At 39.6% G+C, this 144,179-nt stretch overlaps 3 protein-coding genes across 3 annotated transcripts; 1 reads left to right on the forward strand and 2 right to left on the reverse strand.

Moving 5' to 3' along the window:
* Nucleotides 1-24,173: 24,173 nt before the first annotated feature.
* DNAAF10 (dynein axonemal assembly factor 10) lies at nucleotides 24,174-50,163 on the reverse strand (the record flags this gene model as incomplete). Its single annotated transcript, XM_080711730.1, has 8 exons — nucleotides 49,855-50,163; nucleotides 42,369-42,469; nucleotides 37,692-37,822; nucleotides 34,699-34,800; nucleotides 30,841-30,956; nucleotides 30,081-30,215; nucleotides 27,753-27,850; nucleotides 24,174-24,381 (listed from the first exon to the last, which is right to left on the reverse strand). The coding sequence occupies exons 1-8, from the start codon at nucleotides 50,035-50,037 to the stop codon at nucleotides 24,174-24,176; spliced, it is 1,074 nt and encodes a 357-aa protein (XP_080567856.1). The 5' UTR covers nucleotides 50,038-50,163.
* Nucleotides 50,164-50,538: 375 nt separating this feature from the next.
* PNO1 (partner of NOB1 homolog) lies at nucleotides 50,539-60,653 on the forward strand (the record flags this gene model as incomplete). The annotated part of the gene is made up of 7 exons (XM_080711892.1): nucleotides 50,539-50,745; nucleotides 50,982-51,131; nucleotides 53,937-54,020; nucleotides 54,238-54,298; nucleotides 54,994-55,111; nucleotides 59,916-59,986; nucleotides 60,586-60,653. 7 exons carry the CDS (start codon nucleotides 50,539-50,541, stop codon nucleotides 60,651-60,653), a joined length of 759 nt encoding a protein of 252 aa, XP_080568018.1.
* Nucleotides 60,654-65,036: 4,383 nt separating this feature from the next.
* PPP3R1 (protein phosphatase 3 regulatory subunit B, alpha) lies at nucleotides 65,037-118,877 on the reverse strand (the record flags this gene model as incomplete). The annotated part of the gene is made up of 6 exons (XM_080711380.1): nucleotides 65,037-65,084; nucleotides 69,061-69,245; nucleotides 70,278-70,337; nucleotides 71,341-71,517; nucleotides 91,485-91,524; nucleotides 118,680-118,877. 6 exons carry the CDS (start codon nucleotides 118,875-118,877, stop codon nucleotides 65,037-65,039), a joined length of 708 nt encoding a protein of 235 aa, XP_080567506.1.
* Nucleotides 118,878-144,179: the final 25,302 nt, after the last annotated feature.

Raw genomic sequence — 144,179 nt, forward strand, 5'->3', positions numbered from 1 at the left:
ACCACCAACAGTAAGCATTGTCAGGCTTGTTAGTGTTTGCCAAATACGTGGGTGCAAATGGTATCTCATTTGGTTTCCATTTGTATTTGTTCATCATTTTTATTGTTATTGTTGTCATGGTAGTGATGGTGATAAATCATATCCAGGCAATGATTTCTTATATTTACCTCAGTTCAAACTTCATGCTTGCCAGGTACTTCTATCCATCATTCCTGCTTGTCTTTCCAACATTCCTACTGGAATAATTTTTCTTCTTCCTGAACTGCATCCTTTAGAGGTTCATTCAGTTCAAAAGCATTATCTGTAAATTCTTAAATGTTTTGCTGCTCTGAGGATGTTTAGCTCTTGTTCCTTAAAAATAACAATAACAACAACAAAAAAACTTTCCTGAAACAGAATTCTATTTTAATAGTATGTCGATCCGTTTTAAATATTCTATTGTTTTCTGGTTTTCCTTAGGTGATTCTTACTCTGTGGTTATTTTTAAGATCTTCTGTTGTTTTTTTTGGTATTTTGTAGTGTCATACAGATGTGTCTAGATGTGGAATGTTTTAAGCTCTTTGTATAATTGGATCTTTCTGTAGTTGTGGATCAATGGTTTTTATCATATTTTTAATAATTTATAATCCATGATCACTTCAAACATTGTCTCCTCTGTTCATTCTTTTTCCATATTGTTTCATTTTCTTTTATGTTTTATCTTTAAATGTCTTTATAGCATTTAGCATATAATAACCATAACATCTAAAGTTTGGGGAAAGGATTTGTATCTGCTTTAGTTTCTGCCAACTTTCAAAATGGATTAGTCTCCTTTGACTGCTGTAACAAACTACCACAAAATTGGTGACTTTAGAAATATAAGCTTATTCTCATACAGTTCTAAAAGCCAGAAGCTCAAAACCATTAAGCCACAAAGTATTGGAAGGGCTGGTCCTTCTGGAGGCTGGAGGAAATAACCTCTTTCCTTGCCTTTTCTAACTTCTGGAGGCTTCCCTCATTCCTTGGCTCATGGCCCCTTCCTCACATCACTCTACCCTACAAGTCTTGCCTCTACCACTACTCCCATGATCCCATCTCTCTCTTCCTCCCTCTCATAAGGACATCTGTGTTACTTTTAAGGCCCATTAGTATAATCTATGGTAATCTCCTTCTCTTACTATCCCTAAATTAATCACATCTGCAAAGCCCCTTTCATCATATGAGGTGACATTCACAGGATCCAAGGATTATGACCTGGATATTTGGGGGCAGGGCATTATTTAGACCACCATGGTCAGAGACCATGGCTGCCAGCAAGTTTTCATTGTCCCCTCCCTCCCTAGGAATAAAAATACTGACTTTCAGTCAGGCTTTTTGCTGGCTAAAACCCCCTAGTTGTGGGGGAAGGGTTTTGTCAGTGTTATTGTATCTAGATGTGGCCATGGGGATTAAAATCACCCTCGTGAGTTAAAATAATAGTTATATGTGCAGCTTTCCGGTGTTTTGTTTGTATTTTGTTTAGTTTTGTTTTGTTTTGAGTGCTGGTTATTGAACCCAGGGCCTTACACACATTAGGCAAGCACTTTACCGCTGAGTTACCCCAAGCCCAGAATATGCTTTCAAGGAAAACAGGCATGCTCTCCAACCCTCCAGTTGGCTTGGAGTGTGGGTCTCTGGAGCTCCGGTATCTTCATGCACCACAAGGGTCATAACCTAAATTCGAAGCACTAATAAACTATACAGGAACAGATCCCTGAAGGATTTGTGATAGATTTGTCCTGGATATCTACTTCCTGCCTATTTTTATATGAAAATAAAACTATGTGTGTCTAAGCCACCATTACTTGTTTTTCCTGCCAGGTAAGGCTTAACTCAATCCCGACTGACATAATCAATTGTGTCTTACCTCCTTGTATGTTTAGTAGTTTTTATTGTAACCTTTTGTTTTGTTTTACATAGTCTCTTCCCAGAGATTCTGAAAGACTGAATTAACGACACCTTCTTCTAAGAAGGATTTTCATTTACTTATTCCGGGAGTCACATGTGCCACCGCAGGGAACAGCTTTACCTCTTTATTCAGGGCACAGGCCTGGCAGCAGGCTCCGCGCTGCGCTTCCAGTCCCTGCCTTTACAGCCCAAGGTGGTGTGTACCTCCTGCTTCAATTCCCTCTGCATTCCAGCTTTATTTCACGACACATGCTGAATGTTATTTTATTTCATTTTCCTCTCATTGGAAAACTCTCTTGGTTGCTTGTCAGCTCAATGTATTAAAAAGCCTGCTGTAATCTGGATTTAATGCCCTTCTAAAGAATTGACTTTTCCCATCCCAGTTTCACCATTAGATATGTTAATGACGAGCTTTACACCTGATCAGACCATCCAATATTTGATGCAAACTTTGGGAAAGCAAAATTCTGAAAACCAGGATGGTACAACACTTCTCTGACCATCGATAGACTCCATTTATTTGTCCAGGAGTCTGGTTCACAATCAGCTATGACTTTCCCTTTTGGAGTTTCTGGGAGCTCTTTCAAATTACACAGATTCATTTTTCATATTTCAATTTTTACTTGGAAACCGGGTCTTGTAAGTTGCTGAGGCTAGACTCAAACCAGTGATCCTTCTGTTTCAGCTTTTCAAGAACTGGGATTATAGGCGTGTGCCACTGTGCCTGACTAGGATAAGAGTATTTAACATTTTGATGAAAGTTACCAATTTGTGCCTCCCCAAACCATGCTAATGTAATGTGTTTGTGACAGAGACTACTAATACCAAAACTACTATCCATTTTTCCAAATTGCTAAGTAAGAGAATCCCTATTTTTGTTTCAGAGTGGTGGGGTGCCTGGCCAAAGACATCTCATTTTGACTTAACTCACTTTGAGTTAAGTGTGGACACCATCTGGCTGCTGAACTGTGAGTAGGTGTGCTGTGCGGGACATCCTGGGATACTGCTGGCTAGAAGATGTGCCTTTCTGCCCTTCTGCCTTTATTCCTTCTTCAAATCTGCATAGTGGTTTGAAGCCTGATGTTCTAGCAGGCATTTTGGACCACAAAGGGATCTTGAAGATGTAACTAGTGAAATCTGCACTAGAAATGGGAGAAGAAAAGTCCAGGGGCTGAGTCACAGAGAGTCCTCACACAGCATCAGACAGCCTGTAGCTCAGTTCCCATGAGATGAGAGAATACACCTATTATTTTCTGGGTCTTTGCAGCTGAATGTAATCCCTAAATACAATTCCTCTCCAACATTTAACCAGTAAACTCGTCTTGCTGTAGGCTTGCTGTGAGCCCCGTCATGTGCTATGGGCTGTCGCTACAGTGTCCTTGCCCCCGCCAAATCAGCCTGACCTTCATGGATAGGTCGGGGCAACCAGATGTGTGACCTTGTATGTTGAATCCCCATCCCTCCTTTTCCTTCTTTCCTACTGTTCCACAGGACAAATCGAGCAAACTTCAAATTTCCATCATTGACTCAGATCTCCTAAGGAAATCAATCTACACACACACACACACACACACACACACACACACACACACACACTCCAGCACATACAGAAAGACAAAAGGCTTCTCACAGCATCTACAAGCCTTCCTACATAAAGTAAGGAGGAAGCCCTTACTTTAACCTGGGGAATATTCCGGAATAACCCTTCAGCCCCCTTGAAGAGAAAGCCTGATAAAAAATGTAACCGTTTTATGGAACAAAAAAACTGCAGGCTTCTAATGTGAGACTGCTGTTAAATCAGTGCTCTTCCTGTTGGTTCGTCAGGAGGGACTCTCGCAATGGGACAACTTTATTACAGTGATGGATAGCAATAGCACAACTAAGAGACTGTTGCTCTGAGTTACGGTCTCTTTCGCCTAAAAATCTATATTTGCCATTGAAGAAATGTTGAGACCGTCACCTTCTAAAGATGAACAGTCCTCGACTGGCAGCAGAGCCCGCTCCTGTCCCTTATGAGGACTGAGCAGGAGTGGCTCTCCTATTTTTCTGCACAGGCTCTATCCAGCTGGCCACCAAAGTGGACCATCCCCAGGGCTCTCACCTAGGCTACATCAGGAACACCCACCCTGCCGGCCACAGGTACTGCTGACAGCACGGGAGAAGTAAGTACTAAGTCCCAAACCGACCCTCACTTTTCTTGGTAAATTAATGCAGCAAATAAAATGCCTTTTTAATCTACACACAGTGCCATAGAACTTGTCAATAGAGAGTTCAGTGTGGTAAAAGTTCACAATCAGGCATTCAGCCCCAGGAATCCCTGTCCTACATCATGCGCCACTGACACTGGTGTTATTTAATCTGCTGCAGGGAAAGGAACCATAGAACCGAATCAGAACTGGAGAAATATCCTGGATCCACTGTTGTTTAGCAGCAATTCACATAACTCCTCTGAACCTCGGTCTCCTCACCTGTGGCTGGAGATAATAATCTCTACTTTCTAGAGGTATAATAATTGCAGAAGGAAAGTGTATATTAATCCCCCTAGCAAATAGCAGATCCTCAGAAAAGTTGACTTTGAATCTACTGAGTATATAGACACGACAAGCCTTAGGCCCCAAGGAAGGCGCAGGAGTCTCTGGTTGTCTCTCCGTGACATTTATCTTTGTCTTTCTATTTTATCCTTGTTGGGTGTACCCACGTTGGGCCCATGAATGATCAGTGGGCAGTATTTTTGTTTCCTCTCTTCTCATTCATCTGTGTTAGTGTGCCAAGAGATGATGATCTGATGGCAAGGAGAGGGAAAGAAATGGGTAACAACCTTAGCAATCAGAGAAATGCAAAGCAAGACTACACTGAGATTCCTCTTCACTCCAATTAGAATGCAATCGTTAAGAATACCCATAACAGCTTGGAGCGGTGGTGCACACACATAATTTCAGTACTAGGAAGATTCAACGCCAGCTTCAGCAACTTAGCAAGACCCTTAGCAACTTAGTGAGATCTTATCTCAAAACAAAAAATAAAAAATGGTTGAGGGTGTAGCTTGAAGGTAAAATTCCATCCCCAGTACCCCCCATAAAAAGAAAGAGACAGACAGACAGACAGACAGACAGACAGACAGGCAGACAGACAGGAAAAAAGCTGGGCATGATGATACCTGGACAGCTGAGACAGGAAGATTGCAGGTTCAAGGCCAGCCTCAGCAACTTAATGAGAACCTCCACAATTTAGTGAGATTCTGTATCAAAATAAAAATAAAATAGGCCTGGAGGAATAGCTCAGAAGTAGAATGGTCCTTTGTTCAATCCCCAGTGCCATAAAAAAAAGGCAAAAAGAAGGAAGGAAGGGAGGAAAGAACAAAGGAAGGTAAGTGCTGGAGAGGAAGCTGGGGGAAATGGAGCACTTCACAGTGTTTGTGGGTTGTAAATTAGTAGAACTGCTATGCAGATCAGTAAGCATGTAGGCTCCTCAAAGGAATGGAACCATCATATGACCCAGCCATACCACTCCTCACTGTCTCCAAATAATTAAGTCAGAATACTATAGCGCCCCATGCATACCCATATTTGTAAAAGCACAATTCACAACAGCCAAGTTACAGAACCAACCTAAGTGTCCATCGAGAGATGAATGGATAAAGAAAAGGCGCTATGTACACACACTAGAGCTTTACTCAGCCATAGAGAACAAAACTGTGTCATTTGCAGAAAAATGGACAGAACTGGAGAGCAACCTTCTAAGTGGGATCAGCCAGGCGCAGAGAAGCCAGGGCCTTGTGTTTCTTCTCACAGGTGGAAGCTAGAGAGAAACTGGGAATGAGAGGGAAACTCATGGAAAAGAGAGACCAGAAAAGTGTGAAAGGGGCCAGGGGAGGGAAGAGGAGAGAGGAAAGGGAAAGGGAGGTTTGGGGAGACAGATCGAATAACGTTAAATGCACACGTGAATCCTCACTGCGAATCTCACCATGACGCGCAATTACAATGCACCAATATAAAATCAGATTTAAAATTTTTGGAAAAAAAAAATTTGCCTCCTGCATTGAAGCATAGGCCACCAGAGGGCAGACAGTTGGCTTTTGACTTTCTTTTTCTGTGGCACCGAGAGTAAATCCAGAAGCATTCTACATTCAAGCTCTATCCCCAGCCTGCCTTAGGTTTTTGTTTTGAAACAGGTTCTCACTAGATTGCCGAGAGTCTTGCTACATCATTGCAGAGCCTGGTCTCAAACCCATGATCCTCCTGTCTCAGCCTCCCAAGTACTGGGATCGCAGGCATGTGCCACCACGCCTGGCTTCTCCGGGATTCTTTCTTTGTTTTAGTGTCCCCAAAGCATGGCAAGCAAGGTCCACACTGGCCCCTTTGCCCTCCCCTCCCCTTCTCCCTCCCTAACTCACACACTTGCAAACCTCCCCTGGTAAGGTCTACAGAGGCCAGTTCTACAGGCAGCCAGTTTATCCAGGTTTGCCCAAGACACTGAGTCTAGAAGCATCCCAAGACAAGTGATCCCCTCAGGTGGGGACACCGCTGGCCTGTCTCAATGGCCTCTCTGGGGGGGGCTTTGCCCACTGTATGCAGAGCAGGCCTGCGCATGGCTGCTGTGGGTGCCTGGCTCACTGGGTTTCTACTGCTTTTCATATTGACTTCACAGCGCTCGCTTCCCTGGGGACCAGCACCAGGGCCACCTGCTTTGAGCCTCCCCAGGCCTTGTAAATAACAGCCGGCCCAAGGGAAGGCCCTTCTCAGGACGCCCTCCCCCAGGGCAGGCAGGCATGAACTGCACTAATCAGACAGCCCGTTTCTCTCCCCGCCTCCCAGGATGCTCATAACAACTGTGGGGACCAGACACCCTGGAGCCCAGAACTGAAACCTGGTCTCCCCTGCTGCTTACTAATGAGAGTCTCTGTGGGCTGGCAGTTGTTGCTGTGTTCTCTCTTTTCCAAGTTATTTGTCCTGTGTAGCAAATGCCTTAGTATCCAACACACACCCACCCCAGGCACCAGGCTCCACACTGTGGGGACAAAATCCCCTGGGCTCCAGGAGCCTGCTGCCTTCGTGGTTCCACCCCGACCCACTTTCTTTCCCACACACCAGCTCTAAATGTTCTTCTATTGTCCAATCAGGTTGGTCTCCTCCTCACAGTGGCCCTTTGGATTTTTTTTTTTTTTTTTTTTTTTTTTTTTGGTGGTACTGGGGGTGGAACCCAGAGGCTTTCTACCTCTGGGCTATATTCCCAGACCTATTTTATGCTTTATTTGGAAACAGGGTCTCACTAAATTGCTGAGAGCTTCACTAAGGAGCTGAGGCTGGTTTTGAACCTGTGTGATCCTCCTGTCTCAGCCTCCCAAGTACGGGGATTACAAGTGTGCGCCACCACGCCCGGCCATGCACCACCATGCCCGGCATGGCCCTTTGGATTTGAGGGAGACTTTGTCCATCTCCAGAGGTTTATGCACGCCATATGCCGTTTGATTGGCAGGGTCTCTACTACTCACCTGATGGGTTGCAGTACCGGGCCATAAAGGGTGAACAACTTGTCTAAGGACCTAGGGCTCGTGAGAAAGATGCCTGAGTGTGTCGAGCACAGATATGTGCACCAGTGGCAGTTCCAAGGCCACCGCCTGTATGAACTCATTAAATCCTCACAACACACCGATGAGGTGACTTCTTGTTTCCCATATATGACAGATGAAGAAGGCCAGACTCAGAAAGATTGAGGGACGTATTCAAAGTTAACTGGTAGGAAGGTGCAGAATTAGGATTCAACCCAGGCATTCTGGGCTCTGAGCCCAGAGGCCTCATCAGTACTCAACACAGCTCCTTAGTGAGCCCCTCAGAAATATCAGAAATAAGGTAACAGGCCTAGTGGTGCACTCCTGTAATCCCAGTACTTGGGAGGCTGAGACAGGAGGAGCACAGGTTCAAGGCCAACCTCAGCAACTTAGCAAGGCCCTCGGCAACTTACTGAGACTCTGTTTTAAAATAAAAAATAAGGCTAGGGTTCAATTTCTGTTACCACAAAAAAAAAAAAATTGAAATTGAAATACCACACACAGAAACACCAAACCTAACCTAGTTGTTAATTTCTGGCAAGTTATGTGCCCTTCCAATTATCAGACAGACAGCTTCTGTTACTCTTCTAGAAGACACACACACACACACACACACACACACACACACACACACACCTGACAGAAACAAGGCTAGTGGCTTGAGCTGATGCTGGGGCTTCCTGGACATCTTGACTCTAACTTCAGTTCTTAGCTAAGACTAGGTGGTGGTAAAAGATGCCACAGCATGGGAAATAGTCTCCAAAAGCTTTACCTGCGTGGAAAAGAGGACTGCATCAAACCCTTCTTGTTCTGCAGTATCCCCAGGAGCCGCAAGCAGCCATGACTTCTGCCTGCCCAGCATCCTCCTCCTCCCTCTCATAAAGGCACTTTGACTTCTCTTTGGGAGACAGGCACTCTCGTTACATGTGGTGTTATATATACAGTCACCAGGCACTCTCATTACATATGGTCTTATATAGACAGTCACCCAAGTTTCCTCCCTTTTCTGGCCAAGGGCTAAGCACATGACCCACACCCACCAATTAGACTCGAGAAATTAAGCAAAGGAGGAGAGTCAGTTCCAAGTGGTTTAAAGAATTACACAAAGCATGCCCATCTGCCCCCAGATCCCCAAACCTGACCTGCCTTCTTTCCAGTACAAAATCGAATCCCTGAGATTTTCCTTCAATTCCATGAGCTACCTGATGTGACTTTTTTGCCAGTGCTGGGGATGGAACCGAGGGCCTCACATAGGTACTTTGCCAAGAGCTGTACTCCCAGCCCACGGGGTGGCTTTTTAATATGCCAGCCTAGCAAAGTTAAATTCCATTTTCCATAACTTCCTTTCTTGCACATTTCCAGTTATTGTGAAAGACCCTGAAGCAAGATTTCGAGGATGAAGAAAGCAAGACTCAGAAGGAGCAGCCATTTCTTTGGAGCTCACGTGTGACCTCGCTTATCTGCCGGTCACCTGTAGCAGGGAGCAGTGCCCCGGCTGCAAAGGCTCCAACCTTTCCCAGGACCCTTTCTTAGCATCGCTTGACTTCCGAGCCAGATGTGTTTAGCCCTGTGGTAAAGGATCTTCTGCAGGATACCAGGCCCCCAAGATCAGAAATCAGCTTTCAGTCCTTCGTCATGGTCTCCTGCGGGAGGGTTTCCACTCCATCTTGCTCTCCACTTTACGTCTATCTGCCCTTTCCAACTGCCTGCCTCACGGGTTTTAAGTTCCAGCATGAACCCAAGGACGAGACCCTCACAGAGCCTGAGTCAGCACCCCCACAGTAGTGTAAGGTCAAGTCCCATAGCGGGTCCCTAGTGGTTTGCTTGACTAGTGGTTCCATATATGTGATTGAACTTTGACACATCACCCCAATGCCTCTGAAGGATTTGTCTTTAGTATAAGTTATCTAGGGTTTATTTCTGTTTCTCGCAGCCAAAAAAGATCCCAAACCATATACACTGCATAATGGACATGAAAGAATTCCCAAATTATTATTATTATTTGCAGCACTGGGGATGGAACCCAGGGTCATTCTACCTCTGAACTATGCCCCTAGGCCTATTTTTTTTTTTTTTTGATGGTACTGGGGGTAGAAACTAGAAGCTTTCTACCTCCGGGCTATACTCCCAGACCTTTTTTATATTTTATTTGGAAACAGGGTCTCACTAAGTTGCTGAAAGCCTCATTAAGTAGCTGAGGCTGGCTTCGAACCCGTGTGATCCTCCTGTCTCAGCCTCCCAAGCGCGGGGATTACAAGCATGCGCCACCACGCCCGGCTTATCCCAGGCCTATTTTTTATCCTTTATTTTGAAACAGGGTCTCACTAAGTTGCAAAGGGCTTCACTAAGTAGCTGAAGCTGTCCACGAACTGAGATGCTCCGGTCTCAGCCTCCCAAATGCTGGGATTACAAGCGTGCGCCACCACAACCAGCAAAGAATTTCCACATTATAGAGCATTAAATATGTGCATGTTCATATTACTTTTTTCTAGTACAGACTGCTAGAAAAACAAAGTGTGGGGACAAAAAGATTCCAATATGAATTATTCCAGGTAATACAGTTAGCCCTCCATATCTTGGGGTTCTCCATCTGCAGATTCAAGCAACTGCAGAGAGAAAGTACTTGAGCAGGCTGTGCACTGTGGTTCGTGCCTGTCATGCCAGTAGTTGGGAAATTGAGACAGAAGGATCACAAATTCGAGGCTAGCCTCAGCTCTTTAGCAAGACCTGTTTGTAAAATAAAAACTAAAATGGGGCTAGGGGTGTAGACCAGAGGTAGAATTCCCCTTGAGTTCAATCTCCAGCACCAGAGAAAAGAAAAAAGGAAAAAAAAAAAGACTTGGAGAAAACACAAGTCTGTACTAAATAGGTATGAATTTTTCTCATGTCTTTATTCTCTAAACAATATGGTAAAATAACTATTTACATAGCATTTACGTGGTGTGATTTTACAACATAGGTATTATAAGTCATCGAAAGATGATTTGAGAAGCCAGGCATGGTGATGCATGCTTGTAATCCCAGCACTTGGGAGGCTGAGACAGGAGGATTGTGGTTTTGAAGACAGCCTCAGCTACTTAGTGAGGCCGTGTGTGTGTGTGTGTGTGTGTGTGTGTGTGTGTGTGTGTGGTACTGGGGGTGGAAACCAGAGGCTTTCTACCTCTGGGCTACACTCCCAGACCTATTTTTATATTTTATTTGGAAACAGGGTCTCACTAAGTTGCTGAGAGCCTCACTAAGTAGCTGAAGCTGGCTTCGAACCTGTGTGATCCTCCTGTCTCAGCCTCCCAAGCGCAGGGATTACAAGCGTGTGCCACCACGCTCGGCTTAGTGAAGCCTTTTGTAACTTAGTGAGGCCCTGTTTCAAAATAAAAAAATATATAATAGGGCTGAGGGTGAAGGTCGGAGGTAGAATGCCTGCAGGTTTAATCCCCAGTACTGAAAAAAATTTTTTTTGAAATGTATAGGAGGCTGTATGTAGGTCATATGCAGATAACTATGCCATTTTATATCAAGGGCTCAAACCTCTGTGGGTCATGGTCCCTGCCAGAGGTCCTGTGACCAATCACCAAGAGAACAATGTGCCTCCGGAAGAAGCTGCTTTCCCTTTCCCCTATCCCACAAAAAGAGAAAAAGTAGTTAGGATCAGTTAGCCATGCACACAAAGAAAATAGCCTCTGCTGCAGGGGTTTACACAGGAACTGAGCTCATTTTTGACTCCTGTGGAAGCAGGCAAGGTCAGCAGGGCAGAAGGGCAGCGCCCCAGATCCTCAGCACCAGGCCCGTTCTAGGTTTTGCCCTCCCTGGAGCCCAGCTCCTGTTCCATGGTGGCCACTCTAGCTTAAAGGGAGGCTGGTGGTGCATTTTTTAGTATGGGCTCCTGTTATTGAGGAAGGAAGGAAGCATGGGTGTGGGGAGGCAACCTGCCACCCTCCACGGTGAAGATGGTGCCAGGCTGTGGAGGGTGGGTGGGAACCAACAGGTACACAGTTCCCTCCCCTCCCTGCCCCCCATTCACTGCTCCTGGGTCTCACTCAGAACCAACCCAACGTCATCATTCACAGTGATAACAGTCAGACTGAAGCAGTGATGTCTCCTCCTATAGGGTTCTTGTCCAGTGGATTTGGATGAATGAAGTCCAAGGACTAGAGAAGGGTATAAAAATGTTAAAATTTATTTTAATTCAGGCAAAGATAGAAGACAAAGCAGCCCCCTCTCCTTCCTCCACCGAGGGTAAAGTGGGTTTTTAAACATTATTGAGGTCTTCCATCCACTCTTTTATGATTGGTCATGTTAAAAAAAGATTTTAGGGGAGTATTAAATAAAACACTCATGAACTCAAGAATAATTGGGCAAGGTACTTGCATCTGCCCAGAAGGGTCACGCACACCATAAAATTGGGGCAAACACACTGCATGGGCAGACCAGGCCCCTTTTATACTCCTGATATATGGCCCACTGTGTCATCCCCCGTTGGCTGGAGTGAGACCTCACAATCTAATCCGGTTGGCTAGTTTCCCACTGGGCAAGTTTTTTTTTTTCTTTAAAACAAAGAAGAAATAGGAAGCCTATACTTCTGGGGCATACAGACATATGTACCAAAAAGTTACAAAAAGGAATCCTAAGCTACTGTTACAAAATGAATACCAGGTCAGTTTTTATAGGGCCTTATAACTTCAATAGAAAAGATCATTTTTTTCTTTCTTACAGTCAAAATTGGGTTTGAAGGAACCAAGGATCTTTGCACAATTTTGGTTCTTAATTTGAATCGTGATCTTGTAGCCTGATGTGCCCTGCTTTCTGAGAGTCTCCCTCCTCCCTGGTCACCCCCTTCCACCCCACAGAAGGCAATGCCTTTTTAATCCCTCCTCCTCCTCTGCCTGGCCTCAGTGCTAGGTCTTACATCCTTAAGTCATTGTAGTTGTCTCTGGCAACATTCTCAATGCTATGACCCAAGACAACAGATCACACAACTTAGAGGAAGGAAGACTTATCTGTTCACAGTTTTCTTAGAGATTCAGTTCTTCAGCCCATGGCAGGCCAGGTTACATTTGTGGGGCTCAGGGGATGGTGGTGGGAGGCGGGGAGAAAGAGAGAGCAAGGGCTCTGCTCTCACGTCACGGAAGCCAGAAGCAAGAAAGCCAACCAGTCAAGACACTAGCACACTGCCCATGGCCTCGTCAGGGGCTCACCTTCTCCAGCCACAACCCCACATGCATAGGTTACTACACAATAAACCCATCACAACAGATTTACACACTGATGAGATTACAACCCTTGCAGCTTGATTACATCAGCTCTGAACATTAATATGTGAGCTCCCCAAGGGACGTTCTCTATCTGACCATAACAGTAGTAAAGTTTATGGGGAAAAACACATCTACCAGTCTCCACCTATACATAAAAACGAGGAGTTTAAGAGTTTGGATTCTAGAGTTGGATAAGCTATACTTTATCCTTGGAGTTCCTAGGTACCAGCTGTGAGGCTTTGGGCAAATTGAACTTTACAAAAACATGTTTCCTTGATTGGAAATAGCAACAGCAATAGTATTCACCCACCTCAGAGTTTTCTAACGATAATTCAAGAATCTAATGCATGAACAACACATACTGAATAGTGCCTGGCACAGAGTATGTGCTCTAAAAATATTAGCTGCTGTTAATATCATTGTGGTTGATATTTATTATCTGTATTGGCTTTCCATCACTATAGTGAGATATCTGACACAAGCTACTTAGGAAGTAAAGAGGAGTTTAACTTGAGTTATGGCTCTGGAGAGTTGAGAGACCAAAATTGGTTGCACCTTGGTTTGGGCCTTTGGCAATGGTGGCACATAAAGGCGGAACACATGATGAAGCCAAACAGGCACTTCTCAGGCAGGAAGGAAAGAGGTGAGGGTCCCACTGATGGAGGATAGAATAAATAAGTAGGTAGACAGGAGACAGACAGAAACAAAAGGTAAAATATAGCTTTAATATAAGAACCTGGAACTGAAGTGCTTCAGTCTCTAGTCCACAAAAAGTTCTCTTTCCTAGTGTACCAGTATTGGGAAGAGGCATCAAAATGTATTAATGTACCAGGATTGGGAAATATTTTCAATTTTCAAACGATAGCACCTCCTCCTCTTCCTCCTCCTTCTCCCTTCTCCTCCTCCTCTTCCTCCTCCTCCTTCATCCTCCTCCTCCATCCTCATCCTCCTCTTCCTCCTCCTCCTTCATCCTCCTCCTTCATCCTCCTTCTTCATCCTCCCTTTCCCTCCTCCTCCTCCCTCCTTTCTTCTTCTTCTTCTTCTTCTTCTTCTTCTTCTTATTCTTATTCTTATTCTTATTCTTATTCTTACTGGTCATTGAACCCGAGGTTGTTCTCCCTCTGCACTACATCCCCCGGTTCTACTTTTTTTATGTGGGTCTGTGGGGATGGAACACAGGGGCATTCAACCTCCAAGCTACTACCCTGCCCTATTTTTTATTCTTTATTTTAAAACAGGGTCTCACTGAGTTGTGGAGGGCCTCACTGAGTAGCTGAGGCTGGTCGTGAACCACGATCCTCTGGTCTCAGCCTCCTGAATGCTGGGATTACAAGTGTGCACCAACACACCCGGCTCCCCCAGTTCTATTTTATTTTTTATTTATTTATTTTTTTGAAACAGGGTCTCATTAAGTTACAGAGGGCATCACTGAGTTGCTGAGGGCCTTGCACAATTGGTGAGGCTGGCCATGAATCTGCCATCCTTCTGTCTCAGCCTCCCAAGTCGTGGGATTACAAACATGAGCTACCACAAAGTCTATATCATTATCTTTTATGGAGGTGATTCTGACCAAGCCTCCCTAGAGACATGCTAATGGTTTTCCCTCTATACTAGTCTATTTTCCCTCTGTATTCTTCTATGGGATCTTGGGTCTCAGTAGCCTCAACAGTGAGAAAGAGAATGAGGTTTTTGTAATAAGTTTTGTCTAGCACATCTGGAAAATCCGCAGCACCCTAAGTGGATTAGTGGCACTCAGTGGCCACCAGGGCTCTCCCACAGAGACTTCTGGGCTTTCTTCTTTGGTTTTGTAGCCTCTGATCTCTTAGGAGTCCAGGGCCTTCCCAGGCCCAACAGAACTTTCTCTAGTCCCTTGTTCCAAGCCTGCGTGTGGACAGGCTGAGGCTCTGAGCCTTGTTTACTGCAAGCAGGGACTCCCTCTGAGTGTGAATGTTATCTTTCACCAGATAAGTGATGTGCTGAGCCCAGATCAAACCCTTGTTTATCTGCAGGCATTGAGAGCCAAAGCTCTGCTCCTGTTCCTCCCTGGTGGTTTATTTGCTTACCCTTATCACCTCTGAGTGGAGGTATTGTTTGCACACCTGTTCTCAGTTTCTGGCTGGCTGCACTGAGTGGCCCTGGCTTAGAGGATCAGGGGAAGAGCCTGGACTATGAGCTCAGGACACTGGGCCTTGGGGCTGCTTCCAAGTGAAGAGATTGGTCAGTGAGTCTGGCTGGTTGCTCCAGGGCTGACACCTGATTGGCTGTGAAAGGCTTACCTGTGATAAAGAAGAAAAGGTAAAGAGGACAAGACAAGCATCTCCTGCCTCCTGTGTGAGGCAGAACTCTGAGTCTCTTTTGAGCACACCATTTTTCTGTGCTGCTTGTTTGAGGTGTGGTCCATAGAACCAATGAGACAAGGAAAGGGCTCCTATTCACTAACTTTCCAGTGCCAGAATGTCTTTCAAAACCACAGAGGGCAATAAACCAAGTGACGCATGCATGTATGGATGTAGCACTTTGAATCTCATTATGATGTATAATTACAACACACCAGTAAAAGTATAAAAAAAACAACGACTACATTGTGTGCAAATTCTGGAGCAAGGAAGGTGGGGAGAAATTCTAGCATTCTTGCAGGAAGGTAAGTGATGGTATTTAAAAAGCCTTGCTCTGACGCTACTTCATTAAAATTAGAACATACAGAATAAATTGGTGGGAGGGAAAGACATATACTCTCTACTTTAGGAAATAATCCCTAGATTTATAGAAAGGCACATCTTTTCTCTTAGAAGAAAACTTTCACGATGCAAAAAATAAGATAGAATCTATAATAAAGCAATGATACAACTTTGGGCTAATTGTGTAAAAGCCAGCATAGCCCAGCTATGCAGTGTTATCATATACAAAGTGACTTTTTCCCTCATGCACTCACATTTTATAAAAATTTCCATAAGATGACATGTTTCTCAAGGTCCAGTTTGACTCGTGTGCCTCCTGGGATTCAAATGTGCAGATTTCTCCCGTTGGATTTGAAAGGCAAGATCATTTTCTTCTGCAGTGATAGGACGGTAGTGTCCACGTCGCCCACAAGGGGGCACTGCATCCCTGCGTCTTCCTCTTCACAAAGACTTGGCGCTGGGAAAGCGAAGCTTTGGGAAAGAGCTTCCAGGGTCTTCCCAGGGTCCCCACAAGGGAGGCTGACCTGACGGAGCCCAGGCATAATAGAATTTCATTCTCCGGAACCCTCAGTATATGTCAGAAACCTTTTGGCTGTTCTCTGAAGAAAATGGATAAAGTCACTTTCTGTGTTGGATAGCCCTTTGACATTGCCAGAAAAAAATTTTTTTCCATAGAAATGCAAAACATATCAATTCAAATCCGTAAAAGTGACTTGAGACAGGTACCAATGCACACTGGACCATAAATATACTCTTCTTTCTGCAAGTTTCTTTGTGAGTACACGGAAATGCCTGAGCTAAAGTGCCCCACTCACATTTTCCTTGTGTCTTTGGACTATTACTGAATTTTAAAAAGTATTTAGGACTCAAAATAAATTATTAAGTAAAAATAAATTCCAAGCCAAGAATGGTGCCTCATGCTTATAATCTCAGTACTCGGGGGACTAAGGCAGGAGGATTGCAGGTTCAAGACCAGCTTCAGCAACTTAACAAGGCCCTCAGCAACTTAGTGAGACCCTGTTTAAAAGTAAAAAAGTAAAAAAGGCTGGGGGGGGGGATCAGAGATAGAATGTCCCTGAGTTTAATTCCCAGTACCAAATAAATAAATTCTAAAGAAAAGGAAATTAAAAAGAAATCAATTCCAGTTTTGAGAGGAATTTATTTTTTTATTTTTTTTATTTTTTTGTAGTACTGGGGATGGAACCCAGGGGCCTTCTACCTCTGGGGTATACTCCCAGACCTATTTTATATTTTATTTGGAAACAGGGTCTCACTAAGTTGCTGAGAGCCTCACTAAGTAGCTGAAACTGGCTTTGAACCTGCATGATCCTCCTGTCTCAGCCTCCCAAGCGTGGGGATTACAAGCGTGCGCCACCAAGCCCTGCTTGAGAGGGAATTTTTATCTCATATTTTTGTACTGGGCTGGGCTTCCATTCCATGTACATAAAGGATTATAATGAGTCGTAGTGGCCTACACCTGTAATCCCAGCGACTAGGGAGGCTGAGGCAGGGGGATGAGAAACTCCAGGCCAGGCTCAGCAACTTTGAGAGACTGTCTCAAATTAAACAAGATAAACAACTGAGGTTCAGTGGTATAGTGCCTGCCTAGTATTTGTGAGGCCCTGTGTTTAATTCTCAGTACCACCAATAATAATAATAATACAGAATAATAAATTATTCCAAGGGCAACAAGAAAACAAGTGATTCCTCTGTGTCTTATACCAGCTGATGGAAAAGACACAACAGGGAGTGTTTGGGACCAGGACCCAGATCTGTCCTAGAGAAGCCTGAACTAACCACACCTCCTTTTTTTACCTCCTGGGAGAACATGGCTGCCAGGCTCTCTGCTTGGCTGTCTAGCACACGGTGGCTGAATCCACTTATGTCTCCTAACTCCACTTCCCTCTCTTCCTCAGTAGGAGGACTCCTAGCTGTTTGCAGAGCATATCATTTCATGAATAAAGTCTTCCTAGCTGGGCGTGGTGGCGCACGCTTGTAATCCCCGCGCTTGGGAGGCTGAGACAGGAGGATCACATGGGTTCGAAGCCAGCCTCAGCTACTTAGTGAGGCTTTCAGCAACTTAGTGAGACCCGGTTTCCAAATAAAATATAAAAAAGGGGTCTGGGAGTATATCCCAGAGGTAGAAAGCCTCTGGGTTCTACCCCCAGTACCACCAAAAAAAAAAAAAAAAAAAAAAGTCTTCCTTAGTCTCACCATGATAGGCATGACCACGTGACTAAATCATTACCATCCTGAGACCACACGTGGCATTCTTGAAAGTAGCAAGGTGTAACCTATCTTACTTTGTGTGCATGTGTGTGTGTGTGTGTGTGTGTTGTACTAGGGATTGTACTCATGGCCATTCTACCTCTGAGCTACACCCTAGCCCTATTTTTAGTTTTTATTATTATTTTTTATTAATTTTATTTTTATTATTTTTATTAAGTTAGTATTTAATTTGTATTGTCAGTTGCTGAGGATCTAGCTAAGTTGCCGATCAACCTGCGACCCTCCTTTCTCAGCCTCCCAAGTGCTGGGATTACAAGTGTGCGCCACCATATTTAGCTTGCCTGTTTTCATGGTGGTTAGAATGTGGCTGTGATGCTTGGACCTGAAACAGCCACATCGGATGGTGGATTGGAAGGCACATAATTAAAATGGCAAGGAAACAAGATAAAGGAAGCCAAGTCCCTAGTCATTGTGGAGACACTATAGCCATCTGGCCTGCCTACCAGATTTTTGACAAGAGAGCAAAAAAAAAAATTTATATTTTCAGTCTTTCATTACTAAAAGCTGAAACTGATCCTATATATAATACAGTTAACTCAGAAAAAACTGGCCAGAGGTAATACATATTTTGTTCTAATTGTTTATTTTGTCATTATTTTATCGTTTTTATCACCCATCAACATTTATGGAGTGTGGTCTGAAGGCACTGTGAGAGCTCTAATTTTAAGTTGGCTTAAGGTTAGGATTGAATCAGGGTATGATGAGCAAACTGTAAGTGTTAAAGAATCCTTTCTAGCTGGGGATGGTACACACAACTGTAATTCCTGTACTTGGGTGGCTGAGACAGAAGGACTGCTGGTTTGAGACTAGCCTCAGCAACTTATCAAGACGCTCAACAATTTAGCAAGATCATACTACAACATTTTAAAAATAAAAAGGCCGGGATGTATAGCTCAGAGGTAGAACACACCTGGGTTCAATCCTCGGCATGAAAAGAAAAGAGAATCCTTTGTGAAAATATCACTAGCACAACCGTATAAATTCAGCTGTTCATGTTCTCAGCCATGACTGTAGCTATTTTCAGGTTTTCCCTAGGAGCAGAGGTGTTTACTGTAAATATCTCCTTATAATTTAAGAATACAAAATTATGCTCCCCAGTCCATATTAGTACCCAAAACCCAAACAAACAACAACAAAAACCCTATTTCTTCATTCAAGCTTGATGTCTGATGCAAAATATACACACCTGTGGGCACTGCGTTCCGGGTCAGAGTATCACGAGGACAGTCTGCACCTGCTCCCTCGGGGTTGGGCCAAGGAATCACTCCCCTGGTTCTGGGTTTGAGGACCTGGACCCCTACACAGTGGTACAGAGTCACAGGGTCCAGACAAAATCATCCTTAGGCCACAACTTGTTCACACTGCACCTTGGAGAAGACAGAGGGGGCATCTACTGTCAAAGGGGTTCTCCCCACCCCAGGCAGCATTCAGGGATCTGGGGCAGAGTGGGATAGAGAACACTGTCCTCGCAGCATTGAGTCCTCCACTGGCTAGGCAAGGACAGCATTAATTCCCCTGCTTTATTGGGACTGCTGGGTATGGTCCATTTGGAATGGAGCATCCTTGCAAATAAGGGTCTAGAAGTCTAAACCCATCAAGAGCAACGAGGTGGGGCTTGCAGTACTGTAAGAGAGGCAAGACACAGCTGGTCATGGTGGTACACACCTGTAATCTCGGTACTTGGGAGGCTGAGACAGGAGGATTGAAGGTTCAAGGACAGCTTCAGCAGCTAAGACTCTCAGAAACCCAGCAAGATCCTGTTTCAAAATAAAAAATTAAAAATGGCTGAGAGCCGGGCATGGTGGTGTGCTCTTGTAATCCCAGCATTTGGGAGGATGAGACAGGAGAATCACGGTTCGTGGCCAGCCTCAGCTACTTAGTGAGGCTCTTTGAACTCAGTGAGACTCTGTTTCAAAATAAAGAATAAAAATAGGGCTGGGGTGTAGCTTGGAGGTAGAATGCCTTTGGTTTCAATTTCTTGTAACACTAACACACACACACACACACAAACACACACACAGTGGCAAGACACAAATCACAAAAGGCAAATTATGGAATGAACCTAGGTGTCCATGAGCAGATGAATGGATCAAGAGAACGTGGTATATATCCACACAATGGAATTTTACTCAGCCATAAAGAACAAAATTATGCCATTTGCAGAATAGATGGAACTAAAGAATGCTATGCTAAGTGAGACCGGCCAGTCTGAGAAAGTTCAAGGTCCTATGTTTTCTCTCATATGAGAAGCAAGAGGGAAAATAGAAAACAAAAGGGACTTTGGTCAAATGAGGAGACCAGTAGAGGAGCGGAAGGGGTGTGGTGAAGGGGAAGAAGGGGAACTGAGGAAGAAAACAGTTCAAATAAAGCCACCTCCATACATGAAGGCGCCGCACCAATCTCCCTGACACGTACTGGAGAGAGGAAGGGGCGGGGGGGCGGTACGGAGGGAAGCAGCCAGGTGCCGTGTGTGTACGTTCACAAACCACTTTGAATCTCACTTTGATGTATAATTACAATGCACCAATAAAAGTGTGCGTGTGTGCGTGCGTGCGTGCGTGTGTGTGTGTGTGTGTGTGTGTGTGTGTGTGTGACATCCAGGGATGTGGTTTCCTGAGTAAAAATAACCAACCAGTATCTTCAAAAAATAGCCAAAGCCAATTGCCCACTTATTTTTCAAAGTAACCAGAGTTCCTGATTGCAGATTATTTTAATAAGGTTGCACAAACCAGCTAAATATCCAAAGCCTACATGTTTTACTTTAGGGGACCATCTGGTGACCAAAGGAAAATTATTCATAAACTAGTATTTTCCTGGAAAGTTCTAGGCCCTGCACCTATAATTTATTTCCACAGCTAACAAATGTTAAGTGCTACAGAAGAATTGAAAACAAAGTTTGTGGTGTAAATGTGCACAGCATAACCTTATTAAGGTTACTTAATATTCTAAGATATTCTATATTTTTTCTTCTTTTTTTTTTTTTGGTGGTACTGGGGTTCCTGGAAGCCCTTCTACCTCCAGTCTACACTCCCAGACCTATATTTATATATATTATTTGGAAACAGGGTCTCTTAAGCCAGCACAGCTGGCTTCAAACCTGCGCGATCCTCCTGTCTCCCCCTCCAAGCCCAGGGATTACAAGCGTGCGCCACCATGCCCAGCTAAGATATACTATATTCTAAGATGGGTTTTTTTTAAGCTTCTCTAAAGCCTGAATTATTTGACAAAATCTGTTTCTAATTCCACACTTACAAGAAGCCTTCAAAACCATTTTATAGGCCGGGCGTGGTGGCGCATCCTTGTAATCCCCGCGCTTGGGAGGCGAAGACAGGAGGATCGCGCAGGTTCGAAGCCAGCCGCGCTGGCTTAAGAGACCCAGTTTCCACATAAAAAAGTTAAAAAATAGGTCTGGGAGTGTAGCCTGTGGGAGTGTATCATCCCGGAGGTAGAAGGGCTTCCAGGAACCCCAGTACCACCAAAACAAAAACAAAACAAAACAAAAAAAACCATTTTATAGCACAGCATCTTAAACTGACATGAACAAGAAGCTGCACCAGTTGGCAAAAGTAGGCATTTTGGTACCTAAAAGTATCAAAATTATTGCATGTGAATATAGCAGTGTTTGGGTTTTTATGTCAGTTTGGTTTGCATGGCACAGGGCTGGAGAGCCTCATCATTTCTTGGCATGACAAAACATAAAGCCAGGGACGAGGTGGGGGTTCCAATGACTTCTGGCCCAAGAAGCTAGCTGGCTTCTACCAGGCACCATTCCCTAGACTCAGGACAGTAAGTTCAGCTTACCTGCCAACAGTTGGTAGTGCCTGCTAGTAATGCATGAAAAAGTTTATGAGTCTCAGGGGAAATGAGCGCCACGATTGATTAGTCATGTCTGTGATGGATTAGGGCAGGAAAGAGTCCAGACAGATGGGTGGAATGCATGATGAATCTCATCCATCCTAACAAACACATTCCCCCCATTTATGCATCCATGAAATGCATCATAAAATCACTATGCTAGATTGTGTTTTCCAAAAATAGTCATAATATTTCAAGTCTCACATGCGATGTTAGAATCTAGTCAAGCTTCTGTCAAGGAGTGGAACATACGTTCCCTCACCATTTACTTTGAGGGAGGAGGGTGATTGCCTCAACCACTAGAGTGTGGCTAAGTCATGCTAAAAGCGAGGCAATGGGAAACCAAACTATCTTCTCCCGTTGGGATGCTCCTCCTTGGAACGCAAGCACCTTGTTCCGAGGAGTCCCAGGCCATGTGGTGAGCCGCCGGATCTCAGCCACACCGCAGGTTGTGTGAGTGGCATCCTGGAGCAGAGCCTGCTGCTCTGAGTCAAGCCACCTGCCTGACACCGCAGGGAGCACCGATGAGTCTTCCCTGCTGGGCCCTGCCCAAGTCAGACTCCAAAGCAGAGCAAATGCTATTGCTAAAGATACAGGTTCATCAGTGGTTTATTATACAGCAGAGGACAATACTATGAAAACATAGTTAAAATACTAGGAAACTGTGACTACTGATGACTCAGAGTTATTTGAAAATAGTTTCTTTTCTTTTCTTTTTTTATACTGGGGATTGAACCCAGAAACACTCTACCTTTATTTTGAAACAGGGTCTTAGTAAGTTACCACACACTGGCCTCAAACCTACAGTCTTCCTGTCTCAGCCTTCCAGATACTTGGATTACAGGCATGTGCCACTGAGCCTAACTAAATAAGAAAAAAGTGATTTAGAAGGATTAGTCTCTGAATATAAAGACATGTGAAGAATGGCATATCAAACTAATTTTGCATATATTTTACTTTTAAGATTATTCAAGTGGTATTAATAGTGAAAAAGCATCAAAAGTCTATGTCTAAATATATTTAAAAGATATGCCTGTAATCCCACCTATTGAGATCCTATTTCAAAATAAAATTAAAATATAGGGCAGGAGGTGTAGCTCAGAGGTAGAATGCTTCTGGTTTCGATCCCTAGTATCACAAAAAATTAAAAAATAGAAAAAAGAATATTCAAGGGCTAGGCAGTAGAGAGTTCAGTGGTAGAGCATATGTTTAATATGCACAGGTCCTGGGTTCAGTTCTCAGCATCGCTCCTTCAAAATTAATAGAAACACACATTAATAAAGGCACTGTCATATTTTCATTAGTGGTCATTTTTTTCTCTACAGTGAAAGATATATCTACTACATACGTTCTCTTAGATTTAATAAAATATATGTATTTATTGTTTATTGTTTTTGACTTAAAACTTTCTAATTATAATACCAAATACAAGTGCCTATGTGAGATCTTACAAAATTTCCATTTTTGTTTTGACAACTGGTTAAAGAAAACCCAGCAAAGTATAAGCTTATTAAAGCTCATGTAATTTTTACTTTCATAATTATGTCCACAGCATTGCTCTAAAACATTTTAGGGAACTAAATGTTAACTTTCTGAATTTAATGGCCCCAACAAGTGGCTCTCTATTAACCCCTAAAACTACACACATTTTACCCATTTTGAGTATTTCCAGTGGCTCTGTTCTCTTGAATGAAGATGGGGGAATATAGGCTTAAAGAAAGTACAATAGAGTACAGAAATAAAGAGAACCAAGAAGTACTTATTATGCACTTATAAAATAAGTGACAGTATTCACATTAGTACTACTGTTAACAGAATCAAAGCTTCCAGACTTCAATAACATTAAGTTTATTTATAAAATATATTTAAAAGTTTTGACAAAAAATAAGGCCACAAAACCCCTAAAATCATTTACATCTCATCATCGCCAACACAGTCAACAACCAATTCCCGTATTAAGTTAAAAGAGCTCTTTATAAATCATACTATTCCATTTTAGAAGTTATACTGCTCAAAGTTGTTATATAAATCCAGTCTGATAGTGCCATTTTAATATATTCTGTATAGAAACTCACTGATGCTGAAATCTCTCAAAATGTATTTATGAAGGTTAAGTCATAGTAGCTTCTCCAAGGCCAACTCTTTTTAAACCAAATAAAGTATCCCTACCACAACACTGTTAATGTACACTAAAATATAACGCAAATGTAAACATAAAATGTGGAACTTTGGGAATGCAGAATGAATTTAAAATGTTTAAATATTAAGAACTATGACTTTGGCATTTTATTTATTTACTTTGAGATGGGGGCTCACTATGTTGCCCTGGCTGGTCTTGAACTTGTGGGCTCAGGAGATCCTCCTGCCTCGGCCTCCTTAGTGGCTGGGTCTATAGGCGTGCACCGCTGTGCCCGGCTCCTGGAAGTGTGGTGCTCCCATACGCAGCAGCAACCCAGTGTCTAGTCAGGTCACCAAATACCCAGAGAGAGGCTGGAGGCTGGAGGCTGGCTCGAGGTTTGTGTCTATCAGCCAAATCCAACTTTGTTCAACGAGGGTCAAAGGATCCCGGAACACGTCCTGAATACTGTGAGCATCCCTCTGGAAATTTTCAAGTCCAAAGTCTTCGGATCAAATTGTCTGGAGTTTTGTTACAATCAGTACTCTCACCGTCTGGTCAAATGAACTGCAGACACAGAGCCCTCTTTTGTCTGGACTCCAGTCCAAACTGGAAATGGGCTGGGTAGACAAGGTGACATTCTGCAGAAGACTGACCGACCCAGCCACTCCCATCTCCACTCCCTCAGAATCTTTCTTTGACCGCTGAGCAGGGTATTCACTGAAAATGAGATCCAAGAGGTAAGAGGAAATAAATCTTATCATTTACCATTTTATTTTTATACAAAATTTTATTTTTATATCAATTTCCATGACTCTGCTTTTGTTTCTCAGATGATTACTAGAATTAATAAATATTTAAAGAATCTTTCCAATATTGAGTTGTATGAAAATAGACAGGCTATTTTTCATTCAACCCTATGTCCAAAACATAAAAAAAAGTTATTTCTACTAGAAACTCCTAACCATCATCTTTATTCAGTATTTGCCTGTATTTCTCTTTTAACATGAAATTCCTAGGTAGATCTGGTATTCTTTAATAAACTGTCTTGATGCTCTCGATAACCTCTTATTCTATTTCTTCTCTAGATGAGGGCTGCTGGACACCATAGGCGAAGAGCACATGTGCAGAAGAGCTGTAAGTAACATTTGCAGAACCCCATCTAAACACTTCTGTTTGAGAACTGACCCCGATTTCTCATCCCAGAGCTACATACTGCAGATCCAAGCTAAGAACTTTTTGTGTCACATATAGGAAAAGGCCCCACTGGAGAGAGATTTTAGACCTGAACACCACATCACTGCTTCAAAACAAAATAAAAGAAAACAAAAAAAAAAAAACAACAAATCTGAGAGTATTTGATTTTTTTAGCTAAGAATGTAAATTTATAAACTAAGGTGAACTGCAGGCTAACAACTGAATATTACTTAGTCTAGATTTGAGAGTGGAAAAAAAGAATAGTCTTCACCTATAGTGATGTGTTCTAGTAAAATATCGAGGTACTCCTCCTCAGGAGGCTTCTCACACCTAGTAGGTACTTATTATTATGACACTATTTTTATTTCATATTATGTCAAGAGTTTAAGAGGCACAAAGCAAATCAGAGGCAGAGCAGATAAGAGGGACATGCTACAGATAGAAAAGTATTCTTTCTTCCTCTCAGATCCTATAAATTAAAAGAAACAAAACATTCAAATTTGAATAAAGTTTAAATACAGATTTTTTTTTGTATGTAACTTGGCAAAGGCTGCAGTTTTTTAGTTTAAAAGGTAACCTAAGCCAGGCGTGGTGGTGCACGTTTGTAATCCCCACGCTCGCTTGGGAGGCGGAGACAGGAGGATCGCGCAGGTTCGAAGCCAGGCTCGCTGGCTTAAGAGACCCTGTTTCCAAATAAAAATATAAAATATAGGTCTCTGGGAGTGTAGCCCAGAGGTAGAAGGGTTCCCAGGAACCCCAGTACCACGACCACCAAAAGAAAAAGTAACCTAAAAAGATTTGTTCCATACCCCTCATGTTATCTACCGAAGCTTAGAAGTACATGTGTGACATTTCAAGTACTTAAGCTGAGCATGGTGGTGCATGCCTGTAATCCCAGTACTTAGGAGGCTGAGACAGGAGGATCACAGGTTTGTGGCAGCCTCAGATACTTAGTGAGGTCCTCTGCAACTTAGTGAGACTCCGTTTCAGAATAAAGAATAAATAATAGGGCTGGGGGTGTAGCTTGGAGGTAGAATGCCCCTGGGTTCTATCCCCAGTACTGGGGGCGGGGGGGGGGGGATTCAGCATCTTGAGAAACATTCTTTCAAGAAATAAATTCTGAATAAATAAGTTTCTGTAGAATTTTTGGTTAAGCTTTCAATAAATATTTATAATTTAGTTGCTTTACTATCAAGGCAGACTGGCAAATGCAAATAAAGTTAAATATTTTACTTAAACCAATTTCATTAGCTAGTACAAAAGATGATATCAAAGCTCCAAACCATATGCAGATTGGACATTTGTTATGTTATGGATTAAAGTTCATATTGAGATAAACTTCAAATTCTAATATAACTAAATCCATTAAAGTAGAAAATTCTAACTGCAAACATGTCCATGTGTTAACTACAAGGAGAACCGATCCTAGTTGTTTAAGCAAGCAGCCTGAGGAGTTTGGTCCCCAGGCGAAGCTGTGAGGTGCCGCCGCTCAGCTTCTCTAAGGGCTGACAGAGCCAAACGTGGGCTGGAGACTGAGCTGGAAGAGCCAGAGAAGGGCGATGTGCAAAGGTGCCGGGCAAACTGCCAAGTGATCTTTCCACCTGGCATTCTCCAGGACTCTTAAAACTTTTTTTCTGTTTTTTGCCCACAGAAAATAACCGTTTTTATTTTGATTTTTTCCGTGGCAGTACTGGGGATTGAGCCCAGGGTCTCCTCGCACATGCTAGGCAGTGCCTCTACATCCCCAGCCTCAGATATCTTTGATTAAGAGCATTCACGCTCATACTTTTTGGTCAGTTGTATGCCTTAAATACTTTAACAAGTACTTTCCAATTGCAGTCCTGTTTTTCAGAATTCCTCCCAGATTCTAAAAGGATCTAATAAACAGAGAAGGATTTCATAAATGTGAAAGTCCCACACATACTGAAGATGGTATTTTTCTTCTTACCTTATTAATCAAACTTTATTTTTGAGATAGCCTCCATTTATGGTTTCTGTCATGGTTTGTTTTTCTTGAGTGACGTTTGGAGAAAGAGTTTTCCTCCAAGTATATGTTGCTGAGCCAATAAAGTATTCAGGAACACTGCTGATTCTCAGTTTTATTTTATTTTTTCTAAGAGATGGGCTCTTGCCATTGCTCATCTTGGGCTTTAATTCCTGGGCTCAGAGATCCTCTTGCCTCACCCTCGTGTTCAGTGGGGACTACAGGTGTGTGCCACCACACCTGGCTTGAGTCCCAATTCTCATCAGATCTTCTAGATAAGTGGCTAAGGGGGCACCTACCACCCTTGGGCCGTTGGGACTCACAGAAGGCAGTGCGTGGACACAGCTCTCGCTGTGCGTCACCCTGCCCAGCAATGCAAACCGCAAGCTCAGGGACAAGGCTTCCCCTGGAGACAGTCAGGACACCTGGGCTCTGATTTGGTTCTGTTTGAACAATGTCAACTGAATTTAGGCAAGTGAATTGTCAGGATCTTAAACTATGAATTCCAACCCTTTTCCTACCTTTTAGAGGTAGCATTCTAATGGCCAAAAAAATAGTATTGACAAAGTCTTTGGTCAAGTTTTTCATATTTAAAAAATAAACTATGAAAAATATTATGATTTCAAATCTGAGGGGGGTGAGGAAAACTGTTTCTCAGTTGTTCTGCTCCACAGAAGGCACAAATATAATGACAAATATATGTATTGTGTCACAAGAAAGCGAGTACTTATTAAGTGTAAAATAAATACATTAGTAAAAATTGCTTAGAAACAGCAGTTATATAACATGAAAGTTTGAATCATATAAAAATGAACTAAGTCAAAGGAGAAAAAAGACAACAAGGTTCAATCTAATCCTACTGCACACCCACAAGTAACTTAAAAAGGAGCAGCCAATGGCACAGACTTACTACTTCCAGAGGTGGAGGCTGCCGGCGCCCCCAGCTGTCAAGAAGAGCTCTCTGTTCTGCGGCAGGTGTCGGACCTGCCATACGGTAGACTTATGAGCCTAGACAGGACAAGAGGCACACAATTGGTTTATATGCTAATTGGCACCTTAGAAGAGACCTTATAAACAAGGCATTTCACCCCCCTAACTTGAGCTGATAGAAAAGAAACTAAGGCTATTTTTGACACATCTCTTTAAATGGTCACAGAGGTTTATAAGAGTCCATGAGAAATTAGGAAAAGTATCACTTTTCTTTATTGCTTTATGAAACAAAGTTCTAATGTATCAAAAAAGAAAGATGTTAGAGCAAGAGTCCGTTTAGATTTATAGTACCATATAAATTATGATTTTATACAACTAAATATCTCTAGTTCATTCTGAGTGGGGTGTGGATAAAGACTGACTTTTTAAAAAAGGACTTTAGTTTTTAGAGTTTTAGGTTCCTAGCAAAACTGAGCAGAAAGCACAGTTTCCACTTATAGACTGAATGTTAACATCTAGCTCTGAGAACCTTATCTTCAATATACTGCCCTTCGACTTGTCCACCCTTCCAAGTAAGGACCAGAGGCTTAGACAGTGTTCACAGACATACTAATCAAAATGATGAAAGCATGATAACTAAAAGAAGTGGAAGTTTGTTAGCACCCAACAACAGCCAGCAGCTCCACTCCAGCACCACCGCGTTCACTGTGGGGGGAGCCTGGGGGAGGGAGGAGGAACACAGGAGGGATGATAGGATGACTTGATCTACACCACTCTTGTACACTTTAAGTTTCAGGGAGTGATTAGCCTTGACATTTTTATTTTAATAGTCTTTTGAGAGCATTACCATCAGTGAACAAAAACACCTATCTCAAAATGTATGTGAGAGTCCCCCCATGATTATGTACAATCTATCAGAACTTATTTGTTTTGTAGCTTACACTTCTCTTTATTCTAGAACTTAAGAGAAGCACAAAAACAAGAGGGGGAAATGACCTCTTAAAGTATACCAGCATCATTTATGTGTCAGATTTAGCAATTGCTGGATCAACTAAATATAACAATTTTGGGGGGAAAGGACACTATTATTTGAAGATAATGGAAAATACATTACAAATTGTATATGGAACAATATAGTCAAGTGCTGTATGCTGTAGGTACTTAGTATGTCCTAAAATGACAAAGGCAAAATGCTGTTACAATTTATAGCTACCTTGTGAAGAATTTAGTTCATCCAGCAATGATAGTAATTTACACACAATAATATTTACTTCTGTACTCATGGGATGAAACAAAATAGAGGATTTGAGAAATACTATATAGAATATACAGTGGAGAGAGAGTTAGCAAAGACGACAATTATTTCCTGAGCAACTTGTACATTTTAATCTTATTTAAACGACCAACCTATAACTGATTTTACTTTCTTTCTATACTCAAGGAAGCTCAGTTGCATTTCCATCCCATCTCTTCCAAGGGACAGGATGCTGCAGAATGAATTTTATTCAATCTCCCTGTCATCATCATCACCACCACCACCACCACCACCATCATCGTCGTCGTCGTCGCCTTCCTCTTGTCTTTTTCTTTTTTCTTTTTGGTACTAGAAATTGAATCCAAGGGCATTCTACCTTTGAGCTACACCTCTAGCCCTTTTTATTTTGTATTTTGAAACAAGGTCCCACTAAGTTGCTGATGGTCTTGCTAAGTTGCTGGCCTTGAACCTACAATCTTCTTGTCTCAGACTCCCACTACTGGGATTACAGTCATGCACCACCACACCCAGCTTCTTTTACTTCTTTTTTTGTTGTTGTTTTAACCAGTATTATTTCTTTCATCTTGCTCTCCTACTATCGTATTAATAACAATAATTGGTGTTTTAATTTTATTGAATACCGCAAACTAAATTATAAAATAAAATGTGATGAAATGACATAATGGATATATGTTGACATATATTTTGAAAAATACATAATTAGGTATTAATACAAATACTATGGATTTATTAGATAACAACAGGTCAGGTTTATTGATCAAACTCCTAATATTACCTAGAGTTTTCTTATGATTGCTCTCAAGCTATAAAATAAGATTCTTAGCTGAGATTTTTTTTATAATTAAGAAGTCTAAAGTTGATAAATTTTGGTAAAGTACTCTGCACAAAAAAACTTGTCAAGATCCCACAAGAATATAGCAAAAATAGCTCCCTTCACATAAAGACCTGGAGGAACCTTGGTGACTAACTCTATTTATTAGTCTAAAACAAGCTATCATTCTTATTCAGTGAAGACATTTCCCTCCTATTTACCTTTTCTGAAACAGAAGCAAAACCTTTGGTTGGATGCTGCGTTCTCATGTCAAAAACATGGAACTTTCCTTCCAGAGATGTAGCTACTAATTTATTCATACTTATATCTTTTCTGTCAAATTCCAAGCTACATACCTGAAAACAGAGAAAATGTATTATGGATAGGCTCATTATTATTCAGGAGCTCTTTTAAACAGCTGTAAAATAATAAAGTTATGGAAAAGCACTTAGACAATCACTGTACCTCTCTTTTAATACAATCAACAAACCATTTTGGGTTTCCCCATGGTCAATGGAGGGATCTAAAAAGTCCAAACCTAACTTTTTCCATTATTTAACCTGGTTAAGTCAAGGCTCTCTTTAGAAAACAGGAGGGAACTATGTTCTTCAGTTAAGGTACACAACTTAGGTACCCCAAATCCATGAGTACTGGAGGAAGCTATTGCCACTTCAGGCTTTCTGACATCAGCAGAAAAGAGGCTCATTTTTAATGTCACACTGCAAAGCCCACAGAGTCCACAGTGGGGCCTCAGGGGCTGCTAACTCCACTGGCATTGTACATACCATATTTGAGTATATTCACTTTCTGAAGAACAGACAGATACATGACTATCATTAGATTCTCAAAGGGGTTAGGCCCCCAAATAAGAACTGTTGGCCGAAGGACTGAATGAGATGGGTTAAAAGAGGTGCTTTCAAAGTTTGCAGCAATTTGAGGCTAATGAAAACACAAAAGGAATAGCAACAAAATGCACATTACCCCATTTTTTATGTTTGTTTCCCACCGCAGTGACATATTTCTGAGATCAAACAGTTTGATGTCTCCATTGTCATAACCAGCACAAACAACACGTTCCTCTTGATTATAAGCATTGCCTGCAAGTCAAGGTACAACATTTCAGAGACTGGTGCAGTAGTGTGTACCTATAGTCTCAGCTACTTGGGAGGATGAGGCAGAAGGATTGCAGGTTCAAGGCCGGCCTGGGTAACTTGTCAACACTCTTGTTTCCAAATTTAAAAGGGGGGGGGGCTCTGATGATATATCTCAGTGATAGAGCATCCCTCAGTTCAATTTCTAGTACTTAAAAAATTTCAGATCTTTATAAATGTTAATTTGAAGGCTGCTAAAAATATTATGAAATAATACATAACTTATGCTAAACCTAAACGTAGAAATCACATTGGGTAGAATCCCATTTTGTCAATCTTGACAGGATATTGAGATTATTAATTTGTTTCTTAATTTTCAAAAAAGTACATTCATTGAAATTCTATACTGAAGGGGTACTGAAAGTATTTATTAAATTTAAGTTAAAAAATGTTCTCTGTACGCTATATCTGCAGAGACTAACACACTACCATTCTAACACAGCAAGGTTTGAGAAGATAAATACAGCTAAGCTTCTATTGCTTTCTTTGGCAGACACTATATTTCACTGTGTATAGACACTACTTTGAAGCTTATTTGTTTTGCAAAATGTTGTTCTAGTATTATTCTGTCTTTGCCAGAAAGTCTAAAATACAGTAGAGAACACTGAGAAATATGCTTAGTAGTGTGGATGGTCCTACCTGGAGTAAGTTTGTAATCTGTAGTTAAAGTCACCCTGCTGGGTTCCAAGTGTTATTTTTTCCCAGTACCCCTAGCTGAGGAAGACTGAGAAGGGGAGGGAGGCCCTGACACTAGGGCAGGCTATCTGGACACCTTCTCTCAATGCCGTCATTGTATATACTGCCTCCAACTTCCCTTCTCATAAACCGCTGCCCTGCATTTCCACTGTGGGCTCCACCTAGATGATACGCCACCATCTTAAACTCATGAGCTCCCTGACCTCACCACCACCCCTTGGAAAGCACCCACCACTGTGGAGCTTTCCTCATTAACAACACCATTCATCCCACGATTGGTTTCAAAATTTCGTCATCTTGGTATAATCCTTTTCCTTGTTCCTCATATCACAAAAGTTGCCAAATTCTATTTATTCTGCCACAGGGCCATCTTCTAAATCATCCTCTCTGCTCCATTCTCATTGCCTCTAACCTGTTTTGCCTGGAATATAGCAAAATACTTCTGAACTCGCATTCGCTGCACCGTTTATCTCTCCCTACTACATAGCACCAATTTCCTTAAAGCCTGGATCACATCTCATCCATTTAAAAACCTCCAAGGGCAGCCAGGTGTGGTGGTGCATACTTGTAATCCCAGTATTTAGGAAGCTGGGACAGGAGGATTGCAGGTTTGAGGACAGCCTTAGCAATGTAATGCGACTCTCAGAAACCTAGTGAGACCCTGTTTCAAAAAACGGGGGGGGGGGGGGCATCTGGATATATAATTCAGAGGTAGAATGCCCCTGGGTTCAATGCCCAGTACAACAAAAATTCAAAAAGCCCTTCAAGGACTTACCAGTACCTCCAGACCATTTAGGTCAGCCAGATGCCTTTGGCCATGGTCCTGAGCCACTTCTAAGGTTCCTGCCACCACTTTCTTGAGCACTTTCAAATTATCCCTATGCTTGAAATGTCCTCCCAGTTTCAGTGGTAGAAATCCCAACTCTCTGATCTGAGCTCAGAATGCTCTTGCTCCCCAGTCATCAATGCTTCTTGGGATCTTTTATTGCTAGTATCTGGTATCCTAATTAAGGTGGATCTCATCATGCTCTCCTTACTAAAACTTACTTTTTTTTTTTTAAAGTATTGGCAATTGAGCACCACTCAACTACTGACCTCCATCTTTAGTCCTTTTTCTAAAAATTTTATTTTGAGACAATGTTTTCCTAAGTTTCCCAGGGTGGCTTTGAACTTGTAACCCTCCTGCCTTGGCCTCCTGATTAGCTGAGATTACAGGTGATGCCTGGTATTAAACTCTAAGCTTCTTGAGGCTAAAATATGAGCATGCCCATATTTTGCATGCCCACAGCAGTTTGTCCATGCTTGGTTTTTACACACACACACACACACACACACACACACACACACACACACACACCTCTCAAGCCAGGAGTGATAGTATGTATTGTAATACTAGTTATCTTGGAATGCTTGAGCCCAAGAGTTAAAGCCAGCCTGGGCAACATAGTGAAAGCCCATTAAAACAAAACAAAAAAACAATCCCTAACAACTTAAATCAATGTTTTCTCCTTCCTTCCTTCCTTCCTTCCTTCCTTCCTTCCTTCCTTCCTTCCTTCCTTCTTCTTTTTTCAGTACTGGGATGGAACCCAGGGGCATTCTATCTCTGAGCAACACCCCAGCCCTGTTTTTTATTCTTTATTTTGTTTTTTGTTTGTTTGTTTTTTGGTGGTACTGGGGTTCCTGGAAGCCCTTCTACCTCTGGGCTACACTCCCACGGGCTACACTCCCAGACCTATTTTATATTTTTATTTGGAAACAGGGTCTCTTAAGCCAGCACGGCTGGCTTCGAAGCTGCACGATCCTCCTGTCTCCGCCTCCCAAGTGCGGGGATTACAAGCGTGCGCCACCGCGCCCGGCTTTATTCTTTATTTTGAGACAGGGTCTCACTGAGCCCCAAATGATCCCACTACGTAGCTGAGGCTGTCTGAGAACCGCAATCCTCCTGTCTCATCCTCCCAAATGCTGGGATTGCAAACGTGTGCCAACACACCCAGCTAGTGTTTTCTTTTTTAATTTAATGTTCTTTATGTCAAATGGCATTTATGTCCCTGAGATCAACAATGAAAAGGTTTTTAATTATAATGTCAATTTTTAAATAATCATTCTAAATACTGATCCTGAAATATCTCCCTCAAGTGTACACATCTTAAGTTTCTACTATTACGTTCTTAAGAAACACACAGTAATTCTAAGTAACTTCTTTCAGAAGTTGGAAATCCAAAGCTTTTCTTCGATTAAATAACAGTCCAACTTAAAAAGAACACGATAAGTTAAACATTTTGCAGATCCTGTTAAATTCATTCCTGTTATCTGCTTAGGATTTTACTAAGTAGAAGCAGAAACAAAAATATAGTTTTAAAACTGGATATGGCCTATATCCTTTAGTGGATAAAAACAATTTACTTTTGGTGCTCAGTGTGAATTCCAAGGGCAAAGATCAGTTAGTCCTAAAAAATAAATATTCATTGCAAGTATATTCATAAAACACATGATCCAATTTATAAAAAATAATTTTGTGTTGGCATAACTATTTTCTAGAAAATAAACACATCCCATATAAAATGAAATGTAAAACTGTAAGGTTACATTTACATTGAAGGCTCTAGTCCCATTAATGTCATTTGATTTTAAACTAGCTCGATATAATCTAATTAAACAGAAATTTCACATACTTAAAATAGCAATTTTTTAATGCTTATAATTTAAATTATATACTTTAAATATATTAACTCGTTGAATCCTCAACACCACACTAGCAGGAAGATTCTCCTATCCGTTGCATTTTCTAAATGAAACAGCCATGCTATACCAGAAGTAGAAGAGTGAAGATTCAGGCCCCGGCCCCAGAGGCTGACATTAACCACTATATTTACTGTAATAAACTGTCAGAATAATACACAAAAGATACTCCTAAGAGGCTATCAAGAATTTCCTGAAGCATTGGGATTTTTTGCACCTGAACCTCAAACACAAGAGTTCTTCAGTAATTTACCAAATGTCACAGTCCAGCAGTCTCTCTTGTTTTCGCCTTGAACGGGCTCCATATTAGCAACGGGATCATCTTTTTGCCTTGGGTCCCACACCTTCACAGTTCCTGTCATGAAGAAAAAGTAGCTGGTAAAATTCAAACACGAACAATCTCATTTTCTTTCTGTATTCTTTCCCCATGGCTTTTTGTGCACTTGGAATTATAGATGTAAACACATTTAGAAAAATATTCGCGATTTTCTGACTTCTAATTGGTTAAGTTCCATTTGATATCAGAAATATAGCCCATACGTTACTGTCTGACATGATTTCCAAATTATTACACATAAAAGCCAACAACTGCTCCTAAGTTATCTACAAGTTATAATTGATAAGGCAAACACAATGTTATGTAATTCAATCATGCCATGAGTCAGGCAGGATGGTGCACATCTGTAATCTCAGTACTTGGGAGGCACAAGTTCATGGCCAGTCTCAGCAATTTAGTGAGACCCAGATTCAAAATAAAAAAGGGGTGTAACTCAGAGGCAGAATGCCCCTAGGTTCACCCCAGTACCACATATAGAAGTCTTTTCTTTTAGCCTGAAACTAATATATATTTAAAATAGTACCAGCATGGTTTCAAGTCTTATTCTTTCCTTACTACTCATAAAATCTTTGGCATTTTTCTTATGCAGAAAAATAATTTTATATCTATGGCTTTTTATGGGTTTTAGAACACTACTTACATGCAATTAAGTTTAATTTCCCTGGGGTGATAGTGAGGAGGGAAATATTAAATAAAATTAACAAATAATTCTTTTCAATTTAATTTCAACCCCCTCATGTTAATTCATATTATAACACTACCTACTAAATAGTGTCACCACCTACAAGAAATGCAAAAGCATTTCATAAAATGCCTAAAAGGCATGCCTCTGAGATTGAGCAGAAAAGTACAAAAAAAAAAAAAAAAAAAGATAACAAATTTAGGAAAGAGAGAGCCACCAGATTTATCTCCAGGGATAAAGTTGGTCATTATAAATGTTCCTATAATGGGGAAAAAACTTTCCATAATAATGACAAACGATTATCTTACTCTATAAGGGTAATACAAATCAGTAAGCTTTATAGATCAGTATGTAATAGTTATATTATCAAAGAACATAAAAAGAAAATTCATAAAGCAAAACAAGCTTGTAAATAAACACAGACATTTGTACAAGTTGGAACAGAGTAGAATTTTTCTATAAAATTAGAGAAAAAATATGAAAATTAAAGCTAGGGAAGACTGGACATCTATGTCATCCACTGTAGCTAACGATGTAGAAATGTCCTTTGGAAAGTTTGACAACAAATGTTAAGAATTATAAATTATGTTTATTCCAAAAAAGTTACATATAAATAATCTGTTCATTATTTTTAAGTTACTTTCTCAAAACAATAAACAAAAACTAAATGCTTGTTCACAGGGACATGGTTAAGTACACTGGAATATAGTCACACAATGGAATACTATATATTATACAGTCATTAGATTATAATTATAAAAACTACATGGAAACAGCAATACTTGCATATGGCAAACATTAAGTGACTAAAGATACATAATAGCATTCACACTGGTAACTACACAAAACTGTTTACAAAACTGGATAGCAAAAGAAAGATCTAATGTTTGTTGTTTTTTTTTTTGTTTGTTTGTTTTTTTTTTTTGGTGGTACTGGGGATGGAACCCTTCTACCTCCGGGCTATACTTCCAGACCTATTCTTATATTTTATTTGGAAACAGGGTCTCTTAAGCCAACAAGGCTGGCTTCGAATCTGCATGACCCTCCTGTCTCCACCTCCCAAGCCAAGCGCAGGGATTACAAGTGTGCACCACCACGCCTGGCAGATCTAATGGTTTTGATAATGTGATAGAATGACTTTTCCTTCTATATTCCATATATATATATATATATATATATATATATATATATATATATATATGGTTTTTTTTTTCAAGTACTGGAGATTTACCCCAGGGACATTCTACCTCCAAGCTACCCCAGCCCTACTTTTCATTCTTTTTGGGTTTTTTTTTCTGGGGATGGAACCCAGAGTCATTGTACCTCCGAGCTATACCCCCAGCTCTATTTTTTAAGTCTTTAAAATTTTGGTAACAGGGTCTCACTAAGTTGTGGAAGACCTAAGTAGCTGAGGCTGGCTGTGAACCTGCAATCCTCCTGTCCCAGCCTCCCAAGTACTGGGATTACAAGTGTGTGCCATAATGCCCAGCTTCCATATTGCCTTTATGATTAAAAAAATATTTCCAAAACACAGCTACTCTTGAGTAACTGTTTGAAAGTTGTATCTCACTTTTCCTTTAAAACCATTTCCTCATGGTCTTGAGCAGCCATTTAAAACCTTACCAAAACAAAGGTTCTGATCTCTCCTGTACCCCTGAGGAAGCGACAAAAACTCTAAAGGCCGTGACCGTCATTCAGAGCAGATCTGAACACCAAAGACATATCCCGTTGGCTGCTGTAAGGTGAAGAAGCTGCCCTGGTGCCCCTGCAGCCCTCTATAATGCTCACTGGATGGATCACAGAACTTCTGTTCTCAACCAGCTGTCAATACGACAATTTTCACAAGTACTGATTCTGCCTTTTAAAAAAAGAAAATGAAAAGCTGCCACCCACATTATATCGTCAGTTGCCTCAAAAACCTGTAAAGACATTTTAAATCCTTCAAGGTTCACAGGAAACTACCATTATTAGTAGCTGAGCGAATTCAACACAAAAAATTGTAAGTGCTAGGCCTCTATCTCAAATTACCCCGAAGTTTAAAGCAACTAAGGGATATGCAATCAAAGTTGCCCATTAAAAAAGGCAGAAACTGTTAGATTCAGAGGGCTGAGAGGACCATAGGGGGTTTCCATGTAGAGACAATGGAGGTGGTGCATAGATATTTTCACTAAAAAAAAAAAAAAAAAAAAAAAAAACTGTTTTAAATACATAGACCACATTGACTCACCATCTCGGCTGCCAGTCACAATTTCAGGTGCTCCTTCTCCGATTCCTAGTCCACCTATACCATCTATAGTATTTATAATTTCTTTATGGCCCTTTACAGAATACACTGGTATCTCTGGAGCTTCCAAATTCCTAAACAGAAAACAGAGCTTCTTACTTATACCATGTCTCAAGCATGTAAATCCATTACTTTTTAAGAATGTGCACTGTGCTTAAGTTTTTGTTCAATAACAATAGTGTTGCGATGAAGATAACTTATACATTTACTTCTAAATTTTCCTCTCCACTTCAGGCTTTTTCAGGTGCCCAATGGGACTGTCATTATTCAACCTGGGAACTGAACTCCTGAGTTGACTTTACTTAGTGTTCTAGGTTCTCCACATATGAATTACCAGGTATACTTGTTAATAAATTCACTTATAATACTTCCCAAGTAGGCCTTGGTAGTTTGACCTTGAGACTCTTTTGAAAAATAAAATAAGAGTAGCTGTATACATTTCTCACTTCATAATATTTTATTGTCTCACTGAATGCCATGCTGATTCATCAGGTAACATATTTTTCAGTGTCTCCCTGCGCTGTTCACAATACATACAGCCAGTCTGGCTGGAGTTCATCTACCTCAAGGTTGGTTCAGAGAAAGGAACTGAAGAGAGTGCCACTTAACACGTGTGCTTCCGTCCACAGGAGCCGGCTGGGAGGTGAGCGGTGGCCCGTATGGCCTCCCTCCATTTCCTGCCTTTACTATGGGAGCTTCTTAACACATTTCTCTTAATACATTTCTCTTAATAAGTCAGTTTTCAAAACATACTTTTTAAAAAAAAAAAAAAAAAGGATGGTGATGCTGGGCATGGTGGCTCACACTTGTAATCCCCGCGCTTGGGAGGCGGAGACAGGAGGATCACGCAGGTTCGAAGCCAGCCATGCTGGCTTAAGAGACCTTGTTTCCAAATAAAAATATAAAAAATAGGTCTGAGAGTGTAGCCCAGAAGTAGAAGGGCTCCCTGGAACTCCAGTACCACACACACACACACAAAAAAAGATGGTGACTATCAAAGAAATCTCAACTTATGATTAGAATAAAATTTATTAGCTGAATTTCACTAATCAAAAATTTGAGCTAGATCAACCTACTTTAGAGATATTTATCTTTGTACTATCATTATCAAAGAATCAAGAGATGAATAGGATTGTGATTCTACTTAAACTGTTTTGTTATTTTTACAGACTTTAAAACATGACTTGTTTTATTTTTTTATTTTTCATTTTTTTGGTGGTACCGGGCTATACTCCCAGACCTAGTTTTTATTTTGTATTTGGAGACAGGGTCTCTTAAGCCAGCGCGGCTGCCTTCGAAGCTGCGCGATCCTCCTGTCTCTACCTCCCAAGCGTAGGGATTACAAGGGTGCGCCACCACGCCCGGCCCAAACATGACTTGTTTTAAACATGAAATTACAAGACTGATGAAAATAAGCTGGTAATATATGTAGAATACTAGGTAACTGTAGTAGGAAGATGAGCAACAGTTATGTTTGTTGCATATTCTTATGTTGAAATATATTTGTTTTAAAAAATAATAGAGTAACCTCTCTCAATTCCTCTGAGGGTATGATGGAGCATGTAAGAAGTGGTGAATAAATGCCACTTTAATTAGGAAGCAGTAAAAGCAAGGGGAAATTAGCTTCCTTCTGTTTTATATTATGATGTTAAAATAAAAATAAGGTCAATGTACCTTAATTATAAGGTAGCATATTGTGAGAATTAAGAAGAGTCATATTAAAAAAAACATGATATAAGGAATCTCCACACTGATCTCCATAGCAGCTGAACTAGTTTGCACTCCCACCAAAAGTGTAGAAGACTTCCTATTTCTCCATGTCCTCACCAACATTTGTTTTTTGACTTCTTTATGCTTGACACTCTTATTGGGGTTAGATGGAATCTCAGTATAGTTGTGATTTGCATTTCCTGATTGGTAATGATGCTGAAGATTTTTTCATGTATCTATTGGCCATTTGTATCTCTTCTTTTGTGAAGTGTCTATTCAATTCAGTTGCCCATTTCTTAATTGGGTTGTTTGTTTTGCTAGTGTAAAGTCTTTTGAGCTCTTTGAATATTCTGGATATTAGCCCCCTATCAGAGGGGTAACTGGTAAAGATCTCCCATTCTGTAAGCTTATACAATCCAGCTATACCACTCCTGGGTATCTTTCCAAAGGGGGTGAAATCAGAGAAATACAGTAGCATATGCATGTTCATAGCAGCACAATTCCAAATAGCCAAAATATGGACCCAACCTAGGTATCCATCAACAGATGAACGAATTACAAAATTATGGGAAATACACACAATGGAATTCTACTCAGCAATAAAGAACAAAATTATGTCATTCGTAAGAAGACGGAAAGACCTGGAGAGCATTATGTTAAGTGAGATTAGCCAAGCACAGAAAGAAAAGGGACATGTGCTTTCTCTAATCTCCTCGAGCTAGGGAGTATTTGAGATAGCAGAGGGACTCCAGATAATGGAGCAAAGCTAGGAAGGAAGGGTAGGGAAGGAAAAAACTGAAGTTCATTAATGGAAATGCTACATGCGACTATGTGTATACATATGAATATAACATTGTTCACCTGGACACTCGATATCTGGAGGAAGAGAAATCGGGAGGGGGAACACCAAAGACTGTGTGAATATATGCCATTGTCAACATGATCTACATATGATGTGAGACTATAGTGCACTGATAAAAAATATTAAAAATACAAAGTGAAATGTGTCTTTCTAGAACATTATTATAAACCTTAATTTTAGTTTTTGTCATAATGGAGATTGAACCCAGAGGTATTCTACCTCTGAGCTACATCCCCAGCTTTATTTTATTTTTTATTTTCTTATTTATTTTTTGTATGGTACTGGGGACTGAACCAGGGTGCATCCTACCTCTCATCTACACCCCCAGCCTATTTTATTTTTTATTTTAAAATGGGGTCTCCCTAGCTGGGCGTGGTGGCGCACACTTGTAATCCCCGCACTTGGGAGGCTGAGACAGGAGGATCAAAGCCAGCCTAAGCTACTCAGTGAGGCTCTCAGCAACACATTGAGACCCTGTTTCCAAATAAAATATAAAATAGGTCTGGGAGTATAGCCCGGAGGTTGAAAGCTTCTGGGTTCCACCCCCAGTACCACCAAATTAAATAAATAAATGAATAAATAAATAAAATAAAATGGGGTCTCCCTAAATTACCATGTGCTGCTGGTTTTGAACCTGTAATCCTCCTGTGTGAGCCTCCCAAGGTCTGGAATTAGAGGTATATACCACTGTGTCTAGCTCCTATTTATTTATGTATTTTTTTAAATAGCATCTCACTAGATTACCACATGCTAGCCTCAAACCTGTGATCCTTCGGTCTCAGTCTCCCAAGTACTGGGATTACAGGCATATGCTACCACAGCCAGCTGTATTTTAAATAATAGATTTTCCTATAAAGTAATTAAAGGAAAATTTCAATTCATTAAACTCTAAATATGAAGAAACAACTATAGGTAAGACATGAAAATTAAAGGCTTTAGCACAATTGTGATTCTGCTCATTCAAAACAGATTTATCAGCTTGGTATAGTGAAACAGTCCTGTAATCCTAGGACTTGTGGGGCTAAAACAAGAGAACCAGAGGTTCGCAGCCAGTCTCAGCAATTTGGCAAGACCCTCTACAATTGAGTGAGACCCTGTTTAAAAACAAAAAGCAAAACAGGGCTGGAGGTATAGCTCAGAGGTAGAATGCCCCTGGGTTCAATCCCTAGAATTACAATTAAAAAAATAAGTAAATAAAACAGAAAAACCCAGATTTATCTTGTTTTGTTCAACAGATGTGTTAAAAAGTTGTGCAAGCCGGGCATTGTGGCGCACGCTTGTAATCCCAGTACCTGGAAGGCTGAGACAGGTGGATTGCGCAGGTTCAAAGCTAGCTTCAGCTAATTAGTGAGGCTCTCAGCAACTTAGTGAGGCCCTGTTTCAAAATACAAATATAAAATAGGTCTGGGAGTGTAGCCTGGAGGTAGAAAGCCTCTGAGTTCCATTCCCAGCACCACACACACACACACACACACACACACACACACACACAGTTGTGCAAAGCTAGGTGAGGTGGCTCACGCTTTAATCTCAGCATTGGGGAGGCTGGGACAGGAGGATTGCTGTCAAGGACAGCCTCAGCTATTTAAAAATTGTGCTTAGATGTTAAAGCATTAAAAAAGAAAATGACTTCAGAGTTATTACAGTAAAAATTAAGATTAAAAACTCAGTGAGTTTTTGCTAATGCCAAATCTCTTGCTAAAATGTAAACAATACTTAATTTTTCAATGTTATACTTGGGTAATTTTGTATATTTTATTCATAATAGTAGAGTAGACCTATGTGTACAGGTTTAAGGCACTAAGTGCTAGCACCAAATAGTGAAAATAAGAATTGACAATATTATTCAAAATATTGGAAGGAAAATAAATTAGTATTTTGTAGATTTAGAATATAAAATCTAAAATACACATTAAGACAATTCCCATTCTTTTACAGTTAAAATTGAAGAAACGTTTTAAAATTAGAATTCTTTCTACAGAAGAGTAATAAGACTATCAAAGAAAGTGCTGATTTTATTTCTCTGAATACTGATTAAATAATCTTACCATATATGAAGATTGCCATCAAAATCTCCAGTAGCTAAATATCTCTGCTGTAAAGATGTTGCACCAAATGTTCCACATTTAATGGGTTTGGCCTTTTCAATCTTGATAGAAGGGAGAAAAAGAGAAGACGTTATTTATGTACATAGTTATTTGTAACTGACAATATTTATAGCTCTATCATTGGATTTAACTAAGACACATAAAATAAAAGACAACTAAAGCATTTTCTGATAAAAAATTATCATGTTCTTTTCTCTAGCAATTTTCTTATAAAGTATAAAATGGTCAAAAAGAAAGAGTTTTAATTTGTTTTTCTTTTTACCTCCCTAATGAGACGTTCAAATGCTGACAACTTTACCATCCCCACTGTCAGCATTTATTTCATGTGATATTCTTTAAGATCCTCAGTAGAAATGAGAGCATAATGAAGATATTATTCTTTCCAGATGGCTTCAGGAACAAAGATGTTTGCCCTGCAGGGCCCCCTAAACTAAAGATGTTTATGTCCCCAGTTCTCTGGGACCTTTTCAATGCAAAGATTTGTACCCCTGTGTGAGCCAAAACACTCTATTAGTATGGGTTAGCCTATCTCTTGAGAGTTCTTTCATTTAAAAGACTACTGCTTCAAGTGTTATGTATAATCACATTAATAAAACAGCTTTTTCTGCTACTTTGGCCCCTGGAAATTCTGGAATTTGGAATTAGATGAGGCCACTACTGACGGCTGCCCCACAATGTATGCTTGCCCTAGAATAACACTTTTATGTACCATCAACTTCAACAGGGCAGCACTATTTACTTATTTAGTCTCTTTTAATCTTTCCATTTTAAATTCTTTTTTTTTTAATGGTATTAGGGATGAAACCCAGGGGTATTCTACCTCTGACAGACACTTCCAGCTCTAATGTTTTATTCTTTATTTTATTTTGGTGGTACTGGGGTTCCTGGAAACCCTTCTACTTCCGGGCTACACTCCCAGACCTATTTTTATATTTTTATTTGGAAACAGGGTCTCTTAAGCCAGCGCAATCCTCCTGTCTCTGCCTCCCAAGTACAGGGATTACCTACCACACCCGGCTTTATTCTTTATTTTTGAAACAGGGTCTCACTGAGTTGCAACAGGCCTCGCTAAGTAGTTGAGGCTGTCCACGAACCGAGATCCTGAGGTCTCTGCCTCCCTGATGCTGGGATTACAAGCATGCACCATCACCCCCGGTCCATTTTAAATTCTTAATGTTTACAAAATCAATACATATTCTGTATACAAATTCAAACAAGACAAAATAACAACAATAAAAAAAAACCCAAAGGGAATAATAATAAAAAGTTCCTTTTACATTCTAATTGTCCCAATCCTTCTGGACCTTGTTCTATACATTTGGGTTTATTTCTGAGGTCGAATTTACTACTCTAGTATTTCATGAGTTCCAAAAACAGCACCACCAAGTGCAGATTCTGACACCGGCACACATCTGGGAAATGCCACCTTGAAAGGAGAGTAACCAAAATGAGAACCAGTCTATAAAATGAAAGGCCTTATACTAGATATTTGCACCTTTGTCATTGCATCAGGGATTCTAAAAGCAGGGAACGAAGTAAAATGTGTGTATGTCTAGAGACATGGGCTCACAGGAATGGCACCAAAACCAGTGGGATAGGAAATACACAAAGTCCCTTAACATCCTGCCTGGCTGGCCCTTGACGCCATCTCCTGCTTCTCTCCTCTCTGCTGCACTCCAGCCACACACACCAAGGCCACTTGGGTCACGGGGCACTAGTATTTGTTCTCAGTTTGGATTGCTCTTCCCCCAATCATCATGTCTCTCTCCTTGTCCTCAGATTTCAGTTCTAATGCCTCATCCTCAGGCTTTCCCTGCCCTGCAATATTAAGTGGAAACTCCAGATCCCCCTCTCTCACCCTACTGGATCTTGCTGGCACTTATCAACAAAATTATTTTATTTATTCAATTATCTACCTCTTCCCTTTCTAGAAGGTAAGCCCTGTCAGAACAGGGCCTTGTCTCATTTAATATGTACTAGGTGTTCAACCCTTGCTGAATGAAAGAACACAAGAACAAACCAAGCCTCAGCCCTTGAGTTGGAGACAGAGAAACCTTGCTGAAGCTCACTTCCCTTGGCTTCCCTGTTCTCCTACCAGATTTTCAGAAGCCCTGGCCCTGCCGCAGTTTCTGGTATCATTACCATTCTTTGCAATCGCCCATTCCTATGCAATCATAAAAATAGCATCCACACATGTGTATATTAAGTACTGTCCTAGATGTTCTTCCAGAAGGACCATTTCTTCTCTCATGGCACCTACAATACTGCAAAGTAACTGTTGGGAACACTACTTTCAAGAGGAGGAAACAGGTTCAGCAGACGGAACGACCTGCCTTAGGTTCCAAGAGCCAGGCAGTCTCCAAATTCTATTAAAGGACACTACTTCCAGGATTATATGTGAATCCATTAAATATTTCATTATGTAGCCCCCATTCTGTAAACCTGACAGTCATCAGAAATACCAAAAAAAAAAAAAAAATTCCTGTCTGAAATGAATTGGTGAGCTACATGGAATAGGAATGAATTAAACCTACTATTAGATTTCTTTCCTTTGGTTTTTAATCCTTATTCATCTTTACAAGATAAATATATAGTATTAGACTTCCTACATGTTCTTTTTTTCCTTTTTTGTATCAAAGAAACATGAAGGTTTATACATACTAATTAACTCTTGTGTAGAAATCAAATTAGACTCAAAATATACAAATAAATTAAAAATAAACTCAAGCATTAACACCTTGTCATCAAGGAATGCTCTCTGCTCAGAGGGGCTGTACTCTGCCAAAACAGACTTATAAAGGTAGGCATTTTCTCTCATTCTTCACACATTCAATGGAAATCATAATGATTAAATAAAGAGGACATTACTAAAAACAGTTTTCTTATAATTTATAAAAGGGATTGCTCTATAACCCAGTCAAATATCTTACCTATGGAAAAGCAAAGATGCCTAGAATTTGGTGCTAACTTAAATTTTCCTTGCTAGAAAATCAACTGGTTAAAAAAAAAAAAGACTATTTCACAAAAGAATTAGCATATATAAATGGTTTTTGCTATATATTTTTGCTGTATGATACTAAAAATGACCATTTATGATGGTTTACTTGATCTAGCTTTTGGTATTCTTGGCTACAATGATATGTCAACATGATTAAAAAAGCCCATGATCAATAATTCCCATGAAAGCTATTTTTGTTCTATCTGTGGGTGGGTCTAGTACAGCTTGTCAGTACTTCCTCCTCCACATCCTGGCACCACTTAATTAACATTAAAAGGTTTAGTCAACCAAATGCTAACAAGCAGTGAATTCAGGAGCACAGGGCCTAAAAAAGCAGAACTTTATTAGCTTACTACTAATTTTAATAGTATAAACACCGACAACAATGATTCCATTTTTCAGGGCCATCCCTGTCCATACTGTACCTTTGTGCTAATTAGGAAAAAGTTGTACTTTATAAGCGATGAAGTCTCACACATGGAAGGCATCATGAGGGTAAGGGATGAGAACATTTTTGTGTGGTAAAACAAACTGCTCGACTGTACTTGGAGACCCTGCCCTCTTTCCCTATTGGTCTTTTTAGTAATGAGACAGGGGTGACATCAACGAAGGCTGATTTGCTTCCTATGCACTTTTATCTTAGATGCACATGTTTTGGAGCACATCTTAGGGTGCCTTTATCATGACAAATCAAGTGTGTTTCCTAATATTTTAATAAATAATCTAGTTGGGCATGGTGGCACATGCTTGCAGTTATGATACGTCAGAGGCTGAGACAGAAAAATCTCAGGTTCATAGCCAATCTCAACAACTTGGTGAGGCCCTCTGCACCTTGGTGAGACCCCGTTTCAAAATAATAAATAAAATAGGATTGGGGTTGTACCCCATATGCAGAATGCCCCTGGTTCAATCCCCAGTACCACTAAATGAATAAATGAATGTATGAATAAATTATCAATTCAACCAGTCCAATGGCTCTACCCCAGAACTTATTAGAATTATCTGCCAGAAGTTCAAAAATACTACTGATGCCCAGACCTTACTCTAGTATAGTTGCAACAGAGTACCACTGTGTCAAGAATTTCTAGAGTGGGACCAACTTATCAATATATATATATATATATATATATATATATATATATGATACTGGGAATTGAACCCAGGGGCATTCTACATCTGAGCTATACCCCAGCCCTTGTATTATTATTTTTTTAACTTTTAAACAAGATCTCCCTTTGTTGCAGAGGCTGATCTTGAACCTGCAATCCTCCATCTCAGTCTCCCAAGTAGTAAAATTATAGTAGTAAGATCACTTACACCACCATGCTCAGCTCAAACCATGAGTACTTTAAAAAATGTGCACGCAGTACACACACACACACACACACACACACACACACACACACGTGCAATTAAAAACAGCAACAAAATACACTCAGATAAACGAACACACTTAGATGATTCTGATGTATAGTAAGGGCTGAGAATCACCAAGCCTGTATATAATCTCTATTCTTCCCTATTGGACCACCACAGATAAATACAATGTAAATTCTTAAGTATGTTTTTCTATGTGTTACCCTCTCTTTAGACTGTAGGCTTCTTCTTCTTCTCCTTCTTCTTCTTCTCCTCCTCCTCCTCCTCCTCCTCCTTCTTCTCTCTCTCTCTCTCTCTCTTTTCTCTCTCTCTCTCTCTCTCTCTCTCTCTCTTTTTTGTGGGTCTGGAGATGGAACTCAGGGGCATTCGACCTCTGAGCTATTTTTTATTCTTTATTTTGAAACAGGGTCTCACTAAGTTGCAGAGGGCCTCACTAAGTAGCTGAGGCTGTCCCGCGAACCGCGATCCTCTGGTCTCAGCCTCCCAAACACTGGGATTACAAGTGTGCGCCACCACACCCAGCCAGACTGTAGGCTTTTTAAGAGAAGCAATTCAACTTTCAGATACCTTTGGCCCTTCTTTATACCCTGAAACAATAAGATTCTAGTGAAAATATAAAAAGTGATTATACCCGGGGTTTGAATTATGGGTGATGTGTTCTTTTTCTTATTTATATTTTCTAAGTGATCTATTATAAACACACAGTACTTCAGCTAAAAAACAAAAGTACTTTTTTATAATCTGTTAGAATTCTCCATAAACTACAAGAGGCAAAGAACATGATTTTACTCAACGGAATAAGTGTATTGCTGAAACGTGTACAAATCATGTCCTCTGGTTGAGCTGATTGGCACCCATTCCTAATACTTAACTTTTAAGTTTCCTTCCGCTATTCTAAAGCTTCCCATATGTTCTACTCACTGACTCCAAGTTGAGTAATGATCACTAAACCATTATTTAAATTTCCCAAATTATATCCTATGTATAGACATACATTCACTCATTCTTTTAGCAAGTAATTATTTATTGAGTGGCTGCTCCTTACAAACCACACTAAAGAAAGACAATGTCCTAACCCTTCAGGAGCTTACAATCTAGATTGAGATAAATGGGATAGAACCTATATTTCTGCCATTGATATTAAGCACTATAGAATGAAAGGTAAAGAGAAGTTACTTTGTGTGGGGATCAGAAAAACCCTCATACACCACATAATCTGGACACTGGAACAGCACTGATGACCAGGAGTTAAGTGATAAAGAATATAAGAAAAAAAGAACAAGCCATGTTTAGAAATTCGTACGTACCTAGCTAGAAAGAACAAACTAAACAAGAAAATTGGCACTCAGAGAAGTTGAAAGTGGGACGGTACCTCACGCACCTTCTAAGCCGCTTATCCAAACTGCATTTATCCTTAACCTACTCTTTTAAGCCCGATCTCCTCCAAATTTCATCCTCTTCATAGCTTTTGTTGTTGCTGTTGTTGTTACTAGGAATTGAACTCAGAGACTACACTCGCAGCCTCTTTTATTTTGAAACAGGTCTTGTTAAAATTGCTGAGGAGAATCATCCTGTCAGAGTCTCCCAGGTGCTGGGATTATAGGCATTCACCACCATGCTTGGCTTCCCCAGCTTTTGATCCCAGGTATTTTCAACCTTCCCTAAACATTTAGTTATGATCGATCATTTTTTTTCAGGCAACTCAAATCAAGACTTTAAAAATTTTTTAAATAGCTAAAAAATGATAGTTATTAACCTGGCATGGGGGTTATACCTATAATTACAGCTACTGAAGAAGCTACGGGCAGAGAATCACAAGTTCAAGGCAGGCTAGGTCAACCTAGTGAGACCCCTGTCTCAATCATACACACACACACACAAACACACACACACATATATACTTGTGTATATATACATACACACACCATTTTAAATGCTAGAGCTGGATGTGGTGACACACACCCATAATCTCAGTCTTGGAAGGCTGAACAGGAAGATTGCAGGTTTGAAGCCAGCCTTAGCAATTTAGTGAGACTTTCAGGAACTTAGCAAAACCTTGTTTCCAAATAAAAAATTAAAATAGGGTTTAGAGGTGGAAAGCCCCTGGGTTCAATCCCCAGTACCACAAAATAAGTAAATAAATAAGTAAATACTAGCAAGTTCATTATTTTCTAATTCTACCACTAGTGATATTATAAACTTTATAAATCTAGTTTTGGCATCTCCTGCTCAAAGCTTTTCAATAATGTTCCATTTTTCTTTCCTAAAAAAAAAAAAATCCTTTATATGTCCTACAGATCTTGTAACACCTAGTTCCTGCTTACCCCTCTTGTTTCTTAAGGAGATAACCTATCTCTCGTCACTAAGCTTCCATACAAATTGTTTCAAGAAACCTCTACTTCTACTTTGGCATAGTTAGATTCTGTTCATCTCAAACCGCCTTTTCATCTTAGAGAACCGTGTCCCTTTGTATTAGAAAAGACGTCTTTTTTGGTATCTATGTATACTTGGTTTGATTATTTCTCTCCCAAGAAAATAAATTCCATGAGATGGGAGACATTGCCATTCACATGCCTGGGAATACCAAGCACTCACTTGACACTCTTCCAAAGATTAAGTTTAATAGGTTGTCTCCTCCAACTTCAATTGCAGGCATCCTGGTGTGTCTGCCTTATGACTTCTTGCATGAAAAAAGGCATGGACCTCCTAAAAGACTCTCTATAAACAACTTCAAATTGCCTAACAAGTCCTTAGACTCAAAATCGTAATGTCGTTTTCCAGAAACCTCGAGCTACACCGCACTGGGGGTAGCAGGAAGAAGGGGCTGGCCTTGCGCACAGGTATCAGCCCCAGGTATGACAATTCACGTTTTACATCCGAGGAATTTCTCAATCTGTAATCAGCTTCTCTTGTCCCGCGGAGCTCAAACTCTGCTTTTGGGGGACGCTGGACGAAGGCTGTGACAAAATTAAATGCAGGCACTAGGATAAAAGCACACGCCCCTAAGGCAGTCCACAGCCTGGAACTGGGTCTTCTCGACCCGGAACCCACCTCCCGAAGCAGCTTCAGGTCCCCGTGCTGGATCTCATACAGCTGAATGACGCCGGTGCCCCGGGCGAAGTTGCCCATGGTTACAAATTTGGCGCTGCAGGGCACCCACTTACAGTCGAACACCGTGTAATTGAGGCCCTTTTGGATATGGGCGATGATCTGCGGCTTCTCGAAGGTCGTCATGGTTTAGTCGATTTCACTTCCAACAACCGCCACAGGCTGACCCCGACAAATCACTAACCTGGAAACCAAACTCCAAACATTAAGGACAATTTGTCCCTCCGGCTTGCCGTACTCCGTCTCCTGGCGCCCTAGCAAATGGGACTTTGTTATCTCCGAAAATGCCAGATGTGCTCCTGCGTTTGCGCAAGATGTTTATCCACGGGCAGCACAAATTATTTTATAGCCTTTACCTATTGCCTTTATCGCATATATATATATTAGATGTTACAAAGTGGCTTGGCTGTGAGTTGTGCGGCTGGAGGGCAACCCTAATAATCAGGCATAACTAAGGACAGCCCAGGCAGACACACTCGCAAATTCGGCTTCAGGACCCCAGTGTGGGACCTCTCAGGAAGGGGGCGGAGCCTTAGGGTTGATTGGCGGAGGCTGGCTTCTGTGCGTTGCGCCTGCGCCTGGCAGCAGCGCACGTGTTCGTGTTGCAGGCGCTTTCCGGCTCTGGAGATGGCGGAGATGGAGACCCAGAGCGCTGTGGCCGAGGATGGCTTCACCCAGGTCTCCCGCAAGGGTGGCCGGCGAGCAAAGAAACGGCAAGCCGAGCAACTGTCTGCAGCCGCGGGGGAAGGCGGTGACGCGGGCCGCATGGACACGGAGGAGGCCCGGCCGGCGAAGAGGCCGGTCTTCCCGCCCCTTTCTGGGGATGGACTCTTGGTACTGGCGGGGACCTGGGACTGGAACGAGGCAGGGGCCCCAGGAGGGTTAAGCTGGTGGCGTCTGGAAGATGTTGAAGCTGTAGGGGGCTCTTCTGACTTGAGCCCTTAGAGAAGTAACTTATGAAGTTTAACTGTCAGTTAAACAGAAGCTTTTTGTAGGTCAGCTGTCACTTTACAACTCGGCCCGCATTCCTCCAGAGACCTCCTGAGTTGTGTGCTTTTTTTAAATTGCAGAGTGGGAAGGAAGAATCACGGAAAATCCCAGTCCCGGCCAACAGATACACACCACTAAAAGAAAACTGGATGAAGATATTTACTCCTATTGTAGAACATTTGGGACTTCAGATACGCTTTAACTTGAAAACACGGAATGTAGAAATCAGGGTAAGGAGAATATCAGTCATTTCAGAATACACTAAGCTTTTTCTCCAAGGATGAAAAATTATGAGTAGAATTTCTTTAATTGGATTTATTTTTGTTAAAAGGTGTTCTTAACATGCTGAATTTGAATTTATCGAATGCATTCAAAATCTGCATTGAGCTCAAATGCTAATTGAATTCCTAAATAGGTTCTGAGAGCATACCAAAATTCTACCTATATCTGCATATTTTTATGATATTCTATGTCGAATTGAGGAAAGACAGAATGAGAGATTGCATACACAGAAGCATGTACATAGTAAACATTAATTGTTGTAGTACAGACGCTATTATATTTTAATGGCAATTTGGGAGAGGAAATGTGTTGCTTTGAGAACAAATGTGTTATATGCATATATATGTAGGGTTTCTTTTTTCATTTCATGGTGTCACATTTGACATTAATTGATTCGGTCTTCTATGGGTGCCAGCATTGTACCAGAGTCAGTGATCAAAATTAATTATATTTTTTGAGAATCCTTATATCATCATCAGGGCTAAACTCTAAATAGTTGGGAAACTTTAAAATATTAATTTTAAGATGTGACAATAAACTTCTTTGCTCCCATGGCCATTCTCATTCAGGTTTTTTGATTTTATGTCAACTCTTCTTGCTGATAAGTCCTTATAGGTTCCCCTTGTGTTAATCTTTAAAGTTTTTTTCTTTATCCACTCCGTTTTCTATTCCAGTGCTAGACTGATTTTCCCAGACTACAATACTTACATCTTTAACATTTCAAAAGGAAAGTATAATGGAAAGCATAAAGTGTCCCACTGCTTTTCAAGTAGGAGATGGAGTCACAGGTTCATCTCACCATTTCTCACTGTCCACATATTTTTGGTTGCTTTGCTCTCTAAAGTAGGGCCTCACCTCCCTACTCATTCTCTCTCCTTATTTCACTTCTAGTCATTTCAAGTTCTTTCTCCTTTAAGAGTTTTTTTTGTTGTTTGTTTTTTTAATGGAACCCATGGGCCTTCTATCTCTAGGCTAACCCCCAACCCCCAGCCTATTTTATCTTTTATTTGCAAACAGGGTCTCCCAGGTTGCTTCACTAAATTGCTGAGGCTGGCTTCGAACCTTCAATCCTCCTGTCTCGACCTAAGTACTGGGATTGCAGGCATGTGCCACTATGCCCAGCATTAGTTCATTTTTTCATTTATTTCATCGGTTCCTCAGTTTTTATTGTGCTTTGCTGTTTTATTTATTTTAAGGTCATCAGTTTGGATTCTACTAATATTTGTTGTTGCTGCCATATACCAGACATATAGTGGTACTTTGACATGTACCATATCATTTGGTCTTTAGGACAGCCCTGTGAGTTAGACAATATAACTCCCTCTTAATAGATGTCTAATAACAAACTGTAGTAATGAAACGCAATACTCTAAATAGTTGGGACACTACAGAACAACTTTGCTTTCTAATACGGGGTTAAAGTTGTTGAATATCTTGGCCAAAGTCATCAGGCTATATAAATAATTCTTAATTGCTCAGCCATGCTTGTAATCCCAGCATTTGGGAGGCTGAGACAGGAAGATCACAATTCAAGGACAGCCTCAGCTACATATTGAAGTCTTTTGCAACTCAGTGAGACCCTGTTTTAAAATTAAAAATTAAAAATGGGGCTGGGGGTATAGCTCGGAGGTAGAATGCCCCAGGTTCCATCCCCAGTACTGCAAGGAGAAAAAAAAGTATATATGTATATATACATTTTTTTTCCCTTGCAGTACGAGAGAGCAGTGGGGGGGTCACTCATATCTTCAGTCTGGATCTTCTTCTTATTTTAAAGACAAGAAAACTTAAGAGTATCCATGAGACTTGCCCCAAGTCACATATGAGATTGGAACTGTGGAACTGTAGGCTAGTTTTAAATGTGAAAGTCCAGGGCACTTGCCCATTGCACAACTATATATGGTTTTAAGCTTGTCAAATATATGGTCTTCTCAAATTGTGAATTTTGGTGGGAGAATAAAAGTAATAGTTTTGGAATCAGACCTGTGTTTGAATTTGTTTTTACTGTTTTACTTTCTAATACTTTTGTTTCCTCACTTATAAAAATATTTATATTAAGCTGGTGAAATGGTTCACACCTTTAATCCCAGCTATTTGGGAGCCCAGTGCATTAGATGATAGAGCTGCCTCTTATAAATGTGAGGAAATGAAGAGCTAAAGAAGTTGAGGATCACAAGTTTGAGGGCAGCATGGTCAATTTAGGGAGGTCCTGTCTCAAAATAAAAAAAGGCTAGGGGTATAAGCTCATTGATAGAACACTTGGCTAGCATGCATGAGGCCCTGGGTTCAATACCCTGCACTAACCCCCCTAAAAAAAAGTATATCACCTAACATTCAGAAGATAAGAGCTATAGTATATCAAGCATGTTATTTATAGTGTGTGCTATATTCAGTGGTAGGCTTTTGTGAATAGTGGCTGTTTCTGCATTTATCAAGTAAATTATTTGAAGGCAATATCTCTATATAAACCATTCTTATTTTCCCTTCAGTACTAGGCACACAAGTAGTTAGGACCACAGTTACTGATTTGGGAAACATTTGACATTCTTTGATTAGAACTGCCCAGCTATGCAGCTGGGAAGGTTTGTTTTGCAAATTAAAAACAGTGCTTATCTCACAAAACTTGGGTCTTATAAACTACCTAGGGGGCAGGGTGGTAGTGAAGAGAATTAAAATAATGGGCAAAGTCTTTCTAATATTTTGTTAAAGTATTTTCCTTTTCATTGTCCTCTACATTTGTATCTCTTTTCACCCAGACTTGTAAAGAAACCAAGGATGTTAGTGCTCTGACAAAAGCAGCCGATTTTGTGAAGGCCTTTATTCTTGGATTTCAGGTAGAGGTGAGTGATTTCATGGCATTTAAAATGAGGGCTGAAAAAATAGTGTGGCATTCAGTGATTGTGTTGGTTGTTTTTGTTCCTGTTTCACATCTGTGTCTTCTAGCTCTAGAGTTTATGAATTTTATTCCTACCGTGCTTTCCTTGTTGGTCATTCCCAGGACACAAGTGGAAAGAAGTGCCCTCACAGTGGCTTTTTCTTTTTTTATATACATTCTAGGATGCACTTGCCCTCATCAGATTGGATGACCTCTTCCTAGAATCTTTTGAAATTACAGATGGTGAGCATGTGCTGGTTTTCTCTGTGAAATATGTCCTTTTATGTTCATAACCTTGTGTGTGTGTATTTGTTTGTTTGTATACTAGAAATTGAACACGGGTGTGCTTTACCATGGAGCTACATCTCCACCTTTATTCTTATTTTGAGGCAGGGCCTCACTAAGTTTCTGAGACTGGCCGTGAACTGGTCTTGGGTGATCCTCCTACCTGGCCTCCTAAGTAGCTGGGATTACAGGTGCGTGCCACCTTGCCCAGCTCTGGGTTGCTAAATTTGTATTTTGTTGTGGCTCTCAGTTTTCTGATAGCACTGATTGAACAGTATTATTTATTAGCACTTTTATTTTTTTAATTTATTTATTTTTTTTGGTGGTACTGGGGGTGGAAACCAGAGGCTTTCTACCTCCGGGATACACTCCCAGACCCATTTTATAATTTTATTTGGAAACAGGGTCTCACTAAGTTGCTGAGAGCCTCACTAAGTAGCTGAGGCTGGCTTTGAACCTGCACGACCCTCCTGTCTCAGCCTCCCAAGTGCGGGGATTACAAGCGTGCGCCACCATGCCCGGTTTATTAGCACTTTTAAAACTGTACACTTTGTGTCATTCAGCAGGGAAATTTAGTTGATGATTAACTTTTCTGTGGAAAGGATGATGCCCTGGAGTAGCTTGCCTCCTGAGATCTTGCTTTTCTCTTTTAGTGAAGCCACTAAAGGGAGACCACCTGTCGAGGGCCATAGGAAGAATTGCTGGCAAAGGAGGGAAAACCAAGTTCACCATAGAGAATGTGACGCGGACGCGAATCGTTCTGGCTGATGTGTAAGTTTCTGATCACGATGAGATCACTGTTGTAATTTATATCCTACCTTTTGTTAGTTTCAGAACTGTCTTACCAGTTGTATTTTCTGTGTAATATTGCCGCTGAATCTTCCTCAGTATATGGTTCTGAATGAAGACCCACCTAAGGTTAAGTTAGTTGTGAAATTTCAGTAGTTACAGCTTTTTCATTTAGCAATGAGGAAAATATTTAGAATCAGTATTAACCCCAATATGATGTATGAATATAATGCACCAATAAAAACTTTTAAAAAATAGAATCACTATTAAAAAGGAATTATATCTCAAATGATGATTTAAATAGAGGAATCTATTAGATCAGTAGGAGAAAGATTTTCAAATGCCATTTTAAGAAATATATATCTATTTTATGTGGATATATGTATCTGTGTGTTTACGTACTTATATGAACATAAGTTTATGTGTATATAAGTATATACATATCCCTTTTTTTTTTTTTTTTTTGGCGGGTTTGGTGATGGAACCCAGGGGCATTTGTCCTCTGAGCTACACCCCCTGCCCTATTTTTTATTATTTATTTTGAAACAGGGTCTTACTAAGTTGCAGAGGGCCTCACTAAGTAGCTGAGGCTTTCTGCAAACCATGATCTTCCGGTCCCAACCCCCTGAATGCTGGGGTTACAAGTGTGTGCCACCACGCCTGGTTACATATTTTTTTAAAGGCCAGAAAAACAACAAAAAAACCAGAATAGCCAAAGTAGTTCTCAGCAACAGAAACTATGCAGGAGGAATTAAAATATCTGACTTAAAAACTATACTACAAAGCCATGGTAATAAAAACAGCATGGTACTGGCATGAGAACAGATACTTAGACCATTGGAACAGAATAGAAGACTCAGAAACAAATCTGCACACTTAACATCCAATTGATTATTGATAAAGGGGCAAAAACATACACTGGAATAAAGATAGCCTGTTCAACAAATGGTGTTGGCAAAACTGGTTAACCATATGCAGAAAATTGGAAATTGGGTAAGGGCTTATTGGGTGATGTATGCATGCTTGTCTCTACCATCTTGCATCCCATTAATATGTATGACTAGTATACCAATAAAAAGTTAAAGGCCTTTCATAAAAGAAAGTAAATATTGCACATTGGGCACAAAACTCTCAGGCAGATATATGTAAACATAAATAAGAAGACGTAGGCTTACAAGGAGGATAAGGATGTTGGCAGGGAATGTGGGATTACCATGCTGCGGTCAGCACTGTTGCAAGTTGGGGATTGTACTGGTAGATGGCTTAGAGCGTAGATCATGTCACAGAGTTGAGAAAGGAAGCAGCTGACCGAGGGCCCAAAAGATCTGCTACAACTAAGTATGGAAGGGATTTTATCTTTTATGGGTTAAATTGGTTAAGCCTAGAAACATGAAATATGAGATAGAAAATATTTTTGTACTTAAAATTTTTAAAAGGTGGACATGTATACTCAGCATTTATTTATTTATTTATTTATTTATTTTATTTACGAAGTACTGGGGATGGAACCCAGGGGCATTCTACCCCCAAGCGACACCCCAGCCCTATTTTTTTTTTTTCTTTTTTTTTTTTTCTTGAAACAGGGTCTCACCGAGTTGCAGAAGGTCTCATCAAGTAGCTGAGGCTGGCCGTGAATCCAGATCCTCCTGTCTCAGCCTCCCAAATGCCGGGATTACAAACATGCGCCACCATCCCCGGTATACATTTAGCATTTTAAAATACTGAATATAGTCTTAAGTTTTTTGTTATTTTAGAAATCCAAAGATATAACTGGTTTGCTAATATAATTATTGCTAATGTCATTAAATTCATAATTTATAAGTGCATATGTTAGCTTAAATTTAATAATTAAATCATTTTAACAGTTTACGTTGGCATAATTTACATACAGTAAAATCGGCCTCCTGTCTCATCTTTCTTGCTGCATTTAAGTCATTTTATTTTTATCAAAGTGAGACATAAATATAATTTGGAAAACCAAAAATGTCTGCTACCTACCTCCATTTTATCTTCCTCAGAGGAACAGTTTCAACTCTTAGCTAATTATTTATTTACTTATTTATTTTTGTACTAGGGATTGAACCCAGGGGTGTTCTACCTCTGTTCTACCCCCAGACCTGTTTTATTTTTATTTTGAAATAGGGTCTCACTGAGTTGCTGACAATAGCCTAAAACCTGTGATCCCCCTGTTTTAGCCACCTAAATACTGACAAACTGGTGCACTACCAGGCCCAGCTTCTCAGCTAATTTTCTTATTTATCTTGAGCTAGTTGGTATGGCAGGCGCCTCTTATCACAGCTACCTGGAGCCTGAGGCAGGAGGGTGGTAAGTTCTAGGCCAGCATGGACAATGTTGTCAAACCTTATCTTTAAAAAACTAAATAAGTAAATATATTATCTCCATATTTATAAGTATTTATATAAAGCTTCTTGGTTTTTCAGATTCACTATTGATTTCCACCATGAATGATGTAGCTTCTTTTACCTTGTCTTCCATCCACACTGTACACACTCAGCTTTTCTAGCACTTCAACTTACTCTTCCATGTATAACCAAAGTAGAAATCAGTGTTTCATGTGTTCAGAGCTGAGCCAGGTGAAACACTGTGGTATCGTTCCTTTGCAACTTGGATTTCATGTGAGGGATAATTCTTCAGTGTCCTGTGCTTTCTTAATTTCCAGTGCGAGATTCGGTATGGAACTGTACACCATCTGTATCTCCTCTAAGGGCATTTGGATGCCTCCGGCAATCTAGAAATCTTCCCTGGAACCTCCTGCTCCCCAAGCACCGCCACCTTCCACCATCATGCTGGCTCCTCTATCACCTTTGCCCCGTTACTGTTAGATCTCTGGTTCTTGGCATCCCTGTTGTTGGGTTTCTGGACGTTCCTGCTGCCCAGTTAAATCTCGGTTTCCTTGAGTCTGCAGTCGCTTTCTGCCTTCTTGGAGTTTACCGCTTCATCCTTTCTTCCTTCTTGGTTTGTGTCTTAGCTGTCATTTGGTGACGCTCAGGAAGGAGCATGTGATGGTTCTCCCCAGTGCTGGTGTCTGGAGGAAGAGCACCGTAGAGGGAAGGAAAAGCACAAAGGCCTGGCTTGAGAGCGTGCCTGGCGCCCAGGCCTCAGGGCCCTGGTGGAGTACACCAGAGGGCAGGGCAAGATGAGGGCAGAAATGACAGGGCCTGGGGTCACCGTGAAGACTTTGGCTGTACTCTGAGTTAATAAGTCATTGGATAATTGTGAGCAGAGGAGGAGAGGGGGAGGCAGCCTGGTAAAAAATGAAATAATCATCTTTACATGTACTGAAATTATCAGGAACTGTGATTAGTCAAAGACAGTGAGCCAGGATCTAAAGTCCTTAAGGTGATCTGTGGAGCCAGCTATGGACCACAAGCAAGATGCAGTGATGATAGGGTTTGAAGAGCAGATTCAAAAATTGGAGGCTTTGGGGATGCTGAGTGGGCTGATGGTGGCATGAGGAGCCAAGAAGGTCCTGTCCCATTCAGTCCCAGTGGTACATGATTTGTGGAGGAAAAACTGGCCATCATTTGCAAGCTGGGTTTTAGTTAAAGCAAGAAGGTAAAGGGGATGTTAACAGAAATTGAAGTTATAGAGGATTTAGTTCATAACTATTGTACAGAATACAGTGAAAACATATTGGGAAAAGGACCCCAAAAACAAAATTCTGTATTAAATACCAATTTTATTTTAGTCATTCAAAGGAATGTCTATTAAGAGTCTCATGAACTCACCATACAGAAGAAAACTTTGCAGTTTGAACTGAAATAGATTATAATTTAAGTACAATATTATTTGTATTTGTGTATTCAGTGACCAGTTCTGCCAAGGAGTATCTTGGATAGGTTTCTTTATCCTGTGGACTCTGGCGATTGAACCCAGGGTCTCACACATGCTAGGAAAGTGCTCTGCCATTCAGCTATATCCCCAGCCCTAGGTGTCTTGATTTCTTCTAAACTTCTTGCCTCTCTTCTGCAAGGTGGGAATTGCTTCTATCTAATAAATCTCATGTGAGGATGAAGTGAGGACATGTACAAAGCCCTGGCACATAAAACCATTCACTGATGGTAGCTCCTAGTAACTAAGAGTATTAAATTTAGCTTGTTGTCTTTTCTAATTATTTTTTATCGAGATACAATTCATATACCATAACAGTCACTTTTTTAAATGCTCTGCCAGGCGTGGTGGCGCACGCTTGTAATCCCCCCACTCGGGAGGCTGAGACAGGAGGATCACACAGGTTCGAAGCCAGCCTCAGCTACTTAGTGAGGCTCTCAGCAACTTAGTGAGACCCTGTTTCCAAATAAAATATAAAATGGGTCTGGGAGTGTAGCCTGGGAGTAGAAAGCCTCTGGGTTCCACCCCAAGTACCACAATAAATAAATAAATTAATTAAATAAAATGCTCTTGGGGTCGGGCGTGGTGGCACACACTTGTAATCCCTGCACTTGGAAGGCTGAGACAGGAGGATCGCACGGGTTCGAAGCCAGCCTCAGCTACTTAGTGAGGCTCTCAGAAACTCAGTGAGACCCTGTTTCCAAATAAAAAATGTAAAATAGGTCTGGGAGTATAGCCCGGAGGTAGAAAGTCCCTGGGTTCCACCCCCAGTACCACAAAAAAACAAAAAAACATGCTCTTGGGATGTTAACAGAGCTGTGCAGCCGTCACTCCTGCCTTCATTGAGGAATCTGAACCTGGCATAGTTCTCCAGTCTATTGTTACATTCAGAAGGAAATGCTTTTTTGTGGATAACTTATTTTATCTCTTTCAGAAAAGTTCACATCCTTGGCTCTTTCCAAAACATCAAGATGGCAAGAACTGCCATTTGCAACCTCATCCTGGGTAAGACTTTAGTTCTCTAAAAAGAAAGGGGGAGGGACTTAAGAACTCAAACCCAGTTGCAAAGCATTTTAGGCTGATGCTAAATATACCAAAGAGAACCCCTTGGTTGGCAGGTGTGGGCCTAGAGGAAAATGTAGGACTATTTTGCTTAGATTCCACTTGTCTGTCTGCTAGAGAAGAGAAAGGTTTAGGTGATGTTGCTCAAGCTTTCTTCTGGGGAAGTACACAGAAAAGCCATTCCACAAGAGCAGGGAACATCACATTTTAAGTTCAACAGAGAGAGCTGTGGAATGGCCTGTGTAATCGACTCGCTTAATCTGAGTTGCAGGATTGTATGTCTTGCTCGGGGAAGCCCGGGGTTCCCAGGCCCAAGTCTGACTGTCTGGCTGACCCTTGAAACGTTTAACACGCAGTGTCTTTGGCTTTTAGAAACTTAAAATGTGTTTTGGAGAATATTTGGGTGTGATTTTCTGTAAAGTTCTTTTGGTGATTTAAGGTGTAATTTTAAACGTTCCTGGTCTTATTAGGGTTGCAGACCCTTTCCCAAATACACTATATATGTATATTTGTATACATGGACAACTTTTTTTCTTTTCCAGGAAATCCTCCATCAAAGGTTTATGGCAACATTCGTGCTGTGGCTAGCAGATCAGCAGATCGGTTCTGATTTCAAGAGACTGTCTTATTTTTTAACTCTAAAGGAAAAAAACGTTTATTTTGCAGGTGGTCACATGATACCATGTCAAAGATTTTTTAGTCACTTTAAGCTTCTTCCATTCTCAGCAAGAATAATAAAAAGAAAGGAAAAGCTTAATAGTATTCACACTCAACTTTCAGGATAACTAAAGTGTCAAAATCTCATACCATTATTCCTACACGTTAACTACAATTTACCTTCTTTTCCTCCTGATGCTGGACATTAAACCCAGAGCCTTGCACATGCTAGGCAAGCGCTCTACTACTGAGCTACGTTCTCAGCTCTTTGACAGGGTTGCCCAGGCTGACTCACACTTGCAGTCCTGCCACAGCCGTCCAGATAGCTGGGATTATTAGGTATACCATCTTGCCTAGCAAATTATATTTTTCATTTTAAGTTACATGTAAATTTGCAATTTAGAATCCTCTCATTTAGAGGAAACTTGTTGCTTAAACAGTCTGTGTGAATTTTTGCTTATTTATAAATTTCTAATTATGAATTTCTAAATACCTCTCTGTAAATTGTAATTAAAAGAACCTTCTCAGGAAACAGTCATGACCTTTCTTAATGCTGGAGTAATGTGAATATTTGACAAGTCATAAACAGCAGCTTTGGCTGTACTGTATGAACCAGTTAAGTGTACCTGTTTGGCAGTTAGACCAGCATCACAAAGTTGTTTTATTTTTCAAGTAAGTATTTAACAAAAGTAGTGAAATATTATAAATTTTGGGTATATTTATCCAACTAGTAAAAGGGAAGTGCTAAAAAATTTTTCTCCACAAGAAAACCACTATGTTCTACAAATACAAGTCTTTTTGTTGTTATTCTGGGATCTGAACCCAGGAGCATTCTATCTCTGAGTTACACCCTTAGTCCTTTTCATTTTTTATTTTGAAACATGGCCTAAGTGTTGAGGGCATCACCAAGTTGCTGAGGCTGGCCTCAAATCTGCAATCCTCCTGTCTCAGCCTCCTGCAGTAGTCAACAGACTGCCTGTTGTTTTTGTAGTACTGAGGATTTAACCCAGAGGCATTCTACCTCTGACCTACACCCCCAGCCCTATTTTTTTTTTTAAACAGCCTCCAGAGTACTTAAGAGTACCTAAGTGTGTCACCATGCCCAGCTAAGTCTGTTTGAATGCAATCTTTTTTTTTTTTTTTTTGGTACTGGGGATAGAAAGGGGGTGGGGAGAATCTGCTGCCTCCAAGCTATACCCTCCAACACTTTAGTTTTATGAAACAAGGTCTTGCTGGGTTGCTGTCGATCTCCCTACGTTGTTGTAGCTGGTCTCAAACCTATGATCCTTACATCTGTCTCATCTCCCAGGTTACAGGCATGTGCCACCGTGCTTGGCCAGAATGTAATTTTAATGCATTTTTAAAACGGAAGAAACCCACATAAACATGTCTTTCTGTTGTTTTTAGACTATGGGTTGACACCAGGTATATACCTCCAGTCCTTTTTACTTTGAAACGGTTTTACAAGTTGCTAAGGGTCTTACTAAATTGCTGAGGCAAGCTTGTCTAGAACAAGAACCTATGATCCTTGTCTCAGTCTCCCAAGTACTAGGATTATAACAGGCATGCACCACTATGCCCAGCTTAGCCAAAATTTTTCATGAGTATCAGAAAGTTCATGCAAGAACTGAAAAAAAAAAGTATTCTTAAGCTTATTTCCTGTGTACCTATCAGAACAAATACTAAAAGCTAAGTCATATGAACAGCTGGAGCTATCAGTGAACAAGAGAGAAGTCAGCAGGGGCCTTGTAGAGCTCTTACTCACTATTCTAAAGCCAGGAGGACAATACATTATGATGTCAGGAACAAATGCTACGGAAATAAAAGGAAAAAGTGGGATAGGGACCCAGGTGTACCTGCAGTTTTAAATAGCCAGGGAATTCCTTTAGAGTGAGGACATATCTGACCAAAGACATGAAGGCATTAGCTACCGGATATCGTGTGCGTTAGAAGGGTGGGAGAGCAGATAGTAAAGAACCTAAGCTGGGAACTTAAAAAGCAAGCTCCAGGCACAGGGAGGCTACGGTGGCTGGAGATTGAGTAATGAGAGAGGAGGAGGTCCAGGAGTGATGGGGGGAGGTCAGTCCTACAGGGCTTTTGTAAACACTTGTTTTTGCCTGACAAGATTTATTTTACCCATAATTCATAGGGAAAAGTCAAACATCACTTTATCAAAGTTTTTTAAAAATATAAACTATCTTAGAGCTTTGGAAGTCCACCAATGACCACTGAATACATTCAAGCAAGTTTCCAATATTTTATTTTCTTATTCATACAGTATGAAGTTTTCTAAAGATCCCACAACATGACGTATCATGCAGAAGAAAAACTAAACATTCAACATAAACCACCCCCTCCCCTTACCCACCCTACACACAAACTAAAAAAGGAAGGGGAAAAAAAAAAGGAGAAAGAAAACCCTAATTCCCCAGTAAGGAAATAATGTTTGCACTATTTTTCTGTAACGCCAGCCAAGATATGCACAAGCAAGAGAAATAGAAAGCATTTGCTAAAATATTTGTAACAAATAATTATGTACAAAAAATTCACAAAAGACTAGTTCCCCCTTGAAGCAGAGCACATGGCAGTTGACACTGGAACAGATCAAACCACTGGCTGGGATTGTAAGCCACGTACTGATCCAGAGGAAGAAAGTTACATGTAGTGGAGATTTTCAGTTTGAACATTAACATTTCCGAAGTTTGGCAACATTATCTTTTAAAATTATGCAAATTATGTAAACAAGAGGTACATTTTAATTCGATCTACATGCAAAACTCCATGTCATGCAAGGACACCAAGCACCGGGATTTTTCTCTCACAGACAGAGCCCATGATGTGCAGCACTCAGTTGAAGGAACAGCGACGGCAGGCAGGGTCGGTTAATTTAAGATTTGCTCACTTTGATTCAACCTGCCCTTTACCACTCAGAATTACAAAACCAGTTTTTATAGAAAAACTCTATGGGGAAGACTACTGTAATATAAAGCTACCCAAAAAGTTATTCATCCAGCCAATAGTACCTTTGCAGAAAAGGGAAGGGATAACATCAAGTGGTGGAACATGATACACTACTTTTATATCACACAAATTTATTAAGTTATCATCTGTTACCAATTATATGGGCAGAAAATAAAGCATGCATTCCCTATGCCTTGTGATAAATTTAAGTAGAAATTTGGATAAAATATTGCTCTTCTGCGGCACATGTGCTAGCAAGATTTCTCCCATTTAAGTCACAAATATATGTGGGTGTTCAGATAACATACATGCACACCAGATACATGTATCACCAGATTTTTTTAAGTTAGGGGCAAGTCCTTTGAAACAGAAGGGAAATTCATGGTTCAAACATGAGTTTAATGACATTATTTATCAATGTATAATGAAACAAATGGACATCCTAAGCAGTTACATGATTAATGCAGGTTCTCCATTAAGTAATGCATAAGAGAAATCATGATTGCCTCAGATAGCTTCCGGCCTTTATAAAATCACAACTGGTAAGTTGTTTACTCAGGGACATTTACTAAATGTAATGGCTCCTAGTTACAAAGTAACAGAAGGAAGCAGCATAGCATGGTGCAGTTACTATATGAACACAAGAACTAGCTCTTGGCAGCAGCACTGAACTATACTTTCTCCTCAGCCAGAGATGGATTAAAAACTGCTCAGCAATGAGACTTAGTCCCTGGAAATATATTCATAGGTATAAATAAAGTTACAGACTCCTCTGTTACAAAACTGTAATCAAGGTAAATTATAGGACGTTAACAAATGCTTTGTCAATCTCTCAAAGGAGAAAGTACAGGATAAAGAAAATAGCTGGCCTATTACCCGGCTCAAATTGTACAATCCTCTATCTACATATAAAACTGTGTGAAATAAAAGTAAGGATGTTTTATGTTCTGCTTGGCACTTTTGTACTCTATCATTTTGTTTCTGAATCAAGTATATTAAATTAAAGCCAACCTATTACATATATAGAAAGCTACATATATCTATATATAAATATTTACATATGTATATATAGATACTTTCTTGTTATAAAAGATGAAGAAAAATAAATTAAAAAGCCAACCCCTTCCCTTTCTCCACCACATTGATTTGCTCTTTTCATGTTGCTGTCCTTCAGACTTTAAAGTGCTACACTGAGTTATTGAGAGAAGAAGAGTTCAATAACACTTAGTTGGCTTCATGAGGCTCATGTTGGAAATGTGGCTTCACAGAGAAAAATACTTCCATTTAAATACACAGAGAGCATTGCTGGACGTCTTGAGCAGATCTTCAGAGATGGAGAAGAAAGCAAAAGTGTTGGGTGGTACTCTTGAAAGAGTCACACATCTACCACCATCTTTTTGTGGATATCTAGGCCACCTACAACCTGCAAGAGACAGAAACACGTCACGCTTAACAATACTCAAGAATAACCTTTAGTAATATAACCATCTTATCAAATTTTTTTTATATTTAGAAATATACTACTTTGACCATTTTTTTTTCCTTTTGCAGTACTGGGAGTGGAATCCAGGGGCATTCTACCTCTGTGCTACACACCCAGGCCCCTCTCCCTTTTTTTTCTTTTGAAACAGGTCTTACTAGGTTGCTGAAGGTCTCACTACTTGCTGAGGTTATCACTGAACCAGTGATCTCCCGTCTCAGCCCCCCAGGTACTGGGATTCCAGGTGTGGACCACCACGTCCAGCGCCATTATGATTCTTGACTCTGTAAGAAGTTCCTCCCTGACTCCTCTACCCTATTATTATTGTAAATTTGCAGACCCACCTCTTTGTCCCCACTATTTGGAAACTTCATGACAATGTGCCTATGCTGTCATCGTCATCGTTGTTGTTATTACATTCGGTACTTCAGTATGGGGTGGTGGTGGTTGTTGTGGCTATTATTATTATTTATTAGTTATTATTATTGTTACATTCAGCACAGGGATTGAACCCAGGAGCATTCTACCTCGGAGCTACAAACCCAGCCCTGTTTTTTATTCTTTATTTCGAAACAGGGCCTAAGTAGCTGAGGCTGACTGCGAACCTGCAATCCTCCTGTCCTGGCCTCCTAAGTACTGAGATTACAAGCGTGCACCACCACACAGGCTTATTTTTATGTACTATACTGGGCACTCATTGAACTCCCTCAGTCAAGAAATACACTGCTTTTGGCTCTGTGGTGTTTTCTCGATTTGTTATCAATTTCTCTGTTTTCTTTCTCAGATGCCTAGCGTTCAGGTGCTATGGCTCCTAAAATAATCTCTAAACTTAAATTTCCAAGAGCTCTCTTATATGTTATCCAATTTTTCCTTCAAGTAGTCAATACATTACATCTCTCAACATAACACTGACAGGTTTTCTCTTGCTTTTTTTTTTTTAAGCTTTGCCTAAATTGTTTCTTTAAGCTTCTTTTTTGAGATTGCTATCTGTATTTCAACGTCTGTTCTTATGTTTGGAGATCCTTGCTGTTTCTGTGGGAAGGACACTGGAACCTCTGTGCATGCAACGGGGCCTGAGGGTGAGTACATTTCCAGTGATTGGTGGGACCATTTCTCTGAGGAGGTGAAACTTCACTCAGAGGGTTCTTCCCATCTCTTGGCTGGAGAGTATCAAGTCCCAGTGACAGAGTTAAGACCAGGATGAAAGCTAAAAATGTCAACATGCAAATACTCTTATTTTCACTTAATTCCACAACATACTGTCTCTGTTTCATGTTTCCCAGCCTAGAGGCTCTCCTCAGTCTCTTACTAGGTTTTGGGAGAGAAATCTGTTCAGCTGAGCAAAGAAAAGTGCTTTTCATTTTCTAATTGCATCCACAATTAACTTTAACCAGTTATCCCATTTTTAGCCATACTTTTATCTCCAAAGTTATTCATGCCAATAATGTGTCTTCCAGGGATTCTGCATTACAATCAAGGCTCAGATTTCCAAAATGACTACTCAGAACCCCCCCCCCCCCGTCTACTGGGTTAGTTTCCTACTCAACCATTTAAATTACCAAATTTAGTTCTCTTCTCTGCTGTTCATTTTGTCCTTGCAGGTTCATGACCTTTTCCGTTCTAATCCATTGTGTTTCATTCAGGTTTTGTGAAGAAGCAAAATAAATGCATGTCTTCAATCCACCTATTACTGTTGTCATGTTTATAAATGCTAAGTACTATAAAATGCTAAATAGGTCTACAGTATTGGGGGGCGGTACTGAGAACTGAACCCCATTCATTCTGCCTCTGAGATATATCCCTTGCTCCTCCCCTTTTTAAAACAAGGTCTCACAAAGTTGTCGAGGCTGGCGGATAACCTGCAATCCTTGTCTCAGCCCTCCAGGCACTAGGATTGCAGGCGTGCACTACCACACCCAACTAGAGTGTAAACTTATAAAATAATTTTTGCCACTTGAAAGCTCATTGCTGTAGCTTGAGAAGTCAGAATAAAACGAACACAATGGAGTCAAAGTTACAGATTTGATAAAATTTTAGAAAAGTTGGTTATACGCAAAATAATCATTTTTCTCCGTTCATGGACCATGTCCCTCAAAATACAAAGAGCAATTTACTATAAATATTGGAAAACAAACTCAAAGCTTAGCTTATGTCTTCAGCATATATATTATTTCTATACATAAAGATATAGCTTATCCCCAGGCCTTTTTAAATTTTACTTTTATTTTGAGACAGGGCCGTGATAAACTGACCAAGCTGGCCTCAAACTTGCAAACCCTCCTGCCTTGGTCTCCTGGGTGGCTGAGTTTACAGGTGTGAGCTACTGCACCTATAAATACATTCATTTAATATTCACTAAATCCAAGCATTCTTCATTTATATGCATCTCTACCACTTTAGCCAAGAGTTTTCCACTCATTTTCCTCCCCCTAAGACTTGAGAATCCTTCTTCCCTTTCCTTCTTTTAAAATCCGCTGTTGTCTACAATGCCTGGTCTCGTGTCACATTCAGCCTGTGCCAGTCTATGGGAGTTCTTTGGAGAAGTAGAAACAGAAGGGACAGCAAACACTTGTACCAGTACCACCTGGCAAGAGTGCAGTCTCAAACCTATGAACTCTCCCAAAAAGACAATCTATTTTTTTACACTAACATACCCCCCCACACACACACATTTTGTGAAACAAAGCACAAAGATAATTCTTTTGCAAGGAAGGTACACTGAGGATAATACGAACAAATGAAATGCCAAAGTAGCTACACTTCAGTTCTTGCACAACACACAATTATCAACGTGACCTGATTTTCCTGGGAGATTTATATTAAAAAATGAAAAGAAAGGCAAGAGGAAAAACTTTCTATAGAATTAATCTGCCTTTACTGACTGAGAAACTTTATAACTTTTTGTTACCTTTGTCTTTATATGCTTCCATATTCTCTAGGATCTCTAGTTTACAATTTAAAACACATATAACACATCAAATTTAGTATCTTTTAAGAGCAGTAGAGGAGAGGCTGAATGGTTGAGTCCTCCTTGAAAGCAATGAGTGGAGCCAAATCCACTGAAGATTCACAGCCACTAAAACGAGCAGCTGCGCTCTTGCCACAGTTTTCACCTACGGTTAAGTTTTTAGGTCCCCATCTCTACACAGAGCCTTTGCCCTCAGACGGTTACCCATCAGCGGCTCAGAAAGGAGGGGGCTCATCACCATGCACACTGCATAGCAGGCAAGTTTAGGATGGACAGGAACTCTCCATTTCTGCTGTTCCCATGAATCCGTTTTTTTATTCCCAGCTAATATTCATGAACACATATTCCTCACAAGAGCATTTTCAAACAAGCGTATTTTAAAACATACCTTAGGAATGAATAACAAGCGATAATTTGAAGGCCATCAACATTTAAAATTTACTGGTACCATTCCTGTGATATTTTATCAGTGAATAGCTAAAAATATTAATTCTCGAAAATAATAATTGCTAATTATTAACAGCTACAAAGAGCATATTTTAAAACTTTGAATACGGATAGAGCAATTAACCCAAACTAAATATATTATTTATATTATAATAATTAAATGTAATTCATCATTATTAAGTTTTAGGGCAAAATAACTACCAAAAATGCTCTATTAAATGGTTTTTGAAGTTTGTTTATTTGTCAGTACTGGGAATGGAACCCAGGAGCAGTCTACCGCTAAGTTACAGCCCCAGCCCTATTTCTTTTTTAAAGTCTTTTTTATTTTTCAAACAGGGTCTCAGTGAGTCAAAGGGCCTAAGTAGCTGAAGCTGTCTACAAACCACAATCCTCTGGTCTCCGCCTCCCGAATGCTGGGATTACAAGTGCATGCCATCACGCCCGGTGGTTGAAATATGTTTTTAAAACATAACTAATGGAAACACCAGGCCTTTCTATACTTACAGCACAGAATTCTTCAAAGGATATCCTTCCATCTCCATCCTTATCTGCATTTATTATGGTTTTGTCTACAATTTGCTGTAACTGTGTATCTTTCAGATTGTTCCCCACCATCATCTTCAACACCTGGAAAAGCTCCCCATTGGAAATATAGCCATCTTTATCCATGTCATAGATACGGAAAGCAACTAAAAAGAAAGCAAAGAAAATCAACAGCAATTATAAGGCAATCACGTGAATATTTTAAATGAGAAAGAAAAGGGTAAATTGCCACATGTCTACAACTACAAGTACGAGGAACATTCCATCTAAATATAGAAGGTTGCTGGGCGTGGTGGCGCACGCTTGTAATCCCCGCACTTGGGAGGGGGAGACAGGAGGATCGCACGGCTTCTAAGCCAGCCTTGCTGGCTTAAAAGACCCTGTTTCCAAATAAAAAATATAAAAATGGGTCTAGGAGTATAGCACAGAGGTAGAAGGGTTCCATCCCCAGTATCACCAAAAATAAAAAATAAAAATAAAAAATAAATACAATAAAAATAAATAAATATAGAAGGTACAATTCAACATAGTCAGCTAGGAGGGTGCTTTTGGCTGGGACAAACAGTGTAGCCTAGGACAAGTTATTTAACCTTATATAGAACTAGGAATAACCGTTCCCACTATTTCCAGTTCTTCAAAACATTTCTTCCCACTTTCATCAAAAAAGTCTTATCCACGTCACATATATTATTTTATATGGCTTTTTTCAATAGAAGAAAATTCTGTTTTCCTTCTATACAACTAAAAACAAAAATAAAACAGTACTGCAAATGTCCTAAAGGATTTTTACCAGAATGTATTATTTCTGTTATGTCCAAGGATCTGGAATAAAAGAAATCTTTTCTTTGGGGGGGAGGGGTATACTGAAGATGGAACCCAGGGGCATTCTACCTCCAAGCTACATTCCCAGTCCTATTTTATTTATATTTGGAAACAGGGTCTCCAACTAGGTTGATGAGAATCTCACTAATTGCTAAGGCAGTCCTTGAATCTGTGATTCTTTTGTTTCAGACTGCCAAGTACTAGGATTATAAGTATGCACTACTATGCCCAGTATAAAAAATATTTTGAAATAAATGAAAATAAATCCTTTGAAATATTCTGAGAGAAGTCTACAATGTAATATGGAATAGTGGTAGGTAAGAGAGAAACTAGAGTCAGGAAAGAAAAGTACTTACACCTCAACTTCTGCTCCTTGTCTCCTTTGACACTGAACTGAGAGACGCCTTCGATGAACTCTGAAGAAGAATTAAAAATGCTCACAAATCAGAAATTTTATTTTACACAAAAAAAATACTGACCTTAAATTCACACAAAATATTGTTTCCTTGTGCAAAACAGAAAGATAACTATGCTGAAAATGCCAAATTTAAAGTCTTCACAAACAAGATTCTACAGATTTTTATTTGAACTTGAAGCTTTCTAAAGTTAATCAAGTTAAATGAATAGTTAACTAATGAAAACCATAACACTCAAAACATATGCATTAAGCCATTTAATTCTTTCTTTTTAGAATATAACTAAAAAGGGGATGAAAACAGAACAAAAATAATTTGGGATTTCTGTTAAAAATTCAGAATTATTTCACTGTGATTTTACAGTTGTAAGTTTCATGAAAAATTATCCTTTTTCTTCACTACCTGATAAGCACTAAATTATAACCAATTTTAGATGCCTTTACTTATAAATTCAGTTCCTCAAAATAAAATAACAATGCCCGCTGACAATTTACTATTGAAATAAGATATTTACTTGTATTGGAGCAAATATAATTCATCTTGCTAATATTAGAAAAAGCACTATTCAATGTTTTTAAAATCTAGATAAATCAACATTGATAACTAATGCTCATATCCTTTTCACTGCTGTTTAGTTTCACTGCTTAACTATCAACCTCAGTGGTTTAAAGAAAAAAAGCCTTAAAAATGCAGCTTCTAATATTATGTTGCCCTAAAATAAGAACAATTTTCTAAAAAACAAAAATATACGTAAATTTTCCTTTTTTGGTATAAATTACCCTAACAACACTTTGACCATTTATGAACCAAAAGGTAAAAGATCTTGGTTTAACCAAATGTATATGCTATAAATTCTGAGGTTTCAATATAATTCTCTATCATACCATCACCAAATAAAAGGACATTTAAGAAAAACTAAAATGTGACACTGTTGTACATAACCTATTAAGACTAAACATTGGTTCTCTAACATGTGATTTTAAAATAAAAACTACTCTCTTACCTTTAAAGTCTACTTCTCCATTCCCATCTGTGTCGAATATATCTATTACTCGCTGTACTAAGGGATTTTGTTGTAACTCAGGCAGAGACATGAACTCTTCCACACTCAAAGAACCGGAATTGTCCAAATCGAGCTTCTTAAATCTCTTTCCTAGCCTTTTAATTTCATCAGCATCAACTAAAAGCAAACAAAAGTAGTAAGACTCGTTAGAAATTATTTCATGTTGTTGTTGAAAGAAAATCCAGTAGTTATCCAATAATTTAACTTCCAATTTTACTTTAAAAGTTACATATACTGTTAACTAATTTTTTCTAACAAGATACAACAAATTTTTCACTTGGTTACCTTTTTGTCTGTTTGCTCCTGCCATAACATACAGCCACTGTACACTGAGTGCTCAGATGTCGCAGCACTGAAGTTGCTAAGCTGATCATGGAGGTCACACAAGATAGCCCAGGACTGATAATGCTGAGCTGATCCATACATGTCCCACTAGACAAGCTCCGTACCAAAGCACCTTTACTTTCACTTTTCTTTTTAAATTTTTATTTACTTTATTTTTAATAATTCATAGTTTATACTTCAAAAACTATTCAAAATTTCCAGGTTTCCTTCCCAGTTCATACTCTACAATATCCAATTTCCTTCTCTGAAGGCAACTGTGTCCAGTTACTTGAATATTCTTCCAGTTTTAGATTTAAAAGTTATTGATAAAATGCCACAAATATTGTAAAACTAATTAGACACAAAACCATTCAGCATACTGAAGTCAGGTTGCACATGAAAAACACAGGATCAAGGGTATTAAAAGAACATCTCAATAGACATCAGACAGTCAAGCTAGTTCTGTGTTGGGGAGTTAGCTTCTATACCAGAAAATTGGGAGTTAAAAGATGAGACAGTCTTTAAGGCTATGGAAGTAAGAATAGCAGCCAGGAGGTGGGAGGGTCAGAAGTCATTTCAGCTTCTGAGATTACGTAGTCAGCAGAAATGCAAAACAGTGGGAACCAGACAAAACAAAATCACCAAGACAAGGCCATGGGACAGGATAATAGTTTGCCTCATTCTGAAATTAATTATCAGAGACTTTTCCAGATGATAAGTGACAAATTCCAGATGCTAATGGGGCACGTATATTCATAGAATATCACTGAAATAACCCAAGTAACCTTTACAATTAGCAGTAAGATCACACACCTCTCGGTGGAGACTTAACGTGGAAAGGAGACATGCGATGCATTAAGCAGCATGATACAAGTAAAATCCCACCTGTCCACGCAGGACTCAAGTGACAGCGCACCAGCCACTCCAAGACCCCATGAAGCTTAAGCTCTGGTCTCCCACTGGAGCCAGCTCAACACTTGTCAGTGCTGCTTCTTTTCTGGCTCAAGCAAAAGCCACTAATAAAGCCTTCCCCATACTTAAATTATCTTTGGGTCCTGTTTTTGTTTCTACCAACACTGGAGTCAAGGACTCAAGTTCAGTAACAAAACCATCCACAATAGTTTCTCAAAATTCATAGATTTTTTCTTAAGAGCTACTTTCCTCCATGTGTGCTTTAATTTTACATGCACATCCTGTACAGATTAGTTAACTGTTTTCTTCTCAAAATACAGTGTTACTTAAATTTACAACCACAGATCAGAAAAGGTGACAGGGAAACAGACCACTAGTACAGTGTAAGTGGGAAGTACAGGTAACACATCTCCACAAGTGAAGGGTCATTTCCTCTGGAGCACATCATTAAAGGAAAGAGGGAAGAGGGAGGTGTAGCACCAGATTTGTACAAACTATCAAAGTCTATTTGCTTAAGCCAAGACATGTCTGATACTTTAGATGTTACCTATGAAGAACCTGAAGCCAGGGGTGTACCTGTAACTCTAGTACCTTAAAGACTAAGACAGGAGTACCACAGGTTCAAGACCAGCCTCAGCAACACATTGCCCTGGTTTCAAAATAACTAAAAGAAAGTAGGGCTTATTATAAGGGTGTAGCTTGGAGGTAGAATGCCCCTGGGTTTAATCAAAAGAAGGGAGGGAGGGAGAAAAAACAGAAGAAAACCCCACTAATCACCAAGACAGTAATTTTAGTCCTGATTTATGTTAAGAATCTTTAAGGGGCTGAGGATGTATCTCAGGGGTACAGCAAGAGCTTTGCATATGTACAGGCCCTGGGTTCAAACCCCAGCACCCCTCTCCCCCCAAAAAAAATTTTCTTCTTTTTAGAATGTAGAAAGTCATAAATCATCAAATAAACACATTTACTTTAATCCATCATTTGTAATGCCGGTATTACCAACATTCGTCTTCTCTCTCTCTCTGTTGTACTGGGGATAGAACCCTGGGCCTGGCACATGCTAAGCAAGTGCTTTATACCCTTAGCCCATTTTACTTTATTTTGAGAAAAAGTACTGGTCAGTTGTCCAGGCGGACCGAGAACTTTAGACCCTCCTGACAAAGTAGCTGAGATTAAAGGCATGATGCCTAACTAACAATCTTTTGAAAACGAAAACTTCTGTGAGACTGCTAACTCCTGTGCTTCAAACTTTCTAGTGGCTTCTCACTTCCAACTTCTCACTTCCAACTCTTCCCATTTTCCTTTTCTTTAGCTACACTGCTCTTGGTATAATTCTGTAAGGTATCAATTTTATACCTACAATTCTCTATCAGCTCTCTGAAGATTCGTGATGCTCCATTTATGAGACTCCTATTGATTTTTCTTTGATTAAAGAAAGGATGATGTCATTAACTACAATTTTATAGCTGTGCATATCATTTAATTCACTCTCAGGGGAAAAAAAAAAAAAAAACCCTGAAAGTTGATACTTGTTTTCAGTGAGTTAGATGAAATTTTCTTCAAAGGCAAAAAGCTAAGCTCTGCTGATCATGCTTGACCTTGGCAACAAAAGGCTTAAATAGCCCCTAAGTAAGACTTGGAGGAAATGAGCTCTATCTAATCTTCAAATGCAGGGCCATTCCTCCAGTCCTGATCAGATAAAACTCACCTTGAACTTTAGAAAGCCAGTACATGTGTATTGAGGCTTTATCCCTTCTCTAACCACCCGTTTATTTCCTCCTCTCCCTCCCTCTCTTCTAGCTAGGATTACAATGAGAAGACACAGGCTAAGTACTTTATACTTAATACCTAGTTGAGACTACCTTGGAAAGTAAAATCATGAATATTTTTAAAGCCAAGATCTAAGAACACTACCTTTCAAAAACAAATGGTAAAATGTTCTTTGAGGCACTAAGCAAAGTGCCTTATTTGCTGCTGTCACCAGAGAAAAGCAGTTTTTCAAGCACTTCCACTTGTCAGCAATGGACTAGATGTGTTAGAAGATATTAAAGTCTGAAACACTACTCAAATTTTTGAAATATCAGCACTTACCAATTTCCTATAAAATAGGGAGAAATCTCCGAAATAGAGTAAACCTATTTTTGACAGCACTTAAATGTTTTCAGTCTATTAACAGACCTGCACACAGTACCAGGATTACTGAAAAACAAATTCAACTTTGGGCACCACCTCTCAAAGTTTTTCCACCCCTCCCCCATTGCTGAGGCTCCTACTCCCTTAAAAAGAGATGGACAAGGAAAAACAAACAGGCCTCACCCTCCTGACTCATCTCATGACTCAGAGATACTCTTTTTTTAATGTTTGCCAAGCTGAAACCTTTTTCCACTTTTTTGGAAGGTAGCTTTGGGAGGATTACCTTTTCAAATATAAGTTGAAAATGCTCGTATAAACTAAATATATATTAAATATAGTACTGAATAATACAGTCACATACTATAATCTAAAATTTAAACAAGACAGTAAAAACATAAGATCTCTTAAGTCTGAGTTTATAAAACAAAAAGTTAATAATAAAGAGCTGATGAACTGCTTACAAAGAAAATACCAAGTGACACTGCTGAGATATGCTCTGGATCAGCGCACTGGCGCATTCTCAGTGTTCTCGGGGTAAATGTGATAGAGACCGTAACGCATTTTACAAGTGACTTCAAGAACCTTACTAATGTAACCACATAAAATAATTAAGAATTTGCTTTTAGAGAGCTTATGTTACTACAGTAAATCTTAAAATTTTCAAATGCATATACTAGTACTCCAGCCATGTAATACTAATAGAGTTAGAAGCTTACATATCCATCTATCTTTCAAATGTAAAAGTATAAATGTGTCCTCCGGGGTCGGGGCGTGGGAGCCCACGCTTGTAATCCGCGCTTGGGAGGCCGAGATGGGAGGATCATGCAGGTTTGAAGCCAGCCGCACGGGCTTAAGAGACCCTGTTTCCGAATTTAAAAAAAATAAAGTATAAAAATAGGTCTGGGAGTGCAACCCGGAGGTAGAAGGGTTTCCAGGAACCCCAGTACCACACAAAATAAAAGTATAAATGTGTCTTTTTACTATATTCATACAGTTCTCATTCAGAAAATAAAGAAATTCAAGGATTTCCAAAGAGCACCAAAAGCACTTTCTTTGACTGTAACTGCGTTGCTATGTATACTATGTACACCAAGTTGCCACTCAACTGTTAGTAAAAACAACTTGAAGAAATGGTCTAAACTCTTTTGGATGTCTTTTGAGGTTTCTTGGAATGAAAAAGAAAAAAAAATAGTAGAAAAATAAACTTTCCTCAAATTATAGTCAATTCTCATAATGATGTAGTAGGAAACAGGAATAGGACTACTACTCGTTCAGAAAATTCTTTTAATAGCAACTTTATCATTAGCTATTAATAGACCAATTAATGTTTATTAAAAAACAAAATAAAGCAAGTCATCTTAAATTCTTCTCATATTTTTTGAGAACTATATGCAATGTGGGAACCCAAACAGAATCTTAGGGGGAAAAGAAAAGCACTTCTCAAATGTCACCAAATTCTTTTTTTTTTTTTACCACCTTGCATATGGGTTAATAATGTTTTACCAATGTTAATTCCTTGATTTTGATAATCTTACCTCACTTCTGTAAAATGTCACCTTTACAAGAAACTGGCTAAGGGGCATTTGAAATTGTTATTGTTGTCTTAACTTTTCTATAATTTCTCCTCCCATTTATGACCTTTTATTCTTTCCTGGTCTTTTATGACCTTGAAGCTTTTGATCCAGTGTTTTGTAGAAAGTTCTTCACTTTAAATATGGTGATATTTTCTCTTTATTAAAATGAATTCAGGTATTTGAGGGCAAAAGTACCACAGAATTAATACTGTATCCTCAGGATAACCTACCAAAAGATTCATAATGTGGATACATTTATTTTAAGTGCTGTTGACTTTTGCTCACTTAGTCAAGATGGTGTCTGCAAGATTTCTCTAGTATAGATCTACCATCTTTCCTTTTGTGATTAAAAAGTATCCTTGGAGAAGATACTTTTTTGTGTGTGGTACTTAGAATTAAACCCAGGGGCATCCTACCATTGAGCTATAATCCCCCCAGCCCTTTTAATTTCGGACAGGATCTTGATAAATCGCTGAGGGCCCTCCCTGAGTTGCTGAGGCTGGCCAGCAACCTACAATCTCCCTGTCTCAGCCTTCCACCCAAATACTAGGATTACAGACATGCACCACTACATCAGTTCTTGGGGAAGACACTTCGTGAGAATACAAATATCCTATCTCTCCTCAAACTCTAACCTCATTTTAACATTCACCAGTGGGTCTTGTTTGCAATATTTATTTCTGTGATATGCCTAATAATTACTTTCTTTTTCCTTCTCTATTAACTAGAATGCATCTGTTTAAAAAAAAAGTGTCTTCACTTATTTATATAAACATGGATTCATGGGTATTTATTTTATTTTGAGTTATATCCAATATATCATTTTTTATTGTGTTGTCAAAGAGTTCCAGGTTTCCTTTTTAGGTATTACAGGCTGGCTACTGTGTGGCCTTTCTGTAATCCTTTTTGGTTTTTGTTTGTTTGCTTTAGCACTTCCTTAATTTCATCCTGACTGTAGGTGGTATTTCTAAAAAGAAACTTCTCAACCTCTTTTATATGGCAAGAAGTTTAGAACTATTCTACAGAATAAAATCAGTGAATATTAATTCAATGCATGATATATGATTATCTTAGAGGTATTTTGAAAAGAGCCATCAGATACAGCAAAATTACCCATGGAAAAACATATGTTGAATAATTCTTACAAAAACTACACAAGAACAAACCTTATGGTGTTATCTTCAGAAGTTACTAAGAAGTTTTTAAACATAAATATTAATTTAAAACACATAAAGTCTTCTATAAAATTAATTTTCTACAAATGTAATGACTGTATTTTCATGCTACCTTAAGTGAGAAGTAAAAGCCACCAGGGGGCGCAGTAAACAAAACCTCCCCAAATGCTCCATAAAACTTGGTCATTTTATGATGACCATGTTTATAGATCTGCAGCTTAATATTTACATTATGCATAAAATAGTATGACTACCAAATGAACAAGGCAAAGAGCATGCTAGTATTATTTTGAAAGACTTATATAAAACAAATATGGACACAGTCATATACAATTGTGTTTTATCTTAGGTATGAAAAATTGTTGAGCTCAGCATCATGGCACATGACTGATAATCCCAGTACTTGCAACGCTGAAACAGAAAGACTGCTGCCAGCCTCTGCAACTTAGGCCTTTTGGAGGTGGGGAAGAGAGGGAGAGGGAAGGAGAGAGAGAGAGAGAGAAAATCTCTACAACTTAGTGAGATCTTGCTTCAAAAAGTACTAAGAAATTTTTAACAAACTTTGAGAACAGACCCTCAAAAGGTGAATTATTAAGTACTTAGTTCCATAGGTCCCCACATATTCCTGGGTGTCCCTTTGCAGTCAGTCACCCTCCTCTCACCAAATCCAGACAACCTTGGTTATGTATTTGTGTCTATCCTCTTTGATCCATCAAGTCTATACTAATTCATGTTGCTGAATGCCAGTAATGTGTTCTTCTTTACTGCCGAGTAGTACAGTTGACAGTACCAAAATTTGAGTATGCATTCATCCTTGCTAGACATTCCATCTGAATTATTATGAATAAAGCAATTTAAAGTCTTTCTGCAAACAAATGTTTTCCTGGAACTGCTGGGTCGCAGGGTAAGCACACATTTAACTTTCACAAACTGTCAGTTTTCCAAAGTGGTTTGCCATTTTATATTCCCATCAGCAGTATATGAGAATTCTGCGAGCTTCACATCCTTGTCAACATGTGGTACTGCCATTCTTTTCATGTATCTTTGTGAAGTGACTTCAATCTTTCGTGCTTTTAATAATTAGATTAACTTAAAAATTTTGTGGGATTATACTGATGCAAACCCTATATTAGGTATAATTTCTCAAGTATGTTTTCTCAATCCATAATTTTGATAAAATCCATTTTTCCCTTTATGAGATATATATATACACACCACATTTTCATTATCATCTCTTGGACACACCTATGTTGGTTCCATAATTTGAAAATTGTGAACTGTGCTGCCCTGACATGAATATACACATATTACTACAGTACTCTGACTTTAATTCTTTTGGAAGATACCAAGGAGTGGTAGAGCTGGGTAATAAGGTGGTACCATTCTTAGTTTTCTGAGGAACTTCCAGACACATCTTCATGGTGGCTGCAGTCCCACCAACCAAGTAAGAGTTCCTATTTCAGCCGGGCTTGGTGGCGCATGCTTGTAATCCCAGCATTAGGGAGGCTGAGACTAGAGGATCTCAGTTAGCAGACAGCCTCAGCTACTTAGTGAGGCCCTCTGCAACTTAGTGAGACCCTGTTTCAAAATAAAGAATAAAAAATAGGGCAGGGGGTGTAGCTCGGAGGTCAAATGTCCCTGGGTTCCAAACTCAGACCCACAAAAATAAACAGAGTTCCTATTCCCCACATCCTTGCCAGCATTTTTTGTCTGTCTATATTCTTGACGATTGCCATTCTAACTAGTGTTAGTTAGAATTGATTTCCCTGGATTACTAAGAATGTTAATCATTTTAAATATATTGGCCAGCCGGGCATGGTGGCACACGCTAATAATCCCCGCACTTGGGAGGCGGAGACAGGAGGATCACATTGATTCGAAGCCAGCCGCGCTGGCGTAAAAGACCCTGTTTCAAAAATATAAAATAGGTCTGGGAGTGTAGCCTGGAGGTAGAAGGGCTTCCAGGAACCCCAGTACCATAAATAAATAAATAAATAAATAAATAAATAAATAAATAAATAAATAAATAAATAAATAAGCCAGCCAGCCAGCCAGCCATCTGTCTTTTGAGAAGTATCTATTCAGTTTGTCCATTTTTTTTTTAAGTTTTAAGTTTAAGTTCTTTACATATTCTAGAAATCAGTCCTCTATCAGGAGTTCTTGGCAGATTTCCTCCCATTCCTTAGACTCTTCATGTGTGCTGAGGGGGCACCGGGGATTGAACATTGGGGCATTCTAGTGCTAAGCTACATTCCCGGCCTTTGTGACCTTTTTAAACAGGGTCTCACTAGGCTGCTGAGTCTTACTGCATTCCTGCAGCTGTGCTTGAACCTGCCATTCTATTGTCTCGACCTCCCAAGTACTGGGATTACAGGTGTGCGCCACCGTGCCCAGCTCCCCTTCAGATTCTAGATGGTGTCTTGTGCTATGCAAAACCTTTTCACTTTGATACTATTCCATTTATTAATTTTCACTTTTATTTCCACCTGAATTATCAATCACTTTGATAACTTTTACAAAAAATACTGCTGAAAATTTGACTGGGATTATATTGAAGCTATAATCCCAGCATTAGGGATAAATGTGGTATATCGCTTCACTTCCAGGAACTGTCAAATTTCTCAGTAATGTTTTGTATCTCAATGTACAGATTTTACACATTTGATTAAAATACCTAACCTGTATATTTTACAACTTTTATTCTATTATCAGTGATATTTGCCAATTTAATTCCTCAACTGTTCTGTGATATTATAGAAAGATTCTACTGGTTTTTGTATCTCTTTCTTATATTCTGCAATTTTACTGGATTCACTTATTCTAGGATCTTAGAATTTGCTATATAATATCATCTGAAAACAAAGACAACTTTACTCCTTTTCCAATCTTGACACATTTTCATTTCTTTTTCTTGACTTAATGTAGTGACTAGGAGGAATTCTAGTAAGATGTTGACTGAAATGGCCAATATAAAAACAACTTGCAATCCCAGTTTTCAGTAAAAGTATCTCTTTTTTTTTTTTACCATGAGGTATCGCATCTGCTGTAGATTTTCTGTAGGTTGAGAAAGTTCCCTCTTATTCTTAATTTGCTAAGAGTATTTACTAAAAATTGGGTAACAAGATTTGTTATGTTATCCTTTTTACACAGTTTTGGATATAATTTGCAAATATTTAAGGAGTTTTGCACAAATGTTCATACAAAATATTGGTCTACTTTTTTTTTCTTTTTTGTGATACTGGGGATTGAGCCTAGGGGCAGTCTACCTTCAAACTACATCCCCCAGCCCTTTTGTTAATTTTTAATTTTGCAACATGGTCTCCCTAGTTTGCTGAAAGTCTTACAACATCGCTGAGGTTTGATTTGCCTCAAACCTGCGACCTTCCTGTCTCATCCTCACAAGTACTGGGATTACAGGTGGGCACTGCCACACACACTGTTTAGTCTATATTCTACACCGATCTCCTTATGTCTTTGGTATTTCTATCAAGGTAAATGTAGCTTCTATTTTCTAAAAGAACTAAAATATAAGGACCAGTAACTTTTTCCATTAAATACTTGATAAAATTTACCAGTAAAGTCACTGGGACAAATACAGTTTTCTCTGTAAGAAATAAGAATTCAAAATTTCATTAGTAAAAACAAGACTGAAAATCATTCTACAATATTTTCTTTTCTTTTCTGTACTGAGGTTTGAACCAAGGGACATCTACCTCTACACTACACCCCAGCTGGGGCCAGCTGACACTGGCCAGAGCTCAGTTTGGTTTATCAACAAGAACATCACACTGTATCCCTAAACTTCTGGGTTCCCCCCTCTTATTGGTTTGCCTTCGTCCCAACATTAAGAAATCCCAAAGCAAGCCGGGCGTGGTGGCACACGCTTGTAATCCCCGCGCTTGGGAGGCGGAGACAGAGGGTCGCGCAGGTTCGAAGCCAGCCGTGCTGGCTTAAGAGACCCTGTTTCCAAATAAAAAAGTATAAAAATAGGTCTGGGAGTGTAGCCCGGAGGTAGAAGGGCTTCCAGGAACCCCAGTACCACCAAAAAAAAAAGAAGAAGAAGAAAGAAAAAGAAAAAGAAAAAGAAAAAAAAGAAAAGAAATCCCAAAGCCAGGCGTGGTGGCACATACCTGTAATCCCAGCATTCAGAAGGCTGAGACAGGACTGCAGTTCATGGCCAGCCTCAGCTACTTAGTGAGGCCTTTTGCAACTCAGTGAGACCCAGTTTCAAAATAAAGAATAAAAAAATAGGGCCAGGTGTGCAGCTCGGAGGTAGAATGCCCCTGGGGTCCATCCCCAGTATTGAAAAAAACAAACAAAAAAAGCAACCCCAGCACACATTTATACAATTGCTTTCTCTTTCCTCTTGCAGGCATTCTTCAAGGACAACTCTGGCTCTCTGTTCTCATTTGAACCAACTGCTTTCTTGGCCCAGTAGTTATCTCGGTATTTTCACTGGTATTTTGGTTTTTGGATCTCATTTCAACTGTTACTGAACTTCTATTTCATTTTTAAAGTATTTATCCAACAACTTATAGAAGGTAAATTTCCTATTTCCTTAAATTTCTGAACATCTCTATAATTTGCTCTCACACTCCAGGGATCATTTGCCTGGTATCAAATTCTGGATTTAGGAACTCAGAACTCTGAATGACTCCATTGCTTTCTAGAACCTACTGCTGCTGCTTCTAAAAAATCCACTGCCCAAAGAATAAGTTCTTTGTAGCTAACTTTTTCTGTGTATTTGAGGGGTTTTTTTTACTCTTGAAATTTTAAAATTACAATGAAAATGAAAACTAAATGAAGATTTCTTTTCATCTATTCTAGGAATCAGAATAAATAAAATTCAATTTTAAATTAAATTAAATTCAAATTTAAATTAAATAAAATTTAATAAAATTCAATTTTTCAGGCCAGAGGAACTTTCTCAATGATTATTTTCCTTCCTCTTTCATCTCATACAGTTCTTAGAATTTCAATTATATGCTCTTACTAAAAATTCATTTCCCCAGTCTTTCTTTACAGAACGTGTGTGTGTGTGTGTGTGTGTGTGTGTGTGTGTGTGTGTGTGTGTGTGTTACTAGGAGCACTTCACCACTGACCCATATTCCCAGCTCTGTTTTATTTTTTATTTTGAGACAGGGTTTCATTAAATTTCTCAGGCTGACCTTGAACCTGGGCTCCTCCTACCTCAATCTCCCAAGCAGCTGTGATCACTGGGATGCACCCATGTACCTAGCCATGTCTTCATATCTTTTGCTATAACCTTCTGAGAAAGACCCAAGGATATACATTTTTGTTGAATGTAGCTAGGAGTGTGTGTGTGTGTGTGTGTGTGTGTGTGTGTGTGTGTGTGTGTGTGTGTGTGTGACTGGCAAATGAAGCCAGGATTATAATGAACCAACGAGCTACATCCCTGAATCTTCTGTTGAGACAGGGTCTCACGAGGTGGACACGCTGGCCTCCAACCTGTGATCCTCCTGCCTTAGCCTCCTAAATTGCTGAGCCAAGCCCTTTAACCACCTAAAGGAAGCGAATTGCACATACTAGCTACACAAGTATTCACATTCATGCTTGATAAGCAAATTACTACATCAAGGAGCTCATAACTGAAACTACAAATTGTCAGTGATTCCATGATACCAAAAACTGACATTCCAGATAAAGAAAAGACAACATTCACTTTTCTTAAGACTACTCATTCAGGGGTTAAAATTAAAAAGGTCTGCAAGAGCAAAACAAGGGCAACAAGCCAAAATATATAAATTTATGTAACATAATAACCTTTCATCTCTCTCCTCACTCAACTCTAATGCTTTACCAAATATGCATAGAGTATTAATTCTCAGTGTTTAGATAAGTACATAAAACATTTTACAGTTACATGTTCACATTCACTTAATTTTCTATTAACTAAATGTCTTCCAAAGATTTGAAATGATGAATAAAATTTTGTGAGTGAACCAGAAATTAAGAGTTATACATTATTAAAAATGAAAGTGAAGCTGGCAGTGGTGGCTCATGCTTGTAATCCCAGCATTCGGGAGGCTGAGAAAGGAGGATCACGCGGACAGCCTCAGCTACTTAAGTGAGGCCCTCCACAACATAGTGAGACCGTTTCAAAATAAAGAATAAAAAATAGGGCAGAGGGTATAGCTCAGAGGTCAAATGCCCCTGGGTTCCATCTCCAGACCCACAAAAAAAAAAAAAAAGAAAGAAAGAAAAGAAAAAAGAAAAGTGAGTTAAGTCAGTCCACAGAAGTAATGAAAACAAAAACTGAAACAAAGGAGTAAATCAAATTAACTTTGGATTAATTTTTCTGTGAAAAATTTCTGTTTATGAAACAAAGACACAGAGGGCTGGTGAGCCATCTCAGTGAGAGAGCATTTGCCTGGCATACACAAGGTCCCAAGTTAGAATCTGTTCCCTACCCCTGCAACGTTAAAAACATCAGCAGGTCCTGGTGGCACACACCTGTAAGCCCAATACTTGAGAGGCTGCGATAATAGAATAGAAAGTTTGCAGCCCTTTGCAAATTAGTGAGGCCCTGTTTCAAATAAAAAATAAAATAAGGCTGGGGGTGCGTTTCAGAGGTAGAATGCCCCTGGGTTCAATCCCAAGGACTGACCTTCCAAAAAACAAAATCTTAACAAATAAAAATCTCAGTCTAGGTAAAGAATGTGAATTTATAAACCTTCCTAAGATGTGATTAAAAGTAGAAATTGACAATACAATGCAAAGTCAGCATTTGTTTTCTTTTTTCTTTTTTTATGGTACTGAGATTGAATCTAGGAGCATTCTATCTCTGAGCCTCACCCTGAGCCAGATTTTCTTTTTTATTTTTTATGTTGAAACAGGGTCTTGCTAAGTTGCCGAGGCTTGTCTTGACTTTTAACCAGGCCTAGTGGTACCTACTTATAATCCCAGTACTTTGGAGGCTGAGACAGGAAGATCTCAAGTTCAAAACTTCCAAGTCACATGTAAATAACTCAAACTAGGGGTAAAAAACTGCTTGTGTGTGAAAATTGTTTATTCCAAAGTAAAACAATATCCTGATTAGTAAAAAGGCTTTGAAGTTTCTACAGATAGTTCATTATACAAAAAGAATCATTCCTGGAATGTCTGCCAAGATCTTAATTCATCTTCTAACAAAAGAAGGTTGAAAATTATTTTAGAGAAATTAATTTTTAAGCACATACAGTCTAAAAATCACTATATTTACTAATTTCATTTAAACTAGTCACCTTTCTACTGGCTTTATCAACAATAATAAATCAGCTGAACCTGATTTTCCACTCATACTTTTATTTGTACCCAAACTTAGTCCTCTTCTTAAATTAGCTAAAGTAACATCTTTTCCAAGTTACCATGCCAAGCTACAACTAAGGTCTCAACTTTGAGCAAAGGGCCCTAACAGAGTATACATTTCCTAGTCCAAACAAGTTACCTAACAGACAGAAACAAAGTCACAACTGCCTAAAATAACTCACTAAAAAGTCAACAACTGCCCTGAGTTAAAAAAGAAAACAAAACACTGAATTGAGTGATTGGGCGGAGGAGAGGGAGATCAGAGAATACCTGTTTTAGGCCAAACTAATTTTATCCAAAACCATTCATGCACCAAGGATAACATTAATTTTATAAGATTACAGGTGCAACAGCAGGTACTTGAAGGGCTGCTTCAAGAAGCAGGATATTGCAGAAGCAGGATATTGCTTGAACCCAGGAGTTCAGTTCAAAGGCTAGGATGGGCAACACAGTGATACTGTCTTAAAAAAACAAAGCAATAAAACTCTACAAGACTAATAGTACAAAAAAAGATATGTAGCCGGGCATGGTGGCGCACACTTGTAATCCCAGCATTGGGAAGGGTGAGACTAGAGGATCGTGGTTCGCGGACAGCCTCAGCACTTAGTGAGGGCCTCTGCAACTTACTGAGACCCTGTTTCAAAAATAAAGAATAGCCGGGCGTGGTGGCACACGCTTGTAATCCCCGCGCTTGGGAGGCAGAGACAGGAGGATCGCGCAGGTTCAAAGCCAGCCGCGCGCGCTGGCTTAGAAGATCCTGTTTCCAAACAAAAATGTAAAAGTAGGTCTGGGAGTGTAGCCCAGAGGTAGAAGGGCTTCCAGGAACCCCAGTACCACCAAAAAAAAAAAAAAAAGAATAAAAAATAGGGCTGGGAGTGTAATTGGGAGGTAGAATGCTCCTGGGTTCTAACCCCAGTACTGCAAAACAAAACAAAACAAAAAAAGATATGTAATACTATAATTAAAAATATGACTCCGGGAAGCTGGGCATGGTTGGCACACGCTTGTAATCCCAGCATTTGGGAGGCTGAGACAGAAGGATTGCAGTTCGTGGCCAGCCTCAGCTACTTAGTGAGGCCTTTGTAATTCAGTGTTTCAAAATAAAGAATAAAAAATAGGGCTTGGAGTGTCACGCAGAGGTAGAATGCCCCTTGGGTTCCATCCCCAGTACCGCAAAAAAAAAAAAAAAGAAGACTCTGGGGGCTATGTAGAATTCAGTGGTAGAGCAAATACTTAGCATGTGTGAGGCCCTATTTTCAATCCCCCATTACTTGCCCATCAAAGAAAAAAAAAAAAAAAAAAAGAACCAGAAAGAATAAGTAGAAGACTGATGCCTAAGATTAAGCCATGGCTTTGCTGCTTCATCTGCTGTGTGACTTTAGACTGGTTATTTAAGGTCTCACAGCCTCTATTTTTTCATCTATACAAAGGGGAAAGTAACAATGCCTCACTCAGGAGGCTGCTGTAGAATTAAAGAGACTAATGTAAAGCTTGAAATCCTATTATTTGGGAGGCCGAGACAGGAGGATCACAGGTTCACAGCCAGTCTCATCTACTTAGTGAGGCTCTCTGCAACTTAGTGAGACACTATTTCAAATTAAAGAATAAAAAATAGGGCTGAGGGTGTAGCTTGGAGGTAGACTGCCCCTGGGTTCAATCCCCAGTACTGGGGAAAAAAAAAAAAAGTTAATGTATGCAAGGTGCTTAGAATAGTACCTGACACATAGTGCTATACAAGTATGTGTTGGTATTTTTGACAATGAGGTGATGAGTAATTACAGGGCTTTCCCAAAGGTACAGCTTTTAAAATCACCCAACTAGTTGACTATGAAGTCCAAGTCTTGAGCTCTTACTAGCTTCTTATGTCAACAAATATTGACTCAGCGATTGCTTGATTCCAAGTACTGTACTTAGAGTTCTGCTGTCAATAGCCCAATTATTTTACTGGTAAAAATAAGCTTAAACAGCCACTTATTGCAGCTTGCTCTTTGTTATACTCAATTGTAATTAAATAGTTATCTAATAGTTAAATCAACGGCTCATTTTACTTTTAATTACTTCCTTTTCATTTTAAAACTTTTTATAGAAGAAAATTCATATGAAAGGCTTAAAGAGTATAATGAATCTCACATACTCAACCAGTTTTAGCCATTAGTACATGAAAAATATTTTATTTATACCCCACCCCAATTATTTTAGAGCAAATACCAGACATGTCACTTCTTTGTAACTATTCAGAATTTCTCTAAAAGATAAAAACTTTTAAAAAAAACAAAGCACAATAATACCATTAACTGTATGTGGTGATAAATGCATGTAATCCCAGTACTTTGAGAGAGGAGGACTGCAGGTTCAGAGAACAATCTCAGGAACTTACAACCTCAGCAAACTAGGGAGACCTTGCTTCAAAATTAAAATAGGGCCGGGGGGATGTAGCTGAGAGGTAGAATGTCCCTGGGTGCAACCCCTAGCATTATTTAAAAAATAGTAATAATAGCATTATTATATCTGAAAATTGTGAATTGATATCAAATAATTGGTATTCAAATTTCCCCCAAAAGTAACAAAGGACTTTAGAGGTTCTCTAAATCCATAAGATTTGGCAATAAGGCAATATATCAAAATAAAGATGGCCTTAACAATTTCAGTGGAGTAACAGCAGATGAATGCCAGACTGCAGCAGAGTAGTAAATGAGCAGAAGTAAGGAAATGGAAAAACTGTACGGTCTTCTTTTTTCTAGTACTGGGAATGAAACCCAGTACTAGAAAACTAACTCCAGGCAACACCAGGCCTATTTTATGTTTTATATGGAAACAGGGTCTCACTAAGTTGCTGAGAGCCTCACTAAGTAGCTGAGGCTGGCTTCGAACCTGTGTTATCCCTGTCTCAGCCTCCCAAGCGTGCAGCACCACGCCCAGCTTACAGTTCTTCTTTCAAGAAGTTCATTATGAGGAAGAATGGAGAAAGCTAAGATATATACAGAATAAGAATCAAAGAAAAACTGATTATGTTTGTATATAACTTTATAGAGAGAGAGATGCTGAAGACAGAGAAAAGGAGAAACTACCAGAGAAAGATCCTAAATATGGCAGAGAGATCAAAGGCATAGTGGAAAGGCTAAGATAACTCGATCCTTGACAACAAAGGGGAACAGACTGAAAGTGAGCGCAGCTAGGCTAGGGTGAGGACGGCATGGGAGTTGAGGCCAGCCTCAGCGACTTACTAAGACACTGCTTCAAAATAAAAACTAATACAGGACTGGTGGTACTCAGAGGTAGAATGCTCCCGTGTTCAACTCCCAGTATAACAACAACAACAAAAACAAACAAAAAAACCCAAAAACCTTGTATCTGACACCACTAGCAATGGATATAGAATTGATCTACAGAATCATAACTTAGTCTGATATTAGTTGATTCAAAGAATATCCTGGATGTAACACTTTAGTTACTTCCACATTTAAAATAAAAATATTGAGCCGGATGTGGTGGCGCACGCTTGTAATCCCCACACTTGGGAGGCTGAGACAAGAGGATGGCACAGGTTCGAAGCCAGCCTCAGCTACTTAGTGAGGCTCTCAGCAACTTAGTGAGACCCTGTTTCCAAATAAAATAGAAAATAGGTCTGGGAGTATAGCCCGGAGGTAGAAAGCCCCTGGGTTCTACCCCCAGTACCACCAAAAATAAATAAATAAATAAATAAAATAAAAATTAAAGTATGAGTCAGGCGTGGTGGTGCATGCTTGTAATCCTCGTGCTTGGGAGGCTGAGACAGGAGGATCTCACAGGTTCGAAACCAGCCTCAGCTATTTAGTGAGGCTCTCAGCAACTCAGTGAGACCTTCTTTCCAAATAAAGTATAAAATAGGTCTGGGATTATAGCCCCAGAGGCAGAAAAGCTCCTGGGTTCCACCTCCAGTACTACAAAAAATAAATAAAACTAAAAATATGCATGCCTACATGTAATCCTAATTAAATGAGAATTCATAAAGGAAAGCCTGGGAGTGAGAAAGTTATAAATATTAGCCATTTAAGTTTAAAAAGTTGTAGAAATTACAAAATGAAAGGTAAAATAGATTAATAAGAAATTTGTTATGGTAACTGTTAAAAGGAAAATAAACAAGAACTACACATGACAGAATTCAAGGAGGGCTGAGAGCGACAGAAAGCACCACTTGCAGAGGAGGAGATTAAAGGCAGCCAAGTGCAGAGCTTACAGAAGAGTGCTCCACCCAAACTCAAGATCAGACCAAAGTGGTGATGAGAATAAAAGAAACTTACAAGTGTTTTGGGAGAAGAAAGGAGGTTGTAGGAACATGATGATGAGCAATGGGAAAAAGTAGTTTTCATAATACAAGAGGCTGAAGTGACACCCCACTGCAAGGTAAAAGGTCCCCAAACAAGGCAGGACCAGCCTCATCAAATGGGCCGACAGGGCCATCTCTGCTTAGGACGCAGAATGGTTTGGGAACCTAGAACTGCAAAAGCCCCTAACCTACCAGTGATTTCCATTGCAATTCTACGCATCTCCCCCTTTCCCAACCATTACCTTGCACATGAGAGATCTGATATTTTTCCTAAAGAATACACATAAGTTCCCTGGTCATCTGATCCTTGAAACAACTTCTAAGCACACACTTGCTTTCTTTGGGTTCTCCAGTGTAGTTAGAAGTAATCACCTCATTCACATTCCTCATGCTTCTCATTCTCTCCAGAAAACCTTTTGCAATTGCTATTTGGGCCACCAAATTTGCCTTCAATAACCACTTTATTTCATGCAACCACAAAATAAATAAGTTTGCAGTTAATCACTGTGTGCCACAGACTACCATGTTTTCTTTTTTTTTCTCCCCATAATAACTGGATCCTCACTACATTCAAATCTAACCATGTCAGACAGTCAGCCCAAATATTCACTACTTTGACAGTGTGCAGCCCATATACCATTTCTCAAATTACTTTGTAATTCCGGGCTCAACAAAAACAACACAATCAAACTCTACCTCACTGAAGCAAAGATTATTTTATAATGATGGAAATAGAATAAACAAAAAGAATGGGTTAAACCTTTAGGAACAATTTACAAAGCCATACTACAAAATTATGCTATTAAAAGACATACTGCCTGTCTTAAAGTAAGAAACTACATAAGGAACTTGAGGCTTCTTGCTCCAGAACATTGTACCAGAATTCCACTGGCAGAACAGGAAAATAACAAACTCCATTCATTTCTACCTTCTAAATCTCACATTAGTATATCAGGGGCAGAAATAAAGTAACCTTTAGAATTGGTTGCAAGCTTGTCAGTTCTAAATACCAGAAGGAGTTCTGAATGATGTTGACAATCTTTTATAATATAAATGAAATTCTGGTATCCATGCCAAGAGACTTCCCATAACTGGAGAACATAAAGGCATTTTAGAGCAACCAAAGGAATAGAATCACCTAGAGGATATAATGAAATTAAGACCTGAAAATACAGGGGAAAGCATGTGGGGGACTGTGAGGCAGATAGGACTGAATTAACAAAACTATAACATACAAGAACAGAATGACTAAGGACTTAAGAGTCACTAAGCTTTTATTTTCAAATACAAGATTTTGGGTTCGACTATACAGAAGAATAAATATGTTCTTCTACATATCAAATAGTGATTTTTTTTCAGACTCAATTCCTAACCCCTAGAAGTAACAGTAATAAAATAAAACTAAAATATGTTAGCGTGGAAGACTGTGCCAAAATAAACATGCCTTTGATACAGGAGACGCTGTCTAAATCCATACCACTAGTCTAAATCTTTTTTTAGCATATCTCAATATAAGTAAAATTAACTAATTCTAAATTAATATTCAATCTTTCAAATATAAAACTTTCAATCAAATGTATGTCTGAAAATATAAGACTTTTTCAAGCTTAAAAGTAAAAACTTTTAAAATATCAGAAAAAAGTGTTAAATACAACAGATTCTTACTTTGGAAATGTAACAATCAATAAAATGAAGACAAATCACCCCTATCCCAGGATTTTTAAAACTAACAAACAAAAGTCAGTGATTCCGTTCATGTTTATTAAAACAACCACAGCAACAAAGCTGAAGCAATGCAAGCTTTGTGCCTCGTCTGTTTCTTCCTCCTGAATGTAGGGAAAGTTACACCTTCTAGCCCGTGGCAGTTTGGTAAGGCAGTCTGACTACTTCTGACCCATAAAATATGAGTCTAAGTAATGAAAGTCACTTCTGGGCCAAGGCAGGAAAAAGTGCTGCCTGCAGGCCCTTGCACTGTCTCTCCTCCAGGGATGGAGGAGTCATGCATAGGGTGGATGGCATTACAAAACAAGGAAGCCCGGACCCTGTATTACCAAACAGAAGAAAGCTCCTTCAAATGAGCTTTGAACTTGATTAACATGAAAAACTTCTGTTTGGTTAAGCCACTGAGATTTGGGGGTTTATTAACTATAGCATAGTAAGATATTAAAAATATCTATTAAAAAAGTCCCTACACGGTAATTTAAAGAATGTACTCCAAATCCATTACCCATTTTAAACACCTAAGGACTAACTCTCCTAGATGGATAACATATATTATAGAGGTGTATCACACACACACAAATTATAAGTAAAAAAGAAAAAAAATCTTGATGAAAAGAATATTCAACTTACAGTGCGAGCACATTTCCAAAGGATAACTTGCCTCATTTCCCTGAGAAAAGAAAAGAAATAATTAATTTCTTTAAAATATTAAACATTCTAAGTCACAAAACACATGAAAACAGCCATAACTAATATGTCAAGATTTATACATATTTATATTTTTTAATTGATTAAGAAAACAAGTTATACAATAATGTAGAAAGAGTTCTTAACTCAAACTTGTTAAGAGTGTGCGGTGGTGTGCACCTGTAATCCCAGTACTTGGGAGGCCAAAAAAGGAGATCTCTGGTTAGATGCCAGCTGAGGCAACTCAGGAGACTCTCGGCAACCTAGCAAGACTTTGTTTCAAAATAAAAAATAAAAAGCGCTAGAAAGGTAGAATGTCCCTAGATTCAATCCCCAGAACCAAAACCAAAACAAAACCTGGTTTACAAAGGTAGAATGTCCCTAGATTCAATCCCCAGAACCAAAACAAAAACAAAACCTGGTTTAAGTGGTGGCTCTGCCACTTAGTGCTTATGCAAGCATTTTATTAGAAAATAACTCAAATACACTAAAGACTGTCACTGCTGTAACCTGTCTTGCCAGGTAAACTCATTTTGGAGAGGAGCTCAGAATAAAGCCTCTCGTGCCCTATTTAATTGAAGAGTGTCTGAAACTGTAAAATGAGCTGCTAAAAGGGAAAAATCAGATACCCATACCATTTATATGTGCACTGAAACAATTTTCTGCGTGCTGTACAACTAAAATAAGAAAATACACAAATAGGAAGGTAGTCTAATAAGACAGCCAGTCACCTTACACCCTTACACCCACTTCAAGTATTTATTTTCATGAAAGGTCTTCTCATAATTTACCTCTGAAGATTTATAAAAAGTATAAAACCAGCTGTTTCCTATGTTAGAATTCTATTAAAAACTTTTTTTTTTTTTTTTTTTTTTTTTTTTTTTTTTTGCGGTACTAAGGATTGAACCCAGGGGGATTCTACTTCTGAGCTACATCCCAGCTCTATTGTTTATTCTTTATCTTGAAACAGGGTCTCACTGAGTTGCAGAGGGCCTCACTAAGAAGCCGAGGCTGGCCGCGACCCGTGATCCTCCTGTCTCAGCCTCCCAAATGCTGGGATTATAAGCATGTGCCACCACACCTGGCTCATTTAAAAACTTTTGAGGACTGGGCAAAGGGAGGTAAAATATTTGGTAGGGAGCACATCATTTGATTAGTAGTGGAACTATTAAATGATTCTAAATGTGAAACAGGGAAAATTCCAAGTAAAACACACTTACAGAGATAGAATCGAGAAAATCTTCCAAAAGGTCTATAGAAAAAGCTGAGCAGTAAATTGAATACCAAGCATTCTATATTTCACTTATCTAATCTTGACACTAACAACTTAAATAGCAATAAGTGTACAATAGGAGTAACAGTGCAATATTTCTATAGCCTAAGATGCTACTGAAAACAACCTGAAGGAAAAGTTTTATGACTGTCTGGCTTCTAAGACACTTATTAAAATAAAATACTTAAGTGTTTTATTCTATGTTTAATAATTTTCTTAGAATAAGACTCTTCCTAAAAGTGTCTTATTCCATGTACGCTTAACATTTAAGAAAAGTTTAGCAGAAAATTAGCATTTTCAATTCTTCCTATGTTGCCAACTAGTTTTTCCCTTGAAAATTATAGGTAACTGCAATTTTCCAGAATTTATTTAGATTAATTTAAATACACACACACACACACACACACACACACACACACACACACACACACACAGATACATAACATGTGCGCGTTACCCAGGGGCCTTCTACCTCCGGGCTACTACACCCCAGACCTATTTTATTTTTATTTGGAAATGGTATCACTCAGCTGCCAAAAGCCTAAGTTGCTGAGGCTGGCTATGATCCTGTGATCCTCCTGTCTCAGTGTCCTAAGTACTGGGACCACACCCGACTCAAATATATTTAAAGTGAAGATAAAAAGAAATACCAAAGATAAATTGCAACAAGTTTTTGCTTGTTTTGTCTACTAATTCCCTCATTTTTATTTTGAAATAAGGTCTAAATTGATGAGGGTCTCATTACTTGAAGAGGCTGAACTCAAACCTGCAATCCTCTTATTTCGACCTCCCAAGTCCCACCAGGTGTGTACCATCAGGTTTACCTAATATTCTTATCGAATTCCCATCTTTATTGGCATGCATGTTCTTACATGCCTCATTTTCCCTCTTATTCTACTCCTACTTAAGTATGCTTTGCAAGGCTCTCTGTATACTGAGAGCCTTTAATTCTATATTCTTGCATTGTTACTATGAAATTATTTAAATTTAATTTTTTAATGAGCATCCTATTGCTTTTTAAGTGAAGGCAAAATTGTTACGTGGCAGTTTCAGGTAGGATTTTGAAACCAGGCCTTTGTTTTCTCCAGCCACTGATCTTTACAGTCTTATCTCCCCCCACCCCCAGTACTGGGGATGGAACCCAGGGGCATTTGACCTCCGAGTGACACCCCAAGCCCTGTTTTTTATTCTTTATTTTGAAACAGGGTCTCACTGAGTTGCAAAGGGCCTCACTACGTTACTGAGGCTATCCGTGAACTGTGATCCTCCTGTCTTAACCTCCCAAATGCTGGGATTACAAGCGTGGGTGGCTGTTATCAATTCTTTATTAATGATATCATCCATCCCCTCTATCTGTATCACTCTCGAAGTGAGCCAGCATACACAAAACCAGAAGAAGCAACACCCAGGCAGGGCGCCTAAGTGCTTAACCCTCAGATCTGAGTCCTCCCCCTCCCTCGCTAAACTAGGAATCCATATACCCAAGTGGTTACCGCAACCTCAACCTCTCCAAACCTGACCACTTCACATCCTTGCTACAATGCAATCGGTTCCCTACCATTTTCAAGATAAAAATTAACATTTTTGAGAAAGCTATGTAAAGTCCCTAATTAAAAGAAACTTTTTGTAGGGCATGGGGGGACTGAGGACTGAACCCAGACTAAGTCCCCAGTCTTATTTTATTTTTTATTTTGAAATAGTAATTCACTAAGTTGCAGAGGGCCTATGTTGCTGAGGCGAGCCTGAGATCCTCCTGTTTCAGCCTCCCAAATGCTGGGATTACAAGTGCATGCCAGCACACCCAGCTGAAAATTCCAATTTTTATGGCTGCTCTACCAAGCGGCGGCACCATCTCTACCCTACAACATCCACTTTTTAAATTCTATATTCTATAGTGTGTTAACTTTTCATGGCAAGAATGTCATCATGATTTGCCTTCCACTTAAAACATTTTTAATTCTTATTTTTGTTACAGCAAAACATGGCAGTATATAGATTATTTTATCAATATAGTCAGTAGAATTGTGCTGCATATTCAGTCCTCATCATGCTTAGTAATTAGTAAGATTTTTTCAGAACATCTACCATAGAGCATTTATCAGCCAGTGTTTTATAGCCAGTGTTTTATTTACATTTGGCCTGTGAGCTATAGTTTGTTTATCCCTGAATATGAAGCACAATTATATTTTTAAATAGATATCTATTTGTAAACCATTATAAACTTAATTAGAAAAATCAGCATAAATGAAGGTTAGATCTATAGTAAATTTCTTGCTGATGGCTCCAATGTAGTGTCAGGAAATACTAAAACAATGATAGCTTCTATGAGAAAAATAACCAATAATGTGTTCCCATTTACTGTTAAGAGACTGTCTTCAACTAAACAAAATCATGAAATTACATCCAAATATAAAAAGCTAATAAGTATGTATGTAAAGCTAACAGATATATTTTAGAATTATAATTTAAAAAGCCTGCAGAACCCAAACATTGTACCCTATGATCAAGTTATTGGCAAGATCCCTTGATTACTAATGTCCTTAAATAAACCCACTTGAAATTCAAGGTAAGTTTTCCTTGTACAAATAAAAAAATTCAATAAAACCTGCCTATGAATGATTAATGCTACAGGAACTGCTTGACCAGTATAAATACTAGTAAATCAATTAAGTTGTATGAAATTGTATTTTTCAGACATTATCTGTGACCACTGATATAAGGAAACAAAAGAGTGAGCCCTAGGTTTATCCCAGTTTATAGTCTGAAATAAATTTTCAAGCTGTGGAACAGGTATGTTACCAAACTTGTGAAAAGTCAGAGATATAAGAAGTAAATTTGTGTGAGAACATCTTACAGAAAGGAGGTGCACGGAGAGAGATCTTTGGAGAAATGCAGAAAAGTACCCCCAGTCTTTGCAAATATCTAAAAGGAAACATCCCAAGGCCAGGGAAAGAACTAGTAAAAGACTGATTAATTTTTCGAGCGTGTCCAAAGCTGGAATAATCCCATATAAACCAGTATGGACAAATCTTTAAATACATGAGGCACTGAGGCTAAATCCGAGAATTGCCATGAGTTAAGGCTACTTTGGACCTATCTTTAAAAAGTTAAAAGCTAGCCTCAAAAGCCCAAATTGTTTCCAAGAAACTTAAGTGTGGTAAAACAAATTACTCTTTAAAAGAATGTAACAAAATCTAGCACAACAGCATTAAATTCATGATGCGTGCCAACCTTCACTTAAAGGTAAACACAATAAACAATGCTTTAGTATTATAAAAATAGTCTGACCTTATAGACTTCCTGGCAAAGAGCCTATGGATCCCCAAAGTATCCATGAACTGCTCTAAAAACTGGCAATCTTAAAATCATTTTTAGATTTCACCAATATAGAATACCAACATTTAAAAAATTGAAAGAGAAAATCAAACAATTCCATACAGTAACAGAACCAGGAGATTATGGGTCTATTCTGCTATCTAACTATTCTACTATGGCTCTATATCATCCAATAATGCATATAAAGATGTCCCAACATTTTTCTTTATAGCAAAAACCAAAAATAACCTGGCCGATGTGTTATAGTCAACTGCAAAACTCTTTGCTTTCATGTACTTTAAGCTGCAAGGTGCTTCAGTCTGTTCCTGTCTTTCATGACTTTGACATTTTAAATTGGTTATACACACTGTCCTCAACAGGTTTGCCTTATGGTTCCTCATGATTAGACTGTGGAATACCATACAAGTGGTAACTGTGTGTGCTCTTTCCAAATATCAGGAGGCAGATAATGTTGATTTCTCTCTTTACTGGTAATGATAACTTTATTGATTTAGTTATGATATATCTGCCACTTTCTCCATAGAAAAGGGGATAATGAAGCTCATATAACAAGGAACTATGGCTCTAGCCACTAGTACATGAGGAACTGAATGTTGCCCACAACGAATCAACAAAATCAAACCTTTAGATGAGACCACATACCCTGTGGCACCTTGATTTCAACTTTCTTAAGAGAACACAAGAGCTAAAACCACATATTTTTGTGAAATAATACATATGTTATTTCAGGCCACCATACTTTGACTTAATGTGTTAAGGAATAAGAGGTAACTGATACCACTGTCATATGGCAATTTTCTAATTCCATCCTTTTTACAACATTTATTACTTGCCTTTCACCTTTAAGGACTTTCCTTTCCTCCAGTTCTATATGAATGTATTTATGCATTTTAGTATCAGTTACAGTCATTTATCATCATTCTCTAAATCCAATCTGATACTTTAATTTGCCCACATTTGCCAGTGGTAGTCTCTTCTTCAGACTGGTTCCTGTGTACTTCTGAAATGTCATCATTCTAAACACATCCTTACATTTTGGTACAAAATATTGAAGGCGTACATTGTACTTTCCCTTCTGCAGGTCTAGAATCAGTTATTTTCTGGAGAACCATAATGATATATATACATATATATTTTGGGGGGGGGTCTGGGGGTGGAACCCAGGTGCATTCAACCTCGGAGCTACACCCCCTCCCCTATTTTTTTATCCTTTATTTTGAAACAGGGTCTCACTACATTGCAGAGGGCCTCACTAAGTAGCTGAGGCTGTCCGCGAACCGTGATCCTCCAGTCTCAACCTCCCAAATGCTGGGATTACAAGCATGCGCCACCACGCCCGGCCATAGTATTTTTAAATGAAAAATCCCTAACTTAAATGTAGTCTAATTTATTGATCTCTTCATTTATACTATGATTAATCCCTAGCACACCTGATTACTTTTGTTACTGAGCTATCCAAATATAAGTAAAAATGTTACTATATATATTTAGATGTTTACTAATACTACATTATATCTGTATTAATATATTCTGAAATATTTTTCTACATGCAAAGAGGACAAGAACCTACTATTTATACCCTACAACAGAATCACGAGAAAGGGGAAACACCCACAAGCAATACAATATACTACACATGGCCAAAGTATAAAAATTACATATTCTCAGTATCCTCAAACATAGAATTTTGAAACCCAGGGAGACATTCAGCAAGTACTCATAGAAACTGTGACAAAAGTTTAGAAATGATTAACTTATAAATGGAAATTTTTCCCAGCTAAAGCAGAGCTCATTTAAAAAAAAGAGCCAGGCGTGGTGGCCCACACTTGTAATCCCAGTACTTGGGAGGCTGAGACAAGAGGATCATGTAGATTCAAAGCCAGCCTCAGCTACTTAGTGAGGCTCTCATCAACTTAGTGAGACCTTGTTTAAATAAAATATAAAATAGGTCTAGGAGTGTAGCCCGGAGGTAGAAAGCCCCTGGGTTCCATCCCCAGTACCACAAAAAAAGGGGAGAGGGGGGGAAAAGTCCTCCACTACTGCCCAGTACCAGGCGGGAGGCTGAGATAGGAGGACTGGAAATTCTAAGCCAGCATAAGCAAGTAGCGAGATGCTCAGCAACTTAGACCCTGTTTCAAAAGAAGGGCTGGGGGTGTAGCTCAGAGACAGAATGTCCCTGGGCGTTTTCTTTGCCTATCACTGTGCCCAGTGCCAACAAGAAAGTTGGGCACAGTAGTGCACACCCACAGTCCCAGCACTCAGGAGACTGAGGCAAGAGGATCACTAGAGCCCATAAGTTCAAGAGCAGCCTGGGTAACAGAGTTAAGACTCCATCTCAAAAAGAAAAAGTAGACTAAAAATAAAATCGAATATGAATAAAAAGAGTAGAATATCAAAACTGAAAGAAGCCAGGTATCGTGGTGCTTGCCTGTAATCCCAGTACTTGGGAGGCTGAGACAGGAGGATTGTAGGTTTGCCACCAGCCTCAGCTACTTAATGAGGGACCTCTGCAACTCAGTGAGACCCCGTTTCAAACTAAAGAATTAAAAATAGGCCTGGGAGTATAGCTTGGAGGTTGAATGTCCCTGTACCACAAAGAAAGAAAGAAAGAAAGAAAGAAAGAAAGAAAGAAAGAAAGAAAGAAAGAAAGAAAGAAAGAAAGAAAGAAAGAAGGAAGGAAGGAAGGAAGGAAGGAAAGAAAGGAAGGAAGGAAGGAAGAAAGAAAGGCAGGCGTGACAAAAAATGACTCCCAATATTTTGGTAGTTGTGGACTGTCTATAAATCATATTAAAAGCAGGGTATAAATTTAATTTTATCAGTAACAACTATGCAGTTTGATAGGCAAATAAAAATACAGCCCTACAAAGTTATCTTTTAATGACCTTAAGAGATAAAATGTTCAAGTGGACTGCTGACTTACTACAACACAATCACAAGGGCTTTATTTCCTGATCATGCAAAAGTGGACCCACATTATTGTGGGTCTCCCTTTCTTAAAGTCTCTTCTAAGTAACTATACAATTATTGTAATCATAGATGATACAAGATCCTATCTTAACTAAGACCTAAATTAAATGCAAAGAGATGGCATCAGTTTCTCATTATAATTACTTTACATGATAACAAATTACTTGTTTTGTTCACTACAGTTATTCTTTAGTGCATGATACATGGAAGAAAATTAGGTATTTTTAATATCACTAAAATATGCTTCTGTAAATCTTATTAAACAAACCTGATTCCCAAACAACTGATGTATGATTTCTAAAAACATTTCATTTGCAAGTAGACCCCCCTCTCCTTATGCCAATCTGTAATTTGCTCAGGAATGAGACTCCCAACATTTAAACAAACTCTTAAAATTTTGAGTATTATGTCCTAAAAGGTAAGAATATTTTGCTGTAAGCAAGAAATTAATAACTCAAAGTATTTAAGAATAAGATTTCACTTCCAAAGGTATAAGCTATCTCTTGAACAACAACAGACATGTTGCAAAGCTTTATTAAAACAGAAATCTTTTAAGCTGGGCATGGTGGTGCACGCTTGTAATCCCAGTACTTGGGAGGCTGAGACTGGACAATTGCAGCCTCAGCTACTTAGTGAGGCCCTCTGCAACTTAGTAAAACCCTGTTTCAAAATTAAGAATAGGGCTGGGGTGTAGCTCAGAGGTAGAATGTCCTGGGGTTGAATCCCCAGTATCAAAAAAAAAAAAAAAATCTTTTTAAAAAAGTCTCATTTTTCAAAAACAAAAGAAGCCTGTTAGCCCTTATCTAGTTTTACTTTGACAACGGAATTACACTTTAGATTAAAACAAAGTCCTAAAATCCTTCAAACATTTCAGAATTATTCATTTAAATCTCAATGACTACATTTAATTCAAAATAAACATGTTATTTTATCAGTTCTGAAAAGATTTTTTAAAGGTGGATACTAATGAATCTAGAAAATCTTTAGTTTTTCTAGATTAACTCTGAATATAACTATAGATAAAAAAAGAGTAAGGTTAATATTTACTGGATTCAAAAAATTTGAAATAAATAACACTTATATCCTGGGCACTCTGTTAAAAAACTGTACATTAAGCCAGGCGTAGTGGCACACGCTTGTAATCCCCGCGCTTGGGAGGCAGAGACAGGAGGATCGTGCAGGTTCGAAGTCAGCCACGCTAGCTTAAGAGACCCTGTTTCCAAATAAAAATATAAAAAATAGGTCTGGGAGCGTAGCCCGGAAGTAGAAGGGCTTCCAGGAACCCCAGTACTACCAAAAAAAACAAAACAAACAAACAAAAAAACTATACATTAACTATCTCTTTATCCTAAAAACATTCTCCAGGTAAAAAGAAGTATTGCAAGCCAGGCATGGTGGCACACGTTTATAATCCCCGCGCTTGGGAGGCAGAGACAGGAGGATCACGCACATTCGAAGTCAGCCTTGCTGGCTTAAGAAACACTATTTCCAAATAAAAATAATATAAAATAGGTCTGGGAGTGTAGCCAAGGTAGAAGGGTCCCAAGGAAGCCCAGTGACTGACTGACACTCTCTCTCTCTCTCTCACACACACACACACACACACACACACACACACACACACACACGCGAGTATTGCAAAGGCTAAGTAGCTTACACAAGGTCAGCTGCTGGTGGTAGGGACCAAACTTGAACTCTAATATAACTCCCATTATATTTTTACTTTATATCATGAAGCCTTACTGTATTATGCAAGAGAAGCAAAAGGTTATCGAAGCCGTTTTCTCCTCATTTTAGAGCACTTAAATTCAAGTGGCTTATCACTACCAACTCACACTGGCATAGAAATTTTAAATGTGTCATTACTTTATCTCTCACAGTAGTCACAATCACACAAATGACAATATGAGGTGTGAGATAGGTCAAGACAGTTGACACGAGAAATAAAAGGATGGAAAATATAAAATAACTTTACTTGGAAGCTGCCCCCCCCCAAAAAAAAACAATAGGCATGGCATTCCCAATACTTACAATTGAGAAAACAATCTCAAAAATCTCAAAAGGAAAGGAAATAAAGTCCTAGCAATTAAACAGTTTGGACAATGTTAAAAGTCCACTTTGACTAAGGCCACAAGAAATAGCTCAAGTAGAGCAAAGGTGTAAGTCAGTCCAAGGAACACTAACGCTTGCATAGCTGTAAAGCTAAATTGGCAAGGCTGGCCTTGAACTTGTGATCCTTCTGTCTTCCAAGTACTGCAATTATGGCGTGTGCCATTATACCTGGCTCCTTTCCCCTATTTTTGAGTATATATTCTGGAGAAAAGTTATATATCCTAGATAGAAATTTCCTATCAGATATATGATTTGTAAACATTTTCTTCTATTCTGTAGACTGACTTCTCATTTTCTTGCTATCTGCTGAAACATAATTTGTTAATGTTGGTGTCCAATGGATCTTTTTCTTCTTTGTTGCTGTGCTTTTGGCACCACCTGTGTTTGTAAATTAAGTTTTACTGGAACACAGCCATGCTCATTTGTTTATGAACTGTCTATAGCTGCTTCACACTACAATGATAAAGTTGAATCATTGCAACACACTGTACGGCCTGCACTGCCTAAATATTTACTATCTGGCACTTGGCAGAAAACATTTTCCAACTTGTGGTCTAAAACAATGCCAACAACTCCCACCCACCTCTAACCTAAAATAAACAGCACTCCTTCACTTGAAAGGGCTAATAAGGAAGATGATATCCTTCAAAGGAGAAGCAGAATTCTGGTTATGATAAACCAGGCAGTGAAAACATTTTGATGAATAAGTTGGCATGAAGGGATAGCTTATACACTGCTGAGAGAAGTGCATGCAGTATAACATCAGAAGCCAAACACAGCTTCTACTATTTAAAATCCCATCAATAATCTGTGGCCCTTGTTCTGAGTATCAAATATCTCAATGAGGTTGCTTTTAAAACTGTAAAAATTATCTTCTAGTAATGGAGGGTAAGCTAGGGCCAGTTTACAAGAACTTAAGCCAGTAGGATTCTGGTCTTTTTCTTGTATGAAAGAGCCAGAAAAAAATACTATGAGACTTGGAAAAGAAAAAAAAAGTTTCCTTCCATAATAAGAGACATCAAAAAAAAAAAACCATCTCACTCTTTTTCAGTCAGACACCTTTGTCCAGTATTTTGGCAGCCCTCTCTGAGCAGGTAGATCTTTCCAGTAAATATGGCCTGCATCCTCAAAAAAAAGCGATGAACCACTAAACCACCCTTGAAACTCTCTGGGCTTGTGGTTCTGTGAAATAATGAATTCCTTATTGTGAGCCATTTTATTACTTTGCAGCCAAAAATACTCCCAACTAATATATTTCCTACTTTGATAATCAGTACCAAGAATATTACATCCTAGTTTTCAGTAGTTTTACTCTTTATCTAGCCTAACACCAACGAACAAGTATTCTGAATCAGGCAGTCCTGTGGACATTTTATAAATACAGGATGGGGGAAGAAAATCAGCATATTCCAACATAGGTACTCCAATTCTATATTCTACTACATCAAATAAAATTCACTGAAAAGTAACATAAATAACAGATATTCCAGCATTCATTCAGCACTTAAATAACTGCTTGAAACTACACAGCTCCATGAACAGTATAACTGGAATCAGTAATAAAGTACCCAAATTGCCACATTATTAAAGTTCAAACTAGGTAAGTCAAATAGCCAGAAAAAAAAATTAGCACTTGCCAAACACATTGGTACACATCTATAACTCCATACTTGAGGGGCTAAGACAGAAAGGTTGCAGCTTTGAAACCAGTACCAGCAACTTAGTGAGACTGTTTCAAAAGAAAAAATAAAAAGGGGTAGAAGTTTACTTCAGAGGTAGAACACCCCTGGACTCCCATCCCCAGTAAACACACACACACACACACACACACACACACACACACACACACTCTCTCTCTCTCTCTCTCTCTCTCTCTCTCAATAATAGCTCTACTGAAATATTTATTTTAATGTACTATAATTTTTACCTCCACATGTCAGACTCAATCTATTTTATGAACATATCTGTAACTGTTGTTTTCCTTTCATCTTGATATCTGATATTATGTTTGGTGTATGCAGTAGGTGAACATTAATTTTTGGCTAAATGAAGGAAATCAAAAATTCAGAATTGCAATCTCACTTCATTGGCTATTCCTAGAATCTCTAAAATAAAAAGTTAAAATACATGAGTTTTAGTAAACAAAGCAGGGACTATTATTAATTCTGAGTTTTCTTTAATTATGAAAAAGTTCACTTGCTATTTACAAATGAAAGCAACACCCTGACACATAACTGTCTACTTAACTTTGTAATTTTTTTTTTTAAATCTTAAAGAATAAAAAGAGAGTCTATAACTTTTAGAACCCACAGTACTTTCTGGCATCTTTCTTGTTGTGCCTAACACACTTGTGGCTTAAAAGCATTCTCTAAGGACCTGTAAAGACCTCTCTAGTCCTAAATGATAAATACAACTTAACTCCAATGTATCTCCACATTGTATCAGAACACCACAATAAGGGCCAGATTTACAAAGATGCAAAAAAAAGGTACCCCTGCCCTTGAGGAGACCATGGCTTAGGGAAGGCAGTACAACATACTGGGATGGACTATTGTGAAAGCTACTTACAAATGGCCATTAGTTGCCTGGAGAGTTGGGAAGGTTTTCACAAATGCCACTAGCACAGAATCTAGAAGTGACTATGTCAAGCAGAAAAGGTGAAAAGATGTTTCAGAGAGTACGAAGAGCACAAACAAAAGCACCAATAAATGAAAAAGAGGCATTTAAGGACAAGCTGTGTGACCTGGTTACAGCATAAGGATGATTAGAGGCAATGGCCAAGATATAATACCATGCAAAAGGGTTTAAATTTTTAATTCGAGAAGATGTAGCAAATGACTTTTAAATGGAGGTAGTGACATTAGATTTCCATTTCAGAAGAACTCTGGTGGGCAAACAAAAGAAGGAAGAAACTGGAGACAAAAACACATTAAGTAAGCTATAGAAATAGTTCACATAAGCCAGGCATGGTGGCACAGGCCTATAATCCCAGTATTTCGGAGCCCAAGACAGTAGGATAGCAGCTTAGTGGATAGCCTCAGCAACTTAGTGAGACCCTGTTTCAAAATAAAATAGGCTGTAGCTCAGAGTTAGAATACCCCTGAGTTCAGTAAGTGTCACACACACACACACACACACACACACACACACAAAAAAAAAAAAAAAAAAAAAAACGGTTCATGTAAGAAAGAAATTAAACTGCAATAATGCCAGTGGCAATTGGAATAAAGCAGCAACAGTTGATTCAAGAAGTATTAAGATTTTAGGGAGCTCAACAAAAAGGACATGTTTGCTGATAACATGATATTAAAATTTTACAAAGTCCTATGGCAACTATGTAATGAATTCTTCCAACACAGATAAATGGCCAAACTGAATTAAGAGGATGAATGCAGACCAAGTACACAATATACTTCTGTACCATACATAGTACCATATTCTTCTGTAACTTGCTTTCAGCTGTGTTAGTGTATTTTGGATTCAGCTGCTACTACTTAGTGGCACAAAATAGTAATGTACTGGGAATGTCATACTTTCCCTGTCTACTGACACTAAATAAGTCAATTTAAACTACAGAAATCAACACTATATAGACTGCAACTGATGGTGGCAGTAGATGGGGAAGAAAAAAAAGTTCGATCATACCAAGTTTCCACTAAGAATAATGAACATTCCACGAAGCAAAAAGAAAGACTAATTATGGAGTCTATATATTAAAGATTTGAGTCTTCACAATATATGGGATCTTTAAATGAAAAAATGATAAAATCATATTTAACTCAGAGAGGCTAGCAATAAAAACTAAAAATTAGTCAGAAAAGTGGAATGGCAACTAGTAAAATAGGTCACAGACACCAAGAGAGGAGAAAATTCCAAGAGTTTCCAAGAAGGTCCAATGTTACTAAGTTGTCAAGTAAGAAGAACAAGCATCGACTTTCCAGACAACCATACTGTCACCACAGCCACAGAGGGTACTATTCCCATTTTATTTATGCGCTAAATAAGGCCTAGAGACCTTTTGGTATTTGTCCAAGGTCACATTGCTTATAAATGGCAGATCCAGAATCTAAATTCAGATCTTTCCCAACTCCAAATATCTTGTTAGTAATTAGAAAATTACAACGACCTTAAGCTTCATTATAATGCAGATACACACTTCATAAAACAAGAGATGCAAATGGCCAATAAATACATGAAAAGATGCTCAACATCATTAGCCATTAGGGAGATGCAAATCAAAACTACACTATGCTGAGATTACATCTAACCCCAATCAGAGTACCAAGCATAAAGAAATCAAGTAACAACAAATGCTGGTGAGGATGTGGGGAAAGAGGAACTCTTCTACACTGTTGGTGGGAGTACCAACTAGTTCAGCTGCTATAGAGATCAGTGTGGAGATTCCTTAGAAAATTGAGAATAGATCCACCATATATGATCAGTCTATACCACTCCTGGGTATCTTTCCAAAGGGATTGAAATCAGAGAACTACAGTAACATATGTATACCATGTGCATAGCCTCACAATTCATAATAGCCAAAATATGGAACCAACCCAGGTCCCCATCAACAGATAAATAGATTGCAAAATTATGGGAAATACACACAATGAAATTCTACTCAGCTATAAAGACGAACACAATCATGTCATTTGCAAGAAGATGGAAAGACCTGGAGAACATTAAGTGAGATCAGCCAGGAAAAGAAAGAAAAGGGACATATGCTTTCTTTAATATGCCCAAATTAAGAACTATTACAAATACCAGAGGGACTCCAGATAATGGAGGGGAAACCTCAGCAAAGCTGACATGGAAGAGTAGGAGACAAAGGATGAGGTTGATTAGTGGAGGAGCTACATTCAAATATGTGTAAAAGTATGAATTTAGCATGGTTAACCTGGACAGTCATTGCTGGAAGGGGAAAGGGGAAGTGGGGGATGAGAGAGGGGACCAAGCAGAGTCTGAATGTATGCCATTTTCAATATGATCCACATAAAAATTAAAAAATTGAAAAAAATGCAGACACATAATTATTCTAGACCAGGACTAACAGAATTTTCTGTAATAATGAAACACAGTGGTGTGGTTTACATGTCCCCTCCAAAACTCATGACCAGAGTGCCATTTTGACATCATTAAGAGGCAGGATTCTAAGAGAAGATTCAAACAGATTTGAATCACAAATGGATTCACATAACTACTGTGGGTAAGGGCTCAGAAGAAGAGAACTGTGGACAAAGTCCAGAACTTCCTGGAGATGATTTTAGTGGTCCTGACTAGAATGCCAGTGGAAACATGGATAGTAGAGGCCATTCTAGGGAGGTCTCAAGTGGAAATGAGGAAGAAGGTACTGGAAACTGAAGTAAAGGCAACGCTTTTTAGTCAGCTGCAAAGAACATACTCATGTCCTAGAACCTTATGGAACACAGAACTGAGGCGCAATGAAGAATATCTGTTGGAAGAAATAGCTAAGCAGCAAATCTTGGAATGAGAACGTCTATGTCTGTCCCACCATTGTATTTTGAAAGCATATGTCTTGTTAACTTCACAGGCTCACAGATGGAGAGGGCTTAGGATGAGCAGTTTTGAGTCTCACTTAAATCTGATGAGACTGGATGCTGAACTTTTGAGATGATGCTGGAACAAATGAAGACTTCTGGGACTATTAGGATAGAATAAATATATTATGTAAGAAGGACATGCAATTTGGGAAGAGCAGAATATTCTGGTTTGACTGAACCCTTCAAAAGGTAAAGTACTAAAAATGAATCCCAAACCTATAGCGGCCACACAAACCTATAATCCCAATATTTGGGAGGCTAAAACAGGAGGACCACAGGTTTGAGGCCGGCCCCAGCAAGTTAGAGAAGCTCTCAGCAACTTAGTGAGAGCCTGTTTCAAAATGAAAAATAATATAGGACTGAGGACAGAATGCCCCTGGGTTCAGTTCCTTTACACCAAATCATCACCATCATCACCCCCAAATGAAGATGGAGCCTTTGCGAGGTAATGAGGGTTGGGTGAGATCCCATAGTAGACTGGTGGCTTTATATGAAAAGAAATCTGATCTCTTTTTCTCACCATGTGGTGATACAAGGAGGCCCTCACCAAATGAGGCCCCTAGAAAACCGGACTTCCCAGCTCCAGAACTGTAATAAACAAATGTATTTTCTTTATAAACTAGCCATTCTCAGGTATTCATTACAGCAGTAAAAACAGACCAAAACCAATCATCACTAATCACATGTAGCTATGAAGCACCTGTAATATGTTGTTAACTGAAGAATTGAGTTCGACTTTTAACTTTAATTAGAATTTAGACAGCTACATGTAGTTAATGTCATTTTGGATATCACAGAACTGCAGTGGACTGAAAAATAAGAAAATAAGCAAACAGATAACGGTTACGAATATGTTAGTCAGGCATGATGACAGCATGCCTGTAATCCCTGTACTTGGCAGGTTGAGATAGGAGAACTGCAGGTTTAAGGCCAGTCTCAATAATTTAGTGAGGCCCTCAGCAACTTTGGGAGATCTGTTTAAAAACAAAAAAGAGCTGGGAGTATAGCTCAGAGGTAAAGCATGTCTGGGTTCAATCTCCAACACTAGAGAGAGAGGAAGGAAGGGAGATAGGTAAGGAGGGAGGGACAAACTAACTTATATGGTAAAGGCAGAATGACGGCCAGTCAGGAAGGCAGAGCTGAAGTATACTTGTACACATAAATTCACTCCTTCAGTTGAGAAGAATAGTAGGAGTTAGTTTGTAGTTCATGAAATTCTACTTTTTAGAAAAATAGTTGCAGTAGGAACATAACATAAAATCACTGATTTCTCTCATTTCCCACTATCATTTATTTTTCCCAAGATTCTTAATCTAATACTAAAGATTGCCTTACAAACAAGTAATACTAGTAAATGCTAGCTTATTGCATGCCTAAAATAGGAGCTTTCTTGTGGCATCACACTCAGGAGGATATGAAAGAAAACCATTCCTGGAACTAGATAAAAGATAAATAAAAAGGGCTGCTCTAATAAAGGCCAAGGATAAAGCTTGATCCTTTTATAGCTGTTACACTTTGCCCTATTGTACTTGTGTTTTGAGATGCATACATAATTATAGCATGCAAATAAAAATGAACACTGTATTGTTTACAAAAGAGACCTGGCCAAACCAGGGTCAATTTAGCAACATACCAGCAACACAAGACAACATGACATCTCATCTGTAAAAACGTTTTTGTGATACCAATAGTGCTACCAATGAGGCCCATAAGAAAGAGCTTTTCCTTCCTTCTCAGAGGTAGGAAACTGTGGAAATGCATGAATTGTTGAGTTAATGCTAAATTTTCAAGGATTTCTTACAAAAAGTCTTCAAATTTTAACTTTTTATAGTAATAAAAATAAATAGCATTAAAACTATTTTATAGTACTAAGATAAAATAGTATTAAAAATCTTCAGATACTAAGTATCTTATAGCATTAAGTAAATGTTAGTATTAAAACTACTTATATAGCCGGGTGTAGTGGCGCACACTTGTAATCCCCGCACTTGGGAGGCAGAGACAGGAGGATCGCGCAGGTTCGAAGTCAGCCGCGCGCGCTGGCTTAGGAGACCCTGTTTCCAAATAAAAATGTAAAAATAGGTCTGGGAGTGTAGCCCAAAGGTAGAAGGGCTTCCAGGAACCCCAGTACCACAAAAAAACCAACTTATATAGTACTAAATAAAAATAAATAGTATTAAAAACTAAAGATAAACCCCAAAACAATGTATTGGTCACATTTTATACAAAAAAGTTGGGGGGAGGTACTAAGGATTTAACCCAGAGGCATTCTACCTACAAGCGACACCCACAGTCTGATTTTATTTATTTGGAAACAGGGTCTCACTAGGTCGCCCAGAGTCTAAATTGCTGAGGCTGGCTTTGAACCAGCAACCCTCCTGTCTCAGCCTCCCAAGTACTGAGATTACAAGCATGCACCACCACGACCCACTGTTTATCAAAATTGTATTCCTGCACTAGACCTACATATTAGCTATAATTATACTATCAATTCATAACCAGAAGGAAAATATGGAATGGTTAGGAGAAAATTAAGAAATACAGAATAGGCATGAGAGCTACTAGAGAAAAGGCTTATTCGAAAAAATAAAAAATGAGGAAAAAGTTTTAATATAGAAAGCCTAAAATAAAGTAGATGCTTTATCTACACAGAAGTCATTTTCTCATTTCAATAATTTGTTACCAGCCATTCATGGTGGTGCAAACCTGTATTCCCAGTATTTGGGAGGCTGAGAGAGGATGATTACAGTTTCAAAGCCAGCCTTAGCTTCCTAGCAAGACCTTGTTTCAAAATAAAACATTAAAAATAGGGTTGGAGTGAGCTCCGTGAGGTGGTACACACTTGTAATCCCAGTACTTAAGAAGCTGAAACAGGAAGATGACAGGTTCTCTGCCAGCCTCAACTACTCAGTGAGGCTTTCCACAACTTGGTGAGATCCTGTTTTAAAATAACGAATAAAATAGGGCTGGCTATATTTTATTTATTACACATTACTTATTTTTTAAGTATGGGAACACTTATTTTCCACTTTATACCCTTAAGTATCATTTGAAAAAAAAAATTATTTTTGGTGGTACTGGGGACTGAACCCAATGGCATTCTATCTCAGAGCTCCACTACCCCAGCCCCACTGTATTTTTTATTTTGAAACAGTGTTTCACTAAGTTCCTGAGGGTGGCCTCAAACCTGTGATCCTACAGTCTAAGCCTCCCAAGTACTAGGATTACAGTCTTAGGCCAACATACCTGGGGTTCATTTGAATTTTTAAGCAAATGTACTAATACAGGTTGATGCAGTATCTTTAAAACTAAGTAAAATTTTTAGGAATATTGCTCAATAGCCTCATGTTTGCTTATATAAAACCTGAACTCAGAAAATGGTTCCTGTTAGTCCCATGTAATTTGATCTGAAGCACAAATAACTCCTGTGTTACTAAAGCAAAAAAGACTGGCAAAGTATTAATCTTTCACTTTCTAGAGTCATTTCCTATATCACTTGACCCACTATTACTCTCTTCTAGACACTACTATTTTGTAGTAATATTTACTTAATATCCCATTAATTGCCTATTAAATTCTCCCAAAATCAATAACATTACCTTTCCCACAGCCCTCTTCATCTCAATTCAGCAAATGATCAAATGATCTTGCCTTTAACTATCCTGAAATATTGAGATTGAGGTTACCTGGTATATACTACTTTTTCTTTCTTTGGGGGTAAGGGGAGGTTCCTGGGAATTGAATCCAATATCCTTCCAACTTACACTTTCAGCCTATTTTATTTTGAAACAGTGTTTTAGTACATTGCTATAGGTCTCCCTAGGTTGCTGAGGCCACACTTAAAGGCCTGCACTCCTCAAGTCTCAGACTCCCAAGAACTGGGATTACAGGTATGCACCACCATGCCCAGCCTAGAGATTACATTATTAAAATATATATATGGCCAGGACCTAGTCTCTTCATTCTGGTTCAGACTCATAATCAGTCAATCCTGCCCCCATATTCTTCCTTTCTTTTCTTTTCCTTCTTTCCCAGTTCCCTCCCTCCATCTTTGCAATGTTGAGGATCAAACTTAGAACCTCATGCATGCTAGGTAAGCACTCTACCACTGAGCTACATACCCTACCACCCCTGCTTTTTAAATTTATTTTAAGGCAGATCCCAAACTAACTTGGAACTTGCGATCCTTCTGCCTTTGACTTCCCGGTGGCTGGGATTACAGGCACGCACCACCAGGCCCGTCTTTTTACTCCCTTCTCCCACTTCTACGGCTCATTCCATTAATTATTCTTTCTTGCAGCTCCTCCTGATATGTCTAATTCTACAGAATATCCACATCTCCCCCATAGCTAAAAAAAAACTTACTCCACTGTAAACCATATCCTTTGTCCCTTTCTTTCACAAATGCCTAAAAAAAGAAATTGACATTGCTTCCAATGTTCTCATTAGCACATACTCCTTTGTTCTACTTAATTCATGTTTCTTGTTCAAATACTCTTCATATCTTATCCACCAAGTATGTGAAACATGACAATGAAAAGCCAGACAGGTCTCTACATTCACAGCTTACATTCCCTTGAGATCTTATTTTCATCACCTAGGACTTAACTAAAGTTATGTGCTAAATATTATCAAAATTGCTCTAATGACCAATTCCATTAGTTTGTTTTTGTTTTTGTTTTTTTGTAGTACTGTGGATGGAACCCAGGGGCATTCTACCTCTGAGCTAAACCCCAGTCCTATTTTTTAGTCTTTTTATTTTTATTTGTTTTTTATTTTATTTTATTTTTCTGGTATTGGAGATGAAAGCCAAGAGCACTGTACCTGTGAACTACACTCCCAGCCCTATTTTTTAGTCTTTTTATTATTTATTTATGTATTTATTTATTTATTGCAGTACTGAGGATGGAACCCAGGGGCATTCTACCTCCAAGCTACACCCCCTAGCCCTATGTTTTATTCTTTATTTTGAAACAGGGCCCCACTAAGTAGTAGCTGAGGCTATCACAAACCACGTTCCTCCTGTCTCAGCCTCCCAAATGCTGGGATTACAAGTGTGCACCACCACGGATGGCTCCATTAGAATTTTATTCATCCTCATCATTACCCACTTAAACATTCTAATTATTTTTCCAAGCATTTTATTAAACTTCTTTGTTAAATAATTATAGTGGAATGTCTCAAGCCCATTAATTCACTAAGATCAAACTTACCCAACAACTTCCTTTAACCAGGAACCAAGTCCTGCTTTCCTATCTTTTATTAATAATGTGAAACTATATTTACTGCCAATCACTTGGTTGGATCATTCTTTATAACTCTGGTTCTTCTTAATTTTCTAACTTTTTTATTTTTTATTTTATTTTTTGGTGGTAATGGGGTCCCTGGAAACCCTTCTACCTCCGGGCTATACTCCCAAACCTATTTTATATTTTTATTTGGAAACAGGGTCTCTTAAGCCAGAGAGGCTGGCTTCAAACGTGCACGATCCTCCTGTCTCCGCCTCCCAAGCGTGGGGATTGCAAGTGTGCGCCACCATGCCCAGCGATTTTCTAGCTCTTTTAACTCTATATTTCAAATATCTTCATCTCTATGTTTTCAAAGCAATACATCTACCTACAATTTCCACTTTTCCCAAATCACCCAACATCTTATTTCCATTTAGATCAATGGTTCCCCAATGAAACCAAACTGAAATCTAACAGTTAAGGCCACTTACAACTTACTTTCCAGCCTAGACTGTCATATATGACCTTAAAAGCAGTATTCATCTTTACCTCCTTCCCTATCATGTTAAAGGATAAGAAAAAAAACCTCTCTTGTCTAAGGAGTTTATTCCCTCCTATGTCCTTCAGGATTTCAAACTGTGAATGATTCCACTGCTTTCTTTTAAAAAAGATTCAAAAGACCTCTCCTTCCTTTTCCTGGCTTCTCTGACCCCAATACAAATCCTTCCTCAAACCTAAATTCTCTAGCTTTCATTTCTTCTCCTCCTATTCAAAGCTTTAAAGAGCAGTCAATACTCAACTCCTACAGACTGGCCTTCTCTGTCACCACAACAAACTATTACCAAAGTCACTGAAATTCTCCAAATCCTCCGGAACACACTAAGTTGTTCTTTCCTGATCTCTGCAGTTCCCATCACTCCTGACTTCTTCCTTAAAACTCCCTTCACTATGACATTGCTGTGTAATATTTCCAACTCCCTGTTTAGTCATTTTCAAACAACCAGATTCTTTATCCTCTATCTGCCTCTTACATGCACTGCTCTTTAGAGTTTACTGTCTTTGCTTCTCATTTTATACTTTCTATAGGACTTCATCTAGTTTTATAACTTCAACTACTGCCTAATACAAGTAGACAATTTTCACATCTTTAACAAGCCCAGATCTTTCTTCTGAGCTCCAGATATAAGATAGCCAAATATCTGTTGGCTATAATCACTTAGATGGCCCATGACTACTTTAAATTCAACATGTCCAAAACAGAAAACCTTATCACTCCCCCAAAATCTTCTCCTGTATTCCTAGGGAAAAGTGCATTTCTAACAAAGTCCTAGATGATGCTGAATCTCTAGGCAATAAAGTTCCTCTTGCCATCTACCAGGGCCATTATCTGTGCAGCAAGCATGATCAATATTCCACAGCACTCTCACCTGTAGGATTTATAATCTTGCAACATAATATTTCAAGCATTAATTACTAAGTTAGGAGAGAAGACCAGAGATGAAACAATGGTCACCCATGCAAACTTCTTTCTAGAAGGCAGTTAGAGTACCACTCATACACCCTCAGAACCGAACCTAACCTGAGTAGGTGCACATCCAATAGCTGCTTAGACAGCATTATCGCTTGTCAGCAGAATCAGAAACCAAAGCAGGACTCACTCCTTTTCTTCTCCATAATCCAGCAGTCATCAAGTCCTCCCCAACTCCTCAGTGTGCTTCATATCCATCTGCACTGTCCCTCTCTCCAATCAGGTCCCTTTTTCTCATATGAATTATTATAATTATCTCTTAATATACTACCATATCTAGATTTACCTATCTTTTAACACCATATGCCAACAAAATGATCACCTTAAAAAACTGAGATGTCATCCTTCTGTTTAATAATAAACCCATCCTAAGTTGAAAATACCATAAATCATAAATACTTTTAATATAACCAACCTACTGAACATCATGGCTTTATCTAGCGTACCTTAAATGTACCAAAACACTCACATTAGCCTACATTCAGACAAAATCATATAAAAAGCTATTTTATAATAAGGTATTGAATATCTCCTGTAATTTGTTGAAGGAGGAAAACAGAATGGTCGTACAGGTATGCACCATTAATGTATGTTAAAGCAGTTTCTTCTGAACGCTTATCACTTTCACAGAACCATGAAGTTGAATAATCTTAAACTGAACCATCATAGTCAGGCTCGATTGTACTAGTTTTCTAAACGGTCTGTACAGCTCATGCCTCTAGGACTTTGAACATTAGCTCCGTATCCCAAGTGTCCTTCCTTCTTGGCTAAATACTCATCCTTTTAAGACTCAGTTTAGGCACCATCTCTTTCAAATAGCTCTTTGAATAATTTCCAACCCAGTTTAGATTAAGCATCTTCCTGCCGCATACTCTTGTACACTGTGTTTAGTTTAATAGTACATGCCACACCGCATAATCATTGTCTTGTTTATCCTACTTGACTAAATTGCTTAGAGATAATAATCATGTCTTAAGCTTATATAGTCACTACTAAGCAGATTAACAGACACTTGACTAACACTTAAATAAATACATTCCTTGATATTCTCTAAACACTGGCTTTAAAAATTTTAGCATACATCACAATCACCTGGAAGACCTATAAAACTAGACTGCTTGGCTCATCCTGAGTTTGGATTCCGTGGTTCCAGGGTGGAGCCCAACATGTTTCCAGGCTGGTCCAAGAATCACATGTTAAGAATCAATGCTTCAAACATGTCACCTCTCCCTACCTCAGGCATTAAATTACCTTCAAATTGCCTCCAACTATCCCTTCTGCAATCCTACTATTCTTTTTTTTTTTTTTGGGGGGGGGGGGGGGTAAATGAATTCAGACACCCTAATGGGCTACATCCTCAATCCACTCTATTTATATGAGCTGGGGGTCTTGCTAACTTGCCTAGATTAGTTTGAAACTTGTGATTCTCCTGCCTCAGCCTCCTGAGTTGCTGGGATTAAGGAATCACTGCTAATAATCTCCGTAGACTCAGCACAATATTCACCTCCTTCATAAAACTTCCCCTAATTCATAACTCATCGTCCTCTTTACTCAATTTCCATCAGGATTTGTATATGTCATTCATACAATATTCATCACATTCCAACTTATTTCATAACTACAAGAATTTGCCTTATTTCTCTACTTAAATGAGGGTAGAAAACTTGCCTTAATTACTTTAATGTCCTCTACAACAAAGAGCAAAGGGAGCAGTGAACAGGAAAACAAAAATCATAGTTTCTGTCGATACGAATGAATCTCTAGGTGCCTGCCCTACTCTGGACTGTCCAACCTGTTTAATTCTCCTAGCCCACCCTGACTTCCTTGTACTGCTGTCCTATCTACGACAGTGCCTGATTCTTCCACACTTCTCTTTCTCTGGCTGACCCTCAGCCTTTTTGCCATGTGCACTGAGCCTTTTAATGTTCCCATCCATTATGGGATATGAGGGGAGGAACTGTCTCCTTATGACTGACATGAATCTTAATTCTGCTGGTCATAACAAGATTGCTTGCTTTTTCTAAAAGAGAGGGGGGGGAATTAGTTAACCATAAGCAGCAATATAATAAAAGTTGGAAAGTACAAAGATATAAATGTCCTTTATAAAATTTAATCTTATCTAAGAAAAAACTTATTTGTGCGGGGGATGGGAGGATAGGAATTGAACCCAGAGGCATTCTACCCCAAGCCTTACCCCAGCTTTTTCATTTTACGTTTGTGGTACTGGAGATTGAATCCTAGGGGCATTCTACCTCCAAGGTACACTGCCAGCCCTTTTTTATTGTTTTGAAACAGTCTCACTATTACTGATAGTCTCACTATATTCCTATTGCTAGCCTCCAACCTGCGATCCTCCTAACTCAGCCTCCCTCTCAAGTATGGGAATTGCTGGCATGCATTATCACACCTGGCTTATTTTTTTAAATTTTGAAACAGGGTCTTGTTAAATTGTTTAATCTGGTCTCAAACCTGTCAATCTCCTGTGTCAGTCTGGGATTACAAGTACTGGGATCACAGGGCACTACCATGGTCATCTTAGAAACCAACAGACTATGTTCATATAAACATCCCATAACAAAATCCCTATTATCTATTTCAACAAAAATAACCTGGTTTGGGGAAAATCTCTGTAAATTCAGTACTCACAGCTTTTTATATACATTTAACCTAACCTCCATCCTCCCAGATGCTTAAGAGTTCAAAATTCAAATGGGATGAAGGGAAAGATTTTAATACTCAGAGAAGAACGTGTGTGTGTGTTGTGTGTGTGTGTGTGTGTGTGTGTGTGTGTGTGTGTACACATACGGGATGCATGCAGTGTGTGAGATGTGGTGCTGGGGATTGAACCCCAGGGCATTCTACCTCTGAGCTACAACCCCAACTCTATTTTTGTATTTTGAAACACAGTCTTGCTAAATTGCTGACAATCTAAGTTACTGAGGGTGGCTCTGAACCTGCGATCCTCCTGTTTCAGCCTCCTAAGTACTTGGATTACAGACATGTGTCACCATGCCTGGTTGAAAATGACAGTAATTAAATACCTGTCAGAAAAACTCCTTAAGAGCTTTAATTTAATCTTATAAGACCTTTTTACTTTCTCCAAACTTAATATGATAGTAATAAATACTATAAAATCTATTGACCAAAAACAGTAAATGTGTTCATAATGCTAAGAGTTACCATAGAGATTTCCCAAAGGGAGTTTAAGTTTTCAGAATCTATGTTCAATTAACTAGGAAAATTAACCAGATCACTTCAAAGCCTAATTTATTTGAGTTCATCAGTATCCCATATGGCAAAATTGACTAATAGGTCCTTTTTTTCTTCTTCTTTTCTTTTTTGCAGTATCTGAGGCATTCTACCTCCAAGCTACAATCTCAGCCCTATTTTTTAATCCTTTATTTTGGAACAGGGTCTCACTGAGTTGAAAAGTGTCTCACTACGTAGCTGAGGTTAGCCATGAACCTGTTATCCATTTGTCTCAGCCTCCCAAGTACTGGGATTACAATCCTGTGACGCCACACCCAGCTTATAGGTACAGTTTTAATATTTCCAAACCAATGTTATATTCCACAGACCAAAACAATCCTAAAGTTGGGAAATTACTGCTACATAAATTTAAGTAGGTCCTAAGATGGCACTGGTGTGTAACAGAAAACTTAAAAGCTGAAAAGAGGAGAAAAATAATGACGTGGGGGAAAAACAAAAACATCAGGTACTTCCTAAAACTTTTAAAAATTACAAAAACACTGAGAACCAAGGAGATAAGAAATTTAAGAGCTAAGGGGGCTGAGGGTAAAGTGCAATGGTGCAGCACAAGCAAAACCCAAATTCACTGTAGTGAACAAATATCTTCAAGATCCTGATCTTCAGATAAAATATACACATAAAAAGTTCTATTAAGGTGGGTGTGGTGGCATATGCCTGTAATCCCTCCTGAGACAGGAGGAAGGAGGAGGTTCGAAGCCAGCCTCAGCAATTTATTGAGGCTCTCAGGAACTTAGTGAGACCATGCTTCCAAATAAAAAAATAAAAATGGGGCTGGAGGTGTAGCCCAGCGGTTAAAGGCCCCTGGGTTCTATCCCCAATGTCTGTCTGTGTCTCTGCGCGTCTCTCTCTCTCCCTCCTTCTCTCTCTCTCTCTCTCTCTCTCTCTCTCTCTCTCTCACACACACACACACACACACACACACACACACACACACACACAGAGTTCCATTAAAGCAATGAAGTGAAATTTCCAATTTCAAAAGCAAGCCAACAAAAAAAGTGTACCATGCATAGCTCTGATCTTTATAAATTATTTTCTGCAATAGTCTGGAAAAGCCTTAAGTTTTGTGACTTTGGCTGGCCAATGTTGTCTCTTAGCTGCCTTCCAAGTTGGCAAGGAAACTTCCTCTACATATAAAAACCACGAATCGCTTATTTTCTGCTTCTAATCTGGATTTTAAATATGCCAGGAAGCACACACATCACTTGCCCTATATTTTAAATAAAAGCTGACTTGGATGTGCTAATTTCACTTTCTTCCCTCACCATCACCAAATTGATTTTCAATCGCAATCAGCAGGACTCACTTCACTAAACCAACACTGTATTTTGAAGTATTTAAGTTCTACACAGAGGGTGAAATACCATCCAATTAAAGGTGCAAGAAATTACCCAACGTCGGCCTGAAAAATCTTCTAACAGCTTTGAAGACTTTTTAGGAGAAAGTGCAACAATCTAATCTCGGGTTCGAGTAACTAATACACACGGAATAACGCAGCCAAATTTTGCTACTATGTATGCAATTGCTCTCAAAGAGGAAACTACTGGGGCCAACCCGAGGTAGAAAACCGGTAAGGTAACAGGCTAAAAGGGCGTCGTAGATTTCTTGGCTACAGTGACAGGCGGGAGACACACCCCTAGCGTCGGTCAGAAACACTACAGCAGTGAATTCTACCTAGGGATTAATGTGGGGGTAAGGAAAGACAAATTTAAATCGCCATGATTCAAAAACAACCACCCCAAAAGAAAAGAGAGAGACAAGGAGGTAACAAAGAAAACGAAAACTCCCGGCTCTCCAAGCAGCATCAAAAACCCAGCCTGCCCATTTCGCCAAGACCCAGCTGGCCTAGGCTTCCAGCGTTGCCATCGGACCTTTCCGGGTCGCCGGCGCGGGGAGAGAGAAGCAAACAGCAAAAAGAATCCCCCTGAGGTCGCGGACCGCGGCGAGAGCCACGCGAGCGGGAGCGGCAGGATCCCTGCCAGGGCTGGCTGCTGGGAACGGGAGTGAGTGGGAGCAGCAGCAGCTCCCGGGAGGAAAGCGGGTCCTTACATAAAGCGCCATTTGCCACTCAATTGTCATTTCCATAGGCTTTCGGAAAGCCCTCCGGCGCGGCAGGCGCGGGCGGGGTGCGGCGCGGCGGCCCGGGGGCGGCGGGGGCCGGCGGCCCGGGCAGCGCGGCCGACCCCGCCCGGTCCAGCGCGGCCGGGAGGCGGCGGCCGGGGCGCGGGCTGCCCCGGGGCGGCCGGGGCGGGAGCGGGCGGCGGCGGCGGGGAGCGGGGCTCACCATCTTGCTCGGCGGGGCGGCGGCGCGCGGCGGCGGGGGCGGTCGGCGGGGAGCGCGGCGGCGGCGGCGGCGGCGGGCCTCGGGGCGCCCGGGCAGGGGGTGCGGGCTGGGGGAGGGGAGGCGGCGCCGCGGGGCCCGCGCCGGCCGGGTGGCTGGGCGCGCGAGGCGGCGGCAGGGCGCGGGGAGGGACGAAGGTCGGGGCTCCGAGAGCGCGGGCCGAGGGGGCCGAGGGCGCCGGCGGCTCGGGGGCTGCAGCCTCGCGCGCGGCGGAGCCGTGACGGACGCGCTGCAGTGGCTCGCGCTGACCCGCAACCTCCAGGCACGAAAAAGGGGGAGGGCGGAGAGGGAGGGCGGGCGGAGGGAGCGCGCGCGGGCGGGGCGGGGCGGGGCTTCGGCGCGCACATCCGGGCACCCGCGCGCCGGCTCCCGGCCGCCGCCGCGGCGCTCTGGCGGGCGCTGGTTGGGGCGCGCGGCGCGAGCGGGCCACGTCTGCCCTCCGCCGGCCGCCCCTTGCGTGCGGGGCGCGGGGGGGCGGGGCGGGGCGCAGTGACGTCACGCGACGGGCTTTTCCTGTCACGTGGCTGGGGGCGGGCGGGCAGGAGGGCCTGGCAGGGAGGAGGAGGAAGTGCGAGGGGCTCGCGGGCCGCCGGCGGAGGGACCGGACCCAGGAAGGGGAGGAGGAGCCCGACGGCCGCCTTAGGGTGTCGCGGCCTCCCGGGCGCTGCACCAGATTAAAAAAAAAAAAAAAGGAAAACATTTGAGTCCCCGGGCTAGTGGAAATCAAAGGTATCGCGACAGGGACCAGTACTGAACGGCACGGCATCGGGACTGTGGTCGGCTATTGTATGAACTGGAGGAGCGCGGTGGAGGAGGACGGTGATCGAGGGCCGAGGGTGCCGCAGCCTAGGGCGCGGGGAGACCGGGGCGGCAGAGGAGGGGCTGCTCCCACTCCCGCAGACATGCCCACCCACCTTTATTACCCTTAAACCTTCCGGCCTGCCCTTTGGCGTGGTGCGGCAGTGTTTGTTTTTAGAAATCCTGGAAGGCAGGTTGCCCACTTAATCCCTTTTAGCAGGGCTGCGTCCATTCTGATGGCAATTATCGTCACAGAAAATTCAGACTACAGTAGGAAATGAAGTCCAGGAAAGCCTAGAGAAAAGTTATGTTCGAAACAAAACTGGGAGAAGAGGTGTGATAGGGATCAAAACAAAAACATTTTGCAATTATTTGATTCAGTTTTTCCTTTTCAACTCTAAGCACGTCTGTGTGTCACGGGAAGGAGGGGAAACAGTTATTTGAGGGGATAGAAACTCCTTATTGATAAATCCTTTTGAGTTGTATAAAAAGCACTGTTATTGCATTTGTGTGTATTCTTTGACCATTTCCAATGAAAATCAAATTAATCTGACGGAGCATTAAATACTAAGAAGGAATTTTAGCTATGTAGAGCTATATAGATAAAAAGTAACCCATAACTGTAGTCATGTATGAGGCATTCAGCGAATATCTACTGTGAATCAAATTCGGAAATTAGAGATTTAAGAATTGTGAAAGAATGGTTAGTCTCTGTTACTGACCAAGAGATACACAGCCAATCTACGTACTTGCTCCTACTCTTTGTGAGAATCTCCCAGAATTCACCACTTAAATTCTAAGGCATACTGCGTAAAATGCAGGCATGTAGCAAGTTGCACCTCTAACACTAAAATGAATGACTGAATCCAGTGGAAGATAAATCCAAAATGCACATTTAATACCTGTCTGCCCAGGCTGGAAAATAATGTAGAGTCATTCTTTTTCTTCTTTCCATTAAGTGTTGGTGTGATGCTTAGTATGAAAGAGAATAGGTACCAAATGGTCCTGCTAAAGTAACTTTTTTTAAACTAGACAAATGGGTCATGATGGCATAGGTTTATAAACCCAGTACTTGGGAGGCTGAGGCAGGAGGATCTCAGGTTCGGGGCCAACCTCAGCTACTTAGTGTGAAGCCCTCTGCAACTTAGTGAGGCCCTGTTTCCAAATAAAAGGGGGGGGGGGGCTAGGGTTATAGCTCTGAAATAGAATGTCCTCAGTACCGCAAAAAAATGAATAAAGAACCCCCATATCTTTGGGTTGTTTCTCCTAGAAAATCTAGCAACCCCAAAAATAATAATAATTATTGGGAAGTATTATGCCAGCTAAGTTGGAGGAAAAGACACTTAATACCTGTTACTGGAAGAGTAAGGGGTAGGCATGACATTATAGGAGTATGGCTCAGGAAAGGGAGGGTGACTGTAAGATGTAGCAAAGATGGACTGACTGTGTAACTTGGTGGATAGAGGAACAAAGGAGAGGGAAAAATAAAAGATGACCCGTTTTAGTTGGATGGCAGAAAATAATGCTACCGTTCAGAGAAAAAGAAGTTTCACTATTGAGTAAGATGAGATGGGTTTGGATTTAAAGATGCAGTTTTGAGCTAGGGATATAGCTTAATGGGCGTCTGCTTAGCATGCATGAAGCGCTGAGTCAATCCTCAGCAGCAGCGCACACACACACACACACACTCACACACACACACACACACACACACACACACACACACCACTTTGAGTTGATGAGCTATCCCAGTGGAAATACTGAAGTAGAAGCTGGATGTGTATGTTAGAAAGAAATAGAGCTGTCAGAATCATCGTTAAAACATAGATTGAAACTGAAATCTTCAACTTTGTCCTTATTTAGTGATAAAGGAAAGAACTCAAAGTTAGTAATAGAGTTGCAAGGAGAAAGAATTAAGAAAGAGTAATGTTTCCACTCCTCTTTGACCATAGGCAACCCGACTTTTGTCATTTGGAAACCTAGATCATAGTGATATCCAATAAGCTGCTTTTTTCTTAAAAGGCAGAACACTGTCATATATTTATATAGAGAGTTTGAAGGTTACAGAAGAAACAAATTGTTATTCCCGGCCTTTAAGATATCCCAGTATACTTTCCCCCAAATTATTAACTTTAACTCCTGGTTATATTTACTAATTTCAGCTGCAACTCTTGTTTGATTTTATACTTTGCTCATACAAAGGAAAAAGATGCCAATAAAAAGCAAAATCAGTTAAAACCAATTGAAAGTAACATCTGTTCCTTTTTTTAGTACACATGTGTTAACACAGATTGAGGACACATCAACCTGTCTTCCTAGATACAACACATGTCCCAGTTCAAGAATCCCAGACTTAGGAGGACTTTGTACCTGTTAGTCGCCGAGTGCCATGCCACAAAGTTGTGAGTGGGCACTTGGGTTACCTGGAGAATTGATCATTTTCCTGCTCAGAATAGATTTCAGTAGTTCAGAGAATAGAGGGGTGCAGGCTGACCCCCTGCTCCAGGGGGTGGTTGAGGAAGGGTGCCGGGCAGCTGAGATGGCAGGGGAAGTGCTTTTCCCTCTTGCTAAGTAGCAGGGATTTGTGCTAAGGATTCTGTGTTCTGTTTTGGAAACTAATTCATTTCTCCATAGAAACCATTTTATAAGGAGTCCTATAAACAGTGGCCTTCCGACAAAAGCCTACTAAAATTATAATGTAGCTGAAATTCTGTATATATGCTATTGAAAACACAATAGTAGAAAACAATACTCTTAAAAATACTCTGTGTGTATGTGTGTGTGTGTGTTTGTGTGTTCCTGGGAATGGAACCTGGGGGCACTCTACAATTTTATTTTTTATTTTGAAACAGGGTCTTACTAAGTTTGCTGACGCTGGCCTCAAATCTGCGATCCTCTTCCCTCAGCCTCCCAAGTACCTAGGATTGGATTACAGGTGTGTAGGATTAGATTTTTCACACCTGAAAAAAAAATACTTATCTTTATGAATTAGTGGGTCTGAAGAAGATATGTCCCAAGTTGCAAATCAGAATTTTTCTTTAAGCATAATTACTTTTAAAATTATGGTCTTTATGCAACTTTCCCAATTCAGCAAGAGAATTAATAACATTGAACTTAATCAAAATAAAACCTCTATCACTTTTTAGATGAAACATGAAGTAGGAGCATTTTATTGTTCATTTTTTGTTGTTGATGGAGGGTTTTTGTTTTGTTTTGTTTTGAGATGGAGTCTCACTATGTTCTACTAGCTGGTGCCTTAACTCCAGTGATCTTCCTGCTTCAGTTCCCAAGTTGTTGGGACTTTTTTTTTTCAGTACTGAGAATGGAACCCAGGGGCATTCTACCTTTGAGCTACACACCAGCCCTATTTTTTATTCTTAATTTTGAAACAGGGTCTCACTGAGTTGCAAAGGGACTCGCTAAGTAGCTGAGGCTGTTGTTGAACCGTGATCCTCATGTCTCAGCCTCCCAAATGCTGGGATTACAAATGTGTGCCACCACACCTAGCTTCAGAACAAGAACGGGGTGTGTATGTGTGTGTGTGTGTGTGTGTGTGTGTGCTGGGGAATGAACCCAGGGACATTCTACCTCTGAGCTACACCCGCAGCCCTATTTTTTATTCTTTATTTTGAAACAGGGTCTCACTGAGTTGAAAAGAACAATTTTTGAATTAGGAAAAGTTTCAAAATATATGTGATACATTTGTTATATACATTTTTTTCATATTAAACACTGGACCAGAAAGAAAAAAAGAAGGGGGGAGGAGACTTCCTATGATTTATTTCTAAATTTCTTACATCCACATCTTTGTGTGTTGGAAGTAAAAAAATGCACTTTTGTTTTTACAGGCATTTAACACTATATAATAAAACTTTTTTGTGCTAGTTATTTTTCCATGTAAGAATATGTTACAATTACCCCCTGCCCCATTCTGGGGATCAAACCCAGGTCCTTGTGTCTCCCCAGCAAGTGCTCTACCACTGAAATAAACCCCAGCCTCATAGGCTGTTTTTGAAAGGAAAGGAAAAGAGTAAACCAGAATATCCATTTATTAACTTATCTGATATTTTTAAAGGTATATATATACTCCAGGATCCAGCTGACTCCTAGAAAAGGGAACATTATCTTATAGGTTATAACTCATATGTACTAGCAATTCATTGATTTTAGATGGTGGACTTCAGAAGTCCTGATGTACTTCTCTTGTGAAGAGGGAGGGAGGTCACTTGCTGCCATTAAGAGGTAAGCAAGCCATTAGTGGAGCACGGCTTAGGACAGCTAAGAGCAAGGGGAGGGGCACTGAGGCTCTAGATTACTACAGCTCATCTTTGCCTGACCTTCCACTGTTTCCACTAGAGGGACCTGCTCTGAACACTGCACTACTATTTTTGTGCAAGCCTGTTCTTTGGCCTGACTCTGGACACTGGGAAATTGTTTAGTGACATAAATGGATTAGCTTAATTCTAAAAGATCCTTGGATGGGGGAAAACTACTGGATAACATGGTTATTATTGGAAGTTTTAAAAAGAGAAAAGTAAAGCCGGGCTTGGTGGCGCATGCTTGTAATCCCCGCGCTTGGGAGGCGGAGACAGGAGGATCGCGTAGGTTCGAAGCCAGCCGTGCTGGCGTAAGAGACCCTGTTTCAAAAAAATATAAAATAGGACTGGGAGTGTAGCCCGGAGGAAGAAGGGCTTCCAGGAATCCCAGTACCACCAAAAATAAAATAAATAAATAAATAAATAAATAAATAAAATAAAAAGAGAAAAGTATAAGAAAGGAAAATCATCTGTAGTCATATTACCATAGTCATTGTTTATATTTGGATATGTAGACATAATTTATTATATATTAATATATTAAGATGTAATATATATGAATTGATGTAATATATATGAATTGAAATATAGTCATTTATTACTTTTAATTTAACATTTGGGGGTTATTTCTCACATCTTTATTCTTCAAGACTATGATTTTTAAGTTTTTCATATATTCAAAAATGTTTATACCTTAAGTTATTTAACAGACACCTATGAATGGTGTGTGTGTGTGTGTGTGTGTGTGTGTGTGTGTGTGTGCCTGAGGATGGAACCCAGGGGCATTCGACCTCTGAGCTATACACCCCCTGCCCTATTTTTTTATATTCTTTAATTTGAAACGGTCTCACTAAGTTGTGGAGGGCCTCACTAAGTAGCTGAGGCTGTCTGCGAACTGCGTTTCTCCAGTCTCAGCCTCCCAAATGCTGGGATTACAAGTGTGCGCTACCATGCCTGGCTGAATGTTGATGTGTGTGTGTGTGTGTGTGTGTGTTTGTTTTGCGGTACTGGGAATGGAATCCAGGGCCTTTCTACCTCTGAGCTACACCCCCAGCACTATTTTTCAGTCTTTATTTTGAAATAGGGTCTTACTGAGTTACAAAGGGCCTCACTAAGTAGCAGCAGAGGCTGTCTGCAAACCACTAACCTCCTGTCTGCCTCCCAAATGCTGGAATTACAAGCGTGTGCCACCACACCTGTTTTTTTTTTTTTTTCCATAGTACAGACAATGGTATATTAAACATCTTTGAGCCGGGCATGGTGGTGTATGCATGTAATCTCAGTACTTGGAAGGCTGAGATAGGAGGATCACAGGTTTGAAGCCAGCCTCAGCAACTTAGTGAGACTTTCAACAACCTAGCAAAACCCTGTTTCAAAATAAATAAATAAATAAATAAATAAATAAATAAATAAATAAATATAGCTCGGAGGCAGAATGCCTCTGGGTTTAATCCCCAGTAGCAAAAACAAAACGCTACTAAAAAAATCTTTGTGGCCCGGCATGGTGGTGCAGGTTTGTAATCCCAGCATTCAGAAGGCAGAGACCAGAGGATTGTGGTTAGCAGACAGCCTCAGCTATTTAGCAAGGCCCGTTGCAATTCAGTGAGATCCTGTTTCAAAAAATAAAAAGACTGAAAAAAATAGGGCTGGCAGGTGTGTAGCTCGGAGGTAGAATGTCCCTGTTTTCAATTCCTAATACTGCAAAAAAAAAATGAAAAATAAAAAAAAACCTTAGTGCACATCTCTGGGTGTGTGTGTGTGTGTGTGTGTGTGTGTGTGTGTGTGCGCACATGCACATGCAAACTTTACTGGGGATTGAACCTAGGAACATTCTACCTCTGTGCTGCACCTCTAGCCTACTTTTTTTTTTTAATTTTTTAAGAATACTGGAGATTGAACCTATGAGCTTTCTACCTCTGAGCTATACCCCTACCCTTACTTTATTTTTTATTTTGAAACAAGGTTTCCCTAAATAGTGGAGGGCCTCACTGAGTTGCTGAGGTTGACCACAAACCTGGGATCTTCTTGTCTTAGCTTCCCAAGTACTGAGATTACAGGTGTGCACCACCACACCTGGCTTCATCTCTGATTTTTTTTAAAGGATATATTCATAGTAATGCCTGTCATGGCATGACCTGTGTTTTTCCCCCACATCAGCATCGGTAACTTTATAAACAGTTTGCCAAGAAAACAAGAACTTTATGAATAGCAGTCGAAACTATGAAGGACGAGTGAGAATACAGTAGAATCTCCAGCACAATTGTATCCAGGACACCTGAGAAACTCTTTCACCTGCACCAGTATCAAACTGAGCTTTGAAATCTTCAACCTACATTCCCTACCAACCCTCACTCGGTCTCTAGATTCATTTCTTTTCTTGCATTCTCCTTCTCTTCCTCCTCCTCCTCCTCCTCCTTCTTCTTCTTCCTCTGCCTCCTCCTCCTCTTCCTCCTCTTCTCTATCTCTATCTCCATCTCTCACCCCCCTCCCGTACTGAGGAGAATGGAATCCAGGGGCATCCTATCTCGGAACTATACCCCTAGTCCTATCTTTTTTTTTTTTTTTTTGAAACAAGGTCTCCCTAAGTTGCAGAAGGCCTCAGTAAGTAGCTGAGGCTGACCACGTAGTTGAACCATCCTTGAACCCGCGATCCTTCTGTCTCAGCCTCCCAAGTACTGGGATTACAAGTGTGCTCCACCACGCCTGGCTCTTTTCTTGCTTCTTTATTATGGGATCCTATAAATCAATGAAATTAGTGCTTGGAGTGGATATATCTAGACAACAGCTGGAGAATGGTTTTATTTGCACAAAACAGGTTATAGAAAGTACTTTAAAATTGATTGCACTGTCTACAATGCTTGGTAAACCCTTAGCTATAACTGAACAGTTCAGGACCTACCACTGTCTGTTTTTTATGAGCTGAGGAAATTGCAAAGTAAGAGTACTACCTACTGTGATATATTGCAATATACTATTCATTGCACAACTACCTTAATCTTATGGAAGAAAGACTTTTCTTCTAGCTGAGAAGTCTGGAACTCTCTGGTACTGTTTTTTTAAGGTGCTGGGGATAAAATGCTCTTAAAACTTAAGAGCATTTTACTTCTGAGCTACTCCTATTTTACTTTTTATTTGGAAGCAGCATCTCATTAAGTTGCTGCGAACCTTGCTCACCTTTTATCCTCCTGCCTCAGCTTCCCAACTATTAGGATTACAGGCATGTACGTACCACCATGACCAGCTCCTATGATACTTCTTTAAATACGAGTATATCTCATTATCTTTTCTAAGTTCTCCAGCAACATAAGGAATTGTTCTTAATAATATGGGATATGAAGGGATTGTATAAAATGAAACTTATAATACTATCCATTTTGTTAAAGCTAAATATGTAAATATTCAAGGTTTAATTAGTAATGAATAGCTCCAATGAAAAGTAATACTTTGTTTTTCTGGCCCCCAGAGATGTTATATCTTGATCATTTTTCTTTTTTTCTTTCTTTTTTCTTTTTTTATTTTATTGGTACACTATAGTTTCACATCATAATGTGGATCATACTGACAATGGCATACAGTACTTGATCATTTGTCTTTAGCAAATGTCTTGAGAAAAGAATAATCTTGAAGGCCAGAGATAAAAGGTCCTCAAAAGGTGCTCAAAGGATATGTGTTTGAGAGTTCTTCTGGGGTTGGAATCATGAAGGAGTCTCAGAAGATGCAAATCAAGCTGTGGATGAGATGGACTGTTCTTGGGGTAATAACGAAGGCATTGGCCAGACAGTGGTAGAGGATGTTTGACAGTGGTGAATGGGAGGATTAAGTACTATGAGCTTGGGATTTAAGAGCTTTACTACAATATATATGTATATATATATATATAATTTTTTTTGGGGGGGGGTGGTACTGGGGGTGGAACCCAGAGGCTTTCTACCTCTGGGCTATACTTCCATACCTTTTTTTATATATATTTTATTTGGAAACAGGGTCTCATTAAGTTGCTGAGAGCCTCACTAAGTAGCTGAGGCTGACTTCGAACCCGTGCGATCCTCCTGTCTCAGCCTCCCAAGCGCGGGGATTACAAGCATGCGCCACCACGCCCGGCTTGGGATTTAAGAGCTTTAAAGCCCAACAGAGTACTCTGGACCCAACATTGATAGAGAAGCAGGGAAGAATGTGAGCTCGACTGCTTAGCAGGGCATGAAGAATCATAGGTATGGCTGAAAGAGCATGAGAAGAAGCACCTTGAAGTCTCTACCACATGCTGTTTTCAAGGATTCTCAGATGACTGCAAATCATTTTATTCTGTGTGTGGTCCTGGGAATTGAGGCCAGGGACATTCTACCTCCAAGCTATACCCACCAGCCCTATTTTATTTTTATTTTGAAACAAGATCTTGCTAGATTGATGAGAGTCTCACTACTTGCAAGCCAGGTGTGGTGGCACATGCTTGTAATCCTAGTGCTTGAGAGGCTGAGACAAGAAAATCACAGGTTTGAGGTGAACTTCAGCAACCTAGCAATGTCCTCTACAACTTAGTGAGACTTTGTTTCAAAATAAAAAAATAAAATAGGACTGATGGTGTAGCTCAGAGGTAGGATGTTCCTGGGTTCCATCCACAGTACCACACACACAAAAAAAATTTTTTTAAAGGTTCAGATGTTGGGGCCAGGATGTAGCTTGGTGAAAGTGTCTGCTTTGCAGGTGCGGTGCTGGGTTCGATCCCCAGTTCTGAAAAGACCAAAAAAAAGACCCTTTTAAAGGGTGAAATGTATAGCTCAGGGGGTGAACACCCCTGAATTTAATCATTTAATCAATCAGTCTCTCTTTCTGAGAGAGAGAGAGAGAGAGAGAGAGAGAGAGAGAGAGAGAGAGAGAGAGAAGAGAAAGAAAGAAGGAGGAGGAGCAGGAGAGCAGAGGAGAGGAAATATGAGATAAAGTGCTGGGACTACAGATTGAACACAGCTAAAGCCCGAGTTCTCACAATTGTTTCTCAGTGGTTTGGTGTATGACTGTAGATAAGCATGTGTATATGCACATGTGTGCACCATGTGTGCTCGAAGGTATTATGGTATGGCTTTCTATTTTCTAAATAAAATAGGGCCGTGCTGTTTTGTAAGTGTTTCTCTCACTAACGCTCATGGTTTTTTACACCTGTAGCTTGGAGAGCTCTGGTAGCAAGGGTTCAAGGCATCTAAACCCAAGTCCAAGACCACATTTAAATAAAAGCTGATCCCTTCCACAAAGAACATTCCCCAAGGATCATATAAAAGCTACACTGGCACGGGCCATTGGTTTATCAGACAGAAAGTCCAGTTGAGATGAGAAGAAAAACAATGGTCCAATTTCCCTAACTTTGTATAAATAGTCAAATCATGGAGACATTTGGAGACACGACCACAAACTAATCTCCAGTTTCTCATTTGGAATGTTTGGACTATGTATGAAAACAGCAGAAATATTGTCTTCTCTGTTCATTCCTAAACCAGTGTTTTTATTCATTAGATTATGATAGGTAACAGTAAACAGTAGCACTGGGGATGGAACCCAGGACATTCTACCACCAAGCTATACCCTCAGCTCTTTCATTTTATTTTTAAAATTTGAAACATTATCTCACAAAGTTACTGAGTATCTCACTAATTTGCTAAGGATGGTCTTGAACCTGAAATTCTCCTGTCTCAGCCTTCCAAATCCTGGGATTACAGGTACACACCACCACATCCAGCTAAATAAGTTAATTTATAAGATACACAGGAAGCAGATCTATGGAGTAAGAAAGTGAATTTTTAAACTGTGGGGGTTTTTTTTTAATCACAGCTGTGTTTATGATTACATTGCTTGAACGTAGAGAAGTTGAAAATACCATTTATGCCGGGCGTGATGGCCCACGCCTGTAATCCCCGGGCTTGGGAGGCAGAGACAGGAGGATCGCGCTGGTTTGGAGCCAGCCTCGCTGGCTTAAGAGACCGTTTCCAAATTTAAAAAAATATAAAAAATAGGTCTGGGAGTGTAGCCTGGAGGTAGAAGGGCTTCCAGGAACACCAGTACCACCAAAAAAAAAGAAAAGAAAATACCATTTATTATATTTTATAGTCAGAGTTGGTCATTACACAAAATAAGGTATTAAAATGGAAATCTGAGAATAAAGAATTCAGATAAAAATTTGAGGAGATAATTTAAAAAAAAACTCTGTGTGTGTGTGTGTGTGTGTGTGTGTGTGTGTGTGTGTGTGTGTTTTACTGGGGATTGAACCCAGAGATATTCTTCCTCCAAGCTATACCTCAGCACTCATTTTATTTTTTGTTTTGAAACAGGGTCTCACTAAGTTTCCAGGTCTTACTAAATTGCTGAAGCTGACCTCAAACCTGCACTCCTCTGACTCAGCCTCCCAAGTACTGAGGTTACAGGCATGCTGCACCGCATCTGGCTGCTGTTGCTCCTTCTCATTATAGGGACCAGAGCAACATGCAGTAAGTACAAAATCTTGAAGAGGAAAGTTATTGTAAGAAGACACAGAATAAAAGGAGATTTGTGCAGGGTAGGGTACCAAGGATTGAACCCAGGGTTCAATTATTTTATTTTGAAACAGGGTCTTGCTAAGTTATCCTGTGCTGGTCTTGAATCTGTGATCCTCTCATCTCAGCCTCCCATGTACTGGGATTACAGATGTGCACACTACATCTAGCAGGAAGAGAGTTTCCAAAATGGCTTTTGTAGACCTCTTCTCTTATCCAGAAGGCAACCAGAATTTCTAAGTATAAAGAAAGAGAGCCTGTTATAGGTTGAAGCCCTTAAAAATTATTTACTTATTATTTACTATTAATAAAAAGTCATGGCTGGACATTGTACTTCACACCTGTAATCCTGGTACTTGAGAGGCTGCAACAGAAAAATTGCAGATTCAAAACCAATCTCAGCAACCTAGCAAGACCTTGTTTCAAAACAAAATAAGAGCTGGGCGTGGTGGCACATGCTTGTAATCCCAGTACTTGGGAGGCTGAGACAGGAGGATTGCAGGTTCACGGACAGCCTCAGCTACTTAATGAGGCACTCCACAACTTAGTGAGACCCTGTTTCAAAATAAGGAATTAAAAAATAGGGCCGGGGGTGTAACTCAGAGGTAGAAAGCCCCTGGGTTCAATCCCCAGCACCACACACACACACACACACACACACACACACACACAAAATAGGGCCGAGGGTGTAGTTTGGAAGTACCATGACCCTGGGTTTAATCCCCAGAACCACACATACATATATACTAAATAAATAAATAAATAAATCATTATCAAATATAGCAAAAGACCTAAGCGAAATATGAGACCATTACTATTGCAACTTATATTTCACTATTTTAAATATAAAAAGCTAAAAGATATATCTCCTCCTTAATAGCATTATCCTCCCTGAAAGTATTATCCTTAGCTGGTAACCATTCAGGAAGTCTGTTTGGGGTCTGGGTGTGCAGTTGAGTGGTAGAGTGATGGTCCTGATTGCCTGAGGCCTTGGGTTCTATCCCTGCCCATGGCAACCAACCAACTAACCAACCAACGAACCAAATGGGTTTCAGAGGTGAACACTGCACCTTGATACTGCAAAAATGAAACTTTATTTTGACTTATGTTTCAAAATTACCATATGCATATATATTTTTAATGTCCTAGATGTTTCAAAAGACACCCTTTGTGCCTATGGTGCAGACTCTTCTATATGTGGCTGAATAGAGCACTGTATAGATGCCCTGCTACAATCACACAATGTAGGATGACAGCTGTGCAATTAAGGAGGCGTGATGAATTCTTCTCAGTATATAAAACTGAACTTCATACACTTGGTGTAGTTCATCATTCCAAAATGTATTCAATGTAAGTCTGTGTGAGATGCTCACTTGCAGGAGAGAGCCCTCAGAAAGGCCCACAGATGCTGGATGAAGTTCTCTCTGAAGTCCCTTTAGATCTGATTTGGGACTTTAACATCCATTTCTTGAACCTGACTTCTCTTCTTCAGCCTCTTAAAATATGTTCGAATTGAGATCACTAATTGAGCTGGGCATTAGTGGTACATGCCTATAATCCTAATTGTACTTGGGAGGCTGACACAGAAGGATCGAAGGTTTGAGACCAGCCTCAACAACTTTGGAAGACTGTCAGCAACCTAGTGAGACCCTGTTTCAAAATTAAAAAATTAGAATAGGGGAGCTAGGAGTGTAGCTCAGAGATAGAATGCCCCTGGGTTCAATCCCTAGAACCTAAAAAAATAAATTATTGGATAATCAGACTTATGAAATTTAAAAGAAGCCGGGTGTGGTGGCGCACGCTTGTAATCCTCGCGCTTGGGAGGCAGAGACAGGAGGATCGCGCAGGTTCGAAGCCAGCAGCGCTGATTTAAGAGACCCTGTTTCCAAATTAAAAAGTATAAAAAATAGGTCTGGGTGTTTAGCCTGGAGGTAGAAGGGCTTCCAGGAACCCCAGTACCACAAAAAAAAAAAAAAAAATTAAAAGAATATGTATATGGAAGGATTTTTGGGTGACAGGCAACACATTTCTAAAATCATATAATGTCCTTTATTAATGCAGAGATTGGCTTTTTAAAAAAAGAATACAAATAGAAAACATGCCTCATAATGTCACAGTCCCTGGTTAGGAGTCCTTTTTGCCCATCTTTAAAATGAAAGACTTAAAATAGATGAAGGCTGAGCATCATCCTTCCCCCGTCTCAAGGTCTTTGCTCCTCTTCTTTATAACAGACCTTATGAAGTCCGCCAGGGCTAAACCGGGTGAGCTCCATCCTTAGCCTCTGGGAGGATCCAGGCGGCTCTCCTTAGTTCCTTGGGCTCAGCAGCCATTTCACTTCAGAACTTCATTTTAGTCTGCCGGATGCAGAACAGGGCCTGTCACTTTCATTTCCAACTTGAATCACATGAATCCACATCAGAGAGAATCGGGCCTTCTTACTCAAGATACACACATGAAAATACTTTTCTTTTTAAAAAGCTAGAAAACATACTAATATTTAAAAAGTCCCTGAGAAGAATGATTTTTTTTTTAAAGAGGGTAGTGGTAAAAACTTACAAAATGATTATCTCTTAATCACACATTACTTATATTCCTGGGAATGAGACAAAGCCCCAAAAGACATCATTCAAAGAAGCCTTTTGTGATTTAAGAAAATCCTTATTTCTGCTCTGATGTAGTTAGTAGAAAGAATATTTACGGGGACTTTTTTCTTTTCTTAAAGAAGAAAATCCACTAGTAGACTCGACTCTAATGTAGCAAAATATTTTTTGGCATTTGGAATGATCAGACTGATAAAGAAATAGGGATACACAGGAGAGAAAATGGTCTTAATGTTTAGAAATAAAAATCTTCCAGCCGGGCGTGGTGGCGCAGGCTTGTAACCCCCGCGCTTGGGAGGCAGAGACAGAAGGATCGCGCAGGTTTGAAGCCAGCCACGCTGGCTTAGGAGACCCTGTTTCCAAAAATAAAAAAGTATAAAATCGGTATGGGAATGTAGCCTGGAGGTAGAAGGGCTTCAAGGAACCCCATTACCACACACACAAAAAAAGAAATAAAAATTTTCCAAATAACAAGTTAAATTTTCATTCATTGCCGGGCCTAGTGGCACATACCTATAATCCAGTACTCGATGCTGAGACAGGAGGATTGCGGATTCAAGGCCAGCTCTAGCAATTTAGAGAGAGAGAACTAAACTGTTTCAAAATTAAAAAAATAGGGTCGGGCGTGGTGACGTACACTTGTAATCCCTGAGTTTAGGAGGCTGAGACAGGAGGATCGCACAGGTTCAAAGCCAGCCTTGGTAGCTTAAGAGACCCTGTTTCCAAATAAAGTATAAAATAGGTCTGGGAGTGTAGCCTGGAGGCAGAAGGGTTTCCAGGAACCCCAGTACCACCAAAAAAAAAAAAAAAAAAAAAATTAAAAAATTAAATTAGGCTAGGGATGTAGGTCAGAGGTAAAATGCCCCTGGCTTAATCAATCCCCAGTACTACATGCATACATCCACATCCACACACACACACACACACACACACACACACACACACACACACACAAATCATGTAATTATTGAAGGTACTTAAAGACTTTTGTCTTTTTTCACTTCAGATGAAACAAAATTTTTTCTTAAACCCCAAAGCTTAATTTATGTTGTAATTATTTTACCAGCACTAAATTATTATGTGATAATTATTTTCCTAAAGATTCCATCAGCAACTCAGAGTGACAGTAGATGCATGCCACAAACACTTCAGATTATAAATGGTACTTAATGTGCACTATAAAAAAATAAGTTGAGTCCATAACCTAATAACCAATCTAGAATCTAACTCCTCTGTGGTGAAATTAGATGTGTTTTAATTCTAGGTAACTGATTAGGTTTAATCATCAATATTAAAAGCTTCTAGATTGTCAGCACAGCTATAACTGGGGCATACCAGAGAAAGGTAGCCTTGGAATTAACACCCAGACTTGAATATTAATTCACACGCATGCTGCCTACTGCCCCCATTCTCCTCCCTAACTACACCCCCATGTGTCTTTTGCATGCAGAGCTCCCTTGAAACAGCGAGAGTTCCATGCGTGGGAAATCAGAGAAAAACAAAGCTACCTTATACAAAAGCATCGGGTTAGAGTCCAGAGGATGCTAGAAAATGCTCCACCCTTGTAGTCTCTCTGTGGGGAGCTCATGCAACAATGAGACCCTCAAGTTTTGCATTTCTTGTGCCTACGCTGCATAAATTGGTGGCCTCGATATTATAGCACCAGGATTGTTTTCACATTTAGTTCCCTTGGATTTTTTTTTTTTAATCTACTTGGGGGAAAAAAAAAAAGGAAACAAAATAGGGAAAGAAGGCAGGGGGTGGAGAAAGAATAAATCATTATGGAGCTCTCAACCTCCACAGGGAAACAGCAGCACAAACCCACAGATCCAGAACTGTCAAGCAGTGGGGATGTTTGTTTACAAGTCACAGATCCAATTATGTAACTAGGTAAGTTAAGGGAATGTAGTGACTGTGTCAAGGGTGGGGAAACCTATGCTTCTGAGTTATTTAAGAGGCTTCATCTTTGAAATAGGTCCGTGCAGACTTTACTTTTATTCATTTTATGAATTTAGATTATTTTTAGCTTTATTGTACCAGAAAATACAGTGTTTTGACCCCTCGTTCTTGATTAATACTAGATACCTTAAAACACTTTCTCTCTATGAGAGCTGTTAAATAGTCAGCATACACTTGAAAAGGAAATTAGAAGCCTGGCATAGTGGCACATGCATGTGATCCCAGTATTGGACGGCTGAGACAGGAGGATCTCAAGTTCAAAGCTGACCTCAGCAACTTAGCAAGACTTTCAGTAATCTAGCAAGACCTTGTTTAAAAATAAAAAATGAAATAGGGCTAGGTTTGTAGCTCAGGGATAGAATGCCTCTGGGTTCAATCCCTAGTAACACACACACACACACACACACAGAGAAATTGGAATATTGAAATAGGTTTTTTTCTGTCATCCTAGAATTCCTGTCTGATTTAGCAGGAAAAAAACCCTATATTATGTGGCCAATGGAACAATTCTTACTCTTTCCACTCTTTATCCTATAACTTTTTCTGCTATTTTTTTGTTTTATGATCATATAATGTTATAAAATGAATAGTCAAAATATTTCCTTGTATATGGGTTGTTTTTTTTTTAGATCTGGGGCAGTGTAAAAATTTCAACTTTAAATAAAAAAAAAAAGAAAAATCAAATAAGTCATTACATTAGGCTAGTAATTTTTATAAATACTCTCAAAAAAGTTCTTAAATAATAATGTTTTCATAGAGCTGGGTGTGGTGTCACATGCTGGTAATCCCAGCATTTGGAAGGCTGAGACAGGAGGATCATGGTTCACAGCCAGCCTCAGCTACTTTGTGAGACCCTTTGCAACTTAGTGAGACCCTGTTGCAAAATAAAATAATAAAAAATAGGGCTAGGGGTGTTTTTCTTTCTTATCTGGCTAACTAGTTATTCAATTGGGTCAGTTTAGTTTCATATATTACTCTCTAGGGGTAAGTCCTAAGGGACTTGTTGGAGAATAATTATGTTTTTCACCAGGCAGACAAAGGCACTGAATTCAATCCCTTGGGGAACTTTCTCAGGGTGTTTTCTGCTAATGGTGCCAGAGCCCTACGACCAGGGGGGAGTGTCCCAGCTGAGCCACAGTACCCAGAGGGCTGCTCAGATCTCATCGCTACCATAATAGACACTGAGAGTAGGGATTAAGTTCAAGTTAATACTGCAATGCATGCAAGGACAGATTGCTTGTTTTATTCTTATTATTTCATTTTATTAATTTTATATGGTACTGGGGATTGAACTCAGGAGCATTCTACCTCTGAGCTACATCCCAGTCCTATTTTTTATTTTTTATTTTGAAACAGGATCTCACTGAATCATGGAGCACCTACCAACCTGCTGAGGTTGGCCACAAACCTTTGATCCTCCTGTTTCAGCCTCCCAAGTACAAGCGTATACCACCACACTTGGCTTTTGTTGTTGTTGTTGTTGTTGTTGCTGCTGCTGTTATTTTTTAATTTTTTTATTATATTATTTTTAAATTTTATTTATTTATTTATTTGGTGGTACTGGGGTTCCTGGAAGCCCTTCTACCTCCGGGCTACACTCCCAGACCTACTTTTTATATTTTTATTTGGAAACAGGGTCTCTTAAGCCAGCGCAGCTGGCTTTGAACCTGCGCAATCCTCCTGTCTCTGCCTCCCAAGCGCGGGGATTACAAGGTGCGCCACCACACCCGGTTTATTTTATTACTATTATTATTTTTTTGTGGTCCTGGGGATGGAACTCAGGGGCCTCTACCTCCGGGCTATACCCCCGACCTATTTTATTTTTAGTTTGAAAAAGGGTCTCACTAAGTTACTGAGAGCCTCACTAAGTAGCTGAGGCTGGCTTCGAACCTGTGTGATCCTCCTGTCTCAGCCTCCCAAGTACTGGGATTACAAGCATGCACCACCACGCCTGGCAATTTGTTGTCGTTGTTATTTTATATTAGTTAATTAATTAATTTATTTATTTATTTAGCGGGTCTGGGGATGGAACCCAGAGGCATTCGACCTCCAAGCTACACCCCCTGGCCTATTTTTTTATTATTTATTATTTATTATTTATTTTTTGGTGGTACTGGGGTTCCTGGAAGCCCTTCTACCTCCAGGCTACACTCCCAGACCTACTTTTTATATTTTTATTTGGAAACATGGTCTCGTAAAGCAGCGAGGCTGGCTTCGAACCTGCGCGATCCTCCTGTCTCTGCTTCCCAAGTGCGGGGATTACAAGCGTGCACCACCACACTCGGCAGTTTATTATTTATTTTAAAACCGGGTCTCACTGAGTTGCAGAGGACCTCACTAAATAGCTGAGGCTGCCCACAAACCGTGATCCTCCAGTTTCAGCCTCCCGAAAGCTGAGATTACAAGCGTGTGCCACCACCCCCAGCTTGTTGTTTTAAAATCAGCATCATGGCATAGAACATGATAACTAGTGGCCTCTGTCCTTCTACCCAAGTACAAGTTAAGGCTAAGCTTATTCGCTGTCTAGAGGCAAGAGTAGTACAATCCACTACAATAGAAGACCTGTGCTCAGGAAATAATGGTCTAGTAAATTACATGTTTACAGCCCCGCAGCACCATAGTGTCTCTGTGCTTAGGAGTTTTGACATTTACCAGCTGAGAACACCAGTGTCAGTTGGTTAAGGTTTGTCCATTTATAAACTTGTTTCAATGTTAGAGGAATATGAGTCAGACTTGAAGGACAAAGACAGATATCAACTTGAGATGGACTTTTCTTAGTTGCTATTCACATTTCTGGGTTTGTTTGTTTGTTTTTGAGATACATGGGTTTGAACTCTAGGGCATTCTACCTCTTATGGTAGAAAAGTTACTAAATAATCTCTTTTTCCAGGCTAATTGGCATTGGGTCAGTGATTCCTGAACATTTCTGCAACACTCTGAGCTCCACACTGGCCCTTTTTAGTTTTTTTTTTTTTTTTTTTTTTTTTAGTTATTATTTTTTTGAGACAGAGTCTCTCTAAGTTGCAGAGCTTTCCCTCCAGTTTGAGACAGATTCTCCTAGTTCCGCCTCCCAAGCACTAGGATTATAGGCATGCTCCACCATGCCTGGCTTCTTTTAGATTTTAAGTCCATATTGTTTCAAAAAGACTCAGTAAAAATGATTTATGTGACTTATATAGAAGTTTACTATACCAATGGAATTGTATACATCTGTATAACATGTGGGTTATAATCATTATTTTAAAAAAAAGATTGCATACAGAGGTACCTACAAAATTTTTTGTCTTCATTTTTCTTACCCACTGCTGAAAGGCATAAAAATATATCATAGTCATTTAAAATGAAAATCACAATTATAATAATTTTTTCAATAATGCTTTAATTTAAATATTGAGCTTAACCTTTTGAGGCAGTCAGGTATATAAGCCAAATTTCATATAATTAAGGTTCTTTATTACACATGATACATTATTCTGAGATGTGGGGTAGCAATGAAACATTCTTGTCTTATTATAAGATGGAATGGATTTTAGGCATTTCAAAATAAAAGTGTACTTATTTCTGTATGCACAGTATATTACTATACAAAGTTTAAAAGGCCCTGGCAATATAGTATGCATGTTAATTTGGTATAAAAATCATAAAAACTGAGTAAACTAAGTCAATTCTTAAGAAAGGATATGATGTGGCCAGGTATGGTGGCATACACCTGTAATCTCATTAATTGGGAGGCTGAAGCAGGAGGATCATAGGTTCAAGGTCAGCCTCACCAACTTAGCAAGGCCCTCCACAACTTGGTAAGACCCTGCTTCAAAAAAACCCAAATATATATATATATATATATATATATATATATATATATATATACACACACTAAGGCTGGGGGTGTAGCTCAGTAGAGAGACCCTGGGTTCAATCCCCAGCACCATAATAATAATAATAATAATCATCATCATCATCATCACCACCATCATCATCCTCCTCCTATAGCATATATCCTATGTGTGTTTTCAATGTAGGTTGCAGAGGGCCTTACTAAGTAGCTGAGGCTGGTCATGAAACTATGATTCTCCTGTCTCAGCCTCCCTAGTACTGGGATTACAAGCATGCACCACCATGCCTGTCTGGAAGTGTCTTTTAAAAGTGATTTTATAGTCTGGGCGTGGTGGCACATACTTGTAATCTCAGCATTAGGGAGGTGGAGGCCAGAGGATCGCAGTTTGCAGACAGCCTTAGCTACTTAGCAAAGCCCTTCTCAACTCAGTGAATCCCTGTTTCAAAAACTAAAAAGACAGGCTGGCATGGTGGTGCATTCTTGGGAGGCTGAGACAGGAGGATCACAGAGGTTCAAAGCCATCTTCAGCTACTTAGTGAAACCCTGTTTCCAAATAAAATATAAAATAGGTCTGGGAGTATAACCCAGAGGTAGAAAAGCCCCTGGGTTCCACCCAGAGTAACACACACACACACACACACACACACACACACACACACACACACACTAAAAAGACTAAAAACTATGGCTAGAGGTAGAGCTCGGAGGTAGAATGTCACTGAGTTCCATCCCCAGTACTACAAGAAAAAAAAAAGTAATTTTATTTTGGGGGGTATATTGTGAGTAAAAATGTTTTCTGGACTTAGAAATAAACCTAACCAAGGAGGTAAAATACCTCTACAAGAAAAATTATAAAACATTGCAAAAAAGAAATTGAAGACTTTCCCTGCTCTTGGATGGGCAGAATAAATACAATCAAATGACCATTCTTCCAAAAGTGATTTACAGATTCAATGTAATACCAATTAAAATACCAAAATCATTCTTCACAGACATAGAAAACGCAGTTCTTAAATTCATTTGAAACAACAAAAAATGCAGAATAGTCAAAGTAGTTCTCCGCAATAAAAACTATGCTGGAAACATTGCAATGCCTGACTTCAAACATACTACAAAGCCATAGTAATAAAAACAACATGGTATTGGCACAAAAACAGATATATAGACCAATGAAGCAGAATAGAAGACTTAGAAACAAATTTGCACATTTACAGCTATTTGATTTTTTACAAAGGGACCACCACCACACTGAAATAAAAAAGATAGCTTCTTCAACATATAGTTTTGGCAAAACTGGTTAACAATATGCAGAAAAATGGAAATAAACTTCTCTTCTTATCTTGCACAAGAGTTCTTTCAAGATAGATCAAAGACCTGGAAATTAGACCAGAGACCTTGCAGCTACTTGAAGAGGGCATAGGTCCAAAACTTCAACACATAAACACGGGTTCTCAACAAGACCCCAAAGGCACAAGAAATTAAAAGAAGGATCAATTATGTGGCATTTCATGAAACTGAAGAGCTTCTGTGCAGCACAAGAAACTATCAAGGACCTCAACAGAGAGCCAACAGAATGGGAGAAAATATTTGCCAACTATTCTTGCAATAGAGGACTAATATCTAGAATATGCAGAGAACTCAAGAAACTCAGCACTAAGAAAACAAATAACCCAATCAAAAAAGGGCAAGTCAACTAAACAGACACTTTACAAAAGTAGAAATACAAATGGCCAATAAATGTATGAAAAAGTGTTCAACATCATTAACAATCAGAGAGATGCAAATAAAAACTACCCTGAGATTTCACCTAGCCCCAATTAGAATGGCAATCATTAAAAACACAAACAAAACAACAAATGCCAGTGAGGGTGTGAGGTGGAAACTCTAGTACATTTGATGGGATTGCAAATTAGTGCAACCACTCTGGAAAACAGTATTGAGGATCCTCAAAGGAACAGAAATTTACCTACCATATGACCCAACAATACTACTTCTGGGGTATCTACCCAAAAGAATGGAAACCAAACTACCAGACTAATCATGTGTATTTTTGTTTATAACTGCACAATTCACAATTGCCAAACTATGAAACCAGCCAAGATGTCCATCAACAGATGAATAGAGTTACAAAAATATGAGATATGTACACAATGGAATTTTACTCGCCCATAATGAAGAAGAAAATTATGTCATTTGCAGGGAAATGGATGGAACTGGAGAACATTATGCTAAGTGAAATTGGTCAGTTACAAAAAGTAAAAAGTTGGATGCTCTCCCTAATATGGGGAATCCAGGAAGAAAATGGAACAAAGGAGGGAAAAAGAAGGAAAAAACCTTAGATGAATAAAGAAGGCAATCTAACTAAGGGAGACGGGAGGGGGAGGAGAGAAAGAAGCACCCTAATTCACATGATGTACATTCACAAACATATCAAAGTCAGTCACTAAGCCGAACATGAGAAGGAGGGAGGGGAGAGGTAATGGAGTGGGAACTGGGGAAGGGCTAAATGAGCGATGTGTGCATGTATGCCTCTACCATCCTGTACCTCATTAAGATGTATGATTACAGTGCACCAATAAAAATAAATAAAGAGAGAGAGAGGAGAGAGAGAGAGAGAGAGAGAGAGAGAGAGAGAGAGAGAGAGAGAGAGAGAGAGATTTTATTGACCTATCCTTTAAAATGACCTTTAACTCTGAGGGAATGCTCTTAAACTTGCTGAGGATATCACTGAGATTTCATCAAGATATGATTTTTTTTTTTTTTTTTGCTTCTGAGTTCAAAGAGAATAGAGACAAATTCCTCTGCATTCAGGGATGCTCTGGGAACACTTGCTGCAGGTGTCTCTGTGGGACCATGAGGAGAGGGTGGGTGGGTGGTACCGCTTACTTCCCTGCTGTTTCTTGAGCTCACTGAGCCTTGGTTTCTTCGTCTGTAAAATAAATGAGAAGGTTGCTTTGCAGAGTAGGTGCTTGGTAGGAGAGAAACATCAAGTAACTTCCTGGGTTTAAAGTGCCAGAATGAAATCACTGTAAAGTAGACAAATTAATTTCCTTTCATTTGTCAATATTTTCAAACACCACCAAAGATGACAAGAATGAGCTGGTAAGATGGCTTTCATGAAACTTTATTCTTTTGCCTTTTATCAACTATAAATTAAAGCTACTCTATCCATAGTTTAGAGCCGAGGGAATAAGCTCTTGTAACCTGCTAATATTTTCACCCCAGGAAAATAATTATTCCTAGAAAAGCCAAAATGTTCCTATGCTTAATCCTACTGTTTGAAGTATAAAGTTCTTTTTTTTTTTTTTTGTTTGTTTGCCTACATTGAAACACTAAGGGTTGTTTTCAAAACCTTAAGGAAGGATCAGTGCCATATAAATTCTAAGCCATATCACCTAAGGACCATAATGGAGCACATAATAAATACTAATTAATTTCACCAACACCCCTGGGGTAAAAGTGTTATTACCCCTCCTCCCCTTTAAGTGGGCAGGAAGACAACACCAGGCAACTCACCCTGAAGATCTGTGCAAGACATTGAACCAGAAACGGAAACGCAGGAGGCTGGAATCCGAACCCTATGTGTTTACAATTTAAGATGCACCTCATTCTTTATGTAGAGCACTTATGCTTCTCTTAACATTGATATATTTGGGGAGAGGGTGAGACCCTCCAAACAAAGTCAGCGATTCCTTTCCAGGATGTGTCTTAACAAATTACTTGTTTGTGAGCTAACACTTCAATCGTTTAGATCTGAACTTATGCAGTAAACTTTGAATTGTTACCACAGATAAATTATTTATTTATTTACTTTTTTGTGGTACTGGGCTTCCTGGAAACCCTTCTACCTCCGGGCTACACTCCCAGACCTATTTTATATTTTTTATTTGGAAACGGGGTCTCTTAAGCCAGCCACAGAGGCTGGCTTCGAACCTGCGCGATCCTCCTGTCTCCACCTCCCAAGTGCGGGGATTACAAGCCTATGCTACCACACCCGGCGCTACCACAGATAAATTAAAAGTGGAATTTAATATAAAAATGAGGACTGAAAGCAACATGAAAAATAAAATAGATTCCCCTTAAGCTGATAGGTGATTTACTTGTTTATTATGATTTTACTCATATATACATATGAAATATATAGTATATATAACATAATAGATACATATATAATCTTGTTTTTAGTTCTGGGGATCAAACTCAGGGCTTTATACATTCTAGGCAAATGCTCTACCACTGAGCTAAACCCAGGGCCCCTACTTTCATATTTTTGTCCCAATCATTATCAATTCATTAGGTGACTCAGGAATTCTGTTTTGTTCTCTTCTTTGGTCTCAACTCCTTTGTGTACTTAGGGTACTGAATAAAGACTTACTGGCAGAAACACAATACTCCATATAAACATTACTCATACAAACATTTGGTTAATATCACATATTGACTCTTTTAACCAAGTAATTTATAATTTGAAAAATCCCAGAAATGAACCTGAAGGACCTGTATCAACTCCAACTCAGTTAGCTTTGGCAAATAAACACCTAGCATGTTTCTTCTTCAAAAACTAAATATTTGACAATTGGGGTATGATTTATGGTTTAAAAACACAGAAAGAAATCACCTATGTCAAAAGTAAGAATAACATACATTTGTCCAAATTTGATTTCTCCCCCCCCCCAAAACACTTTTTCTAGCCAAGAATAAGTGCTAGAGGCTGCTTTGCTGCCAGTATTGAGTAGTATGATAAATGGAAATTGTCATCGTTTGGTAGGTTTTTTTCTATAACAAACTGCAATAGTGGTTTATTTAGCACCAGCCTAAGCTCATCCTCTCACAGTTTTGAAGCTGGAATGTATAAAATAACATCTTGGAATTGTTGACTGTAATAGTGAAAAATAGAATTTGGTTTTAGGAGATAGGTTTCAACACTGAGGTACAACAGTGCACTGCTGAAAATGTGCCTTGTGTTTTTCCACTAGAATATTTATGGATATAGTAATTT

Source organism: Muscardinus avellanarius, assembly GCF_963383645.1.
Source record: "Muscardinus avellanarius genome assembly, chromosome: 15".
Lineage (NCBI taxonomy): Eukaryota > Metazoa > Chordata > Mammalia > Rodentia > Gliridae > Muscardinus > Muscardinus avellanarius.